The 122,786-nt window shown below is 70.5% G+C and overlaps 3 protein-coding genes across 9 annotated transcripts; 1 reads left to right on the forward strand and 2 right to left on the reverse strand.

Moving 5' to 3' along the window:
* Positions 1 to 9,903: 9,903 nt before the first annotated feature.
* Positions 9,904 to 57,461, reverse strand: FAM120C (family with sequence similarity 120 member C). Its single transcript, XM_089770453.1, is given in 17 exon segments — positions 9,904 to 10,845; positions 12,761 to 12,818; positions 13,127 to 13,265; positions 13,673 to 13,874; positions 14,437 to 14,646; positions 15,898 to 16,012; positions 21,355 to 21,604; positions 22,976 to 23,147; positions 23,368 to 23,626; positions 24,196 to 24,488; positions 27,250 to 27,335; positions 34,440 to 34,490; positions 41,315 to 41,356; positions 41,359 to 41,371; positions 45,205 to 45,287; positions 55,083 to 55,329; positions 56,210 to 57,461. Coding segments are annotated over 17 exon segments (3,543 nt in total). The 5' UTR covers positions 57,299 to 57,461; the 3' UTR covers positions 9,904 to 10,611.
* A 4,161-nt stretch (positions 57,462 to 61,622) lies between these two features.
* Positions 61,623 to 108,885, reverse strand: WNK3 (WNK lysine deficient protein kinase 3). 7 transcript variants are annotated; one of them, XM_075918488.2, is made up of 25 exons: positions 108,859 to 108,885; positions 107,193 to 107,253; positions 99,194 to 99,777; positions 98,695 to 98,867; positions 97,419 to 97,639; positions 96,953 to 97,110; positions 95,484 to 95,572; positions 94,373 to 94,592; positions 84,899 to 85,148; positions 84,122 to 84,408; positions 81,505 to 83,310; positions 79,879 to 79,946; positions 79,349 to 79,490; positions 78,941 to 79,057; positions 76,255 to 76,410; positions 76,127 to 76,175; positions 75,389 to 75,505; positions 74,244 to 74,959; positions 72,906 to 73,137; positions 72,611 to 72,717; positions 71,173 to 71,522; positions 69,979 to 70,190; positions 69,422 to 69,523; positions 67,062 to 67,261; positions 61,623 to 65,174 (listed from the first exon to the last, which is right to left on the reverse strand). In XM_075918488.2, the coding sequence occupies exons 3-25, from the start codon at positions 99,689 to 99,691 to the stop codon at positions 64,875 to 64,877; spliced, it is 6,570 nt and encodes a 2,189-aa protein (XP_075774603.2). In that variant the 5' UTR covers positions 99,692 to 99,777; positions 107,193 to 107,253; positions 108,859 to 108,885; the 3' UTR covers positions 61,623 to 64,874. The 7 variants fall into 7 exon arrangements, with proteins under 7 accessions (XP_075774603.2, XP_075774599.2, XP_075774598.2 ...); XM_075918484.2 differs by lacking the exon at positions 108,859 to 108,885 and adding an exon at positions 107,408 to 107,698 and having other exon boundaries at positions 79,879 to 79,943; XM_075918483.2 differs by lacking the exon at positions 108,859 to 108,885 and adding an exon at positions 107,408 to 107,698.
* Positions 108,886 to 111,569: 2,684 nt separating this feature from the next.
* TSR2 (TSR2 ribosome maturation factor) lies at positions 111,570 to 115,447 on the forward strand. Its single transcript, XM_075918491.2, has 5 exons — positions 111,570 to 111,709; positions 112,456 to 112,546; positions 113,796 to 113,887; positions 114,218 to 114,391; positions 114,893 to 115,447. The coding sequence occupies exons 1-5, from the start codon at positions 111,599 to 111,601 to the stop codon at positions 114,977 to 114,979; spliced, it is 555 nt and encodes a 184-aa protein (XP_075774606.2). The 5' UTR covers positions 111,570 to 111,598; the 3' UTR covers positions 114,980 to 115,447.
* Positions 115,448 to 122,786: the final 7,339 nt, after the last annotated feature.

The raw sequence follows: 122,786 nt of genomic DNA on the forward strand, positions 1-122,786 counted from the left end.
CACTAACCCCTAGACCCCACTGCCCTCCCACAGCTAAGGGGAGACCCCAGCCCCCAGCCTCCCCCCAACACTAACCACTAGACCCCACTGCCCTCCCACAGCTAAGGGGAGACCCCGGCCCCCAGCCTCCCCCCAACACTAACCACTAGACCCCACTGCCCTCCCACAGCTAAGGGGAGACCCCGGCCCCCAGCCCCCCCCAACACTAACCCCTAGACCCCACTGCCCTCCCACAGCTAAGGGGAGACCCCGGCCCCCAGCCCCCCCCAACACTAACCCCTAGACCCCACTGCCCTCCCACAGCTAAGGGGAGACCCCGGCCCCCAGCCTCCCCCCAACACTAACCACTAGACCCCACTGCCCTCCCACAGCTAAGGGGAGACCCCGGCCCCCAGCCCCCCCCAACACTAACCCCTAGACCCCACTGCCCTCCCACAGCTAAGGGGAGACCCCGGCCCCCAGCTACCCCCAACACTAACCCCTAGACCCCACTGCCCTCCCACAGCTAAGGGGAGACCCCAGCCCCCAGCTACCCCCCCAACACTAACCCCTAGACCCCACTGCCCTCCCACAGCTAAGGGGAGACCCCAGCCCCCAGCCTCCCCCCAACACTAACCACTAGACCCCACTGCCCTCCCACAGCTAAGGGGAGACCCCGGCCCCCAGCCTCCCCCCAACACTAACCCCTAGACCCCACTGCCCTCCCACAGCTAAGGGGAGACCCCGGCCCCCAGCCTCCCCCCAACACTAACCCCTAGACCCCACTGCCCTCCCACAGCTAAGGGGAGACCCCGGCCCCCAGCCACCCCCCAACACTAACCACTAGACCCCACTGCCCTCCCGCAGCTAAGGGGAGACCCCAGCCCCCAGCTACCCCCCAACACTAACCACTAGACCCCACTGCCCTCCCACAGCTAAGGGGAGACCCCGGCCCCCAGCCTCCCCCCAACACTAACCACTAGACCCCACTGCCCTCCCACAGCTAAGGGGAGACCCCGGCCCCCAGCCACCCCCCAACACTAACCACTAGACCCCACTGCCCTCCCACAGCTAAGGGGAGACCCCGGCCCCCAGTCCCCCCCAACACTAACCACTAGACCCCACTGCCCTCCCACAGCTAAGGGGAGACCCCGGCCCCCAGTCCCCCCCAACACTAACCCCTAGACCCCACTGCCCTCCCGCAGCTAAGGGGAGACCCCAGCCCCCAGCTACCCCCAACACTAACCCCTAGACCCCACTGCCCTCCCACAGCTAAGGGGAGACCCCGGCCCCCAGCTACCCCCCAACACTAACCCCTAGACCCCACTGCCCTCCCACAGCTAAGGGGAGACCCTGGCCCCCAGCCCCCCCCAACACTAACCCCTAGACCCCACTGCCCTCCCACAGCTAAGGGGAGACCCCGGCCCCCAGCTACCCCCAACACTAACCACTAGACCCCACTGCCCTCCCACAGCTAAGGGGAGACCCCGGCCCCCAGCCTCCCCCCAACACTAACCACTAGACCCCACTGCCCTCCCACAGCTAAGGGGAGACCCCGGCCCCCAGCCCCCCCCAACACTAACCCCTAGACCCCACTGCCCTCCCACAGCTAAGGGGAGACCCCGGCCCCCAGCCTCCCCCCAACACTAACCCCTAGACCCCACTGCCCTCCCACAGCTAAGGGGAGACCCCGGCCCCCAGCCTCCCCCCAACACTAACCCCTAGACCCCACTGCCCTCCCACAGCTAAGGGGAGACCCCGGCCCCCAGCTACCCCCCCAACACTAACCCCTAGACCCCACTGCCCTCCCACAGCTAAGGGGAGACCCCGGCCCCCAGCTACCCCCCCAACACTAACCCCTAGACCCCACTGCCCTCCCACAGCTAAGGGGAGACCCCGGCCCCCAGTCCCCCCCAACACTAACCCCTAGACCCCACTGCCCTCCCACAGCTAAGGGGAGACCCCGGCCCCCAGCTACCCCCCAACACTAACCCCTAGACCCCACTGCCCTCCCACAGCTAAGGGGAGACCCCGGCCCCCAGCTACCCCCAACACTAACCCCTAGACCCCACTGCCCTCCCACAGCTAAGGGGAGACCCCGGCCCCCAGCCCCCCCCAACACTAACCACTAGACCCCACTGCCCTCCCACAGCTAAGGGGAGACCCCGGCCCCCAGCCCCCCCCAACACTAACCCCTAGACCCCACTGCCCTCCCACAGCTAAGGGGAGACCCCGGCCCCCAGCCTCCCCCCAACACTAACCACTAGACCCCACTGCCCTCTCACAGCTAAGGGGAGACCCCGGCCCCCAGTCCCCCCCAACACTAACCCCTAGACCCCACTGCCCTCCCACAGCTAAGGGGAGACCCCGGCCCCCAGTCCCCCCCAACACTAACCCCTAGACCCCACTGCCCTCTCACAGCTAAGGGGAGACCCCGGCCCCCAGCCCCCCCCAACACTAACCCCTAGACCCCACTGCCCTCTCACAGCTAAGGGGAGACCCCGGCCCCCAGTCCCCCCCAACACTAACCCCTAGACCCCACTGCCCTCCCACAGCTAAGGGGAGACCCCGGCCCCCAGCCTCCCCCCAACACTAACCACTAGACCCCACTGCCCTCCCACAGCTAAGGGGAGACCCCGGCCCCCAGCCCCCCCCCAACACTAACCCCTAGACCCCACTGCCCTCCCACAGCTAAGGGGAGACCCCGGCCCCCAGCCCCCCCCAACACTAACCCCTAGACCCCACTGCCCTACCACAGCTAAGGGGAGACCCCGGCCCCCAGCTACCCCCAACACTAACCACTAGACCCCACTGCCCTCCCACAGCTAAGGGGAGACCCCGGCCCCCAGCCCCCCCCAACACTAACCCCTAGACCCCACTGCCCTCCCACAGCTAAGGGGAGACCCCGGCCCCCAGCTACCCCCCAACACTAACCCCTAGACCCCACTGCCCTCCCGCAGCTAAGGGGAGACCCCGGCCCCCAGCCCCCCCCAACACTAACCACTAGACCCCACTGCCCTCTCACAGCTAAGGGGAGACCCCGGCCCCCAGCCTCCCCCCAACACTAACCACTAGACCCCACTGCCCTCCCACAGCTAAGGGGAGACCCCGGCCCCCAGCCAACCCCCAACACTAACCACTAGACCCCACTGCCCTCCCACAGCTAAGGGGAGACCCCGGCCCCCAGCCTCCCCCCAACACTAACCCCTAGACCCCACTGCCCTCCCACAGCTAAGGGGAGACCCCGGCCCCCAGCTACCCCCAACACTAACCACTAGACCCCACTGCCCTCCCACAGCTAAGGGGAGACCCCGGCCCCCAGCCCCCCCCAACACTAACCACTAGACCCCACTGCCCTCCCACAGCTAAGGGGAGACCCCGGCCCCCAGCTACCCCCAACACTAACCACTAGACCCCACTGCCCTCCCACAGCTAAGGGGAGACCCCGGCCCCCAGCTACCCCCCAACACTAACCCCTAGACCCCACTGCCCTCCCGCAGCTAAGGGGAGACCCCGGCCCCCAGCTACCCCCCAACACTAACCCCTAGACCCCACTGCCCTCCCACAGCTAAGGGGAGACCCCGGCCCCCAGCCAACCCCCAACACTAACCACTAGACCCCACTGCCCTCCCACAGCTAAGGGGAGACCCCGGCCCCCAGCTACCCCCCCAACACTAACCCCTAGACCCCACTGCCCTCCCGCAGCTAAGGGGAGACCCCGGCCCCCAGCTACCCCCCAACACTAACCCCTAGACCCCACTGCCCTCCCGCAGCTAAGGGGAGACCCCAGCCCCCAGCCACCCCCCAACACTAACCCCTAGACCCCACTGCCCTCCCACAGCTAAGGGGAGACCCCGGCCCCCAGCCTCCCCCCAACACTAACCCCTAGACCCCACTGCCCTCCCGCAGCTAAGGGGAGACCCCGGCCCCCAGCCTCCCCCCAACACTAACCCCTAGACCCCACTGCCCTCCCACAGCTAAGGGGAGACCCCGGCCCCCAGTCCCCCCCAACACTAACCACTAGACCCCACTGCCCTCCCACAGCTAAGGGGAGACCCCGGCCCCCAGCCTCCCCCCAACACTAACCCCTAGACCCCACTGCCCTCCCACAGCTAAGGGGAGACCCCGGCCCCCAGCCTCCCCCCAACACTAACCACTAGACCCCACTGCCCTCCCACAGCTAAGGGGAGACCCCGGCCCCCAGCCTCCCCCCAACACTAACCCCTAGACCCCACTGCCCTCCCACAGCTAAGGGGAGACCCCGGCCCCCAGCTACCCCCCAACACTAACCCCTAGACCCCACTGCCCTCCCACAGCTAAGGGGAGACCCCGGCCCCCAGCTACCCCCAACACTAACCACTAGACCCCACTGCCCTCCCACAGCTAAGGGGAGACCCCGGCCCCCAGCTACCCCCCAACACTAACCCCTAGACCCCACTGCCCTCCCACAGCTAAGGGGAGACCCCGGCCCCCAGCCACCCCCCAACACTAACCCCTAGACCCCACTGCCCTCCCACAGCTAAGGGGAGACCCCGGCCCCCAGCTACCCCCAACACTAACCCCTAGACCCCACTGCCCTACCACAGCTAAGGGGAGACCCCGGCCCCCAGTCCCCCCCAACACTAACCCCTAGACCCCACTGCCCTCCCACAGCTAAGGGGAGACCCCGGCCCCCAGCTACCCCCAACACTAACCCCTAGACCCCACTGCCCTACCACAGCTAAGGGGAGACCCCGGCCCCCAGCCTCCCCCCAACACTAACCCCTAGACCCCACTGCCCTCCCACAGCTAAGGGGAGACCCCGGCCCCCAGCCAACCCCCCAACACTAACCACTAGACCCCACTGCCCTCCCGCAGCTAAGGGGAGACCCCGGCCCCCAGCCTCCCCCCAACACTAACCCCTAGACCCCACTGCCCTCCCACAGCTAAGGGGAGACCCCGGCCCCCAGTCCCCCCCAACACTAACCACTAGACCCCACTGCCCTCCCACAGCTAAGGGGAGACCCCGGCCCCCAGCCCCCCCCAACACTAACCCCTAGACCCCACTGCCCTCCCACAGCTAAGGGGAGACCCCGGCCCCCAGCCACCCCCCAACACTAACCACTAGACCCCACTGCCCTCCCACAGCTAAGGGGAGACCCCGGCCCCCAGTCCCCCCCAACACTAACCACTAGACCCCACTGCCCTCCCGCAGCTAAGGGGAGACCCCAGCCCCCCAGCTACCCCCCAACACTAACCCCTAGACCCCACTGCCCTCCCTGAGCTAGGGGAGACCCCGGCCCCCAGCCTCCCCCTAACACTAACCACTAGACCCCACTGCCCTCCCACAGCTAAGGGGAGACCCCAGCCCCCGGCTACCCCCCCAGCACTAACCCCTAGACCTCACTGCCCTACCACAGCTAAGGGGAGACCCCAGCCTCTCCCCAACACTAACCACTAGACCCCACTGCCCTCCCGCAGCTAAGGGGAGACCCCGGCCCCCAGCCCCCCCCAACACTAACCCCTAGACCCCACTGCCCTCCCACAGCTAAGGGGAGACCCCAGCCCCCAGCTACCCCCAACACTAACCCCTAGACCCCACTGCCCTCTCACAGCTAAGGGGAGACCCCGGCCCCCGGCCACCCCCCAACACTAACCACTAGACCCCACTGCCCTCTCACAGCTAAGGGGAGACCCCGGCCCCCAGCTACCCCCCAACACTAACCCCTAGACCCCACTGCCCTCCCACAGCTAAGGGGAGACCCCGGCCCCCCCAACACTAACCCCTAGACCCCACTGCCCTCCCACAGCTAAGGGGAGACCCCGGCCCCCGGCCACCCCCCAACACTAACCACTAGACCCCACTGCCCTCTCACAGCTAAGGGGAGACCCCGGCCCCCAGCTACCCCCCAACACTAACCCCTAGACCCCACTGCCCTCCCACAGCTAAGGGGAGACCCCGGCCCCCCCCAACACTAACCCCTAGACCCCACTGCCCTCCCACAGCTAAGGGGAGACCCCGGCCCCCAGCCTCCCCCCAACACTAACCACTAGACCCCACTGCCCTCCCGCAGCTAAGGGGAGACCCCGGCCCCCAGCCTCCCCCCAACACTAACCCCTAGACCCCACTGCCCTCCCACAGCTAAGGGGAGACCCCGGCCCCCAGCCTCCCCCCAACACTAACCACTAGACCCCACTGCCCTCCCGCAGCTAAGGGGAGACCCCGGCCCCCAGCTACCCCCCAACACTAACCCCTAGACCCCACTGCCCTCCCACAGCTAAGGGGAGACCCCGGCCCCCAGCCCCCCCCAACACTAACCCCTAGACCCCACTCCCCTCCCACAGCTAAGGGGAGACCCCAGCCCCCAGCTACCCCCCAACACTAATCACTAGACCCCACTCCCCTCCCACAGCTAAGGGGAGACCCCGGCCCCCCCAACACTAACCCCTAGACCCCACTGCCCTCCCATAGCTAAGGGGAGACCCCAGCTCCCGGCTCCCAGGCACCCCCCAACACTAACCCCTAGACCCCACTGCCCTCCCACAGCTAAGGGCAGACCCCAGTCCCCGACTCCCAGCCACACTCCAACACTAACCACTAGACCCCACTGCCCTCCCACATCAAAGAGGAGACCCCAGCCCCTGGCTCCCAGCCACCCCCCAACACTAACCCCTAAGCCCCTTCTCCTCCCAGAGCTAAGGGGAGACCCCCCAGAGTTCCCTCTAATCGTTTCCATCCATGTGCAGAATAAATGTATGTGCAGAGGCATGTGCGAATGTGCACCAGCAGGGGAACCAAAACCAGCTGCAGGCGCTGTGCACATCAGCCGGGTGCTATCTGAACCTCTCCCGAGTGGCCGCACCAACACCCAGATTCCAGGGAACACTACCCCCATCCCCCCCACTCTAACCACTAGCCCTCGCTCCCCTCCGAGAGCCGGAAGAGAACCCCCTACCTTCCGCTGCAGATCAGAGCAATGCAGGAGGCGGGGTTACTAAAAGAATAGACTTTTATTAAGTACTGTAAGTCTCTCTCCACGATCACAGGTGACCGTACCGCACGCCCAGATCCACCCTCCCGAGACATTCCCACGGACAACCCCCTGCCGGCGCAGCCTGCCCGCCATCCCCACCCCCGCCACTTTTCCTCCCGAAGCGGGACCGTCCCAACTTACATGGATAAACTAGGGAGCAAACTGGGGGGTTCTGGGGCTAGTGGGACAAGAGGGTTTTCTAGCCACAGGCTGAGGGGCACGGGAAGTCGAGGTAACATTGATCCACCCACTAAAACACGTGTCAGGAGCCGTAGAAAACAGGCCAGGGAGTTGCGGGAAGAACAGCAACAAAACCCATGAAGTTTCTGACTTGGATTTTCCGCCTCATAAATAAAAGCCCGAATTGTGACTTGACGGGCTGGCAAGAAGGACGATTACTCGCCTGCTCATTTCAGTGAAATGTCCTTTCGGGTTTAAACAAAAAATAGTCGCAAAACCTAGATTCTTGTGCTAGAAGCATTTTAAAAGTTGGGGAAAGAAAATCTATGGCTAGTTAAACCTGGTTCAAGGAAGCTTCAAAGCTCTTTGGAGGAGGGGGGGTGGGGGAGGAAACTCAGCTGGTTACAATTTAAGAACCAAAAAAACAAAAAAAATTGAGACTTTTGAGGTTTGCTTCAGTAAAAATCTCACTAGTCGTTAGTTTGTATCCAGAAAAGCATCGATCAACGCACAAGAGCGGTGGCTCTCGCCGAAGCGGGCCCGGCCCAGGGGAGAAGCGAGGGGCGTGGATGGCGAGACACAGAGTAATAGAGGGTGGGGATAGAAACTATTTTAATTTCAAAATGGGGGGAGGGAAAGTTCATTTGAACCCCCCGTAGCCGTCAGTAGCAGTGAGACCCCGAAGGAGTTTCTGCCTGGCCGGCAGGGGACGGGCTTTGATTTTACAAAGGAAATTCAATCAGCGTCCGAAGAAACTGAGGCACAAGCCTCCCTCCCGGAGGCGGGGCAGCCAGGAAGCAGAGCGGGACGGGGACGGCGCCTCTTTAGCAGGAACGCGGGGTGGTGCCAAGGCCTGGCTCTCGCTAATTGCAGTGGGCAGCCCTCGCCCAGCGCTGCCGGACTGAACGGCTCGACGCTGCCCCGGACTCTCTTCGCCCCCCCACAACGGGGCCGGGAGGGACCCAGACCGGGGAGCGCGTGGGAGCCGGGGAGCGCTCGGCTGGGCGGCGTGGCCCGAGGCAGGACGTGGCCGCGCCCCGGCCCCGTGGCAAGCGGATTCCCGCGTCCGTGGGGTTTGGGCTCTTACAGCCGACGCCGCACGGAGAAGAGAGCGAAGCCCCTTCCCCGCGCTGGGGGTCTCGCCGCCCGGGTTCAATACACCGGGAGGGGGAGGGGCCGGACCCCCAGCTGTGGGGCTCGCAGGCTGACCCCCGCAGAGCAAACAGCCGTCAGGGGCAAAGGGAACCCTGCAGAGAAACGCAGCAGCCCAGGCTCCAGCACGGTGGAGCGGCGAGACCTGCCCCAGGCGACGCAGCCGCTGCTCCCCCGCAGGGCCAAGGGACAGGAGACTCCCCCCCCTCGCCTGCACGCAGGGCTCACGCTCCACTCGGGGCTCTCCACCTGCTCCGCCTCGCCCCCCCCCCCGCAGCGCCGGAGAAGGGCTCCGCCTCGGCCCCCCCCCCCCGCAGCGCCGGAGAAGGGCTCCGCCTCGGCCCCCCCCCCGCAGCGCCGGAGAAGGGCTCCGCCTCGGCCCCCCCCCCCCCCCGCAGCGCCGGAGAAGGGCTCCGCCTCGGCCCCCCCCCCCCGCAGCGCCGGAGAAGGGCTCCGCCTCGGCCCCCCCGCAGCGCCGGAGAAGGGCTCCGCCTCGCCCCCCCCCCCCCCGCAGCGCCGGAGAAGGGCTCCGCCTCGCCCCCCCCCCCCCGCAGCGCCGGAGAAGGGCTCCGCCTCGCCCCCCCCCCCCCGCAGCGCCGGAGAAGGGCTCCGCCTCGCCCCCCCCCCCCGCAGCGCCGGAGAAGGGCTCCGCCTCGGCCCCCCCCCCCGCAGCGCCGGAGAAGGGCTCCGCCTCGGCCCCCCCCCCCCCGCAGCGCCGGAGAAGGGCTCCGCCTCGGCCCCCCCCCCCCCGCAGCGCCGGAGAAGGGCTCCGCCTCGGCCCCCCCCCCCCCGCAGCGCCGGAGAAGGGCTCCGCCTCGGCCCCCCCCCCCCCGCAGCGCCGGAGAAGGGCTCCGCCTCGGCCCCCCCCCCCCCCCCGCAGCGCCGGAGAAGGGCTCCGCCTCGGCCCCCCCCCCCCCCCGCAGCGCCGGAGAAGGGCTCCGCCTCGGCCCCCCCCCCGCAGCGCCGGAGAAGGGCTCCGCCTCGGCCCCCCCCCCCCCCCCCCCCCCCCGCAGCGCCGGAGAAGGGCTCCGCCTCGGCCCCCGGCACGCAGGCCAGGACAAGGCCTCGGTGGCCCGAACCGCCGTGACTGAGGTCGTCCCACGGCGGTTTCCGCAACGCCGCTGGGGCCCCAGCTCTGTCTCCGGTGCAGCTCCGCCGGGCGTCTCCCCGCCAAGCCAGCCCGGGCGGGCGCAGCTGCGATGCCCCCACGAGCTGGGGACGCCCCTTGGCATGGGCACTGCGTCCCAGCCCCCGCAACGTCTCTGCTCCCCTTGGAGTCCCGCGGGTGCCCCCACACAGGCTGCCTTCGCCTCTTTCCGCCAGCCCCCGAGCGCCTCCCATTTCCCGCCCGGGGCGGATCCGAGGCACCAGGCGGGAGCTGGCCCGCGAGGGGAGCCGGATTCCAACCCGCGCCCCACACAAGCCAGCGCTGCTGCGCCTGATCCGGCAGCCCCGTCCGGGGGCTCTGAGCGCCCAGACCCCGCGAGCCGGCACCGAGCCGGTCAGCTGGCTGCTGAACGTTTCCTGGCCGGGGGATGCCGTAGCCTGCGGCGCCGGTTACTCGGCTACACGGTTCCAGCCCCAGAGCTCAGGGGACCCGCTGGGTCGGGGAGCAGAGGCGCTGCCTGGGCGCTGCCTGGGCGCAGGAGGCAGGACAGCCCCGTCCTGCAGCCACTGGCCTCCTACCTCCGCTTTGCTCGGCTAGAGCTGGCCGAGGGATCCGCCTTCCTCCTGCCCCCTCGCAAGGCCCCCCCAGTCCAGGGACTAATACCCCCAAATCCCTGCCCACCCCCCTCAGGCCAGCAACCTGAACCCTCCCTTGGCCAGCCCGCTGGGAGCTGTGAGGCGGGGGGAGGGGGCTACAGACCTGTCTGGTTCAGAGGGCGCCCGGGTTGCCCCGGCCAGACGCGGGCAGCTCTGGGGCTGCGAGGGTCTCTGCCCCCAGGACCGACTTTCTAGATCGACTCTGTGAATAGAATCTCTGTGCTCTGTACAAAGCCGGGCTGAGCGGCTTTCGGGCGAGCTAGGCCCCTTCCCCGCAGGTGCCCCAGGGACCCCCCCACCCCACAACGAACAGGCCCCCCGCCCTCGGTCGCTTCCCAGGGCAGGCCGGGCGCCGCGGCTCTGGCTGGCTCCCGACCTAGTCCGAGGCGTTCGCGTGCTAGCGCTACAGGCTGCCCCACCCGCACAGACTCCCGTACGAAATAACACAACCCCGCCTTGCAGAGTCCGGGCGCAGACCCACAGCGCCCCCCCACTCTGGACCCCGCCCCCCGCATCAGCCCCGTCACTCTTCCTTCTGCAGCGCCGGGACGGGCAGCTTGGCCTCCGGGCCGTGCTCCACCTCCTGGGCCAGCCGCCCGCAACATGGGTCACTGCAGGACTCAGTGTCTCTGGCTAAGGCACTTGGTGATGGGGCTGGGGGGCAGGGGCTGCCCCCCGACTCCTCGCCCCCGTTCACCTGCGACGGGGGCTGCCCCCTCTGCATCTCCGCCACTTTGGCTGCTCCCTCCGACGAGCCCTGCAGAGAACAGGAGCAACAGAGACGCTCATTGGAGTCCCACTTCTGTTCACCAGGGCCGAGAGGCAGCCCCCTCTGGGGCGGGGCGGCGGGAGAACAGCCGCACAGAACGCCGCGCGGGGCGGCTCGCCCAGGGCCGAGACGCAGCCCCCTCTGGGGCGGGCCGGCAGGAGAACAGCCGCACAGAACGCCGCGCGGGGAGGCTCGCCCAGGGCCGAGACGCAGCCCCCTCTGGGGTGGGGCGGCGGGAGAACAGCCGCACAGAACGCCGCGCGGGGCAGCTCGCTCAGGGCCGAGAGGCAGCCCCCTCTGGGGTGGGGCGGCGGGAGAACAGCCGCACAGAACGCCACGCGGGGAGGCTCGCCCAGGGCCGAGACGCAGCCCCCTCTGGGGCGGGCCGGCAGGAGAACAGCCGCACAGAACGCCGCGCGGGGAGGCTCGCCCAGGGCCGAGATGCAGCCCCCTCTGGGGTGGGGCGGCGGGAGAACAGCCGCACAGAACGCCGCGCGGGGCAGCTCGCTCAGGGCCGAGAGGCAGCCCCCTCTGGGGCAGGGCGGCAGGAGAACAGCCGCACAGAACGCCGCACGGGGAGGCTCGCCCAGGGCCAAGAGGCAGCCCCCTCTGGGGCAGGGCGGCAGGAGAACAGCCGCACAGAACGCCGCGTGGGGAGGCTCGCTCAGGGCCGAGAGGCAGCCCCCTCTGGGGCAGGGCGGTGGGAGAACAGCCGCACAGAACGCCGCGCGGGGAGGCTCGCCCAGGGCCGAGAGGCAGCCCCCTCTGGGGCAGGGCGGTGGGAGAACAGCCGCACAGAACGCTGCGCGGGGAGGCTCGCCCAGGGCCGAGAGGCAGCCCCCTCTGGGGCGGGGCGGCGGGAGAACAGCCGCACAGAACGCCGCGTGGGGAGGCTCGCTCAGGGCCGAGAGGCAGCCCCCTCTGGGGCGGGGCGGCGGGAGAACAGCCGCACAGAACGCCGCGCGGGGAGGCTCGCCCAGGGCTGAGATGCAGCCCCCTCTGGGGCGGGGCGGCGGGAGAACAGCCGCACAGAACGCCGCGTGGGGAGGCTCGCTCAGGGCCGAGAGGCAGCCCCCTCTGGGGCGGGGCGGCGGGAGAACAGCCGCACAGAACGCCGCGCGGGGAGGCTCGCCCAGGGCCGAGAGGCAGCCCCCTCTGGGGCGGGGCGGCAGGAGAACAGCCGCACAGAACGCCGCGCAGGGAGGCTCGCTCAGGGCCGAGAGGCAGCCCCCTCTGGGGCAGGGCGGCGGGAGAACAGCCGCACAGAACGCCGCGCGGGGAGGCTCGCCCAGGGCCGAGATGCAGCCCCCTCTGGGGCAGGGCGGCGGGAGAACAGCCGCACAGAACGCCGCGCGGGGAGGCTCGCCCAGGGCCGAGAGGCAGCCCCCTCTGGGGCAGGGCGGCAGGAGAACAGCCGCACAGAACGCCGCGCAGGGAGGCTCGCCCAGGGCCGAGAGGCAGCCCCCTCTGGGGCGGGGCGGCGGGAGAACAGCCGCACAGAACGCCGCGCGGGGAGGCTCGCCCAGGGCCGAGAGGCAGCCCCCTCTGGGGCGGGGCGGCGGGAGAACAGCCGCACAGAACGCCGCGCAGGGAGGCTCGCCCAGGGCCGAGAGGCAGCCCCCTCTGGGGCGGGGCGGCGGGAGAACAGCCGCACAGAACGCCGCGCGGGGAGGCTCGCCCAGGGCCGAGAGGCAGCCCCCTCTGGGGCACAGCCATGTAATAGTGGGAATTCTTATCCATCCTCCGGAGGCAGAGGAGACCCCAGAGAAGCAGAGCGCAGGACGCAGCCTTGGCCTTGCGCTGGCCGCAGCAGACCCTGCGGACGGCCCCAGACCCAGCCCTGGGGGCGGAGGGGCCCTGGGAAGGGCCAGGCCGCGGGGAAGGGAAAGGCAAACACACGTACCTGCTTGTTAAGCTTCTTGTTTCCTTTGGGGAGTTTTCCAGACCCATCTCGGCTGCGTCTGGGGCGGCGCCAGGCAGAGAACGACACTCGTTAGCTGGCGGCAGGGTCGTTACACCGAGGACATTAGGTAATAGGCCTAATAGCTGGGGGGGATCAGTGAGGCTACAGAGCAGGGATCACGGATAATTCTCATCGTTGCAGAGGGCTACGTGCAGGGACGGCTTGCCGCGTGCCCCGATGCAGCTGCGTCTGGGGCAGGGCAGCTGGGGAACAGCCACACAGAACGCCCCAGAGGGATTGCTTGCCCGGGGCAGAGACAGCCCATGGGGAGAAGGATGGTCCCCCCTGCCGTGCAGTGGTACTTACCCCTTCCCCGGTCCTCCGACAGATACCACCTGCATCCCGAAGGAGCCCCGCCCCCTCCAGGGCTTGCTGCCTGCCCACTGGCCGACGACCATGCCAGCGATCTCCAGCTTGCCCCCCTGGGATGGGATGGGGTGAAGACCTAGGTCACAGGAGACGGGGGGACGAGTGAACCAAGGGCCACACCCAGGCCCCCTGAAGCGGAACATCGGCATTGGGAGCAGCAACAGGGTCTGCCTCAGCCTGCTGAACTGCCCTGGGTCCAACCGGCCCTGTCCGATCTATTGCTCTGGCCCAGGGAAACCGTCCCGATGCATCTCAGTGGGCTGATGCCCCCAGCCCCTCCACTCCGGAGCACCCCACAAGCTCCCTGAATGCCACAGACGTGCAATAGGAGGGGGGAGAAAAGAGGACCCTGAATCCCTGCTCCAAACATGCACACAATCCAGCCACCAGGTGATCCCACCGCTGCCACCAATACCCAGCTGCAAGTGGGGCCCCAGAGCACAGGGGTGGGGCCGCAGCTCAGGAAACAGGACAGTCTCTCACCTGTGAACCCTCTGCTCCTCCCAGGGGGCGGCAATGGCACAGAGCCAGCCGTGCGGGGGTAGAGGGGCATTGAATAGAAGGGCGTGGCCATGGCGGGCATGAAGGGGGGAGGCGGAAGCAGAGGGGGCGGAGCCTGTCGATTGAGGTTCACACCCTCCAGAATGCTCTGTCTCATCCTCTCCACTTTGGCTGCTTGCTCCGCCTGGGGAGGAGGAAGATGAGTCCAGATGACCTCATCCCCCAGGTCTGCGCTCCCCCGTAGGCGGCCCCAGGAATTACCAGACCAACAAGAACAGCCTCCCAAACCCCCTCCCTCACCCCCAGGAGACAGTGATAGGAGTCCTCATTCTAACCACTAGACCCCACTCCCGTCCCACAGCCAGGCAGAGAACCCAGGGGTCCTGGCTCCCAGTGCCCCCTGCTCTAACCACTAGACCCCACTCCCGTCCCACAGCCAGGCAGAGAACCCAGGGGTCCTGGCTCCCAGTGCCCCCTGCTCTAACCACTAGACCCCACTCCCGTCCCACAGCCAGGCAGAGAACCCAGGGGTCCTGGCTCCCAGTGCCCCCTGCTCTAACCACTAGACCCCACTCCCGTCCCACAGCCAGGCAGAGAACCCAGGGGTCCTGGCTCCCAGTGCCCCCTGCTCTAACCACTAGACCCCACTCCCGTCCCACAGCCAGGCAGAGAACCCAGGGGTCCTGGCTCCCAGCGCCCCCTGCTCTAACCACTAGCCCCCAGAAACCTGGCACCCTGCCCCATACCTGCCCGTCACACAGGTCAATGAGGGGGGCCCTGTCCCGGGTGGCTCTGATGAGCTTGGTCTGGAAGAGTTTGCCGTCGAAGTAGATCCAGGGGCAGCAGTGTTCCCAGGGCACCGGCTGGCCGCAGGCGTCGTTGGCGAGCAGCGCCGTGTCCACGCCGCTCATGAAGAGGGCTGCCAGCTGCACCCCCCGGGCGTCCAGCTTCTCGATCTGCAAAGGAACCGTTCCCACCGCTTTACCGTGGGGCGGGCTGCAGCCACCTCTGGGGCAGGGCAGCCGGGGAAACGCCGCACACAACACTGCGCGGCGGGGACTCGCCGGCGGTGACATGCAGGCAGCTGAGAAACAGAACAGGTCAGCAAGGAAAGGAGGAACTTCACCACTGTCCCCAGAGAACTAGGGAGAGCGCCTAGGAGCCATGGGGACCTGCCCTCCTATTCTAACTACTACACCCTGCTCCCATTCACCTGTCGCCCAAACCGCCCCCCTGCCAGCCGGCAGCAACTGGACTCCAAGTCCCCCGCCTTTCCGAGACCCCCGCGCTCAACTGCAGTCAAACCGCACGTCACTCCAAAACTCATAATGTGCTGAACATTATGATCCCGATAAATCGTGTGTCCGGCGCTTGTACGGCCCCTTGTGGGATCTGTAACATCGCTGTGACGTGCAGGCGCAAAGCCGCTCCCTAGGGCCAAGAGACACGCGGGTGGCCCCGCCGGCCGATGGCACCATCACACGGACTCTCGCTCTTCGGCTGGAAAAAGGCTCTGAATGAGAACTTGGCACGCTGGCCAAGACGCCGTCCCCTGGACTGGCGGTCCCCTGCCCCCGAGGGTCCCGACTCGCTCGTCTCGCTCGCAGCAGCCGTGTGCAAGGCAAAGGCCTCGCGGAGCTGGAAGGTCTAGCCGGGGACGCGGTGCTGCTCCCTAGCTGTGACGGTAGGGACCAGTGTGCCGTAGTGGGGGTGACCCGGGGTCCCCCCTGCGCTGGGCTGGGCAATTCCCACTGACTCCCCACGCGTGGACTGGCCCAGACCCCAGGGCCCAGCCTGGGCAGAGAACAAGGCTCCTCCCAGGGGGGAGACAGGGAGGGAGGGGGAGACGGCCCCTGGCTGGGAACACGAAGGGAACAGACTGAGCTGGGGGGCGATGGACCCTGCCCCGAGGGGTCTGAGGCGCCCTGGCCCTGACGCCCGTGACCACCTCACGTCTGTGCCGGGCTGCACCCGGAGGAGCAGTAACCCCCCCCCCCCCGTTCTACCGGCCAGCGGGGTCTGTTCTGGCTGCTCCGGGGTGCAGGGTGGGGGGTCCCTGACGCGCCGTCACCACCACCCTGCGTCTCCCTTCCTGTGCCTGGGACCCAGCACGGCCCCGTCTGCCGCCTCGGCCTGGGACTCCCCCTGCGAGCGCTGGGGCCCCGCTGGGGCTCTCCGGGGGGGGCGGGGGGGGGGCCGGCCCCTACCTTCAGCTCCTGCAGGTGGTCGGGCTCGTAGATCTGGGGGGACACGGCCTGAGCCAGGAACACGTCCAGCTCGTGTCTGTGCAGGACTCTCCCTCCCGGCCACTGGGTCATGTAGCTGAAACGGAAGAAGGGGCGTGAAGCCAGCCAGGCCCGGCGCGGGGAGGGCAGCGGGCTCTAGTGGTCAGAGCGGGGGCTGCTGGACCCTCTCGGCCCTGGGGGAGTGACGGGGGCAGCGGGCTCTAGTGGTCAGAGCAGGGGCTGCTGGACCCTCTCGGCCCTGGGGGGGGTGACGGGGGCAGCGGGCTCTAGTGGTCAGAGCGGGGGCTGCTGGACCCTCTCGGCCCGGGGGGGGTGACGGGGGCAGCGGGCTCTAGTGGTCAGAGCAGGGGCTGCTGGACCCTCTCGGCCTGGGGGGGTGTGACGGGGGCAGCGGGCTCTAGTGGTCAGAGCGGGGGTGCTGGACCCTCTCGGCCCTGGGGGGGTGTGACGGGGGCAGCGGGCTCTAGTGGTCAGAGCGGGGGTGCTGGACCCTCTCGGCCTGGGGGGGTGTGACGGGGGCAGCGGGCTCTAGTGGTCAGAGCGGGGGTGCTGGACCCTCTCGGCCCTGGGGGGTGACGGGGGCAGCGGGCTCTAGTGGTCAGAGCGGGGGTGCTGGACCCTCTCGGCCTGGGGGGGGGGGGTGTGACGGGGGCAGCGGGCTCTAGTGGTCAGAGCGGGGGTGCTGGACCCTCTCGGCCTGGGGGGTGACGGGGGCAGCGGGCTCTAGTGGTCAGAGCGGGGGCTGCTGGACCCTCTCGGCCCTGGGGGGGTGACGGGGGCAGCGAGCTCTAGTGGTCAGAGCGGGGGTGCTGGACCCTCTCGGCCCTGGGGGGGTGACGGGGGCAGCGGGCTCTAGTGGTCAGAGCGGGGGCTGCTGGACCCTCTCGGCCCTGGGGGGGGTGACGGGGGCAGCGGGCTCTAGTGGTCAGAGCGGGGGTGCTGGACCCTCTCGGCCCTGGGGGGGGTGACGGGGGCAGCGGGCTCTAGTGGTCAGAGCAGGGGCTGCTGGACCCTCTCGGCCCTGGGGGGGTGACGGGGGCAGCGGGCTCTAGGGGTCAGAGCGGGGGCTGCTGGACCCTCTCGGCCTGGGGGGTGACGGGGGCAGCGGGCTCTAGTGGTCAGAGCGGGGGTGCTGGACCCTCTCGGCCTGGGGGGGGTGACAGGGGCAGCGGGCTCTAGTGGTCAGAGCGGGGCTGCTGGACCCTCTCGGCCCTGGGGGGGGTGACGGGGGCAGCGGGCTCTAGTGGTCAGAGCAGGGGCTGCTGGACCCTCTCGGCCCTGGGGGGGTGACGGGGGCAGCGGGCTCTAGTGGTCAGAGCGGGGGCTGCTGGACCCTCTCGGCCCTGGGGGGGTGACGGGGGCAGTGGGCTCTAGTGGTCAGAGCGGGGGCTGCTGGACCCTCTCGGCCCTGGGGGGGGTGACGGGGGCAGCGGGCTCTAGTGGTCAGAGCGGGGGCTGCTGGACCCTCTCGGCCCTGGGGGGGGTGACGGGGGCAGCGGGCTCTAGTGGTCAGAGCGGGGGCTGCTGGACCCTCTCGGCCTGGGGGGGGACGGGGGCAGCGGGCTCTAGTGGTCAGAGCAGGGGCTGCTGGACCCTCTCGGCCCTGGGGGGGTGACGGGGGCAGCGGGCTCTAGTGGTCAGAGCAGGGGCTGCTGGACCCTCTCGGCCCTGGGGGGGAGTGATGGGGGCAGCGGGCTCTAGTGGTCAGAGCAGGGGCTGCTGGACCCTCTCGGCCCTGGGGGGGTGACGGGGGCAGCGGGCTCTAGTGGTCAGAGCGGGGCTGCTGGACCCTCTCGGCCTGGGAGGGGGGTGACGGGGGCAGCGGGCTCTAGTGGTCAGAGCGGGGGCTGCTGGACCCTCTCGGCCTGGGAGGGGGGGTGACGGGGGCAGCGGGCTCTAGTGGTCAGAGCGGGGGCTGCTGGACCCTCTCGGCCCTGGGGGGGGGTGACGGGGGCAGCGGGCTCTAGTGGTCAGAGCGGGGGCTGCTGGACCCTCTCGGCCTGGGGGGGTGACGGGGGCAGCGGGCTCTAGTGGTCAGAGCGGGGGTGCTGGACCCTCTCGGCCTGGGGGGGGGTGACGGGGGCAGCGGGCTCTAGTGGTCAGAGCGGGGGTGCTGGACCCTCTCGGCCTGGGGGGGGTGACGGGGGCAGCGGGCTCTAGTGGTCAGAGCGGGGGCTGCTGGACCCTCTCGGCCTGGGGGGTGACGGGGGCAGCGGGCTCTAGTGGTCAGAGCGGGGGCTGCTGGACCCTCTCGGCCTGGGGGGGGACGGGGGCAGCGGGCTCTAGTGGTCAGAGCGGGGGTGCTGGACCCTCTCGGCCCTGGGGGGGGGACGGGGGCAGCGGGCTCTAGTGGTCAGAGCGGGGGTGCTGGACCCTCTCGGCCTGGGAGGGGGGGTGACGGGGGCAGCGGGCTCTAGTGGTCAGAGCGGGGGCTGCTGGACCCTCTCTGCCTGGGGGGGGGGTGACGGGGGCAGCGGGCTCTAGTGGTCAGAGCGGGGGTGCTGGACCCTCTCGGCCTGGGGGGTGACGGGGGCAGCGGGCTCTAGTGGTCAGAGCGGGGGCTGCTGGACCCTCTCGGCCTGGGGGGTGACGGGGGCAGCGGGCTCTAGTGGTCAGAGCGGGGGCTGCTGGACCCTCTCGGCCCTGGGGGGGGTGACGGGGGCAGCGGGCTCTAGTGGTCAGAGCGGGGGCTGCTGGACCCTCTCGGCCCTGGGGGGGTGACGGGGGCAGCGGGCTCTAGTGGTCAGAGCGGGGGTGCTGGACCCTCTCGGCCCTGGGGGGGGTGACGGGGGCAGCGGGCTCTAGTGGTCAGAGCGGGGGTGCTGGACCCTCTCGGCCCTGGGGGGGGTGACGGGGGCAGCGGGCTCTAGTGGTCAGAGCGGGGGCTGCTGGACCCTCTCGGCCTGGGGGGTGACGGGGGCAGCGGGCTCTAGTGGTCAGAGCGAGGGCTGCTGGACCCTCTCGGCCCTGGGGGGGTGACGGGGGCAGCGGGCTCTAGTGGTCAGAGCGAGGGCTGCTGGACCCTCTCGGCCCTGGGGGGGTGACGGGGGCAGCGGGCTCTAGTGGTCAGAGCGGGGGCTGCTGGACCCTCTCGGCCCTGGGGGGGGTGACGGGGGCAGCGGGCTCTAGTGGTCAGAGCGGGGGTGCTGGACCCTCTCGGCCTGGGAGGGGGGGTGACGGGGGCAGCGGGCTCTAGTGGTCAGAGCGGGGGCTGCTGGACCCTCTCGGCCTGGGGGGGTGACGGGGGCAGCGGGCTCTAGTGGTCAGAGCGGGGGTGCTGGACCCTCTCGGCCTGGGAGGGGGGGTGACGGGGGCAGCGGGCTCTAGTGGTCAGAGCGGGGGCTGCTGGACCCTCTCGGCCTGGGGGGTGACGGGGGCAGCGGGCTCTAGTGGTCAGAGCAGGGGCTGCTGGACCCTCTCGGCCCTGGGGGGGTGACGGGGGCAGCGGGCTCTAGTGGTCAGAGCGGGGGCTGCTGGACCCTCTCGGCCTGGGAGGGGGGGTGACGGGGGCAGCGGGCTCTAGTGGTCAGAGCGGGGGTGCTGGACCCTCTCGGCCTGGGGGGGTGACAGGGGCAGCGGGCTCTAGTGGTCAGAGCGGGGCTGCTGGACCCTCTCGGCCCTGGGGGGGTGACGGGGGCAGCGGGCTCTAGTGGTCAGAGCAGGGGCTGCTGGACCCTCTCGGCCCTGGGGGGGTGACGGGGGCAGCGGGCTCTAGTGGTCAGAGCGGGGGCTGCTGGACCCTCTCGGCCCGGGGGGGGTGACGGGGGCAGCGGGCTCTAGTGGTCAGAGCGGGGCTGCTGGACCCTCTCGGCCCTGGGGGGGGTGACGGGGGCAGCGGGCTCTAGTGGTCAGAGCGGGGGCTGCTGGACCCTCTCGGCCCGGGGGGGGTGACGGGGGCAGCGGGCTCTAGTGGTCAGAGCGGGGGTGCTGGACCCTCTCGGCCCTGGGGGGGGGGTGACGGGGGCAGCGGGCTCTAGTGGTCAGAGCGGGGGCTGCTGGACCCTCTCGGCCCGGGGGGGGGTGACGGGGGCAGCAGGCTCTAGTGGTCAGAGCGGGGGTGCTGGACCCTCTCGGCCCGGGGGGGGTGACGGGGGCAGCAGGCTCTAGTGGTCAGAGCGGGGGTGCTGGACCCTCTCGGCCCTGGGGGGGGTGACGGGGGCAGCGGGCTCTAGTGGTCAGAGCGGGGGCTGCTGGACCCTCTCGGCCTGGGAGGGGGGGTGACGGGGGCAGTGGGCTCTAGTGGTCAGAGCGGGGCTGCTGGACCCTCTCGGCCCTGTGGGGGGGTGACGGGGGCAGCGGGCTCTAGTGGTCAGAGCGGGGGCTGCTGGACCCTCTCGGCCTGGGAGGGGGGTGACGGGGGCAGTGGGCTCTAGTGGTCAGAGCGGGGCTGCTGGACCCTCTCGGCCTGGGAGGGGGGGTGACGGGGGCAGTGGGCTCTAGTGGTCAGAGCGGGGGCTGCTGGACCCTCTCGGCCTGGGGGGGGACGGGGGCAGCGGGCTCTAGTGGTCAGAGCGGGGGCTGCTGGACCCTCTCGGCCTGGGAGGGGGGGTGACGGGGGCAGCGGGCTCTAGTGGTCAGAGCGGGGGCTGCTGGACCCTCTCGGCCTGGGGGGGTGACGGGGGCAGTGGGCTCTAGTGGTCAGAGCGGGGGCTGCTGGACCCTCTCGGCCCTGGGGGGGTGACGGGGGCAGCGGGCTCTAGTGGTCAGAGCGGGGCTGCTGGACCCTCTCGGCCCTGGGGGGGGTGACGGGGGCAGGGGGCTCTAGTGGTCAGAGCGGGGGCTGCTGGACCCTCTCGGCCCTGGGGGAGTGACGGGGGCAGTGGGCTCTAGTGGTCAGAGCGGGGGCTGCTGGACCCTCTCGGCCCTGGGGGAGTGACGGGGGCAGCGGGCTCTAGCGGTCAGAGCGGGGGCTGCTGGACCCTCTCGGCCTGGGGGGTGACGGGGGGTCTAGTGGTCAGAGCGGGGGCTGCTGGACCCTCTCGGCCCTGGGGGGGTGACGGGGGCAGCGGGCTCTAGTGGTCAGAGCGGGGGCTGCTGGACCCTCTCGGCCTGGGGGGGGACGGGGGCAGCGGGCTCTAGTGGTCAGAGCGGGGGCTGCTGGACCCTCTCGGCCTGGGGGGGGACGGGGGCAGCAGGCTCTAGTGGTCAGAGCGGGGGCTGCTGGACCCTCTCGGCCTGGGAGGGGGGGTGACGGGGGCAGCGGGCTCTAGTGGTCAGAGCGGGGGTGCTGGACCCTCTCGGCCTGGGGGGGTGATGGGGGCAGCGGGCTCTAGTGGTCAGAGCGGGGGCTGCTGGACCCTCTCGGCCTGGGGGGGGACGGGGGCAGCGGGCTCTAGTGGTCAGAGCGGGGCTGCTGGACCCTCTCGGCCTGGGGGGGTGACGGGGGCAGCGGGCTCTAGGGGTCAGAGCCCCACTCACCGCAGCACGCAGCACAGCAGCAGCAGGTGGGCGGGCACGCGGGCCGGGTTGAGCATGCCGGGCGTGTCGGCGCGCAGGCAGGCCAGGAAGGCCCTCATGCGCCGGGTCCTGTCCTCCGCCGCCCTCCCCAGCCACAGGCGCCGCAGGCCCGGGCAGGTCCACTCCCGGAAGGCCACGGCCGCCACCAGCTCCGGCGTGTGCGGGGACTTGCCCTTGTACGCCGCCCACTCCTTCACCATCACCGGCGGCACTGCGGGCGAGGGGGGGCGCTGAGCGGGGGGGCCGGGCACCCCGCCCCCGCTGCGCCCACTGCGCCCCGCTGCCCTCTCAGAGACCCCCGGGCACCCCACCCCCGCTGCGCCCACTGCGCCCCGCTGCCCTCTCCGAGACCCCGGGCACCCCGCCCCCGCTGCGCCCACTGCGCCCCGCTGCCCTCTCCGAGACCCCGGGCACCCCGCCCCCGCTGCGCCCACTGCGCCCCGCTGCCCTCTCCAAGACCCCGGGCACCCCGCCCCCGCTGCGCCCACTGCGCCCCGCTGCCCTCTCCGAGACCCCGGGCACCCCGCCCCCGCTGCGCCCACTGCGCCCCGCTGCCCTCTCCGAGACCCCGGGCACCCCGCCCCCGCTGCGCCCACTGCGCCCCGCTGCCCTCTCCAAGACCCCGGGCACCCCGCCCCCGCTGCGCCCACTGCGCCCCGCTGCCCTCTCCGAGACCCCGGGCACCCCGCCCCCGCTGCGCCCACTGCGCCCCGCTGCCCTCTCCGAGACCCCGGGCACCCCGCCCCCGCTGCGCCCACTGCGCCCCGCTGCCCTCTCAGAGACCCCGGGCACCCCGCCCCCGCTGCGCCCACTGCGCCCCGCTGCCCTCTCCGAGACCCCGGGCACCCCGCCCCCCCTGCGCCCACTGCGCCCTGCTGCCCTCTCCGAGACCCCGGGCACCCGGCCCCCGCTGCGCCCACTGCGCCCCGCTGCCCTCTCAGAGACCCCGGGCACCCCGCCCCCCCCCGCGCCCACTGCGCCCCGCTGCCCTCTCAGAGACCCCGGGCACCCCGCCCCCGCTGCGCCCACTGCGCCCCGCTGCCCTCTCAGAGACCCCGGGCACCCCGCCCCTGCTGCGCCCACTGCGCCCCGCTGCCCTCTCAGAGACCCCGGGCACCCCGCCCCCCCGCGCCCACTGCGCCCCGCTGCCCTCTCAGAGACCCCGGGCACCCCGCCCCCACTGCGCCCACTGCGCCCCGCTGCCCTCTCAGAGACCCCGGGCACCCCGCCCCCGCTGCGCCCACTGCGCCCCGCTGCCCTCTCAGAGACCCCGGGCACCCCGCCCCCGCTGCGCCCACTGCGCCCCGCTGCCCTCTCAGAGACCCCGGGCACCCCGCCCCCGCTGCGCCCACTGCGCCCCGCTGCCCTCTCAGAGACCCCGGGCACCCCGCCCCCGCTGCGCCCACTGCGCCCCGCTGCCCTCTCAGAGACCCCGGGCACCCTGCCCCCGCTGCCCTCTCAGAGACCCCGGGCACCCCGCCCCCGCTGCGCCCACTGCCCTCAGGGCTGGGAGAGGAGCGGGGCGGCCTGGCCCCTCCCCCGGGCCCCCAGTGCCCTGGCAGGGCTGGGGTGGTGCCCCTACCTTGCGTGGGGATGCGGCGGCGCACGGCGAGGCGCTCGGCCCGGCGCTGGCTCTCGGCCACGCCGAAGAGGAGCCCGTAGACGTGCTGGCGGGCGGCGCGGAACAGGACGGCGGCGGGCGGCAGCTCGGGGCTGCACTCGTCCTCGATGCACACGGGCAGCTTGATCTCGCCCTGCCGGCACAGGGGTGAGAGCCGGCCCCGCCCCGCCCCCCACGGCCAGGCCCCGCCCCGCCCCCCCCCCGGCGGCCCCGCCCCCCCCCCGCCCCCCCCGGCCAGGCCCCGCCCCGCCCCCCACGGCCAGGCCCCGCCCCGCCCCCCCCCCCGGCCAGGCCCCGCCCCACCCCGCCCCCCCCCGGCCAGGTCCCGCCCCCACCCCCTACGGCCGGGCTACCTTGGTCAGCACGTGGTAGATGGAGGGGTGCATGAGGCCACGGCGGTGCCGGTGCTCCGCCACCCGCAGCACCTCGGGGGCGACGGGCGGCAGCGGGGGGGTGGTGATGTCCATGTGGCTGCGGGTGGCCATGGAGAGCAGCGAGGGAATGGGGGTCTCAGGCCCGTCCGAGCCCCCCGCCTGCTCCCAGCCCCGGCTCAGCTTCTCGGCGCCGGGTCCCTCCCAGCCGCTCCCGGGCCGCAGCGCCTCCGACACGTGGCTGGGGGACAGGCCAAGGGGGGGCCAGTCAGCCCTCACTGAGCTGGGCAGAGACCCCCGGCCTCCGGCCCCCGCTCCCACCACTGCGCCGCGCTGCCCTCCCAGAGCCACAGAGACCCCCGGCCCCGCTCCCACCACTGCGCCGCGCTGCCCTCCCAGAGCCACAGAGACCCCCGGCCCCGCTCCCACCACTGCGCCGCGCTGCCCTCCCAGAGCCACAGAGACCCCCGGGCCCCGCTCCCACCACTGCGCGGCGCTGCCCTCCCAGAGCCACAGAGACCCCCGGCCCCCGCTCCCACCACTGCGCCGCGCTGCCCTCCCAGAGCCGCAGAGACCCCCGGCCCCCGCTCCGACCACTGCGCCGCGCTGCCCTCCCAGAGCCACAGAGACCCCCAGCTCCGCTCCCACCACTGCGCCGCGCTGCCCTCCCCGAGCCACAGAGACCCCCGGGCCCCGCTCCCACCACTGCGCCGCGCTGCCCTCCCAGAGCCACAGAGACCCCCGGCCCCCGCTCCCACCACTGCGCCGCGCTGCCCTCCCCGAGCCGCAGAGATCCCCGGCCACACTCACTTGGCGCTGTCCCCATTGTGCTCTTCGCTGGAGGAGGAGGAGGGCGAGGAGGCCGGGCCAGAGGAAGGGGGGGGCTTGGGGCCCCGGGGCGGGGGGGCCTTGCTGGTGTAGGTGCCGGGCCAGCTGTTGAAGTCACCGCCCTTGAGGATGGGGTCCTCGCCGAAGGGGGGCCCGTCTGTGAGCGGGTGGGGGGTGAAGAGCAGGCTGGCGCTGGGCCCCGGGGGGAAGGAGGCGGTGGAGGAGGGCGAGGCCGGGAGCTGGCCCTGAGCCTTGGGCCCCAGTGGGCCTGGGAACTGGAGGGGGCAGAGAGAAATTGGGAAGAGCAGCAGCCCCCCCCCGCTCTAACCACTAGACCCCGCTCCCTTGCCAGAGCCAAGAGCTCCCGCCCAGCCCTCCCCGCTCTAACCACTACACCCCGCTCCCCTGCCAGAGCCAAGAGAGCCCCCACCCAGCCCTCCCCCTGCTCTAACCACTACACCCCGCTCCCCTGCCAGAGCCAAGAGAGCCCCCACCCAGCCCTCCCCCTGCTCTAACCACTAGACCCCGCTCCCCTGCCAGAGCCAAGAGAGCCCCCGCCCAGCCCTCCCCCTGCTCTAACCACTACACCCCGCTCCCCTGCCAGAGCCAAGAGAGCCCCTGCCCAGCCCTCCCCCTGCTCTAACCACTACACCCCGCTCCCCTGCCAGAGCCAAGAGAGCCCCCGCCCAGCCCTCCCCCTGCTCTAACCACTAGACCCCGCTCCCCTGCCAGAGCCAAGAGAGCCCCCACCCAGCCCTCCCCCTGCTCTAACCACTACACCCCGCTCCCCTGCCAGAGCCAAGAGAGCCCCCGCCCAGCCCTCCCCCTGCTCTAACCACTACACCCCGCTCCCCTGCCAGAGCCAAGAGAGCCCCCACCCAGCCCTCCCCCTGCTCTAACCACTACACCCCGCTCCCCTGCCAGAGCCAAGAGAGCCCCCGCCCAGCCCTCCCCTTGCTCTAACCACTACACCCCGCTCCCCTGCCAGAGCCAAGAGAGCCCCCGCCCAGCCCTCCCCCTGCTCTAACCACTAGACCCCGCTCCCCTGCCAGAGCCAAGAGAGCCCCCGCCCAGCCCCCCCGCTCTAACCACTAGACCCCCTCCCCTGCCAGAGCCAAGAGAGCCCCCGCCCAGCCCTCCCCGCTCTAACCACTAGACCCCGCTCCCCTGCCAGAGCCAAGAGAGCCCCCGCCCAGCCCCCCCCGCTCTAACCACTAGACCCCGCTCCCTTGCCAGAGCCAAGAGAGCCCCCGCCCAGCCCTTCCCCCGCTCTAACCACTAGACCCCGCTCCCTTGCCAGAGCCAAGAGAGCCCCCGCCCAGCCCTCCCCCTGCTCTAACCACTAGACCCCGCTCCCCTGCCAGAGCCAAGAGAGCCCCCGCCCAGCCCTCCCCCTGCTCTAACCACTAGACCCCGCTCCCTTGCCAGAGCCAAGAGAGCCCCCGCCCAGCCCTCCCCCTGCTCTAACCACTAGACCCCGCTCCCCTGCCAGAGCCAAGAGAGCCCCCGCCCAGCCCTTCCCCTGCTCTAACCACTAGACCCCGCTCCCTTGCCAGAGCCAAGAGAGCCCCCGCCCAGCCCTCCCCCTGCTCTAACCACTAGACCCCGCTCCCCTGCCAGAGCCAAGAGAGCCCCCGCCCAGCCCTCCCCCTGCTCTAACCACTAGACCCCGCTCCCTTGCCAGGGCTGGGGGAGAGCCCCCACCCAGCCCTTCCCCCGCTCTAACCACTAGACCCCGCTCCCCTGCCAGGGCTGGGGGAAAGTCCCGCCCAGCCCCCCCGCTCTAACCACTAGACCCCGCTCCCCTGCCAGAGCCAAGAGAGCCCCGCCCAGCCCTGCCCCCGGCTCTAACCACTAGACCCCGCTCCCCTGCCAGAGCCAAGAGAGCCCCGCCCAGCCCTGCCCCCGGCTCTAACCACTAGACCCCGCTCCCCTGCCAGAGCCAAGAGAGCCCCGCCCAGCCCTGCCCCCGGCTCTAACCACTAGACCCCGCTCCCCTGCCAGAGCCAAGAGAACCCCCGCCCAGCCCTCCCCCTGCTCTAACCACTACACCCCGCTCCCCTGCCAGAGCCAAGAGAACCCCCGCCCAGCCCTCCCCCTGCTCTAACCACTAGACCCCGCTCCCTTGCCAGAGCCAAGAGAGCCCCCGCCCAGCCCTCCCCCTGCTCTAACCACTAGACCCCGCTCCCCTGCCAGAGCCAAGAGAGCCCCCGCCCAGCCCTCCCCCCTGCTCTAACCACTACACCCCGCTCCCTTGCCAGAGCCAAGAGAGCCCCCGCCCAGCCCTCCCCCTGCTCTAACCACTACACCCCGCTCCCCTGCCAGAGCCAAGAGAGCCCCCGCCCAGCCCTCCCCCCGCTCTAACCACTACACCCCGCTCCCTTGCCAGAGCCAAGAGAGCCCCCGCCCAGCCCTCTCCCTGCTCTAACCACTAGACCCCGCTCACTTGCCAGGGCTGGGGGAGAGCCCCCACCCAGCCCTCCCCCTGCTCTAACCACTAGACCCCGCTCCCCTGCCAGAGCCAAGAGAGCCCCCGCCCAGCCCTCCCCCTGCTCTAACCACTAGACCCCGCTCCCCTGCCAGAGCCAAGAGAGCCCCCACCCAGCCCTTCCCCCGCTCTAACCACTAGACCCCGCTCCCCTGCCAGGGCTGGGGGAAAGTCCCGCCCAGCCCCCCCGCTCTAACCACTAGACCCCGCTCCCTTGCCAGGATGGGGGAAAGTCCCGCCCAGCCCCCCCGCTCTAACCACTAGACCCCGCTCCCCTGCCAGGGCTGGGGGAGAGCCCAGACTTCCAGGGCCTCCCAGCTGCGCGAGGCGGGGCAGGGGGGCGCAGAGAACTGGGGGGCGACTTGTGGGGCTCCGTGCTGGGCAGCGGGCTGGGGGGGCCCCGAGAGCCCAGGGTCCCAGGCCGGGGTTGGCGCGACGCAGCTCGCCCCACGGCCCCCCTTTTACACTGCCCCCCCCCCCCGGAGTCCTGGCTGTTAGCCACTGACTGCAGAGCCCCCCCCCCCCCCCGCCCCAGGACTGGAACGTACCATCGGCTTCCCCGTGGGGAGGGATCCCACCGGGCTGCGCTGTGCAGGAACTGGCCCTCCGAAGTGGTTGGCTCCGTAGCCTGGCACTGAGACACAGAGCGGGGCTGGCACCGGCTCTCCCAGCACCAGCCTGCAGCACGGCGAGGGCAGCTAGAGCGGTGCAGGGCGGGGAGCCAGGCTCCTGGCGAGGGGAGGGCAGCGGGGGCTAGTGGTGGGAGCGGGGAGCCAGGGCTCCTGGCGAGGGGAGGGCAGCGGGGGCTAGTGGTGGGAGCAGGGAGCCAGGGCTCCTGGCGAGGGGAGGGCAGCGGGGGCTAGTGGTGGGAGCAGGGAGCCAGGCTCCTGGCGAGGGGAGGGCAGCGGGGGCTAGTGGTGGGAGCGGGGAGCCAGGGCTCCTGGCGAGGGGAGGGCAGCGGGGGCTAGTGGTGGGAGCAGGGAGCCAGGGCTCCTGGCGAGGGGAGGGCAGCGGGGGCTAGTGGTGGGAGCGGGGAGCCAGGGCTCCTGGCGAGGGGAGGGCAGCGGGGGCTAGTGGTGGGAGCGGGGAGCCAGGGCTCCTGGCGAGGGGAGGGCAGTGGGGGCTAGTGGTGGGAGCTGGGAGCCAGGGCTCCTGGCGAGGGGAGGGCAGTGGGGGCTAGTGGTGGGAGCAGGGAGCCAGGGCTCCTGGCGAGGGGAGGGCAGCGGGGGCTAGTGGTGGGAGCAGGGAGCCAGGGCTCCTGGCGAGGGGAGGGCAGCGGGGGCTAGTGGTGGGAGCTGGGAGCCAGGGCTCCTGGCGAGGGGAGGGCAGTGGGGGCTAGTGGTGGGAGCAGGGAGCCAGGGCTCCTGGCGAGGGGAGGGCAGCGGGGGCTAGTGGTGGGAGCAGGGAGCCAGGGCTCCTGGCGAGGGGAGGGCAGCGGGGGCTAGTGGTGGGAGCTGGGAGCCAGGGCTCCTGGCGAGGGGAGGGCAGTGGGGGCTAGTGGTGGGAGCAGGGAGCCAGGGCTCCTGGCGAGGGGAGGGCAGTGGGGGCTAGTGGTGGGAGCAGGGAGCCAGGGCTCCTGGCGAGGGGAGGGCAGCGGGGGCTAGTGGTGGGAGCTGGGAGCCAGGCTCCTGGCGAGGGGAGGGCAGTGGGGGCTAGTGGTGGGAGCAGGGAGCCAGGGCTCCTGGCGAGGGGAGGGCAGTGGGGGCTAGTGGTGGGAGCTGGGAGCAACGGTTCCTGGGGTCTCTCCTGGCGAGGGGAGGGCAGTGGGGGCTAGTGGTGGGAGCAGGGAGCCACGGTTCCTGGGGTCTCTCCTGGCGAGGGGAGGGCAGTGGGGGCTAGTGGTGGGAGCAGGGAGCCAGGGCTCCTGGCGAGGGGAGGGCAGCGGGGGCTAGTGGTGGGAGCTGGAAGCCAGGAATCCTGGCGAGGGGAGGGCAGCGGGGGCTAGTGGTGGGAGCTGGAAGCCAGGAATCCTGGCGAGGGGAGGGCAGCGGGGGCTAGTGGTGGGAGCAGGGAGCCAGGGCTCCTGGCGAGGGGAGGGCAGCGGGGGCTAGTGGTGGGAGCAGGGAGCCAGGGCTCCTGGCGAGGGGAGGGCAGTGGGGGCTAGTGGTGGGAGCGGGGAGCCAGGGCTCCTGGCGAGGGGAGGGCAGTGGGGGCTAGTGGTGGGAGCGGGGAGCCAGGGCTCCTGGCGAGGGGAGGGCAGTGGGGGCTAGTGGTGGGAGCGGGGAGCCAGGGCTCCTGGCGAGGGGAGGGCAGTGGGGGCTACTGGTGGGAGCAGGGAGCCAGGCTCCTGGCGAGGGGAGGGCAGTGGGGGCTAGTGGTGGGAGCAGGGAGCCAGGGCTCCTGGCGAGGGGAGGGCAGTGGGGGCTAGTGGTGGGAGCAGGGAGCCAGGGCTCCTGGCGAGGGGAGGGCAGTGGGGGCTAGTGGTGGGAGCAGGGAGCCAGGGCTCCTGGCGAGGGGAGGGCAGCGGGGGCTAGTGGTGGGAGCTGGGAGCCAGGGCTCCTGGCGAGGGGAGGGCAGTGGGGGCTAGTGGTGGGAGCAGGGAGCCAGGGCTCCTGGCGAGGGGAGGGCAGTGGGGGCTAGTGGTGGGAGCAGGGAGCCAGGGCTCCTGGCGAGGGGAGGGCAGTGGGGGCTAGTGGTGGGAGCTGGGAGCAACGGTTCCTGGGGTCTCTCCTGGCGAGGGGAGGGCAGTGGGGGCTAGTGGTGGGAGCAGGGAGCCACGGTTCCTGGGGTCTCTCCTGGAGAGGGGAGGGCAGTGGGGGCTAGTGGTGGGAGCAGGGAGCCAGGGTTCCTGGGGTCTCTCCTGGCGAGGGGAGGGCAGTGGGGGCTAGTGGTGGGAGCAGGGAGCCAGGGTTCCTGGGGTCTCTCCTGGCGAGGGGAGGGCAGCGGGGGCTAGTGGTGGGAGCAGGGAGCCAGGGCTCCTGGCGAGGGGAGGGCAGTGGGGGCTAGTGGTGGGAGCAGGGAGCCAGGGCTCCTGGCGAGGGGAGGGCAGTGGGGGCTAGTGGTGGGAGCAGGGAGCCAGGGCTCCTGGCGAGGGGAGGGCAGCGGGGGCTAGTGGTGGGAGCAGGGAGCCAGGGCTCCTGGCGAGGGGAGGGCAGCGGGGGCTAGTGGTGGGAGCAGGGAGCCAGGGCTCCTGGCGAGGGGAGGGCAGCGGGGGCTAGTGGTGGGAGCTGGGAGCCAGGGCTCCTGGCGAGGGGAGGGCAGTGGGGGCTAGTGGTGGGAGCAGGGAGCCAGGGCTCCTGGCGAGGGGAGGGCAGCGGGGGCTAGTGGTGGGAGCTGGGAGCCAGGGCTCCTGGCGAGGGGAGGGCAGTGGGGGCTAGTGGTGGGAGCAGGGAGCCAGGGCTCCTGGCGAGGGGAGGGCAGTGGGGGCTAGTGGTGGGAGCAGGGAGCCAGGGCTCCTGGCGAGGGGAGGGCAGCGGGGGCTAGTGGTGGGAGCTGGAAGCCAGGAATCCTGGCGAGGGGAGGGCAGCGGGGGCTAGTGGTGGGAGCTGGAAGCCAGGAATCCTGGCGAGGGGAGGGCAGCGGGGGCTAGTGGTGGGAGCAGGGAGCCAGGGCTCCTGGCGAGGGGAGGGCAGCGGGGGCTAGTGGTGGGAGCGGGGAGCCAGGGCTCCTGGCGAGGGGAGGGCAGTGGGGGCTAGTGGTGGGAGCGGGGAGCCAGGGCTCCTGGCGAGGGGAGGGCAGCGGGGGCTAGTGGTGGGAGCGGGGAGCCAGGGCTCCTGGCGAGGGGAGGGCAGCGGGGGCTAGTGGTGGGAGCGGGGAGCCAGGGCTCCTGGCGAGGGGAGTGCAGTGGGGGCTAGTGGTGGGAGCGGGGAGCCAGGGCTCGTGGCGAGGGGAGGGCAGTGGGGGCTAGTGGTGGGAGCGGGGAGCCAGGGCTCCTGGCGAGGGGAGGGCAGTGGGGGCTAGTGGTGGGAGCGGGGAGCCAGGGCTCCTGGCGAGGGGAGGGCAGTGGGGGCTAGTGGTGGGAGCTGGGAGCCAGGGCTTCTGGGGTCTCTCCTGGCGAGGGGAGGGCAGCAGGGGCTAGTGGTGGGAGCTGGGAGCCAGGGCTCCCGGTGAGGGGAGGGCAGTGGGGGCTAGTGGTGGGAGCTGGGAGCCAGGCTCCTGGCGAGGGGAGGGCAGCGGGGGCTAGTGGTGGGAGCGGGGAGCCAGGGCTCCTGGCGAGGGGAGGGCAGTGGGGGCTAGTGGTGGGAGCAGGGAGCCACGGTTCCTGGGGTCTCTCCTGGCGAGGGGAGGGCAGCGGGGGCTAGTGGTGGGAGCAGGGAGCCAGGGCTCCTGGCGAGGGGAGGGCAGTGGGGGCTAGTGGTGGGAGCAGGGAGCCAGGGCTCCTGGCGAGGGGAGGGCAGTGGGGGCTAGTGGTGGGAGCAGGGAGCCAGGGCTCCTGGCGAGGGGAGGGCAGTGGGGGCTAGTGGTGGGAGCTGGGAGCCACGGTTCCTGGGGTCTCTCCTGGCGAGGGGAGGGCAGTGGGGGCTAGTGGTGGGAGCAGGGAGCCACGGTTCCTGGGGTCTCTCCTGGCGAGGGGAGGGCAGTGGGGGCTAGTGGTGGGAGCAGGGAGCCACGGTTCCTGGGCTCTCCTGGCGAGGGGAGGGCAGTGGGGGCTAGTGGTGGGAGCAGGGAGCCAGGGTTCCTGGGGTCTCTCCTGGCGAGGGGAGGGCAGTGGGGGCTAGTGGTGGGAGCAGGGAGCCACGGTTCCTGGGCTCTCCTGGCGAGGGGAGGGCAGTGGGGGCTAGTGGTGGGAGCAGGGAGCCACGATTCCTGGGCTCTCCTGGCGAGGGGAGGGCAGTGGGGGCTAGTGGTGGGAGCAGGGAGCCACGGTTCCTGGGCTCTCCTGGCGAGGGGAGGGCAGCGGGGGCTAGTGGTGGGAGCAGGGAGCCACGGTTCCTGGGGTCTCTCCTGGCGAGGGGAGGGCAGTGGGGGCTAGTGGTGGGAGCAGGGAGCCACGGTTCCTGGGCTCTCCTGGCGAGGGGAGGGCAGCGGGGGCTAGTGGTGGGAGCAGGGAGCCACGGTTCCTGGGGTCTCTCCTGGCGAGGGGAGGGCAGTGGGGGCTAGTGGTGGGAGCAGGGAGCCACGGTTCCTGGGCTCTCCTGGCGAGGGGAGGGCAGCGGGGGCTAGTGGTGGGAGCAGGGAGCCAGGGTTCCTGGGGTCTCTCCTGGCGAGGGGAGGGCAGTGGGGGCTAGTGGTGGGAGCTGGGAGCCACGGTTCCTGGGCTCTCCTGGCGAGGGGAGGGCAGTGGGGGCTAGTGGTGGGAGCAGGGAGCCACGGTTCCTGGGCTCTCCTGGCGAGGGGAGGGCAGTGGGGGCTAGTGGTGGGAGCTGGGAGCCACGGTTCCTGGGGTCTCTCCTGGCCAGGGGAGGGCAGTGGGGGCTAGTGGTGGGAGCAGGGAGCCAGGGTTCCTGGGGTCTCTCCTGGCGAGGGGAGGGCAGTGGGGGCTAGTGGTGGGAGCTGGGAGCCACGGTTCCTGGGCTCTCCTGGCGAGGGGAGGGCAGTGGGGGCTAGTGGTGGGAGCTGGGAGCCACGGTTCCTGGGGTCTCTCCTGGCCAGGGGAGGGCAGTGGGGGCTAGTGGTGGGAGCAGGGAGCCAGGGTTCCTGGGGTCTCTCCTGGCGAGGGGAGGGCAGCGGGGGCTAGTGGTGGGAGCTGGGAGCCACGGTTCCTGGGGTCTCTCCTGGCGAGGGGAGGGCAGTGGGGGCTAGTGGTGGGAGCAGGGAGCCAGGGTTCCTGGGGTCTCTCCTGGCGAGGGGAGGGCAGTGGGGGCTAGTGGTGGGAGCTGGGAGCCACGGTTCCTGGGCTCTCCTGGCGAGGGGAGGGCAGTGGGGGCTAGTGGTGGGAGCTGGGAGCCACGGTTCCTGGGGTCTCTCCTGGCAAGGGGAGGGCAGTGGGGGCTAGTGGTGGGAGCAGGGAGCCACGGTTCCTGGGGTCTCTCCTGGCGAGGGGAGGGCAGTGGGGGCTAGTGGTGGGAGCAGGGAGCCACGGTTCCTGGGCTCTCCTGGCGAGGGGAGGGCAGTGGGGGCTAGTGGTGGGAGCAGGGAGCCACGGTTCCTGGGCTCTCCTGGCGAGGGGAGGGCAGTGGGGGCTAGTGGTGGGAGCTGGGAGCCACGGTTCCTGGGCTCTCCTGGCGAGGGGAGGGCAGTGGGGGCTAGTGGTGGGAGCTGGGAGCCACGGTTCCTGGGGTCTCTCCTGGCAAGGGGAGGGCAGTGGGGGCTAGTGGTGGGAGCAGGGAGCCACGGTTCCTGGGCTCTCCTGGCGAGGGGAGGGCAGTGGGGGCTAGTGGTGGGAGCAGGGAGCCACGGTTCCTGGGCTCTCCTGGCGAGGGGAGGGCAGTGGGGGCTAGTGGTGGGAGCAGGGAGCCACGGTTCCTGGGGTCTCTCCTGGCGAGGGGAGGGCAGTGGGGGCTAGTGGTGGGAGCAGGGAGCCAGGGCTCCTGGCGAGGGGAGGGCAGTGGGGGCTAGTGGTGGGAGCAGGGAGCCACGGTTCCTGGGGTCTCTCCTGGCGAGGGGAGGGCAGTGGGGGCTAGTGGTGGGAGCAGGGAGCCACGGTTCCTGGGCTCTCCTGGCGAGGGGAGGGCAGTGGGGGCTAGTGGTGGGAGCTGGGAGCCACGGTTCCTGGGGTCTCCTGGCGAGGGGAGGGCAGTGGGGGCTAGTGGTGGGAGCTGGGAGCCACGGTTCCTGGGTCTCTCCTGGCAAGGGGAGGGCAGTGGGGGCTAGTGGTGGGAGCAGGGAGCCACGGTTCCTGGGCTCTCCTGGCGAGGGGAGGGCAGTGGGGGCTAGTGGTGGGAGCAGGGAGCCACGGTTCCTGGGCTCTCCTGGCGAGGGGAGGGCAGTGGGGGCTAGTGGTGGGAGCAGGGAGCCACGGTTCCTGGGGTCTCTCCTGGCGAGGGGAGGGCAGTGGGGGCTAGTGGTGGGAGCAGGGAGCCAGGGCTCCTGGCGAGGGGAGGGCAGTGGGGGCTAGTGGTGGGAGCAGGGAGCCACGGTTCCTGGGGTCTCTCCTGGCGAGGGGAGGGCAGTGGGGGCTAGTGGTGGGAGCTGGGAGCCACGGTTCCTGGGGTCTCTCCTGGCCAGGGGAGGGCAGTGGGGGCTAGTGGTGGGAGCAGGGAGCCACGGTTCCTGGGGTCTCTCCTGGCCAGGGGAGGGCAGTGGGGGCTAGTGGTGGGAGCAGGGAGCCACGGTTCCTGGGCTCTCCTGGCGAGGGGAGGGCAGTGGGGGCTAGTGGTGGGAGCTGGGAGCCACGGTTCCTGGGCTCTCCTGGCGAGGGGAGGGCAGTGGGGGCTAGTGGTGGGAGCTGGGAGCCACGGTTCCTGGGGTCTCTCCTGGCCAGGGGAGGGCAGTGGGGGCTAGTGGTGGGAGCAGGGAGCCACGGTTCCTGGGGTCTCTCCTGGCGAGGGGAGGGCAGTGGGGGCTAGTGGTGGGAGCTGGGAGCCACGGTTCCTGGGGTCTCTCCTGGCGAGGGGAGGGCAGTGGGGGCTAGTGGTGGGAGCAGGGAGCCACGGTTCCTGGGGTCTCTCCTGGCCAGGGGAGGGCAGTGGGGGCTAGTGGTGGGAGCAGGGAGCCACGGTTCCTGGGGTCTCTCCTGGCCAGGGGAGGGCAGTGGGGGCTAGTGGTCAGAGCGGGGAGCTGGAGGGCAGGACTGCCGGGCCTCTCCTGGCCCGAGGAGGGAAGTGGGGTCTGCTGGGAAGCGCAGGGATGCTGCGGAAAGCCGGCAAGGGCCCCACCCTTGCAGCCTGGCCTGTCGCAGCAGGGGGCCGATACTCACGTCCGAAGGAGGCCGGGTCCACGGGCGCCGGGGGCACTCTTATCCTCCGTCCTGGACTGAGGAGCAAAGCCCGGCCGGGAACTGAGAGGGGCCCAGGCGGGGCTGCCAAACCCACCCGCTCGCACCGGAGCTGGAGAGGGAGCCACAGGGGCCTGCGGGGGCGGGGGTGTGACTGAGCGGGGGGGCCCTACGCTTGCTGTCCGCTGTGCACCCTGGGCCGCGAGGGGGGAGGCGGGCGCCGGCGGGCAGGGGGGCGAGGGGGAGGCGGGCGCCGGCGGGCAGGGGGCGAGGGGGAGGCGGGCGCGGCGGGCAGGGGGGCGAGGGGGAGGCGGGCGCCGGCGGGCAGGGGGGCGAGGGGGAGGCGGGCGCCGGCGGGCAGGGGGGCGAGGGGGAGGGCCGGGCGCCGGCGGGCAGGGGGGCGAGGGGGAGGCGGGCGCCGGCGGGCAGGGGGGCGAGGGGGAGGCGGGCGCCGGCGGGCAGGGGGGCGAGGGGCGGCGGGGCGCCGGCGGGCAGGGGGGCGGAGGGGGAGGCGGGCGCCGGCGGGCAGGGGGGCGGAGGGGAGCGGGCGCCGGCGGGCAGGGCGGCGAGGGGGAGCGGGCGCCGGCGGGGCAGGGGGGCGAGGGGGAGGCGGGCGCCGGCGGGCAGGGGGGCGAGGGGGAGGCGGGCGCCGGCGGGCAGGGGGGCGAGGGGAGGCGGGCGCCGGCGGGCAGGGGGGCGAGGGGAGGCGGGCGCCGGCGGGCAGGGGGGCGAGGGGGAGGCGGGCGCCGGCAGGCAGGGGGCGAGGGGGAGGCGGGCGCCGGCGGGCAGGGGGGCAAGGGGGAGGCGGGCGCCGGCGGGCAGGGGGCGAGGGGGAGGCGGGCGCCGGCGGGCAGGGCGGGAGGGGGAGGCGGGCGCCGGCGGGCAGGGCGGCGAGGGGGAGGCGGGCGCCGGCGGGCAGGGGGGCGAGGGGGAGGCGGGCGCCGGCGGGCAGGGGGCGAGGGGGGAGGCGGGCGCCGGCGGGCAGGGGGGCGCCGGCGGGCAGGGCGGGGAGGGGGAGGCGGGCGCCGGCGGGCAGGGCGGGGAGGGGAGGAGGGCGCCGGCGGGCAGGGCAGGGAGGGGGGAGGAGGCGCCGGCGGGCAGGGCGGCGAGGGGGAGGCGGGCGCCGGCGGGCAGGGGGCGAGGGGGGAGCGGGCGCCGGCGGGCAGGGCGGGGAGGGGGAGGAGGGCGCCGGCGGCCAGGGCGGGGAGGGGGAGGAGGGCGCCGGCGGGCAGGGCGGCGAGGGGGAGGCGGGCGCCGGCGGGCAGGGGGGCGAGGGGGAGGCGGGCGCGGCGGGCAGGGGGGCGAGGGGGAGGCGGGCGCCGGCGGGCAGGGAGGCGAGGGGGAGGCGGGCGCCGGCGGGCGCCGGCGGGCAGGGGGGCGAGGGGGAGGCGGGCGCCGGCGGGCAGGGCGGGGAGGGGGAGGCGGGCGCCGGCGGGCAGGGCGGCGAGGGGGAGGCGGGCGCCGGCGGGAAGGGGGCGAGGGGGAGGCGGGCGCCGGCGGGCAGGGCGGGGAGGGGGAGGAGGGCGCCGGCGTCCAGGGCGGGGAGGGGGAGGAGGGCGCCGGCGGGCAGGGCGGCGAGGGGAGGCGGGCGCCGGCGGGCAGGGGGGCGAGGGGAGGCGGGCGCCGGCGGGCAGGGGGGCGAGGGGGAGGCGGGCGCCGGCGGGCAGGGGGGCGAGGGGGGAGGCGGGCGCCGGCGGGCAGGGGGGCGAGGGGGAGGCGGGCGCCGGCGGGCAGGGGGGCGAGGGGGAGGCGGGCGCCGGCGGGCAGGGAGGCGAGGGGAGGCGGGCGCCGGCGGGCAGGGGGCGAGGGGGAGGCGGGCGCCGGCGGGCAGGGAGGCGAGGGGAGGCGGGCGCCGGCGGGCGCCGGCAGGCAGGGGGGCGAGGGGGAGGCGGGCGCCGGCGGGCAGGGCGGCGAGGGGGAGGCGGGCGCCGGCGGGCAGGGAGGCGAGGGGGAGGCGGGCGCCGCGGGCGCCGGCGGGCAGGGGGGCGAGGGGGAGGCGGGCGCCGGCGGGCAGGGCGGGGAGGGGGAGGCGGGCGCTGGCGGGCAGGCGGCGAGGGGGAGGCGGGCGCCGGCGGGCAGGGGGGCGAGGGGGAGGCGGGCGCCGGCGGGCAGGTGGGCGCCGGCGGGCAGGGCGGGGAGGGGGAGGCGGGCGCCGGCGGGCAGGGCGGGGAGGGGGAGGAGGGCGGCCGGCGGGCAGGGCGGGGAGGGGGAGGAGGGCGCCGGCGGGCAGGGCGGCGAGGGGGAGGCGGGCGCCGGCGGGCAGGGGGGCGAGTGGGAGGCGGGCGCCGGCGGGCAGGCGGGGAGGGGGAGAGGGCGCCGGCGGGCAGGCGGGGAGGGGGAGGCGGGCGCCGGCGGGCAGGGCGGGGAGGGGGAGGAGGGCGCCGGCGGGCAGGGCGGCGAGGGGGAGGTGGGCGCCGGCGGGCAGGGCGGCGAGGGGGAGGCGGGCGCCGGCGGGCAGGGGAGCGAGGGGGAGGCGGGCGCCGGTGGGCAGGGGGGCGAGGGGGAGGCGGGCGCCGGCGGGCGCCGGCGGGCAGGGGGGCGAGGGGGAGGCGGGCGCCGGCGGGCAGGGCGGGGAGGGGGAGGCGGGCGCCGGCGGGCAGGGGGGCGAGGGGGAGGCGGGCGCCGGCGGGCAGGGCGGCGAGGGGGAGGCGGGCGCCGGGCGGGCAGGGGGGCGAGGGGGAGGCGGGCGCCGGCGGGCAGGGGGGCGAGGGGGAGGCGGGCGCCGGCGGGCAGGGGGGCGAGGGGGAGGCGGGCGCCGGGAGGGCAGGGGGGCGAGGGGGAGGCGGGCGCCGGCGGGCGCCGGCGGGCAGGGGGGCGAGGGGGAGGCGGGCGCCGGCGGGCAGGGCGGGGAGGGGGAGGCGGGCGCCGGCGGGCAGGGCGGCGAGGGGGAGGCGGTGCCGGCGGGCAGGGGGGCGAGGGGGGAGGCGGGCGCCGGCGGGCAGGGGGCGCCGGCGGGCAGGGCGGGGAGGGGGAGGCGGGCGCCGGCGGGCAGGGCGGGGAGCGGGAGGGGGAGGCGGGTGCCGGCGGGCAGGGCGGGGAGGGGGAGGCGGGCGCCGGCGGGCAGGGCGGCGAGGGGGAGGCGGGCGCCGGCGGGCAGGGGGGCGAGGGGGAGGCGGGCGCCGGCGGGCAGGGCGGCGAGGGGGAGGCGGGCGCCGGCGGGCAGGGGGGCGAGGGGGAGCGGGCGCGCGGCGGGCAGGGCGGCGAGGGGGAGGCGGGCGCCGGCGGGCAGGGGGGCGAGGGGGAGGCGGGGCGCCGGCGGGCAGGGGGGCGAGGGGGAGGCGGGCGCCGGCGGGCAGGGAGGCGAGGGGGAGGCGGGCGCCGGCGGGCGCCGGCGGGCAGGGGGGCGAGGGGGAGGCGGGCGCCGGCGGGCAGGGCGGGGAGGGGAGGCGGGCGCCGGCGGGCAGGGCGGCGAGGGGAGGCGGGCGCCGGCGGGCAGGGCGGCGAGGGGGGAGGCGGGCGCCGGCGGGCAGGGGGGCGAGGGGGAGGCGGGGCGCCGGCGGGCAGGGCGGCGAGGGGGAGGCGGGCGCTTGCGGGCAGGGGGGCGAGGGGGAGGCGGGCGCCGGCGGGCAGGGGGGCGAGGGGGAGGCGGGCGCCGGCGGGCAGGGCGGCGAGGGGGAGGCGGGCGCCGGCGGGCAGGGGGCGAGGGGGAGGCGGGCGCCGGCGGGCAGGGCGGCGAGGGGGAGGCGGGCGCCGGCGGGCAGGGTGGCGAGGGGGAGGCGGGCGCCGGCGGGCAGGGCGGCGAGGGGGAGGCGGGCGCCGGCGGGCAGGGGGGCGAGGGGGAGGCGGGCGCCGGCGGCGCCGGCAGGCAGGGGGGCGAGGGGGAGGCGGGCGCCGGCGGGCAGGGCGGCGAGGGGGAGGCGGGCGCCGGCGGGCAGGGAGGCGAGGGGAGGCGGGCGCCGGCGGGGCAGGGGGGCGAGGGGGAGGCGGGGCGCCGGCGGGCAGGGCGGGGAGGGGAGGCGGGCGCTGGCGGGCAGGGCGGCGAGGGGGAGGCGGGCGCCGGCGGGCAGGGGGGCGAGGGGGAGGCGGGCGCCGGCGGGCAGGGGGGCGCCGGCGGGCAGGGCGGGGGAGGGGAGGCGGGCGCCGGCGGGCAGGGCGGGGAGGGGGAGGAGGGCGCCGGCGGGCAGGGCGGGGAGGGGGAGGAGGGCGCCGGCGGGCAGGGCGGCGAGGGGGAGGCGGGCGCCGGCGGGCAGGGGGGCGAGTGGGAGGCGGGCGCCGGCGGGCAGGGCGGGGAGGGGGAGGAGGGCGCCGGCGGGCAGGGCGGGGAGGGGGAGGCGGGGCGCCGGCGGGCAGGGCGGGGAGGGGGAGGAGGGCGCCGGCGGGCAGGGCGGCGAGGGGGAGGTGGGCGCCGGCGGGCAGGGCGGCGAGGGGGAGGCGGGCGCCGGCGGGCAGGGGAGCGAGGGGGAGGCGGGCGCCGGTGGGCAGGGGGGCGAGGGGGAGGCGGGCGCCGGCGGGCGCCGGCGGGCAGGGGGCGAGGGGGAGGCGGGCGCCGGCGGGCAGGGGGGCGAGGGGGAGGCGGGCGCCGGCGGGCAGGGCGGCGAGGGGGAGGCGGGCGCCGGCGGGCAGGGGGGCGAGGGGGAGGCGGGCGCCGGCGGGCAGGGGGGCGAGGGGGAGGCGGGCGCCGGCGGGCAGGGGGGCGAGGGGGAGGCGGGCGCCGGAGGGCAGGGGGGCGAGGGGGAGGCGGGCGCCGGCGGGCGCCGGCGGGCAGGGGGGCGAGGGGGAGGCGGGCGCCGGCGGGCAGGGCGGGGAGGGGGAGGCGGGCGCCGGCGGGCAGGGCGGCGAGGGGGAGGCGGGTGCCGGCGGGCAGGGGGGCGAGGGGGAGGCGGGCGCCGGCGGGCAGGGGGCGCCGGCGGGCAGGGCGGGGAGGGGGAGGCGGGCGCCGGCGGGCAGGGCGGGGAGCGGGAGGGGAGGGCGGGTGCCGGCGGGCAGGGCGGGGAGGGGGGAGGCGGGCGCCGGCGGGCAGGGCGGCGAGGGGGGAGGCGGGCGCCGGCGGGCAGGGGGGCGAGGGGGAGGCGGGTGCCGGCGGGCAGGGGGGCGCCGGCGGGCAGGGCGGGGAGGGGGAGGGCGGGCGCCGGCGGGCAGGGCGGGGAGGGGGAGGAGGGCGCCGGCGGGCAGGGCGGCGAGGGTGGTATAATGGATAAAAATGTGAAAATGGCCTCCAATGGTATATAAAACAATAATGAGAATAGTATAATAGTATAAATGAGAATGGCCTCAGCGATAGAAATAATGAAAATGACCAATGAACAAGATGTGAGAATGGTACTCAATGAACAAACCCAATGAAGGGACGCCAATGAACAGAAATAAAGAATGGCCTCAGAACAAATAGGAAAATAGCCTCAATGGTCTAGAATGTGAGAATGGCCTCAGACAAGCAGGAAAGAATGACCAATGAGCTAAATGAGGAAGAATGACGCCAATGAACAGAAGTGAAAGAAATAGACGCAATGAGCAAAGCAGGAAGAGAATGGCCATCGTCAGAAAATGAGAATGAGCGCCAATGAACAGAAATGAGAATGAGCGCCAAGCGGAACAGAAATGACGAAGCATAATTTCTAAAGTGAGAATGACATAATAGCTCATGTAAGGAAAAGAGGAGAATAGCCTGTGGTATAAAAATGAGAAGAAATAGCTATAATAGTGCTAGAAAGTGAGAAGGCAGCGCCAATGGTATAAAAACAGGAAGAAGGCAATGGCCTCAACAATTAGAAGCGAAATGACGCCAATAGTGAAAACGAAAATGACATGTAATTAAAGCAATGACGCAGCAGGCCTAGAAAGTGAGGAAAATGACGCAGCAATTGCAGCGAAATGACGCCAGCCAGGCAGAGGGTGAGGGCGCCGAGCGCCAGCCGAGCAGAAGCGAGAGCCAGGCGCGCGCGCAGGGAGCGAGGGCGGCCCAGTCTGCTCTAGGCTGGGGTGAGATGCGTGCAAGGCCGAGAAGGACTCGAGGGACCCGGGAGCACTAAGGCTCTGCCCGGCCTCTGCGCTCGTCTGGCTGCCGGGAGGGGAAGGGGTGCAGGGTCGGGGCCCCCGGCAGCCGTCACAGATGCCAGCAGGCCACAGCCCCGGCCTCGGCCCCAGGGTCTCTCCGCACAGAGGGCCCGGCCTCGGCCCCAGGGGTCTCTCCGCACCCAGAGGGCCCGGCCTCGGCAGGGTCTCTCCGCACCCAGAGGGGCCTTGGCCTCGGCCCCAGGGGTCTCTCCGCACCCAGAGGGGCCCCCGGCCTCGGCCCCAGGGGTCTCTCCGCACCCAGAGGGGCCCCGGCCTCGGCCCCAGGGGTCTCTCCGCACCCAGAGGGGGCCCCGGCCTCGGCCCCAGGGGTCTCTCCGCACCCAGAGGGGCCCCGGCCTCGGCCCCAGGGGTCTCTCCGCACCCAGAGGGGCCTTGGCCTCGGCCCCAGGGACCTCTCCGCACCCAGAGGGGCCCCGGCCCGGCCCCCAGGGGTCTCTCCGCACCCAGAGGGGCCCCGGCCTCGGCCCCAGGGGTCTCTCCGCACCCAGGGGCCCCGGCCTCGGCCCCAGGGGTCTCTCCGCACCCAGGGGGCCACGGCCTCGGCCCCAGGGTCTCTCTCCGCACCCAGGGGGGCCTTGGCCTCGGCCCCAGGGGTCTCTCCGCACCCAGAGGGGCCCCGGCCTCGGCCCCAGGGGTCTCTCCGCACCCAGAGGGGCCCCGACGCCGGCCCCAAGAGGGTCTCTCCGCACCCAGAGGGGCCCCGGCCTCGGGGTCTGGCAGCAGCTGGCTGCCAGGGGACCAACTCGGGGCAGCAAGCCAGGCCTGCCCAACTCACCAGAGTGTTTGAAGACGTCTCTGCCCACGGCGTCAGGTCGCAGGGCTCCGCGATGGCGCCCACGTACTCCGAGACGACGCAGTCACCACGTCGCAGGGCGGCAGGCAGACTGGTGGGCGCGGACCTGGCACAGGGGAACGCGGCGCTGCTCAGCATCTCACACCCGCAGGCCCCTGGGCTGGGAGCGCCCCCCACCCGCCCACAGGCCTGCCCAGAGTCCCAGCCCCCCGCGACTCCCCAGGCCCCGCCCCCCACCCACCCACAGGCCTGCCAGTCCCAGCCCCCCACGACTCCCACGGGCCCGCCCCCACCCGCCCACAGGCCTGCCGAGTCCCAGCCCCCGACTCCCCACGGGCCGCCCCCCACCCGCCCACAGGCCTGCCCCGAGTCCCAGCCCCCCGACTCCCCACGGGCCCGCCCCCACCCGCCCACAGGCCTGCCCAGTCCCAGCCCCCACGACTCCCCACGGGCCCCGCCCCCCACCCTTCGCCTGCCGAGTCCCAGCCCCCGCACGACTCCCCATGGGCCCGCCCCCCCACCCGCCCGGGCCTGCCGAGTCCCAGCCCCCCACGACTCCCCACGGGCCGCCCCCCACCCGCCCACAGGCCTGCCCGAGTCCCAGCCCCCACGACTCCCCACGGGCCCGCCCCCACCCGCCCACAGGCCTGCCCAGAGTCCCAGCCCCCCACGACTCCACGGGCCCGCCCCCCCGCCGCCCACAGGCCTGCCCGGTCCCTGGCCCCGTGTCCCCGCGGGCCCCGCCCCCACCCGCCCACAGGCCTGCCCAGAGTCCCAGCCCCCACGACTCCCCACGGGCCCGCCCCCACCCGCCCACAGGCCTGCCCAGAGTCCCAGCCCCCCGACTCCCCACGGGCCGCCCCCCACCCGCCCACGAGGCCTGCCCAGAGTCCCAGCCCCCCGACTCCCCACGGAGCCCCGCCCCCCACCCGCCCACAGGCCTGCCGAGTCCCAGCCCCCGCCGGCTCCCCACGGGCCCCGCCCCCACCCCGCCCACAGGCCTGCCGAGTCCCAGCCCCCCCGACTCCCCACGGGCCCGCCCCCCCACCCGCCCACAGGCCCGTCCAGCCCCACCGCACGACTCCCCACGGGCCGCCCCACCCCGCCCACAGGCCTGCCCAGAGTCCCAGCCCCCCGACTCCCCGCCGGGCCCGCCCCCACCCGCCCACAGGCCTGCCCAGAGTCCCAGCCCCCACGACTCCCCGCAGGGCCCGCCCCCCACCCGCCCACAGGCCTGCCCAGAGTCCCAGCCCCACGACTCCCCACGGGCCCGCCCCCACCCGCCCACAGGCCTGCCCAGAGTCCCAGCCCCCCACGACTCCCCCCGCAGGCCCCGCCCCCCACCCGCCCACAGGCCTGCCCAGAGTCCCAGCCCCCCACGACTCCCCCCGCCGGGCCCCGCCCCCCACCCGCCCACAGGCCTGCCGAGTCCCAGCCCCCCACGACTCCCCACGGGCCACCCCCCCCACCCCGCCCACAGGCCTGCAGTCCCAGCCCCCCGCGACTCCCCGCGGGCCCGCCCCCGCCCCAGGCCTGCCCAGAGTCCCAGCCCCCCACGACTCCCCCGCCGGGCCCGCCCCCCCCGCCCACAGGCCCCGAGTCCAGCCCCCCCGACTCCCAGGCCCCACCCCCCGCCCACAGGCCTGCCGAGTCCCAGCCCCCCCCGACTCCCCACGGGCCCACCCCCCCACCCGCCCTGAGCCCTGCCGGGCAGCCCCCGCGACTCCCCGCGGGCCCGCCCCCCACCCGCCCACAGGCCTGCCCAGAGTCCCAGCCCCACGACTCCCCACGGGCCCGCCCCCACCCGCCCACAGGCCTGCCCAGAAGTCCCAGCCCCCCACGGCTCCCCACGGGCCCACCCCCCACCCGCCCACAGGCCTGCCGAGTCCCAGCCCCCACGACTCCCCACGGAGCCGCCCCCACCCACCCACAGGCCTGCTGAGAGTCCCAGCCCCACGACTCCCACGGGCCCGCCCCCCACCCGCCCACAGGCCTGCCCAGAGTCCCAGCCCCACGACTCCCCACGGGCTCGCCCCCCACCCGCCCACAGGGCTGCCCAGAGTCCCAGCCCTTTGAGCTCCCCACGGGCCCGCCCCCCCACCCGCCCACAGGCCTGCCGAGTCCCAGCCCCCCGACTCCCCACGGGCCCGCCCCACCCGCCCACAGGCCACTCGCAGTCCCAGCCCCCCGACTCCCCACGGGCCCGCCCCCCCACCCGCCCACAGGCCTGCCGAGTCCCAGCCCCCCACGACTCCCCACGGGCCCGCCCCCCCACCCGCCCACAGGCCTGCCCAGAGTCCCAGCCCCCCACGACTCCCCACGGGCCCGCCCCCCACCCGCCCACAGGCCTGCCGAGTCCCAGCCCCCCACGACTCCCCACGGGCCCGCCCCCCCACCCACCCACAGGCCTGCCCAGAGTCCCAGCCCCCCACGACTCCCCACGGGCCCGCCCCCCCACCCGCCCACAGGCCTGCCGAGTCCCAGCCCCCCACGACTCCCCACGGGCCCGCCCCTCCACCCGCCCACAGGCCTGCCGAGTCCCAGCCCCCCACGACTCCCCACGGGCCCGCCCCCCCACCCGCCCACAGGCCTGCCCAGAGTCCCAGCCCCCCACGACTCCCCACGGGCCCGCCCCCCCACCCGCCCACAGGCCTGCCGAGTCCCAGCCCCCCACGACTCCCCACGGGCCCGCCCCCCCACCCGCCCACAGGCCTGCTGAGTCCCAGCCCCCCACGACTCCCCACGGGCCCGTCCCCCCACCCGCCCACAGGCCTGCCGAGTCCCAGCCCCCCACGACTCCCCACGGGCCCGCCCCCCCACCCGCCCACAGGCCTGCCGAGTCCCAGCCCCCCACGACTCCCCACGGGCCCGCCCCCCCACCCGCCCACAGGCCTGCCGAGTCCCAGCCCCCCACGACTCCCCACGGGCCCGCCCCCCCACCCGCCCACAGGCCTGCCGAGTCCCAGCCCCCCACGACTCCCCACGGGCCCGCCCCCCCACCCGCCCACAGGCCTGCCGAGTCCCAGCCCCCCACGACTCCCCACGGGCCCGCCCCCCCACCCGCCCACAGGCCTGCCGAGTCCCAGCCCCCCACGACTCCCCACGGGCCCGCCCCCCCACCCGCCCACAGGCCTGCCGAGTCCCAGCCCCCCACGACTCCCCACGGGCCCGCCCCCCCACCCGCCCACAGGCCTGCCCAGAGTCCCAGCCCCCCACGACTCCCCACGGGCCCGCCCCCCCACCCGCCCACAGGCCTGCCCAGAGTCCCAGCCCCCCACGACTCCCCACGGGCCCGCCCCCCCACCCTCCCACAGGCCTGCCGAGTCCCAGCCCCCCACGACTCCCCACGGGCCCGCCCCCCCACCCGCCCACAGGCCTGCCGAGTCCCAGCCCCCCACGACTCCCCACGGGCCCGCCCCCCCACCCGCCCACAGGCCTGCCGAGTCCCAGCCCCCCACGACTCCCCACGGGCCCGCCCCCCCACCCGCCCACAGGCCTGCCGAGTCCCAGCCCCCCACGACTCCCCACGGGCCCGCCCCCCCACCCGCCCACAGGCCTGCCCAGAGTCCCAGCCCCCCACGACTCCCCACGGGCCCGCCCCCCCACCCGCCCACAGGCCTGCCCAGAGTCCCAGCCCCCCACGACTCCCCACGGGCCCGCCCCCCCACCCGCCCACAGGCCTGCCCAGAGTCCCAGCCCCCCACGACTCCCCACGGGCCCGCCCCCCCACCCGCCCACAGGCCTGCCGAGTCCCAGCCCCCCACGTGTCCCGACCAGTCTGCACTGGCGTGACTGTGAACCCCGTTTGCTTCTCTCCCAGGACCGTGCCTGCAATTCCCCTCGTCCCCCGCCCTTCCCCGTGCTCAGGGCCCCCGTTTGGGACAGTCCCAGCCCCCCACCCTGCAGAGGGGCAAGGGAGGCCAGGCCCCAGGGTGCTACCTTCAGCGATGCCAGCGGGTGGTCCGGCCCCAGCAAGCTCCAGTGGAAAGCAGCCAGGTCCTCGTCCGGGAGGATGTGGTTCCCTGGGGGCGGGATCACACCGGCCCTCGTGAGCAGAGCCCCTCCCCCGCAGGAAAGGGGGGTCACGGAGCCTGCCCACGGGGGACTCGGGGTACAGGCCCAGGACTCCGGCGCGTGTATGCAAATGAGGCACGTCCTGATTGGAATAGCTGCTTCCTAGGAATTCTCTCATTTGCATACGCGCGCAGGGGCGGCGCCCTTCGTTCACGCAATCCCAGCCCCCCCAGCCAGAGACACCCCCCCACCCCCGTAGAGCCCCCCCTCCAGCCCTCCTGCCTGGAGAGCAGCCTTAGCCCAAAGGGGTCCTACCCGATCCCCTCCAGAGAGCCCAGGCCGAGAGAGTCCAGCCCCCCAGGTGTGCCCCCGACCAGAGACCTTAGAGACCCCCACCCCTCCCATGTGCCCCCGACCAGAGACCTTAGAGACCCCCACCCCTCCCATGTGCCCCCGACCAGAGAGACCTTAGAGACCCCCCACCCCTCCCATGTGCCCCCGACCAGAGACCTTAGAGACCCCCCACCCCTCCCATGTGCCCCCGACCAGAGACCTTAGAGACCCCCACCCCTCCCATGTGCCCCCGACCAGAGAGACCTTAGAGACCCCCCACCCCTCCCATGTGCCCCCGACCAGAGACCTTAGAGACCCCCACCCCTCCCATGTGCCCCCGACCAGAGACCTTAGAGACCCCCCACCCCTCCCATGTGCCCCCGACCAGAGACCTTAGAGACCCCCACCCCTCCCATGTGCCCCCGACCAGAGAGACCTTAGAGACCCCCCACCCCTCCCATGTGCCCCCGACCAGAGAGACCTTAGAGACCCCCCACCCCTCCCATGTGCCCCCGACCAGAGAGACCTTAGAGACCCCCCACCCCTCCCATGTGCCCCCGACCAGAGACCTTAGAGACCCCCACCCCTCCCATGTGCCCCCGACCAGAGACCTTAGAGACCCCCACCCCTCCCATGTCCCCCCGACCAGAGACCTTAGAGACCCCCACCCCTCCCATGTGCCCCCGACCAGAGACCTTAGAGACCCCCACCCCTCCCATGTCCCCCCGACCAGAGACCTTAGAGACCCCCCACCCCTCCCATGTCCCCCCGACCAGAGACCTTAGAGACCCCCACCCCTCCCATGTGCCCCCGACCAGAGACCTTAGAGACCCCCACCCCTCCCATGTGCCCCCGACCAGAGACCTTAGAGACCCCCACCCCTCCCATGTCCCCCCGACCAGAGACCTTAGAGACCCCCACCCCTCCCATGTGCCCCCGACCAGAGACCTTAGAGACCCCCCACCCCTCCCATGTCCCCCCGACCAGAGACCTTAGAGACCCCCACCCCTCCCATGTCCCCCCGACCAGAGACCTTAGAGACCCCCACCCCTCCCATGTGCCCCCGACCAGAGACCTTAGAGACCCCCCACCCCTCCCATGTCCCCCCGACCAGAGACCTTAGAGACCCCCACCCCTCCCATGTGCCCCCGACCAGAGAGACCTTAGAGACCCCCCACCCCTCCCATGTGCCCCCGACCAGAGAGACCTTAGAGACCCCCCACCCCTCCCATGTCCCCCCGACCAGAGACCTTAGAGACCCCCACCCCTCCCATGTGCCCCCGACCAGAGACCTTAGAGACCCCCCACCCCTCCCATGTGCCCCCGACCAGAGAGACCTTAGAGACCCCCCACCCCTCCCATGTCCCCCCGACCAGAGACCTTAGAGACCCCCACCCCTCCCATGTGCCCCCGACCAGAGAGACCTTAGAGACCCCCCACCCCTCCCATGTCCCCCCGACCAGAGACCTTAGAGACCCCCACCCCTCCCATGTGCCCCCGACCAGAGACCTTGCCTGGAGACCCCCACCCCTCCCATGTGCCCCCGACCACAGAGACCTTAGAGACCCCCCACCCCTCCCATGTGCCCCCGACCAGAGACCTTAGAGACCCCCCACCCCTCCCATGTGCCCCCGACCAGAGACCTTAGAGACCCCCCACCCCTCCCATGTGCCCCCGACCAGAGACCTTAGAGACCCCCCACCCCTCCCATGTGCCCCCGACCAGAGACCTTAGAGACCCCCCACCCCTCCCATGTGCCCCCGACCACAGAGACCTTAGAGACCCCCCACCCCTCCCATGTGCCCCCGACCAGAGACCTTAGAGACCCCCCACCCCTCCCATGTGCCCCCGACCAGAGACCTTAGAGACCCCCCCACCCCTCCCATGTGCCCCCGACCAGAGACCTTAGAGACCCCCCACCCCTCCCATGTGCCCCCGACCAGAGACCTTAGAGACCCCCCACCCCTCCCATGTGCCCCCGACCAGAGAGACCTTAGAGACCCCCCACCCCTCCCATGTGCCCCCGACCAGAGACCTTAGAGACCCCCCACCCCTCCCATGTGCCCCCGACCAGAGACCTTAGAGACCCCCCACCCCTCCCATGTGCCCCCGACCACAGAGACCTTAGAGACCCCCCCACCCCTCCCATGTGCCCCCGACCAGAGACCTTAGAGACCCCCCACCCCTCCCATGTGCCCCCGACCAGAGACCTTGCCTGGAGACCCCCACCCCTCCCATGTCCCCCCGACCACAGAGACCTTAGAGACCCCCCACCCCTCCCATGTTCCCCCGACCACAGAGACCTTAGAGACCCCCACCCCTCCCATGTGCCCCCGACCAGAGAGACCTTAGAGACCCCCACCCCTCCCATGTGCCCCCGACCAGAGACCTTGCCTGGAGACCCCCACCCCTCCCATGTCCCCCCGACCACAGAGACCTTAGAGACCCCCCACCCCTCCCATGTGCCCCCGACCAGAGAGACCTTAGAGACCCCCACCCCTCCCATGTGCCCCCGACCAGAGAGACCTTAGAGACCCCCCACCCCTCCCATGTGCCCCCGACCAGAGAGACCTTAGAGACCCCCCCACCCCTCCCATGTGCCCCCGACCAGAGAGACCTTAGAGACCCCCACCCCTCCCATGTGCCCCCGACCAGAGAGACCTTAGAGACCCCCCACCCCTCCCATGTGCCCCCGACCAGAGAGACCTTAGAGACCCCCCACCCCTCCCATGTCCCCCCGACCAGAGACCTTAGAGACCCCCCACCCCTCCCATGTCCCCCCGACCAGAGACCTTAGAGACCCCCACCCCTCCCATGTGCCCCCGACCAGAGACCTTAGAGACCCCCCACCCCTCCCATGTCCCCCCGACCAGAGAGACCTTAGAGACCCCCACCCCTCCCATGTGCCCCCGACCAGAGAGACCTTAGAGACCCCCCACCCCTCCCATGTCCCCCCGACCAGAGACCTTAGAGACCCCCACCCCTCCCATGTGCCCCCGACCACAGAGACCTTAGAGACCCCCCACCCCTCCCATGTCCCCTCGACCAGAGAGACCTTAGAGACCCCCCCACCCCTCCCATGTCCCCCCGACCAGAGAGACCTTAGAGACCCCCCACCCCTCCCATGTGCCCCCGACCAGAGACCTTAGAGACCCCCCACCCCTCCCATGTGCCCCCGACCAGAGAGACCTTAGAGACCCCCCACCCCTCCCATGTGCCCCCGACCAGAGAGACCTTAGAGACCCCCACCCCTCCCATGTGCCCCCGACCAGAGACCTTAGAGACCCCCCACCCCTCCCATGTGCCCCCGACCAGAGACCTTAGAGACCCCCCCACCCCTCCCATGTGCCCCCGACCAGAGACCTTAGAGACCCCCCACCCCTCCCATGTGCCCCCGACCAGAGACCTTAGAGACCCCCACCCCTCCCATGTGCCCCCGACCAGAGACCTTAGAGACCCCCCCACCCCTCCCATGTCCCCCCGACCAGAGAGACCTTAGAGACCCCCACCCCTCCCATGTGCCCCCGACCAGAGAGACCTTAGAGACCCCCCACCCCTCCCATGTCCCCCCGACCAGAGACCTTAGAGACCCCCACCCCTCCCATGTGCCCCCGACCACAGAGACCTTAGAGACCCCCCACCCCTCCCATGTCCCCTCGACCAGAGAGACCTTAGAGACCCCCCCATCCCTCCCATGTCCCCCCGACCAGAGAGACCTTAGAGACCCCCCACCCCTCCCATGTGCCCCCGACCAGAGACCTTAGAGACCCCCCACCCCTCCCATGTGCCCCCGACCAGAGAGACCTTAGAGACCCCCCACCCCTCCCATGTGCCCCCGACCAGAGAGACCTTAGAGACCCCCACCCCTCCCATGTGCCCCCGACCAGAGACCTTAGAGACCCCCCACCCCTCCCATGTGCCCCCGACCAGAGACCTTAGAGACCCCCCCACCCCTCCCATGTGCCCCCGACCAGAGACCTTAGAGACCCCCCACCCCTCCCATGTGCCCCCGACCAGAGACCTTAGAGACCCCCACCCCTCCCATGTGCCCCCGACCAGAGACCTTAGAGACCCCCCCACCCCTCCCATGTGCCCCCGACCAGAGACCTTAGAGACCCCCCACCCCTCCCATGTGCCCCCGACCAGAGAGACCTTAGAGACCCCCCACCCCTCCCATGTGCCCCCGACCAGAGACCTTAGAGACCCCCCACCCCTCCCATGTGCCCCCGACCACAGAGACCTTAGAGACCCCCACCCCTCCCATGTGCCCCCGACCACAGAGACCTTAGAGACCCCCCACCCCTCCCATGTGCCCCCGACCAGAGAGACCTTAGAGACCCCCCACCCCTCCCATGTGCCCCCGACCAGAGACCTTAGAGACCCCCCACCCCTCCCATGTGCCCCCGACCAGAGACCTTAGAGACCCCCCCACCCCTCCCATGTGCCCCCGACCAGAGACCTTAGAGACCCCCCACCCCTCCCATGTGCCCCCGACCAGAGACCTTAGAGACCCCCCACCCCTCCCATGTGCCCCCGACCAGAGAGACCTTAGAGACCCCCCACCCCTCCCATGTGCCCCCGACCAGAGAGACCTTAGAGACCCCCCACCCCTCCCATGTGCCCCCGACCAGAGAGACCTTAGAGACCCCCCACCCCTCCCATGTGCCCCCGACCAGAGAGACCTTAGAGACCCCCACCCCTCCCATGTGCCCCCGACCAGAGACCTTAGAGACCCCCCACCCCTCCCATGTGCCCCCGACCACAGAGACCTTAGAGACCCCCCCACCCCTCCCATGTGCCCCCGACCAGAGACCTTAGAGACCCCCCACCCCTCCCATGTGCCCCCGACCACAGAGACCTTAGAGACCCCCCACCCCTCCCATGTGCCCCCGACCACAGAGACCTTAGAGACCCCCCACCCCTCCCATGTGCCCCCGACCAGAGAGACCTTAGAGACCCCCCACCCCTCCCATGTGCCCCCGACCAGAGAGACCTTAGAGACCCCCCACCCCTCCCATGTGCCCCCGACCAGAGACCTTAGAGACCCCCCACCCCTCCCATGTGCCCCCGACCACAGAGACCTTAGAGACCCCCCACCCCTCCCATGTGCCCCCGACCAGAGACCTTAGAGACCCCCCACCCCTCCCATGTCCCCCGACCAGAGAGACCTTAGAGACCCCCACCCCTCCCATGTGCCCCCGACTAGAGACCTTAGAGACCCCCCACCCCTCCCATGTGCCCCCGACCAGAGACCTTAGAGACCCCCCACCCCTCCCATGTGCCCCCGACCAGAGACCTTAGAGACCCCCCACCCCTCCCATGTGCCCCCGACCAGAGACCTTAGAGACCCCCACCCCTCCCATGTCCCCCGACCAGAGAGACCTTAGAGACCCCCACCCCTCCCATGTGCCCCCGACCAGAGACCTTAGAGACCCCCCACCCCTCCCATGTGCCCCCGACCAGAGACCTTAGAGACCCCCACCCCTCCCATGTGCCCCCGACCAGAGAGACCTTAGAGACCCCCCACCCCTCCCATGTGCCCCCGACCAGAGAGACCTTAGAGACCCCCCACCCCTCCCATGTCCCCCCGACCACAGAGACCTTAGAGACCCCCCCACCCCTCCCATGTGCCCCCGACCAGAGAGACCTTAGAGACCCCCACCCCTCCCATGTGCCCCCGACCAGAGACCTTAGAGACCCCCACCCCTCCCATGTCCCCCCGACCACAGAGACCTTAGAGACCCCCCACCCCTCCCATGTCCCCCCGACCACAGAGACCTTAGAGACCCCCACCCCTCCCATGTCCCCCCGACCAGAGACCTTAGAGACCCCCCACCCCTCCCATGTCCCCCCGACCAGAGAGACCTTAGAGACCCCCACCCCTCCCATGTGCCCCCGACCACAGAGACCTTAGAGACCCCCCACCCCTCCCATGTGCCCCCGACCAGAGACCTTAGAGACCCCCCACCCCTCCCATGTGCCCCCGACCACAGAGACCTTAGAGACCCCCCACCCCTCCCATGTGCCCCCGACCACAGAGACCTTAGAGACCCCCCACCCCTCCCATGTGCCCCCGACCACAGAGACCTTAGAGACCCCCCACCCCTCCCATGTGCCCCCGACCACAGAGACCTTAGAGACCCCCCACCCCTCCCATGTGCCCCCGACCACAGAGACCTTAGAGACCCCCCACCCCTCCCATGTGCCCCCGACCAGAGAGACCTTAGAGACCCCCCACCCCTCCCATGTCCCCCCGACCAGAGAGACCTTAGAGACCCCCCACCCCTCCCATGTCCCCCCGACCAGAGACCTTAGAGACCCCCACCCCTCCCATGTGCCCCCGACCAGAGACCTTAGAGACCCCCACCCCTCCCATGTGCCCCCGACCAGAGAGACCTTAGAGACCCCCCACCCCTCCCATGTCCCCCCGACCAGAGACCTTAGAGACCCCCCACCCCTCCCATGTGCCCCCGACCAGAGAGACCTTAGAGACCCCCACCCCTCCCATGTGCCCCCGACCAGAGACCTTAGAGACCCCCCACCCCTCCCATGTGCCCCCGACCAGAGAGACCTTAGAGACCCCCCACCCCTCCCATGTGCCCCCGACCACAGAGACCTTAGAGACCCCCACCCCTCCCATGTGCCCCCGACCACAGAGACCTTAGAGACCCCCCACCCCTCCCATGTCCCCCCGACCAGAGACCTTAGAGACCCCCACCCCTCCCATGTGCCCCCGACCAGAGAGACCTTAGAGACCCCCCACCCCTCCCATGTCCCCCCGACCAGAGACCTTAGAGACCCCCCACCCCTCCCATGTGCCCCCGACCAGAGACCTTAGAGACCCCCACCCCTCCCATGTGCCCCCGACCACAGAGACCTTAGAGACCCCCCACCCCTCCCATGTGCCCCCGACCAGAGACCTTAGAGACCCCCCACCCCTCCCATGTGCCCCCGACCACAGAGACCTTAGAGACCCCCCACCCCTCCCATGTGCCCCCGACCACAGAGACCTTAGAGACCCCCCACCCCTCCCATGTGCCCCCGACCACAGAGACCTTAGAGACCCCCCACCCCTCCCATGTGCCCCCGACCAGAGAGACCTTAGAGACCCCCCACCCCTCCCATGTGCCCCCGACCAGAGAGACCTTAGAGACCCCCCACCCCTCCCATGTCCCCCCGACCAGAGAGACCTTAGAGACCCCCCCACCCCTCCCATGTGCCCCCGACCACAGAGACCTTAGAGACCCCCCCACCCCTCCCATGTCCCCCCGACCACAGAGACCTTAGAGACCCCCCACCCCTCCCATGTCCCCCCGACCAGAGAGACCTTAGAGACCCCCCCACCCCTCCCATGTGCCCCCGACCACAGAGACCTTAGAGACCCCCCACCCCTCCCATGTCCCCCCGACCACAGAGACCTTAGAGACCCCCCCACCCCTCCCGTGTCCCCCCGACCACAGAGACCTTAGAGACCCCCCCACCCCTCCCGTGTCCCCCCGACCACAGAGACCTTAGAGACCCCCCACCCCTCCCGTGTGCCCCCGACCACAGAGACCTTAGAGACCCCCCCACCCCTCCCATGTGCCCCCGACCACAGAGACCTTAGAGACCCCCCACCCCTCCCATGTGCCCCCGACCACAGAGACCTTAGAGACCCCCCACCCCTCCCGTGTGCCCCCGACCAGAGAGACCTTAGAGACCCCCCACCCCTCCCGTGTGCCCCCGACCAGAGAGACCTTAGAGACCCCCCACCCCTCCCGTGTGCCCCCGACCAGAGAGACCTTAGAGACCCCCCACCCCTCCCGTGTGCCCCCGACCACAGAGACCTTAGAGACCCCCCACCCCTCCCATGTGCCCCCGACCAGAGACCTTAGAGACCCCCCACCCCTCCCATGTGCCCCCGACCACAGAGACCTTAGAGACCCCCCACCCCTCCCATGTGCCCCCGACCACAGAGACCTTAGAGACCCCCCACCCCTCCCATGTCCCCCCGACCAGAGAGACCTTAGAGACCCCCCACCCCTCCCATGTGCCCCCGACCAGAGAGACCTTAGAGACCCCCACCCCTCCCATGTGCCCCCGACCAGAGAGACCTTAGAGACCCCCACCCCTCCCATGTGCCCCCGACCAGAGAGACCTTAGAGACCCCCACCCCTCCCATGTGCCCCCGACCAGAGACCTTAGAGACCCCCCACCCCTCCCATGTGCCCCCGACCAGAGAGACCTTAGAGACCCCCACCCCTCCCATGTGCCCCCGACCAGAGACCTTAGAGACCCCCCACCCCTCCCATGTGCCCCCGACCAGAGACCTTAGAGACCCCCACCCCTCCCATGTCCCCCCGACCAGAGACCTTAGAGACCCCCCACCCCTCCCATGTGCCCCCGACCACAGAGACCTTAGAGACCCCCCACCCCTCCCATGTGCCCCCGACCACAGAGACCTTAGAGACCCCCCACCCCTCCCATGTCCCCCCGACCAGAGACCTTAGAGACCCCCACCCCTCCCATGTGCCCCCGACCAGAGACCTTAGAGACCCCCCACCCCTCCCATGTGCCCCCGACCAGAGACCTTAGAGACCCCCACCCCTCCCATGTGCCCCCGACCAGAGAGACCTTAGAGACCCCCCACCCCTCCCATGTGCCCCCGACCAGAGAGACCTTAGAGACCCCCCACCCCTCCCATGTCCCCCCGACCACAGAGACCTTAGAGACCCCCCCACCCCTCCCATGTGCCCCCGACCAGAGACCTTAGAGACCCCCACCCCTCCCATGTCCCCCCGACCACAGAGACCTTAGAGACCCCCACCCCTCCCGTGTCCCCCCGACCAGAGACCTTAGAGACCCCCCACCCCTCCCGTGTGCCCCCGACCACAGAGACCTTAGAGACCCCCCACCCCTCCCGTGTGCCCCCGACCACAGAGACCTTAGAGACCCCCCACCCCTCCCGTGTGCCCCCGACCACAGAGACCTTAGAGACCCCCCACCCCTCCCGTGTCCCCCCGACCAGAGACCTTAGAGACCCCCCACCCCTCCCATGTGCCCCCGACCAGAGACCTTAGAGACCCCCCACCCCTCCCATGTGCCCCCGACCAGAGACCTTAGAGACCCCCCACCCCTCCCATGTGCCCCCGACCAGAGACCTTAGAGACCCCCCACCCCTCCCATGTGCCCCCGACCAGAGACCTTGCCTGGAGACCCCCACCCCCGACATGTCCCCCCAACCACAGAGACCTTAGAGACCCCCCACCCCTCCCATGTGCCCCCGACCAGAGACCTTGCCTGGAGACCCCCACCCCCGACATGTCCCCCCAACCACAGAGATCTTGCCAAGAGAGGCCCCCAATCTCAGGTGTCCCCCCAGAGCAGAGAGAGGCTGCCCAGAGTGGCCCCCCAGCTGTCCTGCCCCGGGGGCCTGCAGGGGGCCCCTGCCGATCCCGCGCAGGCCCCAGCTGGAGGGGGCAGACCCCTACCCAGCAGGGCGGCGAAGATGGGGAAGCTGGAGAGCTTGAGACCCAGTTGCTTGGCCACCTGGTGCATGAGGAACTGGTTGGTGGTGAGGCTCTTGCCGTTCCAGCTCAGCTTGAGGGCCTGGGCGCTGAAGTAGCAGGGCAGGCTGGCCAGGGCAAACTCGGCGTCGTGGGCCAGCAGCCCGTGGAAGCCACGCTCCCGGAAGAAGGACACCACCTCCAGGTGATGGTCCTCCAGGCTCTGGAAGACCTGCGGGGAGGAGGCGGTCACGGCCCTGTGGTGGGGGAATGGGCCAGGAATCGGGGAGCGGAGAATGGGGCATGCCCAAGGCCCCTAGGAGAGGGAAGGGGGGTCCTGTACAGGACTGCAGCGGCTTGCTGGCCTGGCCTGCCCCACCTCTGCCGGGCCACAGGAGGGGGCAGAGAGAGAGAAGCCGTCCCTCCTGAGCGCAGCAGGCAGTGGGGCGCAGCGCTCACCCGAACGCAGAGCTACCCCGGGTACGGAACAGGCAGCTCCACCCAGAACTGCCGTGGAAACGTCTCCAGTGGGTGTTTCTTCCCTCCCCTGCGGCAGCCCATGGCTCCCCCCCGCCATTCCACAGCCCTGCTGCTGGCTGTGTCGCCAAGTCCCCCTGGGTCTCCCCTTACGGTGCACTGGAGCAGAAATCCCCGCTCTCGCCTCATCAGAAGCTCTCAGAGGAAGGCAGCAGCCTCAGCCCTGTTTCTGCCTCAGTTTCCCCTGCTCAGGGCAAGACCCCTGGCACCACCAGGAGACCACATTCAAGGTCCAAAGAGAACCACTCTTGATGGTGATAGAGGAACCCAAAGATACACGTGAACATCAGTCACCCAGCACTGAATTGCAGCCACCTCTGGGGCAGGGCAGCTGGGGAACAGCCGCATATAACACTACGTAGGTAGGGCTTGGCCAGTGCTGGAAGCAATTGCCGAGCCAGGTAGCACTGCTGGCTGGGAGAGGAGCAGACAGAAGGCCAAAGCGCAGGGCAAGGAGACAGCGTGGGGAAGAAGAGGGCATGGAGGCAGCCGGGGGGCTAGGGAGCAGGGTGCTCAGGGCCGGCAGGGGGCAGGGCCTGTGGCCAGGCGGGCAAGGTGCAGCCGCCTTCTCCTACCTGGACCCGGAAGCGGATCATGGCCAGGCGGATGCAGTGCCCCAGGCAGGCGGGGGGCAGGAACCAGGCGCGGGGGGGAGGCGTGCCCTTGCTGCTCACGTGCCCAGCGATGAGCTGGGCCGTCTGCCGCGCGGCCTGGGCTCTGCGGCCCCACTCCGGCAGCCGCTCCTTGCCCAGCCCGCCATTGAAGATGACGGCCAGCTCCAGCCCGCCCTGGCAGAGGCAGGCCTGGGACAGAGCCGCCAGGTAGCCCACCATGGCGTTCCACTGGCCACCGCATACCCAGTCCGTCTGGTAGCCGCCGTACAGCCGCTGCAGGGCCGAGTCCGCGTCCACCAGCAGCCGAGCCGGGCAGGCCGTCGCCAGCCCCGGAGCATGCTGGGAGTGGGCCGCCACCGTCACCAGCCCCGGAGCATGCTGGGAGTGGGCCGCCACCGTCACCAGCCCCGGAGCATGCTGGGAGTGGGCCGCCACCGTCGCCAGCCCCGGAGCATGCTGGGAGTGGGCCGCCACCGTCGCCAGCCCCGGAGCATGCTGGGAGTGGGCCGCCACCGTCGTCAGCCCCGGAGCATGCTGGGAGTGGGCCGCCACCGTCACCAGCCCCGGAGCATGCTGGGAGTGGGCCGCCAGCCCCGGAGCATGCTGGGAGTAGGCCGCCACCGTCGCCAGCCCCGGAGCATGCTGGGAGTGGGCCGCCACCGTCGTCAGCCCCGGAGCATGCTGGGAGTGGGCCGCCACCGTCGCCAGCCCCGGAGCATGCTGGGAGTGGGCCGCCACCGTCGCCAGCCCCGGAGCATGCTGGGAGTGGGCCGCCACCGTTGCCAGCCCCGGAGCATGCTGGGAGTGGGCCACCACCGTCGCCAGCCCCGGAGCATGCTGGGAGTGGGCCGCCAGCCCCGGAGCATGCTGGGAGTGGGCGGCCGGCAGCGGGGGGCAGGGCCCGGGCAGCGGCTGGGGGTAGCCGGCCAGGCTGCAGCAGGGGGGCCCCCCGCGGCCCCCCACGGCCCGGGCCAGCCTGAGCAGGTCGACGGGCACCACGGCGCCCGGGCAGCGCTTCTCCACGAACTCCTGGAAGCCCTGCACCCCCATGGCGGGGGGGCGGGGTCGGGGGGCCGGACCCCCCGCCCCTAGCCGGGGGCTGGCTCCTGGGCTCCTCCCCGCCCCCTCACAGCTCCCAGCGCTCTGGGGCGGCCCTGGCCGCCATGTTGTCGCCGTCTTCTCCTTCTCCGCCCCTTGCTGGCCCCGCCCCCGCCCGGCCGCGGGGCACGGCGGGAGTTGTAGTTTTCTGCCGGGGCACGCCCGCTGGAACGCGCGCGGGCGGGCGGGGGCGGGACTACAATTCCCGGCAGGCCCCGCGGGAGGCGCGGCGCCCCGCCCCGCCCCGTTGGCCGGGCTCCCTTCGCGCGGGCTCCTGGGAGTTGTGGTCCTCGCCGACAGGGCTCGTCGGGAACGGCGCGAGGGGCGGAAGCGGAAGGGCTCGGACTACCACTCCCGTCAGCCCACTCGCGCCGCCGCCTCCGCCATGTTCCCGGGCGCACCGCGCAAGGCGGAGCATGGCCTCATGGGAGTTGTAGTGCGCTCCGGCCGCCATCTTGGCGCGGGCGGCTGCTCGGCCAAGGGGCGTAGTGCGCCTTGCCCGTCGCATGGCCTCATGGGAGCGGTAGTCTCCCCGTTGGACAGACTGGCGTGGACTGCAACTCCCAGCGGCCATTGCTGCCCCCGCTCCCGCTGCGTCCTGGCCGCAGTGCATCTTGGGAAGTGTAGTCCACTAAGGTCCCCCCTTCCCCACACACAGAGCTCCCAGCAGCCTCCCTTACGCACCGTGCTGAGGGAAAGGGGCGGGGCCTCTATCGCCCAACAGCTTCTCTGGGAAAAGGGGAGGGGCCTGACTGACATTACCCAGCAGCCTCTCTGGGAAAAGGGGAGGGGCCTGACTGACATTACCCAGCAGCCTCTCTGGGAAAAGGGGTGGGGCCTGACTGACATTACCCAGCAGCCTCTCTGGGAAAAGGGGCGGGGCCTGACTGACATTACCCAGCAGCCTCTCTGGGAAAAGGGGCGGGGCCTGACTGACATTACCCAGCAGCCTCTCTGGGAAAAGGGGAGGGGCCTGACTGACATTACCCAGCAGCCTCTCTGGGAAAAGGGGCGGGGCCTGACTGACATTACCCAGCAGCCTCTCTGGGAAAAGGGGAGGGGCCTGACTGACATTACCCAGCAGCCTCTCTGGGAAAAGGGGAGGGGCCTGACTGACATTACCCAGCATCCTCCAGGAGACTCCCTGTGGGCTCTACCCAGAATCCTCTCCGGGCAAGCAAGTGGGGTGGGGGTGCTGGAGGGGGGCGGGGGGGGCCAGGTGTCCAACCAGTGTGTCCAGTTCCCCCCCCTGCACCCTCCCCAGCCAGCCCCATTCCCCCCAACACCCTCCTGGCCAGCCCTTCTTCCTGCAGCCGTTTCCTCCCCCCCCCGCTCCCCCCGACCTCCTCCCTAAGGGGGGGGGCCCTCGTGCGCCGGCTGCGAGCTCTGGGCCAGGCTGGCTGCGGGGTTGGCGGCCACAGGGCGAGGCCGGTTGGTGGGAGCTGAGCAGCGGCCAGGGAAGGCGAGGAGAGGCCTGGCGATTCGCAGCCCCGTCCTCAGCCCAGGCCCCCGCTCTGCAGCACAACGGCCCAGCCCTCGCGCTTCTCAGTGCCTGTGGGTACGGCCAGGTCCTCTGCCAGGGAAGTGGAGAGTTTTTGCCTGCTACCTCCGGTCAAGCCCACCTGCGACTGGGCGCTGTTGTTCACCATCTTCATTAATGACCTGGCTGAGGGGAGGGTTGCCTCCTGAGCAAGGTTGTGGCTGACACTGAGCTAAGGGGAGAGGTGGATACGCTGGGGGGCAGGGAGCAGGTCCAGAGCGACCTGGCCACATTGGGGGGTTGGGCCACAAGAAATCGGATGCGGTTCAACAAGGACAAGTGCAGAGTCCGGCCTTGGGGCGGAAGAATCCCGAGCACCGTTACAGGCTGGCTATGCAGCAGTTCTGCAGAAAAGGCCCTGGCCATGCGTGATGCAGGGGGGCTAGGCTTGGGCTGTCCCCTACGGGCCCTGTCTGTGAGCCCAGTCCAGCCGGGGGCCAGACACTGCCCTGCCCGGTTCTCCACTGTGAAAGCGCAGTCGGGGTCCCCCGATCCTGCACCCCCGGAACAGTCTCCACCCGCCAGCAGAGCAGAGAGGGGTGTATTGAGTTTCCAGAACACAGCCCAGCACAGGCGGGATGTGGCAATGGGAGGGGGGCGAGGATGCCCCAAACCCCGTAAGGCGGGTGCCTGAGCCCGTAGTCTCCAAGCCCCTCCCTAGGCGTCTCCATCATGTTTCCAGCCCCAGACCAACTCTTCCCCCCATGTCCTTCCTTTGCTCCAACCTCCCCCAGTCAGAACCCGTCAGGGCAGTGTCTGGTGCCCTGGCTAGGCCGGGCTCGCAGACAGGGCCAGTAGGGGACAGCCCAGCCTAGCGACCAGCAAGATGCCCCCCTGCATCACAGGCTGACAGTGGATGAGAAACTGGAGATGAGTCAACAGGGCGCCCTTGTAGCCAAGAGGGCAGATTAGGGGCATTTAGAGGAGCATGGCCAGCAGATCCAGAGAAGTGAGTATTCCCCTTTATTCAGCTCTGGTGAGGCCACACCTGGGCTACGTCTAGACTGGCATGATTTTCTGGAAATGCTTTTAATGGAAAAGTTTTCCATTAAAAGTCTTTTTGGAAAAGCGCGTCTAGATTGGCAGGACACTTTTCCGCAAAAGCACTTTTGGCGGGAAAGCGTCCGTGGCCAGTCTAGACGCACTTTTCCACAAAAAAGCCATTTTCGCGATCGGGGCTTTTTTGTGGAAAACAAATCTCTGCTGTCTACACTGGGCCTTTTGCGCAAAAGGTTTTTGGAAAAAGACTTTTGCCCAAAGAGGAGCAGCACAGTATTTCCGCAAAAGCGCTGACAATCTTACAGGAGCTCGTCAGTGCTTTTGCGGAAAGTTAAGTGGCCAGTGTAGACAGCTGGCAAGTTTTTCGGGAAAAAGTGGCCAGTCTAGACACAGCCCTGGAGTGTTGTGTCCAGTTCTGGGACCCCCACTATAGAAAGGACGTGGACGCATTGGAGAGGGTCCAGCGGAGGGCGACCAAAATGATTCGGGGGCTGGAGCGCATGGCCTACGAGGAGAGACTGAGGGGTTTGGGCTTGTTTAATCTGCAGAAGAGAAGAGTGAGGGGGGGTTTGATGGCAGCCTTTGTTGGAGTAAGGGGTTTATATCTTTTGATAGTTGTATTTTGGGGTTAATAATGTAGTAATGTACTGTAACACATTGAACATTTGACCAATTAAGCCCTTTAGTTAAATATCTATCCCTTTGTTTTAAGGTCTAGTGAGACAGAGAATCTTGCATTGTGTCCATGTTAATGAGATTAGAGGAATGCTGAGTCTCAATGTGAATTGTTTTGATTAGGGCTTAATTTACAATGTCTTGTGCTTAATATAAAACACTGTTGTTTATGCTTTTCTTTGAAGGTCCCTGTAAAGACTCTTTTGCGTGACTGAGTTTTGTGTGTCAAGATAAGGTGCGAAGGTCGCCCTCAGAGCCAGATGGCCAAGAGAGGAGGGGTAATGGCACAGATTGGCATCAGAAGAGCCACCAGCATGCATCCAAAGAAGGGAGGGGCAAAACCGCGGACTCTAAAGGTGAAGAGTGGCACCCCCTGAAAACGGATTCAATCCAGGCCAGGGTGACTCTCGGAGACGGGCGGAACGGTGACAGCAAGAGAGAGCAGCACGCACAGACTGACAGAGGAAAGAGTGAAAGCGCAGGCTGCTTTGCCATGGAACTTTGGGTTCGTCTTGCCACCAACTCGAGGAACATGGATCGCGCCCGCCAGAGCCCGGCTCCCCTCTGGGATCGATCTGTCGGCCACCAGCTTGACTCAGACTCTGGCGTGGTAACTAGCGCACCGACGGCGGGACTGCATGCGCGGGCGGGTGCCTGAAGAGCAGATGCTGCTGTTGTATTCTCAATAAATGGGACGTGCTGCCATCCCCCTAGAAAAGATCTCGTGTGCTCTGTTGAAGCACAACACCTTCGACGCCCTGGGGGGTTCCAAGGAGGCTGTGCTCAGTGGGGGCAGAACGCGGAGCAATGGCTCACGTTCCAGCGGGGCAGGTCTAGGTTGGAGACTAGGAAACACTATTTCCCGAGGCGGGAGCGGTTCCCTGGGGGGCGGGGGTAGACTCTCCATCCCTAGAGGTGTTCAGTCCCAGTTTGGGCTGATCGAGTGGGGGTTGGTCCCGCTTTGGGCAGGGGGCTGGACGCCCGGGGCCCCTATGATTCTAGGACTGCCTGCTGCTGGAATGCGCTGGAGAGACTTGTAACAAGCACCAAGAAACAAAACCCTAAAAAACAAAACCCAAATGTATTTTAGGTTAACAGTTTCCACCAAACATTTCACCTTTACAGAGTAAGAACATGTCAAAGGAAGGACAGGCAGACTGCTGGCTTTCAGGACTGAAACAGCCAGAATGCATCATTTTAACAACTTCGAAATAAAACACTTGAGGGGTCCCGCCCGCTGACCAATGCCAGCGGCTTGGTGTGTTTTGACAGCTCAATTGGGGACGGGAATTATTCACGAGGGACGCTTCTGTCAACCAACCAAGCTTTTCAAAGTGTTGCTGAAGGGACATCAGTGCCCCTGCTTCCCACAGATCCCAACTCAACTCTGCCCTTTCTAGCCCAGATTTTCATTCGTCCAGCTGCATTCAAGGGGGCTGTCTGTCAGGAGAGAGATGTGCTCACTGCACCCAATAACGAACTGAGAAAACGGAAAATCAAATGCCACTTTGAAGTCCCCTAAGACAAGGGGTTGGGAATCGGCAGCTGGATTCAAATCGCACTAAACAAAATGAGGTAGATCAAATCAAGAGCAAACGTAAAGACGCCAGGCTGAGCAGCCCAAGCCAGCCCGTTATTAAAATGATACATTCGTTACTGTGGCTGGCGACCCAGAAAGGGTCACAGCAGGAAAATAAAAAAGTCTGTTAAAAAAAAAAGTTCACATTTTTCACCTTCAGCCCCTTGCGAGTCATGCTGGAGACACCGCGGCGCCCGTGGGACCGGCAGCTCCTCGGGAGGTGACAGCAACAAGTACGAACGTTCAATACAGATCCAAGGCTGCTGCCGGCGGCTCTGGGGGCGGGGCGCTGACTGGCAGCATCTGTCTCTAGCTGCCGCTAGCGGGTAGCCCTGGAGGGGCTGCGGGGTCCAAGGGCTCCACCCACGCGACTGGTATGTACACGCAGCCGCTCTCCCCGCTGACCCCTGGCCCGGACGGGCGTTCCTAAGCCAGGCTTGAACTCCCAGCCACGCCAGGGATCTGTCTGCCCGGACAGGCGTTCCTAAGCCAGGCTTGAACTCCCAGCCACGCCAGGGATCTGTCTGCCCGGACGGGCGTTCCTAAGCCAGGCTTGAACTCCCAGCCACGCCAGGGACCTGTCTGCCCGGACGGGCGTTCCTAAGCCAGGCTTGAACTCCCAGCCACGCCAGGGATCTGTCTGCCCGGACGGGCGTTCCTAAGCCAGGCTTGAACTCCCAGCCACGCCAGGGATCTGTCTGCCCGGACAGGCGTTCCTAAGCCAGGCTTGGATTCCCAGCCACGCCAGGGATCTGTCTGCCCGGACAGGCGTTCCTAAGCCAGGCTTGAACTCCCAGCCACGCCAGGGATCTGTCTGCCCGGACGGGCGTTCCTAAGCCAGGCTTGAACTCCCAGCCACGCCAGGAATCTGTCTGCCCGGACAGGCGTTCCTAAGCCAGGCTTGGATTCCCAGCCACGCCAGGGATCTGTCTGCCCGGACAGGCGTTCCTAAGCCAGGCTTGGATTCCCAGCCACGCCAGGGATCTGTCTGCCCGGACAGGCGTTCCTAAGCCAGGCTTGGATTCCCAGCCACGCCAGGGATCTGTCTGGGCACAGACTCCTCCTCTGCACTGGGCGACCAGGCCCAGCGCCGCCGAAAGCAGGTCAGAGCCTCCAGCCCAGCTTTGCCGCGTTAAACCAGCCCCCTCCCAGCCCCGCTGGCTCTGCCCACCCACGGGCGCGCAGGCCTGCAGAGCACGCTCCCTTCTGGCCGGGCTGGAGCCCGCTCCCGGCGGGTGCGACCAGGCCAATGCTGCTATGGAGCCCGGCAGGTGTCCTGTGGCAGCCCAGCCCAGCGCTTTGGGGAACGGACAAGATCTCCCCTCCCGCTGCCCGTGGAGCAAGCAAGGCTGGGCTGCCCGCGGGGCGCTCGGAAAGGACAGCACGAGGGCGAAGCCAAGGGGAGTGAGAGGCTGCGTGTGTGGCGTGCTCCCGGCGCGTTAGCTACAGCCACTGCAAGGCGGCGTGCGTGGCGTGCTCCCGGCGCGTTAGCTACAGCCACTGCAAGGCTGCGTGCGTGGCGTGCTCCCGGCGCGTTAGCCACAGCCACTGCAAGGCTGCGTGCGTGGCGTGTTCCCGGCGCGTTAGCTACAGCCACTGCAAGGCGGCGTGCGTGGCGTGCTCCCGGCGCGTTAGCTACAGCCACTGCAAGGCGGCAGGCGTGGCGTGCTCCCGGCGCGTTAGCTACAGCCACTGCAAGGCGGCGTGCGTGGCGTGCTCCCGGCGCGTTAGCTACAGCCACTGCAAGGCGGCGTGTGTGGCGTGCTCCCGGCGCGTTAGCTACAGCCACTGCAAGGCGGCGTGCGTGGCGTGCTCCTGGCGCGTTAGCTACAGCCACTGCAAGGAGGCGTGCGTGGCGTGGGGCTGGCTGTGCCGGGCTGGGTTTCAGCACTGACTGGCCGCTGGCACCGGGCCTGGCCGCGACGGCCTTGGGGAAGACGGACTAAGCCGGAGCTGGGCTGCAGTTTGACGGCCCCCCAGGGGATCCAAGCCGGGGCCAGCGGCGCACTCTGAGCCCATCGGGCGAGGGCAGCTCGCACACGCCGAAGATCAGCTGATCCCGTCCCTTCCCCGCCCGCGCGGCCCGAGGCACTGGGGGAGCCCCGAGCACAAGCTGCGTGGAGGATTTCCGGGCCACTGAGGCGCAGCCGGGGGCTGGTTTGCGCGTTTGCAAAGCACACCGCAGGGCAAGCCTCTGCCACCCCGTGGCTCGAGGAGCTCCGCCGCCCGCCGGCTCCTGGGAACCCTGCGGAGACCCCGCCCGCGGCAGGAGCTGGCAGGTGGCGCCTCGGCACCCGAAGGCAAACGCCCAGGGCCGGGCAGGGCAGGCGAGAGAGCCAGTTTCACGGCCACGTCTATTCCCGCCCCCGCTTCCCTCCCCGAGAAGGCGGCTGAGCTGGGAGCAGATCCACGCAGCTGCCCCCCCGACCCATGGCAGCAGGAAACGCGGGCCCCAAGTCTCGCGGTGGTTTGGCGCACGGCGTGCAGATGAGGAGGGGCAGCTGCTGGCTCCTCCCGGACCCCTGGCAGCAGGGTCGCTGGTGCTGGGCTGCAGCCAGCCGCACAAGACGGGGCCACGGCTCAGGCAAGGGGGTTCTCGGGGCGTCCTCCAGCCGCCGGCAGGCGGGACTCACGGCGCACAGGCCGACCGTGAGCTCCGGGAGGCGCCACGAGCCCCGCGGGCATCGCCCCAGCACAAGCCACGCCGGGAGAGCCGCCACACTGCGGCTCCGCCTTCACTTGGGGCCTGGCGGGATGGGGGCGGGGGCAGGGAGCGGGGAGGCCGGGAAGCCAAGCCGGCTGCCCCCTGGCGGGTAGGGTCCGAGAGGGGGGGAGGGCGCGCCGGCCCATGGCACGGGGTACGCCGCCCCCGCCACGGCGCTGTACTGGCAGACGTGGGGCAGGCCGTAGGGCGGCGAGACGCTGGGGAACGCCGGCAGGGCCAGTCCGGGAGGCAGGGAGGCTGGCACGGTCCCGCGGAGCTGGGAGACGGAGGAAAGCCAGGTGGAGGCACAGCCCACGGACGCCGCGGTGCTCTGGAGGGGGAGACGGGTTAGCCGGGTCTGCCCCTCCCCTCGCGGCGCTGGGCAAAGAGCCAGGTGCCCGGGCCCCCGCCCCCCCCGCACGAGAGCCCGTCGCTCTCTGCCCCCCCCATCAGGGACAGGGCCCAGGCGTCCAGCCCCCGCCCCCCCCGCACGAGAGCCCGTCGCTCTCTGCCCCCCCCATCAGGGACAGGGCCCAGGCGTCCAGCCCCCGCCCCCCCAGCACGAGAGCCCGTCGCTCTCTGCCCCCCCCATCAGGGACAGGGCCCAGGCGTCCAGCCCCCGCCCCCCCAGCACGAGAGCCCGTCACTCTCTGCCCCCCCATCAGGGAAAGGGCCCAGGCGTCCAGCCCCCGCCCCCCCCAGCACGAGAGCCCGTCGCTCTCTGCCCCCCCATCAGGGAAAGGGCCCAGGCGTCCAGCCCCCGCCCCCCCAGCACGAGAGCCCGTCACTCTCTGCCCCCCCCATCAGGGACAGGGCCCAGGCGTCCAGCCCCCGCCCCCCCCAGCACGAGAGCCCGTCGCTCTCTGCCCCCCCCATCAGGGACAGGGCCCAGGCGTCCAGCCCCCGCCCCCCCAGCACGAGAGCCCGTCACTCTCTGCCCCCCCATCAGGGAAAGGGCCCAGGCGTCCAGCCCCCGCCCCCCCAGCACGAGAGCCCGTCGCTCTCTGCCCCCCCCCATCAGGGACAGGGCCCAGGCGTCCAGCCCCCGCCCCCCCAGCACGAGAGCCTGTCGCTCTCTGCCCCCCCCCCATCAGGGACAGGGCCCAGGCGTCCAGCCCCCGCCCCCCCCAGCACGAGAGCCTGTCGCTCTCTGCCCCCCCCCATCAGGGACAGGGCCCAGGCGTCCAGCCCCCACCAGCACGAGAGCCCTTCGCTTTCTGCCCCCCCATCAGGGACAGGGCCCAGGCGTCCAGCCCCCGCCCCCCCCAGCACGAGAGCCCGTTGCTCTCTGCTCCCCCCCCCCCATCAGGGAAAGGGCCCAGGCGTCCAGCCCCCGCCCCCCCCAACACGAGAGCCCGTTGCTCTCTGCTCCCCCCCCCCATCAGGGAAAGGGCCCAGGCGTCCAGCCCCCGCGCCCCCCAGCACGAGAGCCCTTCGCTCTCTGCCCCCCCATCAGGGAAAGGGCCCAGGCGTCCAGCCCCCACCAGCACGAGAGCCCTTCGCTTTCTGCCCCCCCATCAGGGACAGGGCCCAGGCGTCCAGCCCCCGCCCCCCCCAGCACGAGAGCCCTTCGCTCTCTGCCCCCCCATCAGGGAAAGGGCCCAGGCGTCCAGCCCCCACCAGCACGAGAGCCCTTCGCTTTCTGCCCCCCCATCAGGGACAGGGCCCAGGCGTCCAGCCCCCGCCCCCCCCAGCACGAGAGCCCTTCGCTTTCTGCCCCCCCATCAGGGACAGGGCCCAGGCGTCCAGCCCCCGCGCCCCCCAGCACGAGAGCCCTTCGCTCTCTGCCCCCCCATCAGGGAAAGGGCCCAGGCGTCCAGCCCCCACCAGCACGAGAGCCCTTCGCTTTCTGCCCCCCCATCAGGGACAGGGCCCAGGCGTCCAGCCCCCACCAGCACGAGAGCCCTTCGCTTTCTGCCCCCCCATCAGGGAAAGGGCCCAGGCGTCCAGCCCCCACCAGCACGAGAGCCCTTCGCTTTCTGCTCCCCCATCAGGGACAGGGCCCAGGCGTCCAGCCCCCGTCCCCCCCAGCACGAGAGCCCGTCGCTCTCTGCTCCCCCCCATCAGGGACAGGGCCCAGGCGTCCAGCTCCGCGCCCCCCCGCACGAGAGCCCAACCCCACCCCTGGCCAGGGACAGCCCCCAGCCCCCCTGCTCTAACCACTAGACCCCACTGCCCTCCTCTCGCAGTGCCAGGAAGAGGGCCCAGCCGCCCGCACCTCGCAGGCTCTGCTCCAGCCGTCCCCCTCCAGGCGGTGCTGGCTCTGCTTGATCTGGTTCAGGCTGGGCTTGCTGAGGGCGCCTCCCACCGCCTCCTTGGCCCAGTCGTCCACCAGCTTGTGCAGGTCGTCCGTGAACATCCCCTTCTTGGCCGGGGCCTGCTGGCAGGAGGCAGCGCCGCCCACCACGCACAGCGCCTCTGGGGGAGGGGCGAGGGGGCTGAGCGGGGGGGGAGGGGCAGGCAGCGCCCGCTGCCCGTTGTCCCCCCCCGCGCTCCCCCCGCCCACCTGCCCGTCTGCCCTCCGCCCCGTCGTCCCCCTCCCGCGCTCCCCCCGCTCCCCCCGCCCACCTGCCCATCTGCCCTCCGCCCCGTCGTCCCCCTCCCGCGCTCCCCCCGCCCACCTGCCCGTCTGCCCTCCGCCCCGTCGTCCCCCTCCCGCGCTCCCCCCGCCCACCTGCCCGTCTGCCCTCCACCCCGTCATCCCCCTCCCGCGCTCCCCCGCCCACCTGCCCGTCTGCCCTCCGCCCCGTCGTCCCCCTCCCGCGCTCCCCCGCCCACCTGCCCGTCTGCCCTCCGCCCCGTCATCCCCCTCCCGCGCTCCCCCGCCCACCTGCCCGTCTGCCCTCCGCCCCGTCGTCCCCCTCCCGCGCTCCCCCGCCCACCTGCCCGTCTGCCCTCCGCCCCGTCGTCCCCCTCCCGCGCTCCCCCGCCCACCTGCCCGTCTGCCCTCCGCCCCGTCGTCCCCCTCCCGCGCTCCCCCGCCCACCTGCCCGTCTGCCCTCCGCCCCGTCGTCCCCCTCCCGCGCTCCCCCGCCCACCTGCCCGTCTGCCCTCCGCCCCGTCGTCCCCCTCCCGCGCTCCCCCGCCCACCTGCCCGTCTGCCCTCCGCCCCGTCGTCCCCCTCCCGCGCTCCCCCGCCCACCTGCCCGTCTGCCCTCCGCCCCGTCGTCCCCCTCCCGCGCTCCCCCGCCCACCTGCCCGTCTGCCCTCCGCCCCGTCGTCCCCCTCCCGCGCTCCCCCCGCCCACCTGCCCGTCTGCCCTCCGCCCCGTCGTCCCCCTCCCGCGCTCCCCCCGCCCACCTGCCCGTCTGCCCTCCGCCCCGTCGTCCCCCTCCCGCGCTCCCCCCGCCCACCTGCCCGTCTGCCCTCCGCCCCGTCATCCCCCCCGCGCTCCCCCCGCCCACCTGCCCGTCTGCCCTCCACCCCGTCATCCCCCCCGCGCTCCCGCCGCCCCTCCGCCCGTCTGCCCTCCACCCCGTCATCCCCCCCGCGCTCCCGCCGCCCCTCCGCCCATCTGCCCTCCGCCCCTCGTCCCCCTCCCGCGCTCCCCCCGCCCACCTGCCCGTCTGCCCCGTCATCCCCCTCCCGCGCTCCCCCCGCCCACCTGCCCGTCTGCCCTCCGCCCCGTCATCCCCCTCCCGCGCTCCCCCCGCCCACCTGCCCTCCGCCCCGTCATCCCCCTCCCGCGCTCCCCCCGCCCACCTGCCCTCCGCCCCGTCATCCCCCTCCCGCGCTCCCCCCGCCCACCTGCCCGTCTGCCCTCCGCCCCGTCATCCCCCTCCCGCGCTCCCCCCGCCCACCTGCCCGTCTGCCCTCCGCCCCGTCATCCCCCTCCCGCGCTCCCCCCGCCCACCTGCCCGTCTGCCCTCCGCCCCGTCATCCCCCTCCCGCGCTCCCCCCGCCCACCTGCCCGTCTGCCCTCCGCCCCGTCATCCCTCTCCCGCGCTCCCCCCGCCCACCTGCCCGTCTGCCCTCCGCCCCGTCGTCTCCCTCCCGCGCTCCCCCCGCTCACTCCGCCCACCTGCCCGTCCGCCCTCCGCCCCGTCGTCTCCCTCCCGCGCTCCCCCCGCTCACTCCGCCCACCTGCCCGTCTGCCCTCCGCCCCGTCGTCCCCCTCCCGCGCTCCCCCCGCCCACCCCGCCCGTCTGCCCTCCGCCCCGTCGTCCCCCTCCCGCGCTCCCCCCGCCCACCCCGCCCGTCTGCCCTCCGCCCCGTCGTCCCCCTCCCGCGCTCCCCCCGCCCACCCCGCCCGTCTGCCCTCCGCCCCGTCGTCCCTCTCCCGTGCTCCCCCCCGTCCGCCCCCCCGCGTTTCCCCGTCGGTCCGCCCACCCAATCCATGCTCCTACGTTCACCCCCCCAGTCATAGCAGGATCCCCCCGTCTCCCCGCAGTTCTGCCCCAGCGAATGGGTCTGAGCAGAGCGGGGAGGCGCGGGGACGAGAGCTGAGGCGAGAGGCCGGCTGCAGGCCCCAGGAGGAGCCAGGCAGGCCAGGCAATGCCCCTCGCTCACACCCAGCGCTTCCCAATGGCCGGTTCCAAGAATCTCCATGCAGCTGCGCAGGTGGGGAAAGCGAGGTACCTGGGCGGGGCTGCCCCGGGGCACAGCTCTGATGCAGCAGGCGGGCCTGGATGCTCAGCTGGTAGTCGATCACGGAGGTGGCCGAGGTGGTGCAGCAGCACTCTGAGCGCGGGGGAGAGAATGCCAGACGTCAGCCGCCCCCTGCCGGCCCTGCCGGGGCCCTCCTACCTGTGCGGGTCCGGCCAGCCCGCCGTAGGCGCCAGCGTCCCGGGGCAGGGCCAGGCCTATGACCCCTGCCTGAGGAGCAGGGGCGTGTCCAGGGCGGCGTTGCGTCGCTGTGCGGGGGGGTGAGACGCGGGGTGCCCCAGCGCAGAGGCCGAGAGCCCCTGGGGCGGACGGTCACAGCACCCCTCCCCGATAGGCTGGCTGGTTGCCCACCCTTCCTTCCCCGCGCAGGCGGCCTCGGCGGGGAGCGCACAGCTGGGGGAGCGAGCGCCGGGCTCCCCCCAAAAGCCGCGCCCCACCCCCAGGGCAAGCCGCTTGCTGAACTGCAGAACTGACGGCAGGCGCCCCCCGCCACTGGGCAAGGGCTGGCTGGGGCGTGCGACCCGGCTCACCAGTGGCCACCAGGCAGCTGTCGGCGTGCACCAGCGCCGGGGCCCGGCTGCGCAGTTTGCCCTTGAAGGAGCGAGGCCGGCGGGGGGAGGCGGGCTGCAGGGCCAGCTCCGGCAGGTCGGGCTTGCTCTCTCGGAGGGCGTGGAGGCGCCGGTACAGCTCCTGCAGCTCCTGGCTCTGCTGGGCCTGCAGGGTCACCACCTCCTGGATGTGTCTGCGGGGGAGAAAAGCCGTCACCACGGCCCCAAGCCCAGAGCCACCCGGCCTGGACAAACCAGCCACAGGGGCGGGCCTGGGTCCTCTCCCCAGCTGTGGGTGGGCAGCGAGCTCCACTGGTTAGAGCCAGGCAGGCAGGACTCCCGGGTTCTGTCCCTGGCTCTGGGAAGGAGTGTGGCCTAGTGGTTAGAGCCAGGCCTCCCGGGTTCTGTCCCTGGCTCTGGGAAGGAGTGTGGCCTAGTGGTTAGAGGCAGGACTCCCGGGTTCTGTCCCTGGCTCTGGGAAGGAGTGTGGCCTAGTGGTTAGAGCCAGGCCTCCCGGGTTCTGTCCCTGGCTCTGGGAAGGAGTGTGGCCTAGTGGTTAGAGGCAGGACTCCCGGGTTCTGTCCCTGGCTCTGGGAAGGAGTGTGGCCTAGTGGTTAGAGGCAGGACTCCCGGGTTCTGTCCCTGGCTCTGGGAAGGAGTGTGGCCTAGTGGTTAGAGGCAGGACTCCCGGGTTCTGTCCCTGGCTCTGGGAAGGAGTGTGGCCTAGTGGTTAGAGGCAGGACTCCCGGGTTCTGTCCCTGGCTCTGGGAAGGAGTGTGGCCTAGTGGTTAGAGGCAGGACTCCCGGGTTCTGTCCCTGGCTCTGGGAAGGAGTGTGGCCTAGTGGTTACAGGCAGGCCTCCCGGGTTCTGTCCCTGGCTCTGGGAAGGAGTGTGGCCTAGTGGTTAGAGGCAGGCCTCCCGGGTTCTGTCCCTGGCTCTGGGAAGGAGTGTGGCCTAGTGGTTAGAGGCAGGACTCCCGGGTTCTTTTCCCCCTGGTATCTCAGCCCCCCTTGTCTGCTGCGTACCGGGGCCGTGCGCTCGGGCGCCCTGCCCAGCACCGCCGTGCCAGCCCTGCCCGCTGGGCATGCGACAGGCTCCGGCCAGGGGGCGCGGGAAGCCGGATGGGCACAGAGCCGCCGGCCGGGACCAGGGACCGTCGCTCGCGGCTCCCTTACTTCTCCCGCAGCCGCTGCAGCTCCACCTTCAGGTCCTCGTCCTCCACCTCGGACTCGTCGTCGCTGCTCATGGGGGAGGAGGGCGAGTGGAAGAGGGAGCCGCAGGCCTCCCCCGCCTCCTCGGGGCCCAGCTCGCTGTCGGAGCTGGGCTGTGCCCGCGCCCGCCTCACGGCCCACGGCTCCGTGCTGCTCCCGGTGCCCGACAGCTCCCCCGGCTCCTGCTCGGGGCTGAGGGAAGAGGCGTCCGTCTCGCAGGCTGGGCTGAGCCCCCGCAGCGCCTCTCCCGGCGGGGCCCCCTCCGGCCCGGCATCTGCCACACAGGGAGCCGGCTGCTGCGGCACCGTGGTGACCTGGGACACACGCAGGGAAGGGCTAGCGGTGATGGAGGGCCTGGAAACCAGGACTCCTGGTTTCCTTCCCCAGCTCTGCGAGGGAAGTGTGGGCCAGTGGGGAGAGCCGGGGGCCGGGGGACAGGACTAGGGCTCTGGCAGGGAGCGGGGGCCAGCAGGGAGAGCCGGGGACCGGGGGACAGGACTAGGGCTCTGGCAGGGAGCGGGGGCCAGTGGGGAGAGCCGGGGGCCAGCAGGGAGAGGGGCCTAGCGGGCAGAGCCAGGGCCGGGCAGGGAGAGGGGCCTAGCGGGCAGAGCCAGGGCTGGGTAGGGAGAGGGGCCTAGCGGGCAGAGCCAGGGCCGGGCAGGGAGAGGGGCCTAGCGGGCAGAGCCAGGGCCGGGCAGGGAGAGAGGCCTAGCGGGCAGAGCCAGGGCCGGGCAGGGAGAGGGGCCTAGCGGGCAGAGCCAGGGCCGGGCAGGGAGAGGGGCCTAGCGGGCAGAGCCAGGGCCGGGCAGGGAGAGGGGCCTAGCGGGCAGAGCCAGGGCCGGGCAGGGAGAGGGGCCTAGCGGGCAGAGCCAGGGCCAGGCAGGGAGAGAGGCCTAGCGGGCAGAGCCAGGGCTGGGTAGGGAGAGGGGCCTAGCGGGCAGAGCCAGGGCTGGGTAGGGAGAGGGGCCTAGCGGGCAGAGCCAGGGCCAGGCAGGGAGAGAGGCCTAGCGGGCAGAGCCAGGGCCGGGCAGGGAGAGGGGCCTAGCGGGCAGAGCCAGGGCCAGGCAGGGAGAGAGGCCTAGCGGGCAGAGCCAGGGCTGGGTAGGGAGAGGGGCCTAGCGGGTAGAGCCAGGGCCGGGCAGGGAGAGGGGCCTAGCGGGTAGAGCCAGGGCCGGGCAGGGAGAGGGGCCTAGCGGGTAGAGCCAGGGCCAGGCAGGGAGAGAGGCCTAGCGGGTAGAGCCAGGGCCGGGCAGGGAGAGGGGCCTAGCGGGTAGAGCCAGGGCCGGGCAGGGAGAGGGGCCTAGCGGGTAGAGCCAGGGCCGGGCAGGGAGAGGGGCCTAGCGGGTAGAGCCAGGGCCGGGCAGGGAGATGGGCCAGCGGGGAGGCCCGGGGGCCGGCTCACCTGGAAGCGGCCTCGCTGGTAGGACACGGAGGCGGATCTCACGCGGCCGCTGGCGGGGCCGTCCCCGGGGGTCAGGCCGTCCCGCTCAGGGCCGTCGGCTGCCTCGGCTGCGCGGCAGGAAGAGAAGAGCAGAGAGGGGAGGGCGTCGCGGGCTGGCGCGCCCCGGCCCGGCGCTAGCGGCTCCCCCCCCGGGCGGCATGCAAAGCGATGGGGGAGCGGATGAGCCGGGGCGGCGGGTGAGATGGCGCGGGAGGCGGTGGCGGGGCGCGACGGGGCCTGGCTCGCAGCACACTACCTTGGCGGGCTTTGGCTCTCTGCAGAAAGCCGGCGGACTGCCGGAGCCTGAGCGCCCAGCTTTTTAATTTGCGACTCCAGGATTTCTTGCTAATAGGGTTTTTGAGACTAGGGCAAGTAAAGCTTAGGCCAAAATATCCACCTCCTGTCTGCAGGCGCACGGCTCCGACGCCAGCCACGGCAGCAGGGCAGGCCTCCGGCTCCGGCCGCAAGGAAGGCTCCGGGGACGGCTCCTGAGGGGACAGAGGGGCAGGGGAAAGCCCGCGCCTGAGTGGGACGGAGGGGGGCTTGGAACCACGATCCTGCGCCCCCCCAGCTACCCCGCCAAGGGCTGCCCAAGGGGTGGGGCATCAGCAGCCCCGATCTCGGCCGGGGGGCTCTGTGCGCGGGGCCCGGCCCTGGGGCCCCGATCTCGGCCGGGGGGCTCTGCGCACGGGGCCGATCTCGGCCAGGGGGCTCTGTGCGTGGCCCCGATCTCGGCCGGGGGGCTGTGTGCGGGGCCAATCTCGGACGGGGGGCTCTGCGCACGGGGCCGATCTCGGCCAGGGGGCTCTGTGCGTGGCCCCGATCTCGGCCGGGGGGCTCTGTGCGCGGGGCCGATCTCGGCCGGGGGGCTCTGTGCGCGGGGCCGATCTCGGCCGGGGGGCTCTGTGCGCGGGGCCGATCTCGGCCGGGGGGCTCTGTGCGCGGGGCCGATCTCGGCCGGGGGGCTCTGTGCGCGGGGCCGATCTCGGCCGGGGGGCTCTGTGCGCGGGGCCGATCTCGGCCGGGGGGCTCTGTGCGCGGGGCCGATCTCGGCCGGGGGGCTCTGTGCGCGGGGCCGATCTCGGCCGGGGGGCTCTGTGCGTGGCCCCGATCTCGGCCGGGGGGCTCTGTGCGCGGGGCCCAGCCCTGCGGCCCCCATCTCGGCCGGGGGGCTCTGTGCGTGGCCCCGATCTCGGCCGGGGGGCTCTGTGCGTGGCCCCGATCTCGGCCGGGGGGCTCTGTGCGTGGCCCCGATCTCGGCCGGGGGGCTCTGTGCGCGGGGCCCAGCCCTGCGGCCCCCATCTCGGCCGGGGGGCTCTGTGCGTGGCCCCGATCTCGGCCGGGGGGCTCTGTGCGCGGGGCCGGCTTTAGGCCAATTCGACCGATTGCCCCGATCCGGGGCCCGCGCCCTAAAGCCGGAAGCGTGCTGGCGCGCCAGGCGCACTGCGGGCCCCGGGGTTCGGCGGGAAGGGGGGACGTGACTCAGCCCTGTAGCTGGGCTCGCACTTCCAGGGCCCCCATCTCGGCCGGGGCGGGGGCTCTGCGCGGCGCCGGGTGAGCGGCTGGAGCCGATCCGGCCGCGTGCGCCACTCACATGCAGACAGAGTTCGCCGGGCGCGACCGTACTGCCCTCGGGGTCCCGCGCCAAAGGCAGCGGGGCAGCGGGCTGGCTGGCAGCCTCGGCGGGGGGCGGCGGAGACCCGCCCTGGGGCTCCGCCGGGCTGCCCTGCGCTCCCTCTCCAGGGGAAGAGCCGGCGGCCGGCCCGGCCGGGGCCGCCCCAGAGAGCGTGTCCTCGGCGGAGGAGAGCGGGGACTCCGTGCTCTGGGGGTCCTTCTGGCTCTCGGAGCAGCTGTGCTCCTGGTACAGCAGCGTCCTTAGCTTCTCGTCCAGGCTCTTGATACGGTTGTCAACAAAATCCATCTTGGGGGGCCCCTCGCCGTCCGACTCCGGCACCGACGGGGGGAGCGGGGCCGGCTCCGGCGCAGAGCTCAGGGGGGTCTCCCCTTGTGGAGGCTGCTGGCCCTGGTGCTCGGACGCCAGGGCCTCCCTCAGCAAGGGCAGCTCGCCAGCGGGGCCGACGGGCGGGTCACCGGGTGGGGGGGCCGGGGGCTCCCCGGTCTCCGGCCCGGCCCAGCTGCTGCCCGCGAGAGGTGCTAGTTTCTCTGCCTCTGCTCCCTGCTGCTGCTCAGGTTTGGAGCTGGGGCGCTCGGGCACCATGTGGTCCTCTGGGCTGGCGCGGGGGCCCAGGCTCTCTGCAGCTGGCAGCCCGGCCTGGGGACACGGCTCCTTCGCGCTCTCCTTGTCCAGACCTGGAACGACAGCCGGGTACCGTCAGGCACCCACGAGGCGCCCCACAGCCGGCCGGACCCAGGGCTGCGGGGCCCGCGCTGGGAACTTCTGGAACCCGGGGAGAGGCCTTGTCCTCCGGCTCTCGCAGACGGGCTGCATTGCTCCCCGCGGCTCCTGGCCCATTGCACGTTGGGCTCCCCAGACGCCTCAGAGCCGCAGCCCACACGGAGCCGCGCCCCAGAGCCAGGCTCTGACACAGGCCTTGGCACGCCGTCCAGTTCCTCCGGCTCTCGCATTGCTCCCCGCGGCTCCTGGCCCATTGCACGTTGGGCTCCCCAGACGCCTCAGAGCCGCAGCCCACACGGAGCCGCGCCCCAGAGCCAGGCTCTGACACAGGCCTTGGCACGCCGTCCAGTTCCTCCGGTGCCCCGAGCCCCCGCCCTGCTCACCCGTAGCTGCCGGCGGGTGCTGCAGGGAGCCGGGCGCCTGGCCCTCTCGGTTCCTTATGGTTTGATTGATGCAGAACCTCCAGCGGCCGACCGGCGAGGACTGCGGGGCGCACTCGTCTGGGGACAGAGGAGAGTGTCGCTCACCCCGGCCCCCCAGCCCGGCGGGCACGTCGGCACCGGAAGTCTCGCGCGTCCCCGCGTAGCAGGCAGGGGAGCACAGAGGCCTCGACGGCGGGGTGTGCCCTGGCGGGCAGCGACCACCCTGCGCCGAGGGGAGGCCTCAAGAGAAGTGAATCCCAGCAGAGGGACGCACGAGGAGCTCGCTACAGCGTCAGGGCCGCAGAGTCCCACCTCCCGCGGCCACACGGTGCAGCCGTGACCCTCACAACCCCTCGCCCCCCGAGGCAAATCCTCCATCCTGCCTTGATTCCAGCAGGGCCGGCTGGAGACCCGGCCCCAGTGCTTAGGGACGCCTTGCTTCTGGTCTGGCTGCGGCTCGCTTCCCCCTGCCCCGGGTCACCCTTGCAGGCTTCCTTGCCGGGCGGACGCGCCCCGGTCCCCAGGCAGGTGCCGGCAGCCTGCGCAGCCGCCCTCTTCCCCCCCTGCTTGGGAAGCTCCCAAAACAGGGCTCCTGGTGGTAAGCCTGGAGAACCCAGGAGCCTGGTGCCAGGCAGAGACACACGGACCCTGGCTCACACCCCAGCGCGGTGCAGGCCCGGGAGTGGGCCGGGGACTTACGGCCGGTCTGGGCGGCGGGGTTCGTCTGGGCCTGCTCCGACGGCCCTGTCTGGACGGAAGGGCGACAGGTGAGCGCACAGCACAGCCGCAGCGGTGCCGAGGGCGCCCGAGCACTGCGCTGCTCTTACCTGGCTGCTGCCGGGCTCGCCGGGGGGGGCGTCGCTGCCCGCCGCCCGCTCCTCCAGGGGCAGACTCCGCAGGATCTCCTGGGCCTGGCACACGACGGCTCTCAGCTCCTCCACAAACTTCTCCTTCTCGCTCTCCAGCACAAAGTTATCTTCCACCTGCGGAGAACCACAGCACCGTCAGGAACGCTCGCTGGCCTGCCCCCGGCCACCTGCTGCGACCCGGGCACCGCGCCGGCCCCACGAGCGCAGGGACACAGGACCAGGGCAACAGACCCTCTGCCCCCCAGGTGCCAGGGGCCCCCGACGGGACACAGGACCAGGGCAACAGACCCTCTGACCCCCTAGTGCCAGGGGCCCCCGACGGGACACAGGACCAGGGCAACAGACCCTCTGCCCCCCAGGTGCCAGGGGCCCCCGACGGGACACAGGACCAGGGCAACAGACCCTCTGCCCCCCAGGTGCCAGGCCCCCGGCGGGACACAGGACCAGGGCAACAGACCCTCTGCCCCCCAGGTGCCAGGGGCCCCCGACGGGACACAGGACCAGGGCAACAGACCCTCTGCCCCCCAGGTGCCAGGCCCCCGGCGGGACACAGGACCAGGGCAACAGACCCTCTGACCCCCTAGGTGCCAGGCCCCCGGCGGGACACAGGGCCGAGGCACCAGACCCTCTGCCCCCCTAGGTGCCAGGGGCCCCCGGCAGGACACAGGACCAGGGCACCAGACCCTCTGCCCCCCTAGGTGCCAGGGGCCCCCGGCAGGACACAGGACCAGGGCAACAGACCCTCTGCCCCCCAGGTGCCAGGGGCCCCCGACGGGACACAGGACCAGGGCAACAGACCCTCTGCCCCCCTAGGTGCCAGGGCCCCCCGGCGGGACACAGGACCAGGGCAACAGACCCTCTGCCCCCCTAGGTGCCAGGGGCCCCCGGCGGGACACAGGACCAGGGCAACAGACCCTCTGACCCCCTAGGTGCCAGGGGCCCCCGGCGGGACACAGGGCCGAGGCACCAGACCCTCTGCCCCCCTAGGTGCCAGGCCCCCGGCGGGACACAGGACCAGGGCACCAGACCCTCTGCCCCCCTAGGTGCCAGGGGCCCCCGGCGGGACACAGGACCAGGGCACCAGACCCTCTGCCCCCCTAGGTGCCAGGGGCCCCCGGCGGGACACAGGACCAGGGCAACAGACCCTCTGCCCCCCTAGGTGCCAGGCCCCCGGCAGGACACAGGACCAGGGCAACAGACCCTCTGCCCCCCTGGGTACCAGGGGCCCCGGCAGGACACAGGACCAGGGCAACAGACCCTCTGCCCCCCTGGGTACCAGGGGCCCCGGCGGGACACAGGACCAGGGCAACAGACCCTCTGCCCCCCTAGGTGCCAGGGGCCCCCGGCGGGACACAGGACCAGGGCACCAGACCCTCTGCCCCCCTAGGTGCCAGGGGCCCCCGGCAGGACACAGGACCAGGGCAACAGACCCTCTGCCCCCCTAGGTGCCAGGGGCCCCCGGCAGGACACAGGACCAGGGCAACAGACCCTCTGCCCCCCTGGGTACCAGGGGCCCCCGGCAGGACACAGGACCAGGGCAACAGACCCTCTGCCCCCCTGGGTGCCAGGGACCCCCGGCAGGACACAGGACCAGGGCACCAGACCCTCTGCCCCCCTAGGTGCCAGGCCCCCGGCGGGACACAGGACCAGGGCAACAGACCCTCTGCCCCCCTGGGTGCCAGGGACCCCCGGCAGGACACAGGACCAGAGCAACAGACCCTCTGCCCCCCTGGGTGCCAGGGGCCCCGGCAGGACACAGGACCAGGGCACCAGACCCTCTGCCCCCCTAGGTGCCAGGGGCCCCCGGCAGGACACAGGACCAGGGCACCAGACCCTCTGCCCCCCTAGGTGCCAGGGGCCCCCGGCGGGACACAGGACCAGGGCACCAGACCCTCTGCCCCCCTAGGTGCCAGGGGCCCCCGGCAGGACACAGGACCAGGGCAACAGACCCTCTGACCCCCTAGGTGCCAGGGGCCCCCGGCAGGACACAGGACCAGGGCACCAGACCCTCTGCCCCCCTAGGTGCCAGGGGCCCCCGGCAGGACACAGGACCAGGGCACCAGACCCTCTGCCCCCCTAGGTGCCAGGGGCCCCCGGCAGGACACAGGACCAGGGCACCAGACCCTCTGCCCCCCTAGGTGCCAGGGGCCCCCGGCGGGACACAGGACCAGGGCAACAGACCCTCTGACCCCCTGGGTGCCAGGGGCCCCCGGCAGGACACAGGACCAGGGCACCAGACCCTCTGCCCCCCTAGGTGCCAGGCCCCCGGCGGGACACAGGGCCGAGGCACCAGACCCTCTGCCCCCCTAGGTGCCAGGGGCCCCCGGCGGGACACAGGACCAGGGCACCAGACCCTCTGCCCCCCTAGGTGCCAGGCCCCCGGCGGGACACAGGGCCGAGGCACCAGACCCTCTGCCCCCCTAGGTGCCAGGCCCCCGGCGGGACACAGGGCCGAGGCACCAGACCCTCTGCCCCCCTAGGTGCCAGGCCCCCGGCGGGACACAGGGCCGAGGCACCAGACCCTCTGCCCCCCTGGGTGCCAGGCCCCCGGCGGGACACAGGGCCGAGGCACCAGACCCTCTGCCCCCCTAGGTGCCAGGCCCCCGGCGGGACACAGGGCCGAGGCACCAGACCCTCTGCTCACCATGTAGTCAGCAATGTCCTCGGGCGCGTCGCCGTCCGCGTCGAACTTGAAGGTGACCATCTTGTTGTTGTGCGTCTCCAGCTGGCACTCCACCATGTTGTCCCCGCAGGTGGACACCTGGCACGGGAGCAGGATGCCAGCGCTGGGGGGCGTCCCAGCACCGGGCAGCCCAGGGAGCGGGCAGGGACCCACAGGGCGAGCTGCGGCTGGCGGTGAGGCAGCCCCCCTTCCCCTTCCCCACCGCCCCGCCGGGACACCCCTGGGGCCCAAGCGACTGCACCCGCTTCCCCTGCCGCTGCGGACCGGGAGGCTCTGGCCAGGTGGAGGCCAAGGGGGCCGGTCCCAGTGGGGGCACAGGGGGAGGAGGGCGAAGGGCCGGCGGAGAGCGCTCCCCCCGCCACTATCAACCTGCAGCACGGTGAGCTGGAATTTGGTGCCCTTGTCCGGCCGGGGGCAGGACGCCCGCCGCTGCTTACTTCTGTCCTGCTTGCCATTGCCGGCCGCCGGCTCGTGGGCGCCGTCCTTCAGAGCGGCCAGCTCGGGGGGTAGCCTGGGGCGCGCAAGGGGAGAAGGATGAGCGAGCCGGCCCGCCCCTCCTGCCCCCGGTCTGGCTGCTCTATGTGGTGGTTCCTGTCCGGAGCGCTCCTGGAGCCTTGTGGCGAGGAGTTCCGCAGGCCGAAGGGGGACGCAATCGCTCGGCTCCGTCAGCCAAGGCTGCGGGCGGCTCAGCCCACTCGGAGGGGTCAGGCATGCAGCGGCAAAGGACGGGGCTGCCCGCCCCCCCTCACCGGCAGGGGCCGCGACGGGAGAAACCACTCCCATAGGACTCTCCCTGGGGCGGCTGGGACACGCCGGGCCCGACGCCAGGGAAGCAGCACGGGCCACGCTTGGCCCTCCCTCCAGCCCGCGCTCCCGGAGCGGCAAGGAAGGAGACTCACCCCTGCAGCACGTCGGGCTTGGGAGCAGCTCCTTGGGGCTCCGGCGTGGGAGCAGGCTGGGACCCCTGCTGGAAACAAGCACGTCAGCCGGTCCCGGCCAGGGCTGTCGGAGCGAGTCGCCGGGCACGTGGGGGCGCTGGCTCTGCCGGGGGCCGGCTGCCGTCGGAGCAGGATCCCAGGGGCGGGGGCGGTGACTGGGCTACCGGCTGGGTGGCTTCGCCAGCCAGGAGCAGGGGCGGAGGAGTTGACGGGGCCAGAGCAGCGAGGGCCGGGAAGAGACCCCTCTGCACAGGGGCAGCCCCGCTCGACTGGGGGCCTCCAGGCTTGGGGCAAGGCAACCGGCCACCAAGATCGGAACCGCAGGCGGAACCCAGGATTCCAAGAGGAGTGTGATGTGGGCAGCCCCGGCCTCCCCCCCACGCCAGCGGTGAGCCGCCCCGGCCTCCCCCCCACGCCGGCAGTGGGCCGCCCCGGCCTCCCCCCCACGCCGGCAGTGGGCCGCCCCGGCCTCCCCCCCACGCCAGCGGTGAGCCGCCCCGGCCTCCCCCCCACGCCGGCGGTGGGCCGCCCCGGCCTCCCCCCCACGCCGGCGGTGGGCCGCCCCGGCCTCCCCCCCACGCCGGCGGTGGGCCGCCCCGGCCTCCCCCCCACGCCAGCGGTGAGCCGCCCCGGCCTCCCCCCCACGCCAGCGGTGAGCCGCCCCGGCCTCCCCCCCACGCCGGCAGTGGGCCGCCCCGGCCTCCCCCCCACGCCGGCAGTGGGCCGCCCCGGCCTCCCCCCCACGCCAGCGGTGAGCCGCCCCGGCCTCCCCCCCACGCCAGCGGTGAGCCGCCCCGGCCTCCCCCCCACGCCGGCAGTGGGCCGCCCCGGCCTCCCCCCCACGCCAGCGGTGAGCCGCCCCGGCCTCCCCCCCACGCCGGCGGTTAGCCGCCCCCCCACGCCGGCAGTGGGCCGCCCCCCCCCCACGCCGGCAGTGGGTCGCCCCGGCCTCCCCCCCACGCCGGCAGTGGGCCGCCCTCATGCCAGTTGTGGGCCGCCCCGGCCTCCCCCCCACGCCGGCGGTGGGCCGCCCCGGCCTCCCCCCATGCCCGTGGGAAGTGCGTGGGGTCTCTCCGCCTCCCCCCAGCCCTGCCCCCCTGGGATTCCAGCAGGGCCAGTGCTCCGGCGGGAAGGGCGCTCCCGACGTCCAGCCGTGAAATTCCCTCTGCTCTGTCCGGCGCCGGGGGCATCAGCTCCCGTGGCCGGGCTCGCGCCCCGCTCCGGGTCAGAGGCCCTGCTGCCCCAGGCAGCCCCCCTGAGCTCCCTGCTCCCAGACGGGCCCCGCCAGGTCACCCGGGCATCCTGCGGCAGAGGGGAGGGTCGGCGCGGGTGGCTGAGCGCAGGGGCAGCGCCCCAGGGGGCCGGAGGGGCGGGGCTCCGGCACGCCGGGCAGGACTGGGACTGCCCCTCTCAGCCCCGCGGGCCGGGCAGAGCCCGACAGAGCTATTGCAGGGCACAGTGCTGCAGGCGAGGGGTCCCAGGGCTGGCAGCAGAGCCTGCTCTAACCCCTGGGCACCACTGCCCGCATGCCGCTCGCTGTCCGGGGAGTTCACCGGCCGCCCACGCCCAGCCCGAGGGGTCACGTACCTGCTCCGGCCGGGGGCTCGGGGGGGGCTGCGGGGAGGCCCCCGACTCCGCCGCCAGCGGGACGTAGGCCGGCTGCTGAGGCTGCTGCCCGGCCGGTGGCTGCGCTCCACGAGCTGGCTCCGAGGGCTGCACCGGGAGGATCCTGTCCCTTACGTCCTCGTTCACCCCTTGCGCCAGGGGCTGCCCCACGCCGCTGCCGGCCTGCTCTGTGCCGGCCTCCTGGCCCAGCGCCGCGCGGGCCGGCTCAGGGGACGACGGGAAGGCCAGTGGCTCTGCCCGGCAGAGGGGCTGACCCACGTACAGCAGGGGCTCTGCCGGCTGCTCGGCGTAAGGCGGGCACGGGGGCTGCTGCGAGTACGCCAGCGGCTCCGGGGCGGGCTGCTTCGGCCCCTCCAGGGCGCCTGCGCCCAGCATGAACGGCAGTGGCAGGGGCGAGGGTGCCAGCTGCACTACAGCCTCGGGTGGCACCGCGGAGTATGGCAGCTGCAGGTGTTGAATGGCAGGGACCTGCTGCATCGGTGCACCCTGCTGCACGGGGGGGACCTGCTGCATCGGCGCACCGTGCTGCACGGGGGGGACCTGCTGCATCGGGGCACCCTGCTGCACGGGGGGGACCTGCTGCATCGGCGCACCGTGCTGCACGGGGGGGAGCTGCTGCATCGGCGCACCGTGCTGCACGGGGGGGAGCTGCTGCATCGGCGCACCGTGCTGCACGGGGGGGACCTGCTGCATCGGCGCACCGTGCTGCACGGGGGGGACCTGCTGCATCGGCGCACCCTGCTGCACGGGGGGGACCTGCTGCATCGGCGCACCGTGCTGCACGGGGGGGAGCTGCTGCATCGGCGCACCGTGCTGCACGGGGGGGACCTGCTGCATCGGCGCACCCTGCTGCACGGGGGGGACCTGCTGCATCGGCGCACCGTGCTGCACGGGGGGGACCTGCTGCATCGGCGCACCCTGCTGCACGGGGGGGACCTGCTGCATCGGCGCACCCTGCTGCACGGGGGGGACCTGCTGCATCGGCGCACCGTGCTGCACGGGGGGGACCTGCTGCATCGGAGCACCGTGCTGCACGGGGGGGAGCTGCTGCATCGGCGCACCGTGCTGCACGGGGGGGAGCTGCTGCATCGGCGCACCGTGCTGCACGGGGGGGAGCTGCTGCATCGGGGCACCTTGCTGCACGGGGGGGACCTGCTGCACGGGGGCTGTCTGTGGGGGCAGTTGCTGCATGGGGGCTGTCTGTGGGGGCAGTTGCTGCATGGGGGCTGTCTGTGGGGGCAGTTGCTGCAGTTGCTGCACAGGGGGGACCTGCTGCACGGAGGCCGTATGCAGAGGCATTTCTTGCAGGGCCGGGACCTGCTGCACGGGGGGGAGCTGCTGCACGGGGGCTGTCTGCGGGGGCAGTTGCTGTAGGGCCGGGACCTGCTGCACGGGGGCCGTCTGCGGGGGCAGTTGCTGCAGGGCCGGGACCTGCTGCACGGGGGGGATCTGCTGCACGGGGCCCGTCTGCGGAGCCATTTCCTGCAGGGCCGGGACCTGCTGAGGCTGCGGCGCGGGTGGGCCCAGCTGCAGAGGCAGGGCCCCAGGCGGGACGTTCCCCGCGAAGCGGGCCGGGGGCTGGGTCTGCGGGCTGGGGCCGAGACTCAGGAAGGCAGGGGCCGGGTCGAGCTGGGCCGCCGTCTGGCCGCCGGTGCCGGGCGCGGGCTCTGGCTGGGCGCTGGCTGCTGGCACGGCCTGGGGCGACACAGCCGGCAGCGCGGGGGGCACCGTTCCCTCCGGCCCTCCGGGCAGCTGCGGCTCGCAGTGCTGGGGACAAAGCGGCGGGAGTTACGGGGGCACCGCACGGCTGCGTTCCCAAGGCCGGGGCTCCGTCACAGCCGCCGGCTCGGCTCTGCTGAAGGAGGGGCGTACGCAGGCCAGCCGCGCACCTGGGCCCAGCTCAGATGGGGCGGCTTCGGCTGGGCTGGAGCACCCCGCCCCACCCCGCCTGTCCGCCCAGGCCCAGGTAAGCAGCCGGTCTCGGCTCAGCTCTAGCTGCCTGCCAGGGTTTCTTGGCACCCCGGGGCCCAGCGCCGCAGACGTAGAGGCCTGAGGCTGGGGAGCTGAGCCGGGGGGCGGGGGCGGAGCTGCGGGTAGCCCGGGGGCGGGGGCAGCTGCTAATGGACGAGGGCCCGAGTAAAGAAGCTGGTTAGTGACAAAGCGCGGCTGGAGCCCACCCGCAGCCCCGGCGCTGGCTGGGTACGGACACTGGGACCCGGCTTGGGGCCTCGGCCCTCCCGCCCCGGCAGACAGCCCTAGAGAGCTGGTGCCCTGCCCCCAGGCACAGCCTGGCTTGGAACTAGCAGGCGGTGGCTCAGCTTGGTAACAAGCCAGGGGTGGGCTCCTCGCGCCAAAGGTAACGGTGAATCTCCAGCTCCGCCCCCCTCCCCCAGCGCCCCCACTGCTACGGCTCGGGGCGCTCAGAGCCCGGGCGCCAGCCGGCGAAGCGCGTGGGTCTCAGCGCCGTGGCGCTGTCCTGGGGAGGGGAGTTCCCCAGCAGGTCGTGGGCGGGTCAGTCGGGCTCCGCAAGGGGCCGGCCTGATCCCGGTGCTGGAACCGGCGCAAGGAGACGCCTTACCCCAGCCATCTGCTGATAGTGCCCCTGGAGGCCGGCGTCCGGCGGGGGGTAGAGGTGCCCCTGGAGGCTGGCGTCCGGCGGGGGGTAGAGGTGCCCCTGGAGGCCGGCGTCCGGCGGGGGGTAGAGGTGCCCCTGGAGGCTGGCGTCCGGCGGGGGGTAGAGGTGCCCCTGGAGGCCGGCGTCCGGCAGCAAGGGGGCGGAGGCTGGCTCGGCGGAGGCCAGGCTGTGCTGCCGGGCAGCATCCCACAGAAGCCCCGCCCCGGCGCTGCTCTCCGACAGGCCCTCGGCTGCAGGGAGGCAAGAAAGGCCCGTCGGTCACTGGTGGACACTCGTGCAGGGGCCCAGAGGGTCTCACCCCAGGCCCACGGCCCCCTCGCAAGCCCAGCCCCTCACGGAGCAGGGTGAAGGGGCCACAGTGCGCAGAGGGGGGCACCGAGACCCCCCAGCACCCCAGGAGGGGCGGGACTGCCGCAGCCGGGGGCAGGTGACAGCGCGGAGGCGGGAAGAGAGCCGGACACGGCTTCCATCGTGTCTGGGTGGGACCTAGAAGCACCCCGAGGGCCCTGCTGCGCCCAGAGCCCCGGGCCACGAGCCCCACCGCGCCCTGGACGCAGCTCTCCCCGGTGGGCCCCCCCGGCGGCAGTGCGGCCTCGTGGGGCCCTATCCGCTGTGACCGAGGCGTTGCTCCGCGACCGGGACACCAGAGCAGCTGCCCAGTGGAGGGGCCGGCTCCCAGGCTTCTCACTGGCGCTGCCCAGCCCCCGTCTCTCCACCTACCCGCGAAGGACGAGCAGAGCTGACTGTGCTGCAGCAGCTGCTGCCGGGCGTGCTGGTCCACCTCCGTCTCCTCCCACTCGGCGCCCCCCGGCTGGGACAGGCTGCCCAGCGAGGCCCCCTGGGCCGCCCGCTGCTCCTCCAGGCAGCTGGCCTGCCGCCGCTCCCGGCTTTTCTTGATCAGGGCCACGCGGTCCCGGATGGACTTGCCCACCGCTTTGGAGTCGCTTTCATGGAAGAATCCAGATTTCACCTGCCGAAGGGGGAGCAGGATGGGAAAGATGAAGACCCAGGCTGGCCCTCTGCAGAGCCCGGTGCAAAGGCGAGGGGCCGGCCAGCCCTCCGCAGAGCCCGGTGCAAAGGCGAGGGGCCGGCCTGCCCTCCGCAGAGCCCGGTGCAAAGGCGAGGGGCCGGCCTGCCCTCCGCAGAGCCCGGTGCAAAGGCGAGGGGCCGGCCTGCCCTCCGCAGAGCCCGGTGCAAAGGCGAGGGGCCGGCCTGCCCTCCGCAGAGCCCGGTGCAAAGGCGAGGGGCCGGCCGGCCCTCTGCAGAGCCCGGTGCAAAGGCGAGGGGCCGGCCTGCCCTCCGCAGAGCCCGGTGCAAAGGCGAGGGGCCAGCCAGCCCTCCACAGAGCCCGGCAAAGGCGAGGGGCCGGCCTGCCCTCCACAGAGCCCGGCAAAGGCGAGGGGCCGGCCTGCCCTCCGCAGAGCCCGGCAAAGGCGAGGGGCCGGCCTGCCCTCCGCAGAGCCCGGCGCAAAGGCGAGGGGCCGGCCTGCCCTCCGCAGAGCCCGGTGCAAAGGCGAGGGGCCGGCCGGCCCTCTGCAGAGCCCGGCGCAAAGGCGAGGGGCCGGCCAGCCCTCCACAGAGCCCGGCGCAAAGGCGAGGGGCCGGCCAGCCCTCCGCAGAGCCCGGTGCAAAGGCGAGGGGCCGGCCGGCCCTCTGCAGAGCCCGGTGCAAAGGCGAGGGGCCGGCCAGCCCTCCGCAGAGCCCGGTGCAAAGGCGAGGGGCCGGCCTGCCCTCCACAGAGCCCGGTGCAAAGGCGAGGGGCCGGCCAGCCCTCCGCAGAGCCCGGTGCAAAGGCGAGGGGCCGGCCAGCCCTCCGCAGAGCCCGGTGCAAAGGCGAGGGGCCGGCCTGCCCTCCGCAGAGCCCGGTGCAAAGGCGAGGGGCCGGCCTGCCCTCCGCAGAGCCCGGTGCAAAGGCGAGGGGCCGGCCAGCCCTCCGCAGAGCCCGGTGCAAAGGCGAGGGGCCGGCCGGCCCTCTGCAGAGCCCGGTGCAAAGGCGAGGGGCCGGCCAGCCCTCCGCAGAGCCCGGTGCAAAGGCGAGGGGCCGGCCTGCCCTCTGCAGAGCCCGGTGCAAAGGCGAGGGGCCGGCCTGCCCTCCGCAGAGCCCGGTGCAAAGGCGAGGGGCCGGCCTGCCCTCCACAGAGCCCGGTGCAAAGGCGAGGGGCCGGCCGGCCCTCTGCAGAGCCCGGTGCAAAGGCGAGGGGCCGGCCTGCCCTCCGCAGAGCCCGGTGCAAAGGCGAGGGGCCGGCCGGCCCTCTGCAGAGCCCGGCGCAAAGGCGAGGGGCCGGCCAGCCCTCCGCAGAGCCCGGTGCAAAGGCGAGGGGCCGGCCAGCCCTCCGCAGAGCCCGGTGCAAAGGCGAGGGGCCGGCCAGCCCTCCGCAGAGCCCGGTGCAAAGGCGAGGGGCCGGCCTGCCCTCCGCAGAGCCCGGTGCAAAGGCGAGGGGCCGGCCTGCCCTCCGCAGAGCCCGGTGCAAAGGCGAGGGGCCGGCCTGCCCTCCACAGAGCCCGGTGCAAAGGCGAGGGGCCGGCCGGCCCTCTGCAGAGCCCGGCGCAAAGGCGAGGGGCCGGCCTGCCCTCCGCAGAGCCCGGTGCAAAGGCGAGGGGCCGGCCTGCCCTCCGCAGAGCCCGGTGCAAAGGCGAGGGGCCGGCCAGCCCTCCGCAGAGCCCGGTGCAAAGGCGAGGGGCCGGCCTGCCCTCCGCAGAGCCCGGTGCAAAGGCGAGGGGCCGGCCTGCCCTCCGCAGAGCCCGGTGCAAAGGCGAGGGGCCGGCCAGCCCTCCGCAGAGCCCGGTGCAAAGGCGAGGGGCCGGCCAGCCCTCTGCAGAGCCCGGTGCAAAGGCGAGGGGCCGGCCTGCCCTCCGCAGAGCCCGGTGCAAAGGCGAGGGGCCGGCCAGCCCTCCACAGAGCCCGGTGCAAAGGCGAGGGGCCGGCCTGCCCTCCACAGAGCCCGGTGCAAAGGCGAGGGGCCGGCCTGCCCTCCGCAGAGCCCGGTGCAAAGGCGAGGGGCCGGCCAGCCCTCCGCAGAGCCCGGTGCAAAGGCGAGGGGCCGGCCAGCCCTCTGCAGAGCCCGGCGCAAAGGCGAGGGGCCGGCCTGCCCTCCGCAGAGCCCGGCAAAGGCGAGGGGCCGGCCTGCCCTCCACAGAGCCCGGTGCAAAGGCGAGGGGCCGGCCTGCCCTCCACAGAGCCCGGTGCAAAGGCGAGGGGCCGGCCTGCCCTCCGCAGAGCCCGGCGCAAAGGCGAGGGGCCGGCCTGCCCTCCGCAGAGCCCGGTGCAAAGGCGAGGGGCCGGCCTGCCCTCCGCAGAGCCCGGCGCAAAGGCGAGGGGCCGGCCTGCCCTCCGCAGAGCCCGGTGCAAAGGCGAGGGGCCGGCCTGCCCTCCGCAGAGCCCGGTGCAAAGGCGAGGGGCCGGCCTGCCCTCCGCAGAGCCCGGTGCAAAGGCGAGGGGCCGGCCTGCCCTCCGCAGAGCCCGGTGCAAAGGCGAGGGGCCGGCCTGCCCTCCACAGAGCCCGGTGCAAAGGCGAGGGGCCGGCCGGCCCTCTGCAGAGCCCGGCGCAAAGGCGAGGGGCCGGCCTGCCCTCCGCAGAGCCCGGTGCAAAGGCGAGGGGCCGGCCTGCCCTCCGCAGAGCCCGGTGCAAAGGCGAGGGGCCGGCCAGCCCTCCACAGAGCCCGGTGCAAAGGCGAGGGGCCGGCCTGCCCTCCGCAGAGCCCGGTGCAAAGGCGAGGGGCCGGCCAGCCCTCCACAGAGCCCGGCGCAAAGGCGAGGGGCCGGCCGGCCCTCCGCAGAGCCCGGCGCAAAGGCGAGGGGCCGGCCTGCCCTCCGCAGAGCCCGGTGCAAAGGCGAGGGGCCGGCCAGCCCTCCACAGAGCCCGGTGCAAAGGCGAGGGGCCGGCCTGCCCTCCGCAGAGCCCGGTGCAAAGGCGAGGGGCCGGCCTGCCCTCCGCAGAGCCCGGTGCAAAGGCGAGGGGCCGGCCAGCCCTCCGCAGAGCCCGGTGCAAAGGCGAGGGGCCGGCCTGCCCTCCACAGAGCCCGGTGCAAAGGCGAGGGGCCGGCCTGCCCTCCGCAGAGCCCGGTGCAAAGGCGAGGGGCCGGCCTGCCCTCCGCAGAGCCCGGTGCAAAGGCGAGGGGCCGGCCAGCCCTCCACAGAGCCCGGTGCAAAGGCGAGGGGCCGGCCTGCCCTCCGCAGAGCCCGGTGCAAAGGCGAGGGGCCGGCCGGCCCTCCACAGAGCCCGGTGCAAAGGCGAGGGGCCGGCCTGCCCTCCGCAGAGCCCGGTGCAAAGGCGAGGGGCCGGCCAGCCCTCCGCAGAGCCCGGTGCAAAGGCGAGGGGCTGGCCTGCCCTCCACAGAGCCCGGTGCAAAGGCGAGGGGCCGGCCTGCCCTCCGCAGAGCCCGGTGCAAAGGCGAGGGGCCGGCCTGCCCTCCACAGAGCCCGGTGCAAAGGCGAGGGGCCGGCCTGCCCTCCGCAGAGCCCGGCAAAGGCGAGGGGCCGGCCTGCCCTCCACAGAGCCCGGTGCAAAGGCGAGGGGCTGGCCAGCCCTCCACAGAGCCCGGTGCAAAGGCGAGGGGCTGGCCAGCCCTCCACAGAGCCCGGTGCAAAGGCGAGGGGCCGGCCTGCCCTCTGCAGAGCCCGGTGCAAAGGCGAGGGGCTGGCCAGCCCTCCACAGAGCCCGGTGCAAAGGCGAGGGGCCGGCCTGCCCTCCACAGAGCCCGGTGCAAAGGCGAGGGGCCGGCCTGCCCTCCACAGAGCCCGGTGCAAAGGCGAGGGGCCGGCCTGCCCTCCACAGAGCCCGGTGCAAAGGCGAGGGGCCGGCCTGCCCTCCACAGAGCCCGGCAAAGGCGAGGTCACACCAATCCGATCACTTTCTTTGACGGGATAACGAGTCTCATGGCTAAGGGAGACGCGGTGGCCGTGGGATACCCAGACTTTAGTACAGTGTGTGACTTCTTATCAATAGACAAGGCAAATGCAACTGAGACGGGGCTACTCTAAGGCGGGTGCAGAACTGGCGGGAGAACCGTTCCCAGCGTCGTTATTAACGGTTCCAATCCTGCTGGAAGGGCAGAACAAGGGGTCCGGGGGCCTGTTCTGGAACCGGCTCTGTTCAGCGTCTTCCTCAGCGATTTCGATATTGGCACAGAGAGGACGCTTATTGAGCCTGCAGGGAGGGGCTGCGAGGGCTTTGGAGGGGTCAGAATTCAGACTGATCTGGACGCACTGGAGAAACGGGCCGGGGTCAGGAGGGTGACGTTCAATAAGGACCCATGCAAAGGGCTCCGTGTCACACTCACTACGGGAAGCGACTGTCGAGGACGGAGCCCTGCAGAAAGGGATCCAGGGGTCAGAGCGGCCCACACGCTAACAAGAGCCAACAGTGGCACGCTGCTGCAGACAAAGCAGCTGCGCTTCTGGGCGGCCCGAATGGGAGTGCAGTGGGCAAGACGGGAGGAGTCATCGCCCCTCTGCTCTGCGCGGGTCAGGCCTAGCTGGAGCTCAGGGGCTGCTAACAGGGCGTTTGGAGAGGGGGTTCTCCTGGCGAAGGAGGAAGCTCATCCAGAGCCCGAGGGAAGTGGCTGTCTGCAGTGTATGTTTGTGCTCGGGGGCTTCTTGCTGTGTGCTGAGCTTGTGTTTGGCTGTTTGGTTTCTCCCCGCCCCCCAACGGAGTGTGTGTTGTGACTGGCAGGTAGAAGCCGTGAGCTTCTAATCGGGGTTTGAAATCTGGAAGCCTCTGCTCATTGGTTGAGCGTTAATCGGGGGGAGGGGCTATCAGGCAGTGCAGGGCTTTACAGAGCAGTGAGTCAGCGCCCGGGGGCTGCCAGCAGGGAGTGGGAAGGGGAAAGCAGCCAACTCAGGTCTCCCCCATTCCTGTCGAGGTAAGGAACCACTTTCAGGCTGTCTCCACAGGCACTGCGGTGCTGAATGCTTTGGCAGGGACCTCTCGGGGAAGAAACCGGAAGGGAACACCATCTACCGGAAGCCATGGGATGTGTAGTCCTAAGGATGGGTGTTCCCCCAAAAGAAGATGACGGGGGGGTGATCGGGGACTCCCTCCTAAGAGGGACCGAGCCATCCATCCGCCGGCCAGCCCTGCAATCTCGAGAGGTGTGCTGCTTACCGGGAGCTCGCATTCAGGATGTGACCGAGAGTCCTCCGAAAGCGTTTAACCCTTCGGATCGCTGCCCCTTCCTGCTTCTCCACGTGGGAACTAACGATACGGCCAAGAACGACCGCGAGCGGGTCACAGCACATTATGTAGCGCTGGGAAGAAGGATCCAAGAATTTGAAATTCAAGTGGTGTTCTCGTCCATCCTTCCAGTTAAGGAAAAGGTCCGGGTGGGATCGTCGAATTGAGGACGTAAATGTGCGGTTGCGTGGTGGTGTCGCAGAGAGGGCTTTGGTTTCTTCGACCATGGGACTCTGTTCCGGGCACAAGGATTGTTAGGAAGAGATGGGATCCACCTAACCAAGAGAGGAAGGAGCATCTTCGCAGGCAGGCTTGCAAACCTAGCGAGGAGGGCTTTGAACTAGGTTAGCTGGGGGATGGTGACCAAAGCCCTGAGGTAAGTGAGGAAGTCGGGTACCAGGAAGGAACACAAGGAGAACCCCTGACTCGAACGGAGAAGGCCGGGTGATCAGCTGGCTATCTACAGTGTTTGTACACCAATGCGAGAAGCCTGGGAAACAAAGAGGAAGAATTAGAAGCTCTGGCACAGTCCAAGAACTATGATTTGTTTGGAATAACGGAGACTCGGTGGGATGACTCACATGACTGGAGCGCTGTCATGGAAGGGTGTAAACTGTTCAGGAAGGACAGGCGGGGGAGAAAAGGAGGAGGACTTGCATTGTATGTGAAAGAGCAGCATGATTGCTCAGAGCTCCGGTACTTAGAAGGAGAAAAGCCTGTTGAGAGTCTATGGGTTAAGTTTAGAGGTGGAAGCAACAGGGGTGATGTTGTGGTTGGGGTCTGCTATAGACCAGATCAGGTGGATGAGGTAGATGAGGGTTTCTTCGGACAACTGAGAGAAGCTTCCAGATCGCAGGCCCTGGTTCTCGTGGGCGACTTTAATCACCCTGATGTCTGTTAGGAGACCAATGCAGCAGTGCACAGACAATCCAGGAAGTTTTTGGAGAATGTTGGGGATAAATTCTTGGTACAAGTGCCGAAGGATCCGCCCAGGGGCCGTGCACAGCTTGACCTGCTGCTCACAAACAGGGAGGAACTAGTAGGGGAAGTAGAGGTGGGTGACAACCTGGGCACCAGTGATCATGAGATGGTAGATTTCAGGATCCTGACCAAAGGAAGAACGGAAAGAAGCAAAATACACACCCTGGACTGCAGAAGAGCAGACTGTGCCTCCCTCAGAGACCTGATGGGCAGGATTCCCTGGGATGATACATGAAGGGGAAAGGAGCCCAGGAGAGCTGGCAGGATTTTCAAGAAGCCTTATTAAAGACACAGGAAGAAACAGTCCTGATGCGCAGCAAGAAAAGCAAATATGTCAGGCGAGCAGATCGGCTTACAGGGGAACTCCTTGGTGAGCTCGAACACGAAAAGGAAGCTGACAAGAAGTGGAAACTTGGACTGATGACTAGGGAGGAGTAGAAATATATTCAGGACTCGGCAAGCCCCGCTCGCCAGCCACACGGTTTCATGCCGTTCTGCACATGCGCAGATCGGTCTGCGCCGGCTCTTCCAGGTCGTAATCTACTCGCCACGGGCAAGCAGACTACATTATTTGTCAAGCCCTGAATATATTGCTCGAGAATGAGGGGAGTTCTCAGGAAGGCGAAAGCGCAACTGGAATTGCAGCTGGCACGGGATGTGAAGGGGAACAAGAAAGGTTTCTACAGGGTGCTCAGAGGGAGGTACCCTAGTGACAGAGGATGTGGGGAAAGCTGACGTACTCAAGGTTTTCTTTGCCTCTGTCTTCACGGACAAGGTCGGCTCCCAGACTAATGCGCTAGGCAACGCAGTATGGGAAGGAGACGGACAGCCCTTGGCGGATACAGAACAGGTCAGGCACTATTTAAAAAGGCTAAACACACACAAATCCATGGGCCCGGATTTAATGCATCCGAGGGGGCTGAGGGAGCTGGCGAGTGTCATTGCGGAGCCTTTGGCCATTATCTTTGAGAACTCGTGGAGATCAGGAGAGATTCCGGACGATTGGAAAAAGGCAAATGTAGGGCCCAGCTTTCAAAAAGGGAAGAAGGACGATCCAGGGAACTACAGACCAGTCAGCCTCACCTCAGTCCCTGGAAAAATCACGGAGGGGATCCTCAAGAATCCATTTTGAAGCACTTGGAAGAGGAGAAAGTGATCAGCAGGGCCCGTGGCGAGTAGATTGCAACCCAGAAGAGCCGGGGTCGGTGATCTGCGCATGCAGAGGTCGCCAGACAGCGTGGCTGGCGAGCAGGGCTTGCCACGGTCCGGCGAGCCCTGGTGATCAGGAATAGTCACATGGATTCACCAAAGGCAGGTCGTGCCTGACCAATCTGACTAGCTTCTATGCTGAGGTAACTGGCTCCGTGGACGTGGGGAAGTCAGTGGATGGGATAGACCGTGACTTTAGCCAGGCTTGGATACGGTCTCCCACAACATTCTTGCCAGGGAGTCTGGATTGGATAAACGGACTGAGGTGGACAGAGCTGGCCAGACTGTCGGGCCCAGCGGGGAGCGGTCGACGGCACGATGTCAGGATGGGAGCCGCTTCTAGCCAAGTGCCCCATGGATCTGTTCGAGGGGCAGTTTTGTTCAACCTCGTTATTAATGACCTGGCTGAGGGGGTGGTTGCACCCTCAGCAAGTTGGCAGATGACACTGAGCTGGGGAGAGGTGGATACGCTGGGGGGCAGGGACAGGGGCCAGAGTGACCTGGACAGATTAGAGCAGTGGTCCCAACCTTTGGGGGCTGCCGGGCGCCCGGAAGCAGGGGCAAGTCCGCCCATGCGCCACGTGCCCGGGGCTGGTACTGTGCATGTGCCGTGCGCCCAGGGCAGGGGCTGCCCAGATCATTTGGCGGGCGCACATAAATGCCCCAGCAGGCGCCATGGCACCTGCGGGCACCATGTTGGGGACCACTGGATTAGAGGGCTGGGCCACAAGAAATCTGCTGCGGTTCAACCAGGACAAGTGCAGAGTCCGGCCTCGGGGCGGAAGAATCCCAAGCACTGGGCCAGGCTGGGGACCGCCGGGCTGGGCAGCAGCTCGGCAGAAAAGGGCCTGGGGGTTGCAGTGGGGGAGAAGCTGGAGAGGAGTCAGCAGGGGCCCTTGTAGCCAAGAGGGCTAACGGCAGATTAGGGGCATTAGGAGGGGCATTGCCAGCAGATCCAGGAGTGATCATCCCCCTTTACTCGGCGCTGGGGAGGCCACCTCTGGAGTGTGGTGTCCAGTTCCGGGCCCCCCACTACACAAAGGACGTGGGCGCGTTGGAGGGGCCAGCGGAGGCGACCAGAACGCTGAGGGGGCTGGAGCACATGACCCACGCGGAGAGGCTGAGGGACTGGGGTCTGTTTAGTCTGCGGGAGAGAAGAGTGGGGGGGATTTGAGAGCAGCCTCCAGCTCCCTGCAGGGGTCCAGAGAGGCTGAGAGGCTGTTCCCAGTAGCGAAGGATGGAACGAGGAGCAACGGGCTCAAGTTACAGGGGGCAGGTCTAGGTTGGCTGTTAGGACAAACTCTTTCCCTAGGAGGGTGGGGAAGTGCTGGGCTGGGTTCCCTGGGGAGGGGTGGAAACATCCCATGGGGTGTTGAAGTCCCAGCTTGCCACAGCCCTGGCTGGGCTGATGGGGTCGGGGTTGGTCCTGCCTTGGGCAGGGGCTGGACTGGATGACTCCTGAGGTCTCCTCCAGCCCTGGGGCTCTAGGGTTGTGTCCAGCTCTGGGCCAAGGGCTCAGGAGAGCCGGGGAAAGGCCAGAGCAGAGCAGCGAGGCAGACCCAAGGCCCAGGAGCACTCGCGGGAGCCAGCGTGGCAGAGACGTCCACGGGAATGAAAAGCGAAGGGCCGCCTTGGCCTCCGCGGTCCCAGCGCTGCCCAGGAAGGGCGGGGGCCCGACAGCCACGCTCCCAGCCCCGGCACTGCTGCCGTGCCGCCGGAGCACGCAGCGCCAGAGGCCCTGGCCAGGAGCTCCCAGGGCGAGCAGGCAGCCGGGGCCCAGCACCCCAAGCAAGACCAGAGCTCCCGCCCCAGCAGCCGGAGGGGGACTCACCATCTCACAGGCCACCTCCTCGGGCACGTCCAGCTCCAGGTTGAAACTGAACTCGATGGCTTCGTTGTCCTTGTGCTTCCCCTTCAGCTTCTTGGGATCTTCCACCCAGAGCCGCAGGGCCAGGGCCGGGTTCAGCCCGTCGTCGTCCTCCGCCAGCTCCACCCGCAGCCCCGTGCCCTCCGCGAAGAAGGCGTGGTTCAGCAGGTCTCGGATGGACAGCCTGCCGGCCGGGGGAGGGGTTAGGGGCCCGCTGCCAGCAGCCCCGGTGGAGACCCCCACCACCTTCCCAATTTCCGGCCCCCTTGCACCCCCAAGCCACAGACCCCCCCCCCGCCCAGGCCAGGCCAAGCACGCAGCCCCGGTGGAGACCCCCACCACCTTCCCAATTTCCAGCCCCCTTGCACCCCCAAGCCACAGACCCCCCCCCCCGCCCAGCCCAGCCCCCCCGCCCAGGCCAGGCCAAGCACGCAGCCCCGGTGGAGACCCCCACCACCTTCCCAATTTCCGGCCCCCTTGGACCCCCAAGCCACAGACCCCCCCCCCCCCGCCCAGGCCAGGCCAAGCACGCAGCCCCGGTGGAGACCCCCACCACCTTCCCAATTTCCAGCCCCCTTGCACCCCCAAGCCACAGACCCCCCCCCCCCCCCCCCCCCCAGGCCAGGCCTTCCCCCCCCCCCCCCCCCGCCCAGGCCAGGCCAAGCACGCAGCCCCGGTGGAGACCCCCACCACCTTCCCAATTTCCAGCCCCCTTGGACCCCCAAGCCACAGACCCCCCCCCCCCCGCCCAGGCCAGGCCAAGCACGCAGCCCCGGTGGAGACCCCCACCACCTTCCCAATTTCCAGCCCCCTTGGACCCCCAAGCCACAGACCCCCCCCCCCCCGCCCAGGCCAGGCCAAGCACGCAGCCACTGGGCCGGCTGGGGCAGACCCTCGCTGAACCGAAGCCAGAGCGCTAGCGACCTGCCTCGGGGCACCCAGCAAATCAGCAGCAGAGCTGGGCAGAGAACCCAGCCCCCGCTCTACCTCCCTGCCCCCCAGCCAGGGAGAGAACCCAGCTGTCTGGCTCCCCTGCTCAGGGGCCGGAAGCAGCGCCGCCCCGCAGGGCCCGCACCTCTCGGCTTTGTTCTGCTGAATGCAGCCCTCGATGATCTCCTTCACCTCCGGGTCGCTCACCTTGTGGAAGCTGGCCGGTTTAATGCCCTGGAAGAGAAGGGAATTGCGTGGGGGCGCCGCTGGGCCCTGGCCGGCAGGGACCCCACATCCTGAGAGCCCCGGCCCGGGGCCTGCCCCAAGCCCGCCCTGCCTGGAGCATCCCGGGCAGAATCCACCTCCCGGGGCGGGTCCCCTCTCCTGTCTGCATTCCCTCGAGACCCTCCCCCGCGGCCCAGGGAAGCGCGAGGCCGACAGGACACTTAACCGGTAACTGCCTTGGCGGGACCCTGGCCCGGGGTGGGGCCCCCGCTGCCACCTCCCGGCCCACACTGGGGAACGGGTTAACTGGCTGCCCCTTCCCATCCCTACAGCCCAGGGGCAATTCTGTACTTGTGTACCAAGGGTGACCTGGCGGGCCAGGCCCAAAGCCCCCGGCTGGAGGCTTGTGCCTCGCCCCACCCTGTTCCCAAAAAAGAACCACAGAGAAGTCCTCCAAGCAGGCCAGACTGGCTGCAGAGAAAGCAGCCAATCAGGGGCCAGGAAGGCCTACATAAAACAATCGCAGGACCAGAGTCAGAGGCGCGCAGCCCAAGGCTGGCTGAGGAAGCGCCCCCGGAGGCACCACTCTCTCCCCAGGGGGGTTGTGATTCGCACGGGGCGGGACTCAGCCGGAGGGCTGAGCAGCAAAAAGGCTGAAGACAGAGGCAGCACAGTCCCGCCCGGCTACACCAAGTCACCCTGATCCCTGCACTGTTACCCCGCAGCAGGCCCGCCACCCCTTCCGCCCCCCTCCCACTGACCACCGCGGGCACAACAGGACCCGTGGCAACAGAACCAGCCCCTCGACCGTCGGCCCGTGGGTACAGCGCCATTGGAAGGGGCCTGGCTTCCGCTCGGCCCCTGGTCTTGGCTAGCTTAAAGGGCCCAGTGGCCTTGCCAGCCCTTCCCGTCACAGCGATAGGGCCCCCTTGGCCGCTGGGGTCGTTCTCTCCTGCTCTGGCGGGATCCAGACACGGGGCTGCCGAAGGCACCGAGAGCCGGCGGTCCCCCCCAGCTCTGAACGCGCCGCTCCCCGCCCCGTCACCCTCCAGCTTGGGACACAGCCAGGCGCGTGGGAATCGGACGGACAGACGGACGGGGATTAGGGGCCCTCTCACGAGGGGTGCTGCAAAGCCCCTGGTTTAGTCTGGGATCCCTGTTGGGCCGTGTCCCCCCACTCGTGCCAGGCTGACCCCGATGGGTCACAGCTCGGCCCCTACAGAGATCGGGGGCCGCAGCACGCCAGCCCAGCCTCCTGGGGAGCCGCGCACACCCCTGGCCTGACCAGGGACCCGCCGACCCTCGCGCCCTCCCCAGCAGCGGCGGGGGCAGGGCGGGGCATGCTGGCCGCGTGGCCGGCTTGCTGGCGGGAGGGAGCCCGGCACCTACGCTGGTGACCTTGCGGTAGATCTGGGCGGCGTTCTGGCACTCCGAGTAGGGGTACTCCGAGGTCGCCATCTCCAGCATGCACATGCCGAAGGCGTACACGTCCACCGACTCGTCGTAGTGCTCCTCGTACATCTCGGGCGCCATGAACTCGGGCGTGCCTGCGGCGGGAGAGGGGCGTTTCAGTGGCTCCTCTGAGCCTCCCGCACCTCCCCCCCCGGCCACGGGGAGCCTGCGGGGGCGGGGCTGCAGCGGGGACTCGTGGAGCACCGCCGGCCGGAAGGACGCAGGCGCCCTGCTGCAGCGTGCCAGCCACAGAGCGGTGAGTTCCGGCGCGGGGAGAGCAGCCAGGGGCCGAGGCGCGGGCAGAGGGACCCCCCAGAACAAAGGCGGCCGGGCGCGCGCTAGAACGGACGTGAGCGTGGCTCCCCGTTGCCGAGGGGAAACTGAGGCCGGGGGCCAGACGCACCGATGACGCTCTTGGCGAAGGACGTGCGCATCAAGGTGGCCAGGCCCAGGTCACCGATCTTCACCGAGCCGGTGGGGCCCGTGATGAAGATGTTGTCGCACTTGAGGTCCCGGTGGATGATGGGCGGGGCACGGGTGTGCAGGAACTGCAGGCCTTTCAGGATCTGCCAGCACCAGCTCCGCAGCACCTTGGGCTTCATGACTTTGAACCGCTTCAGGTACCTGGGCGGGGAGCAGAGGGGTCAGCGGGAGGGACAGAGACGCAGCCCGACGGGGCCCCTCCGAGCCGGGCCCGCACAGCACTAGCGGCCTGGCACGCACGTCTGAGCTCCCCGCCCCGGCCAGGGCGAGCTGGGACGATGGCAGCGCCCTGGGGCACCCCACAGCCGCAGGTTTCAGACGTTTCTCGCGACCCAGTGCGGACCATGGTTGGTGCCGCGACCCGACCCAATTTGACTGGCGTGTGGGGTACAGGAGGGGGCTCCGGCCAGGGGGAGGGGCTGACCTTGAGCGGCTCCCGGGCAGCAGGGGGACTGAGGCAGCCCCCTGCCTCTCCTGAGCCCGCAGACCCTGCTGCCCCAGACACGACCAGCAGCAGTGCCAGGGCAGGGCAGTGCGGAGCCCCGCGCGCTCCCCCGCACCTAAGAGCCGGCACCGGCCACCTCCGGGGCGCAGCGCAGGACAGGCAGGGAGCTGCCTCAGACCCGCCCCCCTCCCCGCAGCAGCGAGCCCCAGGGCCGGTCGCGAGCGGTTTGAAAAGTGCTGCCCGGGGCCGCCCGCAGCCAGAGGGCTCGGCAGGGAGAAAGCTGAAGGCCAGGGGCCCGGCTCAGCAGAGCAAAGTGGCGCTGGCGTGCGTGGCTCGTGCCCCGCTCCGGGTCCCCGCGACAGAAGGGACGGCCTCCGAAAACTGGAGAGGGCCCCGCGCCAGCCCAGCCTGGGCTCCACCGCGCGCCGAGGGACGTCGGCAGGAGCGCCTGCAGCACGGCCGCTGACGGCGTGCGGGCGACACCGGCGCAGACCCGAACCCGCGGCGCGGGGCTGGCATCCAGCGTCGGCCCGCCCAGCCCATCCTGCGGCGAAAAGGACGGGGCCGGCGCAGAGGGCGGGATGCAGCGGCAGCCCGGAGAGCTAACGGGAGGAGGCACTGGGAAAGGAGCGGGCTCGGTTTGCGGCTACATGCAGCCATGGGACGGGCAGGGCGAGGGGGGAAAGCTGAGCCTGCAGAGCGGGAAGAGCCGGCCGCGGGGGCCGGGGCGGAGGCTGCCACCCACGCTTACGTCTTCAAGGTGCCAGAGGTCATCAGCTCCGTGACCAGCACGATGCAGCGCTTGCCCCGCACCGTGGACTCCCAGGAGTCGTAGAAGCGGACGATGTTGGGGTGCTGCAGGCCCTTCAGCATCTCGGCTTCCTCCTTGAAGCGCTGCTGCTCCGCTTTGGTGAGCTTCCTGTCCTGGAGCAGGGAGAGGCCCTCCCGTTACAGCGGGCAGGCCCCGGGCTGTGGGGCAGGCACAGGGCGACCCGAGCCGAGCACCGGAAGCTGAGGCAGGCGGATTCTCCGTCACCGGCCGGCTAGCGCCAAGATGGGCCTTGCTGAGAGGAAACTCTCCGGGCGGCCGGAGATGGTCGCGGCGAGCCCTGCAGCTGAGGTCCAAGCCACCTCCTGTGCCTTTCGGCCGCCGGGGGGGGTTATGGCCCGGCTGAGCACAGAGCCCCCCCCACCCCCCCACCCTCGGCTGCAGGGAGCCCCCGCCGGCCGCACAGAGCCCGCGCACCCACCTGCAGCTCGCACCAGGCCACCTCCACCCAGGTCTCCGTGTCGAGCCCTTTGAAGACGGTTTTAAAGGCCCCTCGGCCCAACTCGATGTCGAACTTGAGGAAGCGGCCGCTGGGCGAGGTGGCGACGGCTTTCATCTCCGCCTCCTCTTCGATCTCCTTCTTGGTCTTCTCCCTGCAGGCCTCCGCACTGGCCTTGGCCCCCGGCTCGTTCCTGGCCTCCTGCCCCAGGGCGCCGGAGGAGGGCTGCTCTGCCCGGCCACCGCCCGCGGCCAGCGGCGCCTGCTCGTCCCTGGGCGGCAGCTCGGCGGCTCTGTCCTCCATGATCTCCACGCTCTTGCGGAAGAAGCGCTTCCGCTCTGTGGCGCCCCCGGAGGCAGGGGCACCGGCCGGCTCCATGGTCAAAGGGGCCACGGCGGGCGGGACCCTGCTGCCCAGAGAGACTCCATCAGCCTTCTCCGGCTCCTCCGGGCCGGCCGGCTCGCCGCAATCCGTCGCCATGGGCGCCTCTGAGCCGCCTCCTGCCTGCTCACGCCCGGCACGTTGCGAGGGGCGGCGACCTCCTCTCAGCGCAGCCCCACAGCAGCCTGGAAGGGGGGCAAGAAGAGGGTCGTTTCGGCAGGAAAATCACAAAGCAGCCCCCAGAAGTGCAGGGTCTCTGGAGGCCCCCGTGTGTCCCACTCCCACGCCTGCTGGTCACTGTTATTTACGACCCCCGGGGCTGTTCCCAACACTGCGCAGAGCCGCCCCGGGGACTGGCCAAGCCCCGACAGAGCCCGGATGCCATACAAACGCCCAGCGGAGCACGCCAACGGAGGAAAGAGAAACTGAGGCAGTCGGCCCCACTCCGGAGCCAGGAAGAGAAACCGCCAGCTCCTCGTCCCTCCGCGAACATCTCTCCCTCTGCGTCCCCAGGAGGCGCTGGCTCAGACGCGCAGCCTACGACGGGCCCTTCATTAAGCCTGTCGACCCGAGCCCGGCGCGCCGGCGGAAAGCATAGCCGCTCGCCGCAAGGGCCGGCTGCGGTTAGCTCCCACGTGCCCGGCTCCCTGCTCGACGGAGAGCGTGTGTAATCACGCAGCGCTGGGCCCAGCGACCCAGCAACGGAGACAGGGATCAACGAGCTCCACACCCATCTCCACAGACAGCGCTGCGCTCCCGTGCTCCGCCTTGCACCACCCCATCGGGGCACAGCTTCACTCTGGGGTCCCAGAGCTGGGGAGAGAACCCAGGAGTCCTGGCTCCCAGTTCCATCCACCCCGCTCTAACCACTAGACCCCATTCCCCTCCCAGAGCCAGGGAGAGGACCCAGGAGCCCTGCTGCCCAGAGGTGCCTGCGTTCACAGCTCCCTGGCCTGAATTATGCAGGAGATCGAACTGGAGGATCTAACGGCTCCTCGTGGTCTGAAAATCGGCGACTCCGGATCTCCAGCCAGGTGCAGCCCCTGCCCCCGCCCCCACAGGGCAGCCCCACCAGGCTGCAGCAGCCCCCCACCTGCAGGGCGCCATGGCTGGCCCCCGGAGCAGCTCCCCAAGGGGGCGGTGTCACATTACTGGATTTGAGGGGAGCAGCCAGATCACTGATGCACCCATAGGTGGGGGTGTTGGCCCCAAAAATGGTATAGAAGGGGGCCATGTGAGGTATTGAGTAGGAGCTCACTGTCTGCTGACCCTGTGTACACTAGTCACATGATTGTATAATGTCTGTGTGTGGAGTTAGGAATCTGTGTAGATACTGAATATTTCTCTGCATGTGGTTGAGCAGTGGGCAGGGCCGGGCCTGTGGACATGCTAATCAGCAAGGCCCTGTGGGACAATGGCTCTCAATGGGCCAAGGACACACCTTAGGAATGAGGGTGACTCAAACCTAAAGGCTACCAGCAGTGAACACAGGAATAAGCCGGGGACCAGTGACCTGCGATAGCCAAGAAGAGACGAGGAAGGAGGGATAAAGAGGCCATGCGGTGGTCTCCATCTTGTTCTCAGCTCAGCACTTCATCCCAAAGGCAGCAGTGCAGGGATCGAAGAGCCCGGAAGACCTGTGAACCCATCCTGACCCTAGGATGCGCAACAAGAACTTTTAAACCAGCAGCTGTAACATCTCTGCTAGAGCCTGCATCGAGGACTGGGAGATTCGGTGCATGTAACGTACTATTCTTTAGCAACCTCACTCTCATACTTTTCTTGCTTGTGATAATAAACCTTTAGATGTTAGATGCTAAAGGATTGGCCCAGCGTGATTTGTGGGTAAGGTCCAGAGGGTAAATTGACCAGGGATCTGTGGCTGGTTTCTTGGAACCGGACAGAACTTGTTCGGGGTAGGTGGGATTGGGTGCAACCCCCCCCCCCCCCACCTGTGTATAGGCCCGGGGCCATCTGGGGCACGGATATTGCTGGGGTGTCAGGGGGGTTTTGCTCGTGAGGCTTCAGGCAGGCAGGTGAAGCGCTCTGTGGGACTGGTTTGTGGCCTGTTTGGAGAGGTCACCAGTCTGGGGGCTGTAAGGAGCCCCGAAGTTGAGCAATTCGCCCTGAGCGGACACCCTCAGCTGTGCCCAGACACGGCCCGGTCCGTCACAGGCGGTTCAGGAACCGAACGTGCTTAGCTGAACCAGCAGCGAGTGCCTGGATTAGGGATGTGAAAGGTCCCCGGCAAGCGTCACATTCACCAGGAGCCTGGCCAACGGTTAACCGGTCACATTAGCTGTTTAACTGGCTAAGCACGTAGGCAGCTATTTACACCCAGACCCGATGGCCGTCTCAGTCCCACCACTGGGAACCATCCGCAGCAGCAGCTCCTGGCTCTAGCGCGGGAACAGAGCGGGCTCCGGACAGAAGGCACAGGAGAGAGCAGAGGCAGTCTCCATCGTGGGCAAGTCAGAAGTCGGACGGCGGGTTCCCGGGAAGAGCGCTGCGTTGCTGTGGGGCGCGTCCGCGCAAGGCGGGAGGTCAGACCCGAGGCGTCGGTCTGGGCATGCCTGGGGCCTCTGGCACGGCTTGTTCCCAGGAGACATCCCCCTGGCTGCGGGCCCATGCTGGAGAAGCGCACTCGCCGGCCACGCACAGCATCCCAAAGCGACCTGCAGCGCCTCTCACAGATGGGACGCCCCGACCGGCAGTGCCCAGCAAAGGAAGCTGGCCCCTCCGACGCCTGGCACAGGCGCCAGCGTCGGGGCGGGCAAGGCCCTCCCAAGCGCTCGAGGGGGGACGCTTCTTCCACGGCCGCGCGGCGCAGGCAGGGAATGGGAGCTACCCGCCAAGGCGGCAGCAGACGGTGGGTCAGGAAGGAACAGAGGGTCAGGTGCCCTGACGGTCAGGAGGCAACGCCAGGCGGCAGGGGAGGGGCCGCGGGACGGTCCCGTTGGGTTCCCGCCGGCCGGTGAGCCTTGCTCTGAGCCAGTGCGGCCGCTCACGTGTCCTTGCGCTGCGGACAGAGCCCTGCTGAGGTGCCTGCCGGGGGGCGGGGGGCGCAGGCGTGGCTCCTGCAGACCGCACGGTGTGAGCAGCCCGTTTCCGGGGCCGGGGTACAGCGAGAGCCGCTGACTGGGCGCTCCTCCGTGCTGGCTCCCCCTGCTACCGCCAACTGGCCTTGGGGCAGCCCCGGGGCACCGCAGCCCCCTTTCCCCCGCACTGCTCAAACACAGGGAAAGACCTGCCCCCACCTCTACGCTAGGCACGGAACCCAGGAGTCCTGCCCCCAGCCGCTACCTCCCTGCTGTCACCACTAGACCCCGCTCCCCTCCCAGAGTCAGGAGTCCTGGCTCCCAGCTCTAACCGCTAGGCCCCGCCCCAATTCCACACCTCCACTTCTAGAAGGACAAGACCGTGTCCATTTTCTGCACACTTTGGGACCATGGGAAGCCGGCTAAGGGCTGACGAAGTGCTTGGTCAAACCCCTTCCTGCCATTCCCTTTTGCAGCTCCGAGTCGAAGCCTCACCTGCCAGCCCTTGGCAGGGAACCAGCCACCCCCGCTGGTTTGTGGACGGCCAGAAGCAGGCTGCAGAGGACCCGAAAGGGCTGACTGACAACTTTCCCTCCTCCTTTCAGAGCGGCTGAGCTTGTGATTAGCGGGGCCCTGACACAGCCAGCCAACACCATGCAAATAACTTCTGCTTTCGCTTTGACCTCTGCCTGTGTGCGGAGCAGAGGGCCAGAAAGCCCGGAGCCTGCGTTTCATACCGGCCCCTAGCCTGGCCCCAACCGGATCTAAGCCCCTCGGCCGGAGACGGCCACTGGGAGAAGCGGGAAGAGGAGTCGGGGGGGGGGGGGTCTGGCACCACCACGCTTGGCCACAGCCAGCAATGTCAGAGCCATGTGCAGCTCGTCTTCATACTGCTGAGCTCCCAGCACAAGGCACCTAATATACAACACCCAGCACCCAACCCAAGGGGGCCCTGGGTGAGCCCAGGGTGTGGGGCGCCTACCACAATAAGAACATGACCACGACCAGGCTAGGTCAGACCCAAGGCCCATCCAGCCCAGGGTCCGGTCTGCCCACAGCGGCCAATCCCTGGGGCCCCAGAGGGAGTGACCAGACCAGGGCACCGTCCAGCGATCCTTCCCCTGTTGCCCATTCCAAGCCTCGGACAGAAGCCAGGGACCCAGCCCTGCCCAGCCTGGCCAACAGCCATCGATGGACCAACCGCCATGAAGCTATCTAGCTCTTTCTTGAACCCTGTTACAGTCCTGGTCTTCACAACCTCCTCTGGCGAGGAGTTCCACAGGTTGACTGTGCGCTGAGTGAAGAAAAACTTCCTTTGGTTTGTTTTAAACTTGCTACCCATTCATTTCATCTGGTGACTCCTAGGTCTTGTTATGGGAGCAAGTAAACAACTTTCCTTCTTCACTTTCTCCACACCTTGTCATGATTTTATAGACCTCTAGCGCATCCCCACTTTCTACGCTGAAAGTCCCAGTCTTTTGAATCCCTCTTCATGTGGGGCCCGCTCCAAACCCCTCAGCATTTGTGTCGCCCTTTTCTGAACCTTTCCCAATGCCAAGAGACCTTTTCTGAGAAGGGGCGACCACACCTGGACGCAGGATTCGAGCTGTGGGCGTCCCGTGGACTTAGAGAGGCAATAAGATATTCTCTGTCTTATTCTCGATCCCTTTTTGAATGAATCTCAGCACTCGCTTTGCTTTGTGACGGCCGCTGCACACGGAGGGGATGTTCGCAGAGAACTAGCCACCAGGACCCCAAAATCTCGCGCTTGAGTAGCTGTGGCCAGATTAGTCCCCGTCCTGTTGTGCACGTAGCCGGGGTTATTTTTTCCCATGTGCATTACTCTCCATTTATCAGCATTACGTGTCATCGGCCATTCTGTTACCCAGTCACCTAGGCTGGTGAGATCCTTTCAAAGCTCTTCCCACTCTGCTTTGGTCTTAACGGTCTTGAGCAGTTTGGTGTCATCTGCAAACGTGGCCACCTCGCTGTTTACCCCTCTCGCCAAATCATTTCTGAACTAGCTGAATAGGACGGGTCCCAGGACAGACCCCGGGGGACTCCACTCGGAACACTGACCATTTATTCCTCCCCTGTGTCCTGTCTGTTAACCAGTTCTCAATCCGCGGAAGGACCTTCCCTCCTAACCCGTGACAACTTAATATACGACACACGGGTGCTACCATAATGCACCTACTATAGAACGTAGAGCACTCAGCACTGCGGAGCCCTGATCTCACACAATCACAGCAGACCAGGGCGGGCAGAGCCCCCCGCCCAAAGCAGGACCAACCCCAACTCAACCATCCCAGCCAGGGCGGGGTCAAGGTGGGACTTAAACACCTCCAGGGAGGGAGCTTCCCTCCCCCCACCCCCGAATCCATCCCAGCGCTTCCCCACCCACCTAGGGAAAGAGTTTTTCCCAATCTCCAACCTCCCCCTCCCCCACTGCAACATGAGCCCATTGCGCCTGGTTCTGCCACCACTGAGAACAGCCTCTTTGCAGCCCCCCCTTCCAGGAGAGGGGTGCTCAGGTGCTACCGTAATACACCTAATATACAGCCCCCAGCATAAATGGGGTTGGTCTTGGGCCCAGGACAGGAGCACTCCGGCGCTCCCTTAGCGCACCCAGGACTTGTCTACACACAGCAGTTAAAGCGGTGCTAACTCTTCCCCCCTTCTCCCAACGGCCGCCGTGATAGCCGTACAAACGAGCTTTATACGCCGGGTGGGAAGGGGCCAGCAGCAAGACACCTCTGTACCTGCTTCTTTGTACTGGTGTAACACTGATGCAACTGTCTCACACACACACCCCGAGGGCAACAGTATGTCTTTGCACTAACACAGCTGGATTCCTGTCTTTAAATTCCTTCCACGCTGGTCATCGGACATGCGGCTGCCACCCCGCTGGCAAAACCAGTTTACCCAGACTCCCCTCGGCACTGCAACCGCCACACTACTCTCCCGGCTTCCCGCTGCGTCTTCCCCAGGCCAGCAGCTACCAAGCAACCGAAATTCCAAGCCGTGAGAGATTTCGCCTTCGCCAACGTGACCCAGATACCAACAGCTGTGGAGTCCTGACCTCTCCTCCAGCAACAGAGGGGGACCCACAGAGGGGGCTCGACCAGCGAGCCCGGGATTGTCACAGGACATGACTTGCACAACTTCAGGGGCCAAAAAAACCAAACCCAAAACCAGCCCCAAAACAAACACCTAGGACAAATATCATTGCGAGAAAAAGGTGCACTCCTGGCACGTTCGAGCTTTTATGCAAGGCACAGACAGATCGCTTTCCCTTCTGCCGGACTACACACGTAATGTTAAAAGCAAGCCAAAACCCTGTCCCTGAAGAATCTAGCAGGGACCCCCCATCTCTGGTATTGGAGCATGGTATACCGTACATCACAAGAGAAAGGCCCAGTTATAAAGCACGGTTGTAAGCAGCCATTCATAACCCGGCATTTCGTTTCGCAGATCAGCTGAGCAGGGAATGGCAATCCACTGTCTTCACCCCAAAAATAAATCGACATGAACGCCAAACCCAAAAGAAAGGAAATTGCTTTAAACCGGAAAACCCCACCTCCCCGATCAGAGGAATCTGGATTGCCAGTTAAAAAAAAACAAAAGCCCACCCTCCGAGGAGGTGGAGGAAGACAGCTGCCAAGCCACACACAAAAGGTTTTGCCAAAAGCTGCAGATCGAGGCGCAATGGGGTACAGCCAGCAAACGGCAGAAGCCGGGGGGGGGAGGGGTTGGCAGTTAACTCTCCCAGCTGGTGATTCCGGGGCAACCTTTCAAGGCAGGGGTGAGGAAATTAACGCAGAGCCGCTGCCCCTCTCACCCCCGTAAGAGTAACACCAGATTTCCCCAGGCATCTCCCGGCAAACAACGCACATAGACGCACCGTGTACAAATACACCTGTTCCCCCAGCGCACGCTACAGAGGTATCCCTCCCAAATCACACGCACACACAATACACACCGCAACGAAGCCTCCTCCCCCCACCCTAGCTCACAGATGGAGACCCACAAAGCCCCCGCCCTCAGCCCAAATACCTGCCTGCATCCATGTGACACCAATTTCCAGCCATGTTCAGCCAAGAAAGCGGCGTTCCAGGTGGCACGGAGTCCCACGCACAACGCACCCCCCAGACTGTACCCACACACACCTCCTCCCCTTCCCCCACGCCCCCCCCACGTACACCCCCTACCAAGCTTGCTGGAAGTCACTTAAATCCTTAGGGGGGAGGATCGCTCCATCCTTCCATCTCTGCGCCCAGGTTTCCCCCAGCACGACGACCAGAGGAGGGGCAGTGCATCTGGGGAGAAGACCCCCACCCCACAGACACACTCTTCCTCCCGAAGAAGCACTTCCGGGGGACAGCCAAAACCAGTCTGCCGAGTCAGTGAAGAGGGGATTCTCTCTCCTCCAGCCGCGGTCTGGGCTGTGCTACTGCCAGCGCAGCCTCTGCCCTAGAGCGAGGCGAGAGTCCGTGGGGTGGACCATCTGCTGCAGCCCGGGGGAGAGGATGAAGATGGGGGGTTAGATAAAGGCAGATTACCCGGATGTCTCTTTTTCCCACGGGGAGGATTCGGCTGCTGCACCTCGGCGACATCACACCCCTGCAAAGTTGAGAGAGAATCCGTCACTACCCACTTCTCCCCGGCAGCGCTGCTCTCAGCCCGCTAGCGCCTCGGTGGTGTGGCAAGCTGCCAGCGTGAGAGGCGCGCACAGAGGGTTCCCAGACACTTGTCACCCATGCACACGACACCTTACAGGCGCTCGCACGGCCGGAGACAACAGTGGAGGTGTGTGCATGCTTGAGGCTTGCTCCGGGCCAGCATTTAGAGCCGCTTGTGCAAGGCACTGGGCACGCACACAGCCAAAAGAGGGACTGTGGGCCACCGCTTCCAAAGCACAGAGTCCTGGCTCCCAGCCCCCCCTGCTCTGACCACTAGACCCCACTCCCCGCCCCCGAGCTGGGGATACAACCCAGGCGTCCTGGCTCCCAGCCCCCCTGCTCTAACCACTAGACCCCACACTCCTGCCAGAGCTGGGGATACAACCCAGGCGTCCTGGCTCCCAGCCCCCCTGCTCTGACCACTAGACCCCACTCCCCGCCCCCGAGCTGGGGATACAACCCAGGCGTCCTGGCTCCCAGCCCCCCTGCTCTAACCACTAGACCCCACACCCCTGCCAGAGCTGGGGATGGAAGCCAGGAGTCCTGGCTCCCTGCCCCTCCCCACCAGCTCTAGTTTACAAGGCTCTCAGCATTGTTCTGTCCACTCTGCCCTTGCCCCCACAGTGACCACTACACCCCACAGCCACCACTACGGACACGTGGTCCTTAGAGACCGCAAGTACCCACAGAGTGATCCCTGGGTTGGTGGGGCACTGGCGCCCCTAGCTACCCACCTCTGCCCAGCCCGCTCTGGACACATCTCCCCACCCTTAATTCCACCCCCCCCGTGCACCCTGCCCCCTTCCTCATCGACCCTAAATCCCCCATTCACCTTCCTCCTCCCCCGTGTACCCCACTCCCTCCTCCATGTCACAGCATCGACCCCTCCCCCTTCCCACCACCGGTCCACCTTACCTCTGCTCCGACCCTCCCTTGCCACACACTTCCCCCATTACCCCTCCACTGACCCACACCCCTTCCCCTCCCCCAGTAACCTACACCCCTCCCCCACTCCCCCATTACCCCCCACTGACCCCCACCCCTTCCCCTCCTCCAGTAACCTACACCCTTCCCCCCACTCCTCCCCACTGACCCACCCCCTTCCCCTCCCCAGTAACCTACACCCCTCCCCTCACTTCCCCCCACTGACCCACACCCCTTCCCCTCCCCCAGTAACCTACACCCCTCCCCCCACCCCCCCCCACTTCCCCCCCCCACCTCACCCCTCCCCCCCCCCACCCCCCCTCCCCCACCTCCCCCACACCCCTCCCCCTCCCCTCCCCCAGTAACCCACACCCCTCCCCTCCCCCACCTTCCCCCCTCCCCCACTGACCCCCCCCTTCCCCTCCCCCACACCCCCTCCCCTCCCCCCCCACTCCCCCCCCTCCCCCTCCCCCAGTAACCTACACCCCTCCCCCCACTGCCCCAATTACCCCCCCACTGATCAATACCCCTTCCCCTCCCCCACTCGCACCCTCCTCACGCCCCGCCGGGCGCCCCTCCCCCACACACCCAGGGGCAGGCCGGGGGGAGGCGCGAGACGCACCGTCTCCGGCACGAGGCGCCCCGCGGGGGGGGGGGGGGGGGGAAGCTGGCGCGAGCGCCTCGCGCTGTGGCGAGCTCGAGGCTCATTGGCCCAGCGACGGGGACCCCGCACGGCCTAATGGGAGTTGTAGTTTTCCACGGACTCCATGGGGAGGGGGTTCGGGGGCTGGCTTCAGGCAGCCATTTTGCCAGCCTGTGTCACGTGGGGGGGCCACAAAGCCCAGGGCCTATTACTGCCCCGCCCCCTGCCCCTCCCCCCCGACCAGGGGCACCAGCCAGACCAACAAGGGGGGCCCACAAGATGGCCAGTCACTGACCCCAGCAGGCTGCCCCCCCCCGGCCTCCAGACCCCCCCCCGGCCTCCACCCAACTCCCACCTTGCCACTAACCCACCCACACGGCCTCCAACCAACCCGCCCGGCCCCCACCCGACGCCAACCCGCCCGGCCCCCACCCAACGCCAACCCGCCCGGCCCCCGCCCCCGCCCGGCCCCGCCCGGCCCCCGCCCGGCCCCCACCCGACGCCAACCCGCCCGGCCCCCACCCAACGCCAGCCCGCCCGGCCCCCACCCGACGCCAACCCGCCCGGCCCCCCCCGACGCCGCCCGCCCGGCCCCCACCCAACGCCAGCCCGCCCGGCCCCCACCCGACGCCAACCCGCCCGGCCCCCGCCCGACGCCAACCCGCCCGGCCCCCACCCAACGCCAGCCCGCCCGGCCCCCACCCGACGCCAACCCGCCCGGCCCCCACCCAACGCCAGCCCGCCCGGCCCCCACCCGACGCCAACCCGCCCGGCCCCCACCCAACGCCAGCCCGCCCGGCCCCCACCCGACGCCAACCCGCCCGGCCCCCACCCAACGCCAGCCCGCCCGGCCCCCACCCAACGCCAACCCGCCCGGCCCCCACCCAACGCCAGCCCGCCCGGCCCCCACCCAACGCCAACCCGCCCGGCCCCCACCCGACGCCAGCCCGCCCGGCCCCCACCCGACGCCAACCCGCCCGGCCCCCGCCCGACGCCAACCCGCCCGGCCGCCACCCGACGCCAACCCGCCCGGCCCCCACCCGACGCCAGCCCGCCCGGCCCCCACCCGACGCCAGCCCGCCCGGCCCCCACCCGACGCCAACCCGCCCGGCCTCCACCCGACGCCAACCCGCCCGGCCCCCACCCGACGCCAACCCGCCCGGCCCCCACCCAACGCCAGCCCGCCCGGCCCCCACCCAACGCCAACCCGCCCGGCCCCCACCCGACGCCAGCCCGCCCGGCCCCCACCCGACGCCAGCCCGCCCGGCCCCCACCCGACGCCAACCCGCCCGGCCCCCACCCGACGCCAACCCGCCCGGCCCCCACCCGACGCCAACCCGCCCGGCCCCCACCCGACGCCAACCCGCCCGGCCGCCACCCGACGCCAACCCGCCCGGCCCCCACCCGACGCCAACCCGCCCGGCCCCCACCCGACGCCAACCCGCCCGGCCCCCGCCCGACGCCAACCCGCCCGGCCGCCACCCAACGCCAACCCGCCCGGCCGCCACCCAACGCCAGCCCGCCCGGCCGTCACCCAATGCCAGCCTGCACGGCCACATTTGTGCAAGGGTGCATGGACCCTGAGTAACACGGGGACCCTCCTGCAAGGGTGCACGGACCCTGAGTAACACCGGGGACCCTCCTGCAAGGGTGCACAGACCCTGAGTAACACGGGGACCCTCGTGTCAGGGTGCACGGACCCTGAGTAACACGGGGACCCTCCTGCAAGGATGCACAGACCCTGAGTAACACGGAGACCCTCGTGTAAGGGTGCACGGACCCTGAGTAACACAGGGACCCTCGTGCAAGGGTGCATGGACCCTGAGTAACACGGGGACCCTCGTGTAAGGGTGCACGGACCCTGAGTAACACGGGGACCCTCGTGTAAGGGTGCACAGACTCTGAGTAACACGGGGACCCTCGTGCAAGGGTGCACGGACCCTGAGTAACACGGGGACCCTCGTGCAAGGGTGCACGGACCCTGAGTAACACGTAGACCCTCGTGTAAGGGTGCACGGACCCTGAGTAACACAGGGACCCTCGTGTAAGGGTGCACGGACCCTGAGTAACACGGGGACCCTCGTGTAAGGGTGCACGGACCCTGAGTAACACGGGGACCCTTGTGTAAGGGTGCACAGACTCTGAGTAACACGGGGACCCTCGTGCAAGGGTGCACGGACCCTGAGTAACACGGGGACCCTCGTGTAAGGGTGCACGGACTCTGAGTAACACGGGGACCCTCGTGCAAGGGTGCACGGACCCTGAGTAACACGGGGACCCTCGTGTAAGGGTGCACGGACTCTGAGTAACACGGGGACCCTCGTGCAAGGGTGCACGGACTCTGAGTAACACGGGGACCCTCGTGCAAGGGTGCACGGACTCTGAGTAACACGGGGACCCTTGTGCAAGGGTGCACGGACCCTGAGTAACACGGGGACCCTCGTGTAAGGGTGCACGGACCCTAAGTAACACGGGGACCCTCGTGCAAGGGTACACATACACCACTGCAATGCGGGCGCTAACTGTGGGACACGGGGGTGCTCCCGGCGGGGCTGGAGATGATCCGGCCCGAGCCCTTCCCCTTGGCTCTCGCAGCCCCCGGCAGCGCCCCAGGGGAGCCCGGCGGGGCGGGGCAGGACTCGAACCCGCCTCCCATGAGCGCAGCCCCGCTCGATCGATGCGCTCGGCGCGCGACTGCCTGCGGGCGGCCGGCGGCTCGATGCGCTCGGCGCTCGGCGCCCGGCCCGGCATGGCGGCGCCCAGCGGGGACGCACGTGGGCTGTTCGGCCGCGCGGTGCGGGCGGTGCTGGGCAGCTGGGCCGCGCTGCAGGTGAGGGCGGGGCCGCAGCCCCCGTGGACACCCCCCCCCCCGGAGCGCGCCGCTGAACGGGCCCGGCCTCCCAGAGACTCCCCGGCCCCTAGAGATCCGCCCGGGCCTGCACAGCGGGCTCCTATAGATCCGCCCCTATGGCCCCCGCTGTATGGAGCCAGGCAGCAAGTCCCCCTCGAGCCTTCCCTGTGCCACAGGCTGAGAGTGGGCAAGGCCCCCTATGGATTTCCCCGCTGCACCCTATAGAAACAGGCAGCAAGGAGAAACCCGACCCTATAGACAGGCTCGCAGTGGGCAAGGCCCCCTATGGATTTCCCCGCTGCACCCTATAGAAACAGGCAGCAAGGAAAAACCCGACCCTGTAGACAGGCTCAGAGTGGGCAAGGCCCCCTATGGATTTCCCCGCTGCACCCTATAGAAATGGGCAGCAAGGAGAAACCCGACCCTATAGACAGGCTCAGAGTGGGCAAGGCCCCCTATGGATTTCCCTGCTGCACCCTATAGAAATGGGCAGCAAGGAGAAACCCGACCCTATAGACAGGCTCAGAGTGGGCAAGGCCCCCTATGGATTTCCCTGCTGCACCCTATAGAAATGGGCAGCAAGGAGAAACCCGACCCTATAGACAGGCTCAGAGTGGCCAGGGCCCCCAGCTGGTCCCACTCTCCAACTGCTGGAGACCCGGCCTGGCCTGAGGGCGCCTGGCCTGGAGAACTGCGGCCGGTGACCGGGGCTCCTGTGCCCGCAGATCGCGGTGGAGCACGGCTTCGGCGGGGCGCACGGCCGGGACAAGGCAGAGTGGCTGGTGGGCGCGGTGGAGCAGTATTTCCACAGCAACGGTGAGACGCCCCGCTGCGAATGGGATGGCAGTTCTGTGCAGCTGGAGGGAGCAGGGGCTAGTGGTTAGAGGGGACTGGAGACCAGGGAGCCTGGGTTCTATCCATGGGGAGGGCGTGGGGGCTAGTCCAGGGCTACTCAACCTTGGGAGTCCCGGGGGCCACAACGACGCTCACAGCACAGGCCGGGGGCGCAACTTAAGTGTGGTCCCTAGACATGCAAATATATGCAAATAGCTGCTTTCACGCCGAGGGGCGAGGATGCAAAGGCTCAGGCCAGACGGGCCCCGCCTAAGTGGGTTCTGCTGTTACCAATGCAACAGGGACACGATTCCCACCCGCACGACAGCACTTGGAATGGGCACGGGCAGGCCAGGGAGGGAGCTGCTGACAGCACCAGGAGACCCTTACATCGGCTGCCTGTTGCTTGGGCTCCCGGCCGCGCGTGGAGCCCCGCGGGAACCCAGACCGCCCTGCGGAGCCCCGCGGGAACCCAAACCGCCCCGCGGACCCCCCCGCGGGAACCCAGACCGCCCCGCGGGTCGCACGTGGAAACCCAGACCGCCCCGCGGAGCCCCGCGGGAACCCAGGCCGCCCCGCGGGAACCCAGACCGCCCCGCGGGTCGCACGTGGAAACCCAGACCGCCCCGCGGAGCCCCGCGGGAACCCAGGCCGCCCCGCGGGAACCCAGACCGCCCCGCGGGTCGCACGTGGAAACCCAGACCGCCCTGCGGAGCCCCGCGGGAACCCAGGCCGCCCCGCGGGAACCCAGACCGCCCCGCGGGTCGCACGTGGAAACCCAGACCGCCCCGCGGAGCCCCGCGGGAACCCAGGCCGCCCCGCGGGAACCCAGACCGCCCCGCGGGTCGCACGTGGAAACCCTAGGACCTACGCTTTGCCGACACCCATTTTTTCCTACCATTGTGGCGACGCAGTCGGGTCACCCCGTAGCAGCGAGAACAGGCTCCGGCAGCAGTCGAATAGGGAGGGTTTATTGCTCCTCCAGGGTTCGGCCCAGCCTGGCCGTGATGCGTTTACAGGAGTCAGGGCCAGGATACCTCAGAGCCCTGGAGGTGGGTCCCTGGCCCCTCGATGCCAGCCCCCTGCTTAGACTGGTTCCTTCATGATTCCAGTCCAAGTGGGGGGGCTGGGAGCCAGGGCGCCTGGGTTCTCTGGGGGGGGAGCAGGGGCTAGTGTTTGGGGGGGGGCTGGCCCTCTCGCCACCCAGCTCCTAGCCCCCTTCTCTCTGCAGCGGCGCTGACGCAGGACGAGGTGGAGGATTTCCTGGCTGAGGTGCTGAACAACGAGTTCGACACCATCATTGAGGATGGCAGCTTGGCTGAGGTATCCAGGCCATGTGTCCTAGCCCCCGTAGTGCGTGGCAGGAGATAATGCCACCCTGCCCCAGGGGATTCTGGGAAGGAGAGGGGCAGTGTGGGGGGGGGGGAATCCCCTGCCCCAGGGGATTCTGGGAAGGAGAGGGGCAGTGTGGGGGGGGAATCCCCTGCCCCAGGGGATTCTGGGAGGAGAGGGGCAGTGTGGGGGGGGGAAATCCCCTGCCCCAGGGGATTCTGGGAAGGAGAGGGGCAGTGGGGGGGTATCCCCTGCCCCAGGGGATTCTGGGAGGAGAGGGGCACCTCCCAGCCTTTCAGCCCATCCCCCCCCCCCCCCCAGGTGAGCCAGCAGCTGCAGTCGCTCTTTGCCCAGTGCCAGCGCGGGGAGGGGGCAGCCGTGACGGACGCCGTGGCCCGGCTGGCGCGGAGGCAGCAGGACGTGGGCAGGGCGGCGTCCCAGGCCCAGCCGGCTGAGGGCAGCAGTGAGGAGGAGGAGGAGGAGAGGCCGGAGGAGGTACTGGCTGGGGGGGAAGGGATCAGCTCAGGAAAAGGGGACTACCTGGGGAGTACTGGACTGGCTCAGCTGGGGGGGGTGGCAATGGGGGCTGATGGGTGTGTGGGGAGAATGGGGGGCTGGCTGAGCCTGGGGGGGCTGATGGGTGTGTGGGGGGGAATTGGGGGCTGGCTGAGCCTGGGGGGCTGATGGGTGTGTGTGGGGGGGAATTGGGGGCTGGCTGAGCCTGGGGGGGCTGATGGGTGTGTGGGGAGAATGGGGGGCTGGCTGAGCCTGGGGGGGCTGATGGGTGTGTGTGGGGGGGAATTGGGGGCTGGCTGAGCCTGGGGGGCTGATGGGTGTGTGTGGGGGGGAATTGGGGGCTGGCTGAGCCTGGGGGGGCTGATGGGTGTGTGGGGGGGAATTGGGGGCTGGCTGAGCCTGGGGGGCTGATCGGGGGTGGGACTGGGGGGCTGATGGGGACGAGGGGCTCCCAGCTCTGACGCCTGCCCTGCCCCACAGGCCATGGACTGCAGCAGCTCCCCGCGGCCCCCCCAGCCCCCGGCGGCCGAGGACGGCTGGACCCTCGTGGGGAGGAAGAGGAAGTGAGGGCTGCGGCCCCGGGGCCAGGCCAGGAATAAACAGGGGAGCAACAGCATGTTGCTATGGCAACGGCTGGGGGGGTCCACCGGTGGATCAGCTGGAGACGGGGAGGTGGAGGGAGCCGGACCCCCTACAGGGGAGGGGCGCCTGCCCCACCCCCGCCCCAGCCTCTCCCCCAGGTCACAGCCCCTCCTCCCCAGGGACAGACCCCTTCTCAGGGTACCCCCCCCCCCGAGGACAGACCCTGCCCCGGTCACCGCCCCCCCCCAGGACAGACCCTGCCCTGGTGCCTTGCTTGGAAGCGAAAGGCCGACGCGGAGCCGATCCTGCCGGCAGAAATGGGCCGAGGGAGCCTGAGCGACGGGACGCCAGGAACTCGGGGTCCCCGCGCTGCGGGGGCAGGGCGCCCCATGGACGTGAGGTGGCCCCCGCGGGCAGCCACTGCGTCAGCAACAATAAACGACTCGGCTACCAGCGGCTCCCGCCCTGGCCTGCGCCCGCCGGGGAGGGGAGGGGAGGGGAGATGTGCCCGGGGGGGGGGGCAGCCAGAGGGAAGATGGAAGCTAGATCCAGCCGGGGGGGATCAGATCCCTGCTGTGGGGTGAGGGGGGCGGCTGGATCCCTGCTGTGGGGTGAGGGGGGCGGCTGGATCCCCGCTGTGGGGTGAGGGGGGATCCCTCAGATCCCTGCTGTGGGGTGAGGGGGGGGATCGGATCCCTGCTGTGGGGTGAGGGGGATCGGATCAGATCCCTGCTGTGGGGTGAGGGGGGCGGCTGGATCCCTGCTGTGGGGTGAGGGGGGATCGGATCCCTGCTGTGGGGTGAGGGGGGGGATCGGATCCCTGCTGTGGGGTGAGGGGGGATCGGATCCCTGCTGTGGGGTGAGGGGGGCGGCTGGATCCCTGCTGTGGGGTGAGGGGGGATCGGATCCCTGCTGTGGGGTGAGGGGGGGATCAGATCCCTGCTGTGGGGTGAGGGGGGCGGCTGGATCCCTGCTGTGGGGTGAGGGGGGATCGGATCCCTGCTGTGGGGTGAGGGGGGGATCAGATCCCTGCTGTGGGGTGAGGGGGGCGGCTGGATCCCTGCTGTGGGGTGAGGGGGATCAGGGGGGGATCAGATCCCTGCTGTGGGGTGAGGGGGGTGGCTGGATCCCTGCTGTGGGGTGAGGGGGGATCGGATCCCTGCTGTGGGGTGAGGGGGGGGATCGGATCCCTGCTGTGGGGTGAGGGGGGCGGCTGGATCCCTGCTGTGGGGTGAGGGGGGATCGGATCCCTGCTGTGGGGTGAGGGGGGCCGGATCCCCGCTGTGGGGTGAGGGGGGATCGGATCCCTGCTGTGGGGTGAGGGGGGGGATCGGATCCCTGCTGTGGGGTGAGGGGAGCCGGATCCCCGCTGTAGGGTGGGGGGGGGATCAGATCCCTGCTGTGGGGTGAGGGGGGCGGCTGGATCCCTGCTGTGGGGTGAGGGGGGATCGGATCCCTGCTGTGGGGTGAGGGGGGGGATCAGATCCCTGCTGTGGGGTGAGGGGGGCGGCTGGATCCCCGCTGTGGGGTGAGGGGGGATCGGATCCCTGCTGTGGGGTGAGGGGGGCTGTGGGGTGAGGGGGGATCGGATCCCTGCTGTGGGGTGAGGGGGGATCGGATCCCTGCTGTGGGGTGGGGGGGGATCAGATCCCTGCTGTGGGGTGAGGGGGGCGGCTGGATCCCTGCTGTGGGGTGAGGGGGGGGATCAGATCCCTGCTGTGGGGTGAGGGGGGCGGCTGGATCCCTGCTGTGGGGTGAGGGGGGGGATCGGATCCCTGCTGTGGGGTGAGGGGGGCGGCTGGATCCCCGCTGTGGGGTGAGGGGGGATCGGATCCCTGCTGTGGGGTGAGGGGGGCCGGATCCCCGCTGTGGGGTGAGGGGGGATCGGATCCCTGCTGTGGGGTGCGAGGCCTGGCAGACCCCAGCCAGGGGAGCAGAGTGATGGGTCCCAGCTGCAGAAGGGGGCCGGGTGCAGGCGGATCCCTGCTGTGGGGGGCAGTTACATCTGGTCTCTGCCCCCAGGCAGGACCCTGGCGCTCACACCTCCCGCCTAGTGCCCGCGCCCCATTCCCAGCCCCACGTGGGTGGTTTGGGGGCACAGTGGGGGGCCTGCAGCTGTTTGGGGGGGCTCAGTCCAGCCCTCAGCGTCATCGGGCCCCGTGGGGCTGGGGGCCGGCTCGCCCCACCCTGCCGGCTCAGGGCCTCCACCCAGCGCTGCTGCAGCCCCTCCGGCTCCGGCGCCCGCCCCGCAAAGCCGAACCGGGAGCTGCGCTGGGCCTTCATGTCCTGTGGCCCGAGACACAGCAGTGGGGGGCCGTAGGTTGACATGCTGGGGACTGGGCTAGCAGGGCTGGGGGGCAGGAGTGAGGGCCCACAAGGGGTGCTGGGAGGCCACGGGGGACACTCCCCACTCACCTCCATCCCCTCCACGTAGCTCCAGGCCCAGCCCCTGAACGTGGGGCCGGCGGGCGCCCAGCAGCCGCTCGCTGGACTGGGGAGAAAGGGGCGCAGATGGGGTCACAGGTCATGGCCCACCTGCCCTCCAGAGGTCAGGCCTGGCCCTACAGCTGCTGGGACGCTCACCAGGCTCAGGTGCCGGTGCTTAATGAGCGGCCCCCCGTTAGCAGACGGGGAGCTGCCCACTGGCCCGGAGGCCTGTCCACGCAGCCAGCTCACTGGTTCCACTGGCCACCCTAGCCCCCCAGGGCTGCTCCAGGGTTGGTGTCACAGGGAAACTGAGTCAGGACATGGAGCCTGGGGGCTTTGAGGGATGCTGGGGAGGGGGGAGCCGAGCACATGCCCCTGGACAACAGAGGAGGCTGGAATGGGACTCAGGTGTCCTGGCTCCCTGCCCCCCAGCACCGCTCGCCTCCCAGCCTGGGCCGGGGCAGAAGGAAGTGGGGGGCTGGGATCCCAGGTGTTCACAGCAGCCCCATCCCAGAGACAGCCGGCCTGGTGCGCGGGGGGCTGGCCCTCCAAGGGGCACTGGCTCCTGTCTGGCCCAGGGGGGACTCAGGTCAGTGCCTTGCTCAGTGCCTCAGTTTCCCCATTGGTAAAATGGTCCCTTGTCTGTTTGGGCTGGCAGATCTGGAGGAACCGTCTGTCTCTCAAGGCCGTGCCCCCAACTTTGCCCTGCCAGTGCCCCCCACTCCTGCTCCCTGCTGGTGCCCCTCACCCCCCCCCCCCCCCCCCGGCAGGACACTTCTCTCTTGGGGCCTGTGTCAGGATTGCCCTGGACTGGCAGTGGAGGGGGCAGGCAGGGGGGTGGTTTTATGCAAATAGTCACCACTGAGGCCTAACCCCAAAATCTGAGCCATGAGGTCTTAGCCCCTCCCCCAGCCAGGGAGAGACCCCAGGCATCCCAGCCCCCAGTCCTCCCTGCTCTAGCCACTAGACCCTGCTGCCCGACCAGGAAGAGACCCCAGGCATCCCGGCCCCCAGTCCTCCCTGCTCTAACCACTAGACCCTGCTGCCCGACCAGGAAGAGACCCCAGGCATTCCGGCCCCCAGTCCTCCCTGCTCTAGCCACTAGACCCTGCTGCCCGACCAGGAAGAGACCCCAGGCATCCCGGCACCCAGTCCTCCCTGCTCTAACCACTAGACTCCGCTGCCCGACCAGGAAGAGAACCCAGGCGTCCCGGCCCCCCAGCTCCTCTGCTCTAACCACTAGACTCCGCTGCCCGACCAGGAAGAGAACCCAGGCGTCCCGGCCCCCCAGCTCCTCTGCTCTAACCACTAGACCCCACTGCCCGACCAGGAAGAGAACCCAGGCGTCCCGGCCCCCCCAGCTCTTCTGCTCTAACCACTAGCCCCTGCTGCCCTCCCCCAGCAGGGCTGGCCGGCCTCCAGTCTGGGCTCTCCGGCAGGCCGAGCCAAGTCAGCCGACCCTTCCGGAACAATCACATGGTGCTGAACTTGTTTTGCGGAAATGTGTTGCAAGAGCGAGGGCAGCGCAGACAGGCCGCCTCGGAGCTGGCTCGCCCCTCCCGTGGGGATGGGACAGACGCCCCCCTCGAGCCTCTCTCCCAAGCCAGTCCTGTCGCCCCTCCGTGACTCGGTTTCCCCTCCCGCCTCTCGTTCAGTGTTGGGGCCTGACCACGGCGGGGGGGGGGGGGTGATGTCTAAGTAGCACCAGGGGCAGCATCTCAGAAGGAGGCGGGGAGCCAGGACTCCTGGGTTCTCTCCTGGCTCGGGGAGGGGAGTGGGGTCTAGTGGTTAGAGCCGGGGGGTGGGCACCAGGACACCTGGGTTCTGCCCCGCCTCGGGAGGGCAGTGGGGTCTAGTGGTTAGAGCCGGGGGGTGGGCACCAGGACTCCTGGGTTCTGCCCCGCCTCGGGAGGGCAGTGGGGTCTAGTGGTTAGAGCCGGGGGGGGTGGGCGCCAGGACTCCTGGGTTCTGCCCCGCCTCGGGAGGGCAGTGGGGTCACTGAGCCATTCCCCCAGTGATGGGGCGGGGTCCTGGGGGTCCTGTGTCCAGGGCAAGGGGCAGTGGTCATGCCATGTGCCCAGAGCTGGGGGGGAAGGAGACAAATATCAAACCTGCAGGGGTGAAAGCCCCTCCCCCACCACGGCACAGACCAAAGGGACCTGCCCTCACAGCCCCCCCTAACCATTGGACCTCACTGCCCTCCTGGAGCCGGGGAGAGAACCCAGGGGTCCAGGTTTCCAACTCCCCTCCCCCACTTGCCACCAGAGCAGCTCCCCACAGGTTCCTCCTCAATGCAGACCCCCCCCCCCCATTCCGGCTGGGGGCTGCTCCCCAGGTGATGGGAGAAGGCTCCACCTCCGTCCAGGCTGCTCCTCCACGTCTGCCCCCCTCCAGGCCTCAGTGCGCCCCCAGCCCGGGGAGCGTCAGGCCACGTGCTCGGCTGGCTCGGATCCCACTCGCCTGCTGCGGGGTGGGGGCGGGGGGCTGTTTTCCTGGCACACGGTCGGCGCGGGGGCTTCTGCCGAGGCCTGGCCCGGCGCCGCGTGCTCGCCCCTCTGCGGCGCGGTACCGGAGCGAGGGGGCAGGCCACCAGCCACGGCCCCCGGACGTCTCACGCCTCTTACGCAGCCAGGCCTCTGTGCTGCCCTCGGCCCGCGAGCGCCCGGCCCGGCCTGGGGATCACCAGGCAGTCACTGCCACCGAGGCCGCGCTCTGGCCCTGAGCCCTCCCCCTTGGGGTCAGGCCAGGCGTGAGCTCCGACCCCCCCAAGCCGGGTGCACACCAGACGGAAGCGCCACTCCAAGAGGTTCCTTTCGAACAGCGGGCCAGTCTGGAGACCCCCCCACTCTAACCACTAGCCCCCACTCCCCTCCCAGAGCCGGGAGAGAGCCCAGCAGTCCTGGCTCCCAGACCCCCCCACCCCCGCTCTAACCACTAGCCCCCACTCCCTCCCAGAGCCGGGAGAGAGCCCAGCAGTCCTGGCTCCCAGACCCCCGGCCCCCCCTCTAACCACTAGCCCCCAGTCCCCTCCCAGAGCCGGGAGAGAGCCCAGCAGTCCTGGCTCCCAGACCCCTCACCCCCGCTCTAACCACTAGCCCCCACTCCTCTCCCAGAGCCGGGAGAGAGCCCAGCAGTCCTGGCTCCCAGAACCCTCACTCCCACTCTAACCACTAGCCCCCACTCTCCTCCCAGAGCCGGGAGAGAGCCCAGCAGTCCTGGCTCCCAGACTCCCCCACCTCCGCTCTAACCACTAGCCCCCACTCCCCTCCCAGAGCCGGGAGAGAGCCCAGCAGTCCTGGCTCCCAGACCCCCCCACCCCCGCTCTAACCACTAGCCCCCACTCCCCTCCCAGAGCCGGGAGAGAGCCCAGCAGTCCTGGCTCCCAGACCCCCCCAACCCCGCTCTAACCACTAGCCCCCACTCCCCTCCCAGAGCCGGGAGAGAGCCCAGCAGTCCTGGCTCCCAGCCCCCACCCCGCTCTAACCACTAGCCCCCACTCCCCTCCCAGAGCCGGGAGAGAGCCCAGCAGTCCTGGCTCCCAGACCCCCCCCACCCCCGCTCTAACCACTAGCCCCCACTCCCCTCCCAGAGCCGGGAGAGAGCCCAGCAGTCCTGGCTCCCAGACCCCCCCACCCCCGCTCTAACCACTAGCCCCCACTCCCCTCCCAGAGCCGGGAGAGAGCCCAGCAGTCCTGGCTCCCAGCCCCCACCCCGCTCTAACCACTAGCCCCCACTCCCCTCCCAGAGCCGGGAGAGAGCCCAGCAGTCCTGGCTCCCAGACCCCTCACCCCCGCTCTAACCACTAGCCCCCACTCCCCTCCCAGAGCCGGGAGAGAGCCCAGCAGTCCTGGCTCCCAGAACCCTCACTCCCACTCTCCTCCCAGAGCCGGGAGAGAGCCCAGCAGTCCTGGCTCCCAGACCCCCCCCCACCCCCGCTCTAACCACTAGCCCCCACTCCCCTCCCAGAGCCGGGAGAGAGCCCAGCAGTCCTGGCTCCCAGACCCCTCACCCCCGCTCTAACCACTAGCCCCCACTCTCCTCCCAGAGCCGGGAGAGAGCCCAGCAGTCCTGGCTCCCAGACCCCCGACCCCCACTCTAACCACTAGCCCCCACTCCCCTCCCAGAGCCGGGAGAGAGCCCAGCAGTCCTGGCTCCCAGACCCCCGCGCCCCCGCTCTAACCACTAGCCTCCAGTCCCCTCCCAGAGCCGGGAAAGAGCCCAGCAGTCCTGGCTCCCAGACCCCCGACCCCCGCTCTAACCACTAGCCTCCAGTCCCCTCCCAGAGCCGGGAGAGAGCCCAGCAGTCCTGGCTCCCAGACCCCCCACCCCCGCTCTAACCACTATCCCCCACTCTCCTCCCACAGCTGGGGATGGAACCCAGGGTCCAGGCTCCCAGCTCCCGCCCCCCCAACTCACTAGGTAGAGTACACACCCCATGTGTGTACAAAGAGCCCTTCAGTGCCTTTGCCTGGGCCCCGGGAAGGGACCAGCTCACAGACAACTCGAGACACGTACAGTCCGGTAACACGAACACCCCCTTTGCGCCTGCCAATGACTGACTGTTCATGCCTGGGAGGCTGTGGTCAGCCACCTCTGGGGCAGAGCAGCTGGGGGACACCCACACGTAACACGGCCCCCGGACCGCTCCCCCGGCGCTGGAACGCAGCCACCTCTGGGGCAGAGCAGCTGGGGGACACCCACACGTAACACGGCCCCCGGACCGCTCCCCCGGCGCTGGAACGCAGCCACCTCTGGGGCAGAGCAGCTGGGGGACACCCACACGTAACACGGCCCCCGGACCGCTCCCCCGGCGCTGGAACGCAGCCACCTCTGGGGCAGAGCAGCTGGGGGACACCCACACGTAACACGGCCCCCGGACCGCTCCCCCGGCGCTGGAACGCAGCCACCTCTGGGGCAGAGCAGCTGGGGGACACCCACACGTAACACGGCCCCCGGACCGCTCCCCCGGCGCTGGAACGCAGCCACCTCTGGGGCAGAGCAGCTGGGGGACACCCACACGTAACACGGCCCCCGGACCGCTCCCCCGGCGCTGGAACGCAGCCACCTCTGGGGCAGAGCAGCTGGGGGACACCCACACGTAACACGGCCCCCGGACCGCTCCCCCGGCGCTGGAACGCAGCCACCTCTGGGGCAGAGCAGCTGGGGGACACCCACACGTAACACGGCCCCCGGACCGCTCCCCATGTCCCACATGTGGCATCCCATGAGGGTGGCTCTCATAGCGCTCAGATGCAGCCACTTCTGGGGCGGAGCGGCAGGGGGGCAGCTCGCCCGGGACTGAGACGCAGCCAGCCCTGAAAAGAGGCTTCCCCTTCCCCTTCCCCCCAAGTGCGGGGGGGCCCGC

Source organism: Pelodiscus sinensis, chromosome 18 (assembly GCF_052426305.1).
Source record: "Pelodiscus sinensis isolate ZL-2025 chromosome 18, ASM5242630v1, whole genome shotgun sequence".
In the NCBI taxonomy this organism is placed as follows: Eukaryota; Metazoa; Chordata; order Testudines; family Trionychidae; genus Pelodiscus; species Pelodiscus sinensis.

Bases quoted from the DNA above. Each gene is read 5' to 3' on its own strand.
- WNK3 (XM_075918483.2), bottom strand. From the start codon at position 107,449: ATGCACACACCTCCACTGTTGTCTCCGGCCGTGCGAGCGCCT. The intron at 95,573-96,952 runs GTAGGTGCCGGG...CTTCTCTTCCAG, and splicing joins TCTACCGCAAGGTCACCAGC to GGCATTAAACCGGCCAGCTT. The intron at 76,176-76,254 runs GTAAGAGCAGCG...CCTTCCGTCCAG, and splicing joins GCGAGCCCGGCAGCAGCCAG to ACAGGGCCGTCGGAGCAGGC.
- TSR2 (XM_075918491.2), top strand. From the start codon at position 111,599: ATGCGCTCGGCGCTCGGCGCCCGGCCCGGCATGGCGGCGCCCAGCGGG. The intron at 111,710-112,455 runs GTGAGGGCGGGG...CTGTGCCCGCAG, and splicing joins GCAGCTGGGCCGCGCTGCAG to ATCGCGGTGGAGCACGGCTT. The intron at 113,888-114,217 runs GTATCCAGGCCA...CCCCCCCCCCAG, and splicing joins AGGATGGCAGCTTGGCTGAG to GTGAGCCAGCAGCTGCAGTC.